The 128,304-nt window shown below is 42.2% G+C and overlaps 5 protein-coding genes across 9 annotated transcripts in view; 2 read left to right on the top strand and 3 right to left on the bottom strand.

Annotated features, from left to right (window-relative positions):
* NEUROG2 (neurogenin 2) overlaps positions 1-28 on the top strand; it is a 648-nt gene extending 620 nt beyond the window's left edge. Inside the window, exon 1 of the mRNA XM_072336267.1 lies at positions 1-28. This exon is cut by the window's left edge and continues 620 nt beyond it. Within this exon, the coding sequence (XP_072192368.1) occupies positions 1-28 (28 nt within the window).
* Positions 29-6,752: 6,724 nt separating this feature from the next.
* Positions 6,753-34,613, bottom strand: ALPK1 (alpha kinase 1). The gene is made up of 14 exons (XM_072335389.1): positions 34,575-34,613; positions 32,238-32,418; positions 28,286-28,440; positions 19,648-19,846; positions 18,117-18,176; positions 16,521-16,607; positions 15,656-15,732; positions 14,553-14,648; positions 13,915-14,019; positions 11,408-13,493; positions 10,588-10,741; positions 8,991-9,153; positions 7,958-8,144; positions 6,753-7,351 (listed from the first exon to the last, which is right to left on the bottom strand). Exons 2-14 carry the CDS (start codon positions 32,356-32,358, stop codon positions 7,155-7,157), a joined length of 3,687 nt encoding a protein of 1,228 aa, XP_072191490.1. The 5' UTR covers positions 32,359-32,418; positions 34,575-34,613; the 3' UTR covers positions 6,753-7,154.
* Positions 34,614-44,460: 9,847 nt separating this feature from the next.
* On the top strand, positions 44,461-49,973 carry TIFA (TRAF interacting protein with forkhead associated domain). Of its 2 annotated transcripts, XM_072335390.1 has the most exons (3): positions 44,461-44,610; positions 44,832-44,993; positions 48,542-49,723. In XM_072335390.1, exon 3 carries the CDS (start codon positions 48,555-48,557, stop codon positions 49,116-49,118), a length of 564 nt encoding a protein of 187 aa, XP_072191491.1. In that variant the 5' UTR covers positions 44,461-44,610; positions 44,832-44,993; positions 48,542-48,554; the 3' UTR covers positions 49,119-49,723. The 2 variants fall into 2 exon arrangements, with proteins under 2 accessions (XP_072191491.1, XP_072191492.1); XM_072335391.1 differs by lacking the exons at positions 44,461-44,610; positions 44,832-44,993 and adding an exon at positions 45,150-45,210 and having other exon boundaries at positions 48,542-49,973.
* A 4,178-nt stretch (positions 49,974-54,151) lies between these two features.
* AP1AR (adaptor related protein complex 1 associated regulatory protein) lies at positions 54,152-71,321 on the bottom strand. Of its 4 annotated transcripts, none has more exons than XM_072336385.1 (10): positions 71,101-71,321; positions 66,618-66,666; positions 65,088-65,114; positions 64,231-64,256; positions 63,226-63,322; positions 62,321-62,419; positions 59,508-59,569; positions 58,293-58,366; positions 57,623-57,751; positions 54,152-56,494 (listed from the first exon to the last, which is right to left on the bottom strand). In XM_072336385.1, exons 1-10 carry the CDS (start codon positions 71,175-71,177, stop codon positions 56,229-56,231), a joined length of 906 nt encoding a protein of 301 aa, XP_072192486.1. In that variant the 5' UTR covers positions 71,178-71,321; the 3' UTR covers positions 54,152-56,228. The 4 variants fall into 4 exon arrangements, with proteins under 4 accessions (XP_072192486.1, XP_072192488.1, XP_072192489.1 ...); XM_072336387.1 differs by having other exon boundaries at positions 59,508-59,566; XM_072336388.1 differs by lacking the exon at positions 62,321-62,419.
* Positions 71,322-85,503: 14,182 nt separating this feature from the next.
* On the bottom strand, positions 85,504-100,550 carry FAM241A (family with sequence similarity 241 member A). The gene is made up of 2 exons (XM_072336512.1): positions 100,331-100,550; positions 85,504-90,083 (listed from the first exon to the last, which is right to left on the bottom strand). The coding sequence occupies exons 1-2, from the start codon at positions 100,424-100,426 to the stop codon at positions 89,838-89,840; spliced, it is 342 nt and encodes a 113-aa protein (XP_072192613.1). The 5' UTR covers positions 100,427-100,550; the 3' UTR covers positions 85,504-89,837.
* Positions 100,551-128,304: the final 27,754 nt, after the last annotated feature.

Below are 128,304 nucleotides of genomic sequence, written 5' to 3'. Positions count from 1 at the left end.
GCCGCCGCCGCCCCACCGCTGCCTTTAACGCGGCCCGGGCGGCCCTCGCTCCTCCGACGTGCACTTTGCCCGGCTCTTCCCCTCGCCGCTCCGCAGCTGCCTCCGTGATTTACGAGGGGGGAGCGGAGAAAAAAAAAAATACAAAAAAAAAAAAGTTTAAAAAAAAAGAAAGTTGTGTTGTTAGGGGTCCGGGTTAGAAGTCATTGTATAATTTGTAGGCTTTGTCAGCGCTGAATGCAAGCGTGGAAATTTAGGCTGAACTCTCTATCAAAAGGAAAAACCGTAGAGGGAAGGGAAGGGGTGGGTGGGAGGGGGGAGCGCCTCATGCATTATTTATTTCGACCTTTAGGGGACGAGGAACTCCCCCCTTCTTTCAGGAGATTAAAAATAAATCAACGGACTGAAAACCCAAACAGACACGGGACATTACAGCGATCCGCCACACACGTGTTCACATTTATTTATTATAAAGAAAGATTTCATGGAAAAGATGTATTTTTTTTGTATAATTTACAGAGTCTATTCTAGTATGTATTTACGGCTGAAGAGCAAAGGGATTGTTCTCCTCATAAAATATAAATAAAAATATCTAATTTTCATAATTTTCATCACTTGGGTTGCTCTTTTTCACGGCTTACGCGCCATCTGTTGGGGTGACAAACGTCCTCGGCCCTGCAGCAGCTTGTCCTGGGGGCTGTGGGTTGTGGTGGTGGGCAGTGAACCCAAATACCATGCGGGCAGTGTGGTGTGTGTGGTTTGATTGTGCTCTTGTGGTGCTTGGAGACACCAAAGCTGGAGCATCTTCTGGGAGGCTGACGTGCATTTCCATTGCTGAAATGTTGTTTTGCCTCGTTAGAAATGAAGCAGAAGGATGAACTGTGTGAGACTTGAGCGTAGCCCCACTGGGATGAGGTGGTTGCTCTTTGGGTGTAGGGACACACTGCCTCCTCACCCAGCGCAGGGACCCAGCTAGAGTTGGCTGCAGGGTGGACAAGTTGTCCCGTGTGAGGCATTTCAGAGTCATTAAGGTAGGAAATGACCTCTCAGATCATCTCATTCAACCATCAGTCCATCCCCACCGTGCCCACTAACCCATGTCCTTCAGTGCCACATCCACGTGGTTCTTGGACAGCTCACGGCGACTCCACCACCTTCCTGGGCAGCCCATTCCAGTGCCTCAGAGAAGAAATTTTTCCTAATGTGCAACCTGATTTTTGGGTAATTCTGTAGCACTTTGACACCCTACCAAGGCTGCTGCATGTAGCTCATCTCCTTGCCTCCTTCCTCCCACCCCTACCCACTCCATCACTTCCTCTCAGTGCTGGGCACCCCCCCTCCCCCCCCCACATCGATGCCTGGATCCCAGATGAGGCCTGGGTACGTCTGGTGTGCTCACAGGCCTTTCAGCACCTTCATATGTACCCAGCAGTGCCGAGTGACTTCTGGGCACAAACACCTGGAAATCATTAGGAACCAAGTAGAGGCTCCCAAACGTGTTAATTCAATAACATGGGCTCTGGGAGCGTGAAACCCAGCCTTGTGAGCAACATCCCCGAAGGGGGAAGAAGGGAAAAAAAAAAGCCCAATGTGTGAAAAGAGAATTAGTGAAATTAGGTTAGCCCAATAAAACGCACCCCCCGCCCCGCAGCCTCGGGCGAGTGCAGCTATCAGCCCCAGCTATTGTTTCCCCCCCTGGCAGGGGAGTTATTGTGTGATAAATAATTCCTGGAGGGGAAAAAAAAAAAAGAAAAAGAAAGAAAAAAAAAAAGAAGAAAAAAAAAAGTGGGCACATTTGCATAATCAGCGCTTTGATGTGGCCAGGGCACAGAGCTGTGTCCCCAGACCCGCTGTGGGCCAGAAGGGACGGGGCAGGAGGCAGCCTTCCAATGGGGCAGCCCGGAGATGCTGGGAAGGACCCCAGGACCCCTCGTAATGGTTTGCCCCCATCAGCGCTGGTTGGGAGCGGGGGACTGGCTCATGTCGCTGCCAGGCGGCTGCTCTCTGTCCATGGTACGAAACTCAGGGCTAGGGGTCTCCCCAGAAGGTGTGTGGAGGTCTGTTCTCACGCCCCAGCCCCGTGCCGTGGTTCTACTGTCACCTTGCATGGACTCGTGGCACAACACCTGTGCCCTGCAGCTCGGCCTTGTGTATCCTTCTCTCCCTCCCACACATGTGGGACGCACACCCAGGCTGTATGTTTCCTTTTATCAGAGCTGATCTTGTGGTGATTTCATTGCCACAGAGATACTTCAGTTTTATGATGGCAGAGAAGTAGTGCTGTTGGGTTGGGGAGCAGCAGGTGAGGATGCACCTACTGAGGGGCATCCCATGGTGTGCTCTGATGGCTTTGTTAATGAAATGTATATTACATTGAGTAATTAAGCATACACTGGCTGGTTTTTAGCACTGGATACATTAGCTCTTGCATAACAATTTTTAATTGGAGGAGAGCCACAAAGATGATCAGAGGACTGGAGCACCTTTCCTGTGTAAAAAGGCTGAGGGAGTTGGACTTGTTCAGCTTCGAGAAGAGAAAGCTTTCCAGTACTTAAAGAGCTTTCAGCACTTGAAGGGAGCTTACAAATAGGAGAAGGGCACACCTTCACATGATAGTGATATGACAAGGGGGGAATGACTTTAAACTAAAAGAGGGGAGATTCGGGTTAGGTGTTAGGAAGAAATTCTGTACTCAGAGGGCAGTGAGGTGCTGGCACAGCTGCCCAGAGAATCTGTGGCTGCCCCATCCCTGAAGGCACTCAGGACCAGGTCGGATGGGGTGTTGGACAGCCTGAGCTGATGGCCCATAGCAGGGGGCTGGAACTTAATGGGGTCTGAGATCCCCTCCAACCCACGCCATTCTATGATCCTATGATTATATGACAAATTGAAAGGGACAGTTACTGGGGCTATTGAACCATTGTATCATTTATTTCCATGTGAAGATATGTATGTAACTTAGAGAAATGAAATGGCACTTTAAGGACAGCACACTGCAATATATATGTAGGACAGGTTTATCCATGAGAGGGTGTGTATATGTGTGCATGGGGAAAGCCGCACTGGTCCCAGGCTGCTCGTGGCAGCCGGCAGCTTCTGGCAGTGCTTTCAGTCACCACTTGTGCAGAGCTCAGCATGCTGCTGGGGTGACTGAAAAGCTGCTCTGAGGGAAACGGGCTCTCAGTTCTGAGCAGAGGGACCGGCAGCAGGACAGTGTCGGTGGCCTCCCCAGCCTCCTCCCTCCCCCTGCTTTTATTAAAAGGGAGAGCGACCGGACCAAAGCCGATGGCATATTTACCTTCGTGAGTTCTAAAAAAGTTAATTACTGCTCGAAGCAAGTTGGTACGGCTGTCCTGAGCTGCCTTTTATTAGTAGTCGCCTTCATTAATTTCCCTCGCTGGATTTGCTGCTAATAGCCGCTTGGTCCTGGGCAGCACAAAGCAGCATCTGTGCCATTGAGCGGAGAAGCGGGAGTCGGGCAGAGGGGGGCCAGGGGGAGCGACGCTGTTTGCAAATCAACCCCTATTAACGTGATGGCCTGAGCTGTGCCGGAGGCAGCTCAGGCTTCCCTGCCCGGCACAGCAGCTCAGGCCTCAAGAAACCCCCGTGCACCTGTGGGTGCTGGTGGTGGCATCCCAGGAAACAGAATGGGAAGTGGGGTGCTGGATGCACAACCCTGGGTGCGCCATCCTGCTAGGAGTGGGATGCTCAGCAGCACCCAGCAGCAGCTGGGTCGTTAGCAACTTGCTATCCTGGAAATTTGATTTTGTTGTTGTTGTTAAATAATGGGATGAAATTCTAGTTAGAAAGAAAGAAAAGCAAGAATAAGGCAGGGGATGGTCAGTATCCATAGAGGTGTGCTGGAGGCGGTAGTGGCAGCAAGGGAACCTGCAGGTGGAAGAAGTTCCTGAAGCACCGTCTTCCCAAAGCACAGGAGGAGTGTTAATTAATCTACTCTATAAAGTAATTTACTTAATACAAAAGCTTGGATGTCTCAGAAAATAAGAATGTTGGTTGGCTGGTTCAAATGACTTTCTTTGGAAAGCAGAGGAAATAACAGAATGGAAATGTTGTTGACTGGGAGCTCCAAGCTCTCTCCCAAAGGGTGAAGAGTGCTGACCTATGTTGGGGACTGACAGAGCAGTCAGGCCAAGCGCTGTGATGCTGGTGCTGCTGGGAACAGGGCAAGCTGACGCTCAAAGCCAACTTTTTCAAGCTGCTCATTCAGAAATCTGTCAGTAGCCGTAAATTTAGCTGGGATGGGAAAGTGTCTTACATCAAACAACAAAAGGAACCAGCTGCTAAATGCTAATACTACTATGCTGGGAAGTACTCCAAATATTAAAATATCCTGTGTATGCATTCATCCAAAAGCGTATCTAAATACATTTTTTTTGGTCAAGCAAGCAGCAGATTGGAAAAGACACTGCTTCTCAGGGTCGCGGGGCTGCCTGTGGGCAGTGCGTGCAAACACTTTGTTCTGCAGGGATTGTTTGGGAGGTTTTCTCTTGCTTCTAATCTCCTCTGCAGAGAAGGAAAAGACTTTAACACAACATTTCTGCCACTGACTATTTCCCAAAGTCCCGCTGACCATCTTTGTTTCCCTGTGGCAGTCCGGATTTGTTGTTTTTTTGCGGTAGTACGAAATCACGTTTGCACAGTTTCTGTCACTTGGTTAGAAGCAGCACACCCCCCACCGCAGACAAGGCAGCCCTTTATTGGCTGCAGAACAAGATAACTGGCTTAATCTTCCCAGTAACACGTGAACTTCCATGTATCACTTTAATCTGCGAGACACTGGGGCTGAGTGTACCGTCACATGCCGATTTTACTTTTCTATAAGCAAGTGACTCCCGGGCTCAATGATGGATTGTTTTGCTCCCTTTTAACAACAGTCAAGATGGTGAATGCCCCGGGGTGATAGACAGTGTGCAATGGGAACGGCAGCAAATCTGATGGCCCAGTTCAAGTTCACCTGACAAAGCTGGAGCAGTCTGCGAGCAGCATTCGAGAAAGGATTATTCACACTAGCATTATATTTTTGAATGCATTTTTCTTCCCGTGCAGCTGCCCAGCTCCCCAGCACTGAAGGTTTATGCACCATAATAAAGAGATTTAATTTTTTTTTTTTCTTTTTCTCTTGCTTCTCCCTCTTTACACCTAGCTCTAATTGTCCAGCTCAGTGATAGGGCATCTTTCCAAACAACTCGGTGCAAACATCCCCTCCAAAACAATGGCATTTCTATAAAGCAACAACAAAAGCCTAAAAATCTCTGCCGGTTGCAGAAACAAAAGCCCATGGTTTTGTTAAAGCTAACGCCGTGGTGCTGGGACCCATCTTTCTGTGGGAGTTTAATGCTGCGTTCCCTTTCTCTCCACACAAATCCCCTGACAGGAGTGATCCCAGGGCAGAGACCCTCGGGGCTCAGTGAGAAGGGGAGCACATCAGTGAGGGCAGCTTTCAGCACCGCATACGGCAGGAAGGTTGCGCACCAATTGTCCAATGGGGACCCCTGTAGCTCATGGGTGACTGTACACACACACAGGTTGTGTTGACATGGTCTTGGAAGAGTAAACCCAAGGTCTCCTCATGCTTGATTTTGCCTAGAGGCAGGTTGCTGAGCAGCTGCAGGTGCTATCTCCAGTCCTGTTATTCCAAGAGGGATACATGCACCTTTTCTTGGGCTTTCACAGAACAGCTTTTGGCCTCCTTGTTTGGATAATGACTTTTATTTTCTTTATCCCTCAACCAAAAGCTCCAGCCTGCTTAACTTGGTGCAGCACGTGGTGTCACAAGCTCCTGCTCCCTTTCCTCTGGGTGTTTTCTCAGCTAAGAAAGGCCCATAAAATTGGGAGGCACCGTGACACCATGTGCATGCATTATCCGATGGTGCTACTGAGTTGGAATTAGCTTACCAGCCTGTGTGGGAAAAAGAAGTGGGATTTCAGCTGCTCAGCCAGCATTCACAAGGCTGGAAGGGGTCTGCTTCCCAGCATGTGCTTCTGAGATGTACTGTGTGCTTCCAACTCAGCTCACACTGTTGGAGCACATGGCCAGCATGCATGCTGCAGGCTGGCCAGTGCTGGCCTTAAATATCTGGGGCTCTGTGGGTACAATGCTATGTAACAACCACAAACAATAACAGAAATTCAGCTGCAGTGTTTAAGTTGAAGGCCATAGTCTGAGTCACAACTGTTTGTATGAGAGAGAATAAAGTATGATCCCTGCATGGGCAGAATCATCAAGAAAAATACTCTTAGTGCAGGTAAAGGTTTAACCTTTGCCTGCATGAGTGGAGCAAGGTGAGAGGATCAAGTCTGGGTATGGGCTGTTATCTGTGGGAATTCATTACATAATCATAAAACTTATGGTGCTTACAGACAAAAAGAGGTGCTTTCCTCAGGTGAGAACTGTTCAACTCTTGGGGAACTCTGCTGAGAGTTCGCTAGATGTAGCAGGCCTGAATTATTCATGTATAGTGTTTCCTGGTTGGAGAACAATGCTTTTTTTTTCATGAAGAACTGCAGTTTTCTCGACTGTTGCAGTTAAAACACTATTTCCATCTATTTAAATGTAGCGTGGTCACACCCATGAACACACCCGTAGCGGAAACAGTGATTGAGCCATTGCTACACTTTGCATTGCATTATAGTGTTACGACACTCCTCTGAAATAAATGGTGTTCTTATTTTTTAATCAGCCCCAAACATTGCCATTTGTTCCTTGAAGCATTTATACAACTGTCTGCGAATTTTATGGATGACTGAAACACAAGTCTCCGTCTCACTTCATTTTGTACTCTGTTTCCAAAGAGCAGATGGTGCCTATTGCCCTAACTGGGTCTGTAGATGCATCAGAGGTTTGTACGGTCTTGTAGTGCGTTTCTGCTGAATTTTGGAGGCTGTTTTCTTCTTTCTCATAGGTTCGTCTGTTAAATCTCACAAATGGTTGTAAGAACATATGTTTCAGATGGCACTCAAGATGGTAACATGGTACTTACTACCCGATGCTGTGCTACATTTCCCAAACTGTTGCAGGTTCCTGCATAGATGTCATCTCAGAGGCCCAGTTCTCATCAAGACAACATGTTCCTAATTGTGTGTGTGATAAAATACTGCCCAGATTATGGGCCATACTCTGGTTGTCTTGCGTGAATCTACATTGGTGTCTCTATTGAGGGTCTTGTTAAAGAAAGGCAACGGCAGATCTCATTGCATTCCACATGTTGATTGTTGAAGAAATAATAAATTCCTCTCTTCCCAAAGTTAGAGCGTGAAACATCTTCGCTATTAAGAGAATGAATCTGCGGGTCTGTGAGGTAGATGAGACCTTTTCCATTACCAGTCACCCAGCCTGCAAAGGAAGGATACATTTTGGTACTGAACAGCACAGCCTTTGCACCATCACACTTAGCACTGTCTGCTTAGCACAGCAAATCCTCTGATAATGTCAGTTCAGTGATTCTCAGTTTACACCTTTGTCAGTAAAAGCAGAATAAAACCGTAGGAGGTACATAATGAATATTTAAATTGCATATGAGCAATACCTAGATATACCTGTGTGCTAAAGGTTGAGTTTGAAAGGTCACATCCTCGGCTTTTAAGTAAAGAGCTCTTCATTAGCTAAATAGAGATTTTTTTTAGGCTTGCCAAGTACGAGAAGGAGGAAGCATGACAAAATCCACTGTCTCTTTTAGTGATTTTCCTTTAGATGCTTTCTCAGGACACGTACTTGCAGACTGGCTTCACTTTAATTGGGTGCATAAAGCTGTGGCACACAAGGGCGCAGGTATCTTTCCCTTTTCTTCTCCTACCATGACACAGCAGACAACAAGACCACTGCTCAAGGCAAAAAAAAACACCTACATATGCCTCCTTAGGTCATTTAGAGAGGGTGTGTCCCTGAATAGCATATTCTGCAACATGATATGCAATAAATGAAGCTCACTGCAATACAAACCTTGCAGGTCAACAACAACTTCTGTTCCATTGGAGAACTCATAGGAGAAGTGGCCATAGGCCAGACCATACTCTGTGGCTTTGTACTCATTCTTTACTACCTTTGTGTTATTGGACAGCTTCACAAACTCCCCAAGGATGTAGGGCTCCACACTCACACATCCTTTTATTGTTCTGTCTTCCAGAATCTGAAAAGAGAGTTTCAGTGACAGTCACCCAAGCAGAGATGTAAAAATAAGGATGCTAAAGATCCTCTAACTTATTTTCTGTTGTTCATTTTTTCCCGCTAGAACTTTCTATCATAGGATGAATGGAAAGAGTCCCATATTAACCCACTGCTAATTCAAAACACAGGCTGTTCAGAACTTATGTTTATCACCAGATTCAACACAAAGCCAACCTGGCAGGCCAAACTGAGCAACTCATTCTACAAATGGAAAACTTCGTTCAGGAGACTACATCTAAAGCTGAAAAGATTTGGATAACCTTGCTCCTCTTGGTCCTCCTTAATGTGCAAATAATCAGTGGTGGGTTTTGTTAGCGTTTTTTGTTTTCCTTGCCCCCAAGTGATTTATCTGTGCAGAGACTAGCATAAATACTGACTCGAGGTTGTCATTAAGCCTTACTAGCAAGTGGCATAGAGCCAGATCTAGTGCTAGAATAGCTAGCAGAAACAGTAACATGCATATCATGCTATTGTATACATAGTAATAATGAAACTGTGAATTCAGCTGTGAATAAATTTATTTATTTATCTATCTATCTATCTATCTATCTATCTATCTATCTATCTATCTATTTATTTATTTTTAACCAGCATATTTTTAACTCGCATCTCTGTGCATAAGAACCTTCTGTCCTGAAAAGATCAGGTGCATTTACCAGGTAATATCACGTGAATTAGAGCATGTCATCTACAGGCGGCCTAACTATCTAAACCAACCAACCAACCAACAAACAAACAAGCAAAAACCCACTGACTTAGGACTCTTTCCCCATCAATTCCCTGTCATTGTTTTGAAGATAGCTCTTACCAGAAGTACTGCAGATGGGATATAAAAGATTTGGGTAGGGACTTTTTGCTCGTACAGCCTTTTGTTGAATTCTGTCACGTAGTATTGGGCAGTCATTTGTCGTTCCACATCACTGAAATGATGAAGAAGCCCCTTTTCTTCTTTATATTCTTTCCCAACATACCTAAACAAGCAGAAAAATCTTTGCCATAGCCAGTTTTGCAGCAGACTGCACTCAGGAAGCCCTACTTGTGGTACACTAACATCACCACAAAGCAGACCATGGCAGCCAGCTGTTGGTGATAGATCTAAAATTGCAGTAATTAAAGGTGTGGGCTTTTCCCCAGCTCCTGCAGTAAAATACTGTAATGAATAACCTGATCCTAAGATAGAGGCTTTGTATTGATGAAATGTTTGAAGTCAAACTTCATAATACTGTTCTTAACACATAAGAATTCTTAAGCTACTTCTTATAGCAATCTAAAATCTGTGATTAGCAGCAAGTAGAGCTCTCCACATGTTGAGGCCTACTGAAGCAAATAAGTGATTTTAGCTCAGCTTCCATTGCATACACCCACTGCTAAACTTAAGAACTGAAGAACTTCTCTGCCTGTAGCCACTGTTGCTTCTTCACTCTGTGCTAAGAAAGATTTTGTCATAAAGCAGTTCTAGGCTGGGAGCTGTGTGCTTGGTAGCACAGCTGTCTATTAGCTAGGGTAACTTTGTACTGACTCAGGCCCAGCACCATATTAAGCGTTCCTTTTTTCAGATGGGAGCAGGTATGAAGCTGTCTTTCTTGGTCTATGAATAGAACCAATGATGGTGTCTTCACAGGAAGGTGAAGGTGAGCAGTCTGTCTGATCTGAATCTGAGGTATTAATAAATATCACTCTGTGCTTGCACCCTCTTCAGAAACATTAAATGTTGTATTGCCTACCCATGGATGGGATTAGGAGAACTTGTTTTATGAACCTGGAATCTATGTTAGTTTAATTACTTCCTGTTGTTTTGGGTAAAATTATCTTGCAGAGCAAGTTAATCTCAAATTGAGGATGTTTTGTTAGGGTGCTAGGGAGTAGCAGAAATAGGAATTCCCTAATGCAAATCCTGTAGTCAAATGAAGTGATATTTAAGCTCATTTAAGCTCACCCAAGTTTGTTTCAGCATGGATGAAGGTATTCAGGTCTAAGAGTTGTCATGAGCAAATGGACAATAACATGATTGTTAGAAGACAACAGTAAAGAAGCCTTTTCTTCCCAAACATTCAAAATTAGAGAGTTAGGTGGAATGATGAGAAGAATTAGTGTATTGAAGATTGACAAAGTGCTCAGTAGACTTAGAAAATCAATAAAATATTCCTGCTAAAGAAAATCAGTCAAAGATGGTCAATGTAAACAATAAAGAAAAAAATCTCCCCTTGTGACTATAATTTCTGCAGTCATCCAAGTGAAAGTTCTTTCTATCTTCTGACAACACCTTATAAAAATTACTGCATGACAAGGCAATGTACTATCTGAATCACAGGTATAAGATGAGTCTCACCAGAGAGTTTTCATTCATGTTTACACAAAAGTAGCACTGATAAACATTTTCTTTCAGAAACTGGTTTGACCAGTACCTTCCCAAGCTTTCTTCTTGGTGTAGGAAGTGTATCCAAAATGCGTTTCTCTGTTTGCCTTCTTTTGCCACGTTCAGTTTGTCCCCAATGAATACAGATGTTTCCTGGCCCGTCCAGAGGCCTGTTTTCTTTGAGTATTTCAAAAGAAGAGCAGCTACAAAAAGAAAACACTGCAGGTACACTGAACAATTCAGGATTTCTGTAAGCCTGTGCTGAGGGATCTTATACCATCACAGAGGAGACAAGATATCTAGGCAAAACAAGATAGGATGAGCTCCTAGCAGGTTTTACCTAATGAGCTTAGTGAGGCATCCTACAGAGATTTTGCTCCTAACTTCTCTATTTCTTAGTATATTCAACAAGGGTCTACAAATTAAGATACAGCAAATAAATTAAACTGTTATTTATGATTAACTTAATAATCATTGTCTCAATGCATACTTTGCAGAATGAAATGTGAAATCTAAATGGGCTTAAGGAAAGGGAGATAAATTACTTGATGGACTGGCACAAGGCACCAACTGACCTGAGATACCTATTGCATGAAGGAATGAAGCAGCAGGGGTGGAGTGGTCAAGGAGATGGAGCCCATCTCTATAAAGATGTCAGTGATGTGCAAGTGAGTAAGAAGGAATAGGAGTAAATGGTTCAAGGGTGTGTTCTTCTGTTGCTAAAAGCATTGCACAAAACCTCTTAGAATAACAACTAATAAAACCCTAGAAAGTGGTGGCTAAATTATGAGGTTAAAAAGCCTGAGTAAAAGGTGTTTTCTATGGAAGTAGCATTGCTTGAAAATGCCTGTTGCTGTGAAGAAACTTACAATACGCTTTATGAAGCTGTTTAGACTTAAACAATCCAGTAGGCGTCAGTCTCTGGACAAGCCAGTTATGTTCTACTCCTGCCAGAAGCTGCATATAGTCATCATCCCTCAGAATCCGAGCATCAAGGATTTCTTCCTTGGTTCTCCCAGGTGCGAAGACAAGACCGCTTCCCCCTGGGTTTAGAAATGGACCTTCAGGGGAAGTGCTGGGCGTCTGAGCTGAACTGTGCCATGGACTCAGTGATGAACAGAATGATCTTTTGCTTCTCTGAAGCTTTTCCTCTTCCTCTTCTTCCTCAGTAGTGGCACAATCAAAGTGTGTTGTTACAAATGTGTTTCCCCGCAAAGGCAAACCTGTTGGTGCACCTGGAGCCACCTGAAGCTCTGGAGTGATCACTTTGGGAGAACTGTTTACTAACTCTCCAGTACTGATGAAATCAAATTCAGTGTCATCTACAGTTTCTGCTTGGGGGTCAACATCAAGCACTTCGACAGATCTGTGTCTGTCCGTGGCTGCAGGTCTCCCCAGCCATGCACTCACGAAGGAGCTGCTGGCAGGTTTTGGCTCACTGCCTGTAGATCCTGAAGCAGCAGCGCTGTTCGTGGGATGCCTGACGTCGGGCGAGGGCTGCTCCGTGCTGTATAGGGTTTCTCCCCCCGGGTCCCGCCCCACGTGGATGCTTTGGGGCGCGGCCGTCCCTGAGAGGAGGTGGCGCTCCCTGGCGCTGTCCGTGGTGCTGCAACCTACGCCCCTCGGTCGTGCGGTCGCTACCCAGGGCTCGAGCTTCTCCCAGGAGGAGGAAGAACACTCCTCCTCCTCCACCCTGGCAGGATAAGAAGAAGGAGCGGTGAGGGAAGGAACCGAGTTGTTCTCTAAGTCTGTGTTATATGTCTCCTCTTTTCCTTCTGACGAATTCTCTCCCTCTCTCAGCTTCACTCCCCCAAGAGAAGCCTTCTCCCTAAGCCTTCTAGATAGGGCTGTGTCTACCTCTAAGAAAGGCTGAGGTGACCTTAAACAACTTAATGGAAGCTCTTGAGGAGATGTATACTGAGTTCTGACTGGCAATGAGTACATGTAAGCAGATTGACCATTTTCATCTGTTTCTGTTGTGCAGCACTGCTCCTCCACTGAGCCTTTTTCTTGTTGCTGTCCTCCACTGGGTGACTCTTTGCTGCTATCGCAGTTTAGTTCCTCCCAGCTGGAAGAGTTACTTGACAGTGACAGCTTGCACCAGGCATTTTCTGAAGAAGTGGTTTGACTTCCGTTTTGCCACCTGTTGAACACACTGTTTTCATCAATTATTACACTTTCTAACGATTCGGTCCCTTTTTCAGTGGAAATATTCCTCACATCAGAACTGCTCTGTTTGTTTCTTGTTTGTCCACTGAGCTTCCCTGAGCTACTTCCCACTTTTGGTGTACTAAATGTCTTTCCTGCACCCTTTCTCTGGCATACTGTGTCTTCAGTGGTACACATGGTGTCTGTATTTTTGGTTTCTGTTTTTAAAGTTGTGATACAAGCTGCCATGTGGGTTTCTCCCAGTGTGTTTTTGTTAATTCTGCAAGGATTTTTAAACACTTCACACACTGACAGATGATGCTGAGAATTCATGGCAAGGATTTTCTCAAAGTCGGCTTCCCCTTGCAGGACAGATTTTTCTACTGCCCCTTTATAACTGTCTGGCACATAAGACCTGGCATCAGAATTAGGAAAGCTTTCCACTTGTAGGAGCTTCTTAACAGATGTGATCAGAGACATGATCTCTTCTGCAAGCACTCCTTTCTCTTCCTCTTCTGTAAATGAAATGCTGTAGGTATGCAGTTTTGCTATGACTTCTCTGCAAATTTGATCAACCTCACGGAGTTTCTCATTCTCCCCATAGAGCCATCGATGCACAGTTGTGAGGCAGAAAGCAGCTTTAATAAAACTATGGAGCTCCTGCTTGCTGGTGACACGACTGTTATCATTCTTGGTGAGGAGGCCTATTTCAAAGGATTCTTTGGCTTCAGACAAGTAGAACTTCCTCTTTTCTGGGGGACAGTCCTTGGAGTGACTATAGGACAGCAAACACACTCCACGGATGTTCTGGGAGGGAAGAAAAGAGGAGTCCAGGAATTAGAAACTTGCATCTCTGTCACAAATAAATGAGAAAAGGAAAAGGCATCTTTCTTTCCTTCTTACAACTGAAAGCAAATAGTGGCTCTAACTGCTTGCTGTTGTGTTTCTAGGGGGATAAAGTCTTGCCTTTTCACCTTTGAAAAGTATTTGGAGTTAGAGGAGAAGCAGCACTCCCATTTGGTCTTGAAAGCCCATCCTTACTCTATGGATAGATACTTCTTTCTTCCCATCTGCTTAGCTTCAGATTAGAGTCCAGTGTAACGCATAGCAACTACAAAACAGATAGGAGCATACTCTATGGTATGAAGCTTGGAAGTTACATTAAAGCTAAATTTAATAGCCTAGATTGTTCTCTTATACACATAACTCTTTTAGAACGTGAACTCACCACAGCTGTTAGCACAAACAGTGAGGTATACTGGCTGTAGACTGCTGCTAATTTGCAGGCTTCAGCAGCTGATAGCAAGCGATGGCTGGACTCTTGGAGAAGGGCCTGGTGAAACAAACAAACAAACAAGAAAAAAAAAAGCAAGGGAGGAAGATCCATCTTAACAGCTCTCTTTCCAAAGAGAAGAATTTATCTGACAGGCAACCCTGTTTGACTGGATGGAGGTAGCTTGGGATTTAGCCATAAGAATCATTTGGATTTGTAGGTTTCTGATACCTTTGAGTCTTTGAGCAGGACATAAAATCTGACACAACAACCACATATATTTCTGAAGAAGACTTTTTACTTAAGTTTACCATAAATGTGTCAGGTTTGGCTCTGTAAATTGTCTGTGTACTATACACGCATACACATATATACACACACTATAGTTATTATTGCTATTTTCTTTTTCCTGGATCTAGGCAATTTTCTATCTAGGTGTTAATAAACTTTTCCAATGGGAACGATGGAATTTGCTTCAGCCCTCTCAGCAAAGAAGAGAAACTGGAGGATGGACAAGTTGTGGGTGAATCTGAGACAATGACATACAATTTGTCTGAAGAATCTGTACTCACAAAAAACAAACCAAGTCTTACCAGGTTAATTGCGGCATTGGTTTTAAAACGCACATAATCCTTCTCATTCATGGAAGAAAATATATCTGCCAGAATACCCAAGGAAGTTGCAATTCCCTGAAAAAGCAATGGAAAGTAATGGTGGGGTTTTACCCCTATGCTATGAATTGTTGATTGCAGTAAGTTAGGCTGTATGTACAACAAACCAGGAAAAACACACAAAACAAAGTTCCGGAGAGAAGCACCGTGAAGAAAGTCAGAGTAGTCATCTCAGAGTGGTAGGGTTTTATCAATTTGAACTTGTAGAAAGTGCAGCCTGGTACATACTTAGGAGTTTTCTTAAGTGGCAGCTATCCTAATTGCTGCTAGTTCTGAGTTTCCACAGAAACTTGAACAGCACTTCATTTTCCTTAGCTATTTCTCCTAGGTACTGTTTGTGACAGTGAAGGTATGGGAGAGGTGATGAGGTCTGTTTTTGTGGTATATCCTCTGCTGGAGTACAATTACAAAAACTTTTAAAGCATCACCCCAGGACTCACCAGACTTTTATGTTCACATTCCTGTTTAGCTACGGGCACAAGGTGTGACTGCTGCTTCATTGGCAGTGGGAAGATTAGTGTGACCATGCCTCACAAAGGTGTTAAAGACAGATATGCTAGCTGTTGCAAGATGTTTAGGTACCACAGGGCCAGAGGATATCCATCTCCAGCAACTGCTAGCATAGGACAGCTTGCAAACCTTCCAGCAAACAGCTCAGTTACTGGCTAAATAAATTCAGCTGTAGCCCTAGAAAAAACACAAAAACCTAGGGCCTCATTCTGGGATTAGTGAGTCCTTGTCAGAGGCACCTGTGACATCCTAGGTGATGTTTCACTTCAGATCATCCCGCTTAATGAAAACGATCGTTTTCATTCCCCTGCAGGAAAAAAGGTGTCCTTAAGCCTGTGCATTCATGCATAAGTGATGTGCAATACTTCAGCTAGAATATTTGCCCTGAGTGTTAATGGTGTCTGAAATGCATAATTGAAACACTATTTCTAAAAGACAAGACTGAAGTAAACAGCCACTAATCTGAAATCATTATTAGGTTGGCAAGGTTATCTAGAGTGAAAAGGGAAACTTACCTTTTTATCTGGTTGAGGAAGTTTGAAATATCCCACAACTGAAGCCCAAATTAACTCTGCTGCCTCATACCACATCCCTGGAATAAAAGAGAAAAAAAAAAAAAAAAAAGAATTCCTAAACATACCTCTGCTTCCAGGTAGCTTTCAACAGGCTAGGCACATTTTACACTTCCTAGAGATAGGAGCCCTCAAAACAGTATTAATTCATATCATAGAATCGCCAAAGTTGGAAAAGACCTCCAATATCATCTAATCCAACCATCCTCCTACCAACAACATTTCCTCACTGAACCATGGTATTTTTTGCTTTATTGACAGTGAATGTTTATTGGATTCCTTTAGCTTTTGGCTGCATATGGACATACATTATATGTTCATGAAAGACTTCAGTTCAACAGTCACTGAAGATAAAGGGTCACAGCAAGAGCATAAAACTAAAGCTGATGGCCTCAAGTACAAAGTTCTGGATACAGAAGTCCATAATGCTGAATGCTAGGGATCCTTTTGAATTGACTGAGGAAAGCACTGTGATATATCTCTGTTAAACTACATAGCATGCCTTTGGGAATAGTGAATTTGGTAAAAACGTTAGAAGAAAAATGGAATGATATTTCAGGATTTTCCGTGAATTCTGGCTACAGTAAAAATAAAACATTAATTCCTAAAATGTGCTTGCTTGGTACATGGTTCCAGTTCCTTGCTTCTTCTAACAGATATGTATATATCTTATCTTCTGTGACTGCACTACAGACACCGGGCAGATGTTTCACATAAGCTAAAATTTGACATACAACAAATGCATTATTTTGAATAGTGAAAAGCCTTGAACAGATACTTACAGAAAAAGAAAAAAAACAAACCTTACCCAGCTTTTGCAGAATCTGTCCTCTGATTTGTAAGCAGACTGACTGAACAAGGATCCTATCACTTTCCTTAGCATATTGCCAGGTACCTGAGAAAGAGTTGAAAAGTTCAATAGATATTTCAATAGAGTAATGCTGCTGCCATTTTCAGCCTCGAAGGGCAACCTAAATCCCAGCAAACTGCCAGGAATCTCCCCACTGAATCCATATGGTTTGAGTCAGATCTTACAGCCGGAGAGATGACAAAGGAATAGTGCAATAAGGAATATAAGCAGACAGCTATATAAGAATGTAGCTTAACTGACAGCTGTACAGAGTATAAGAACAACATAAAATGTGAATGGTACCTCTCTTCTTTGAAGTAACAAAAAATCACTGTATATAAACATACCGAGCTGTATTAAAAAGGAGAAGGATTTACACGGCATATTTTTGTTGCCACTGACATATGTAGTGGAACAAAATACTTTCAACTACTGGCAAAAAAATATTTTCTTTCCAGATATCAGGGTATTGCAAGATGAAACGCAAGGTTTTCACATTAAAACAGAATTATTAGTTACACAAAATCTTTCATTATTGAATCTATTTTGATACCTGATTATAACACAAAATGAAACCACCACTTTAACAGTGATGTATTTTCTTTAAGGCTGTCTTGAATGAGGAGCACTCCTGTATGAGAACTTCAGTTTGACATTAAAAACAAAACAACAAAAACCAGATTAGACTTGCTAAATTGTTTAATTTTCGTAGCCATTGAGGAACCTGAAATGTGGTGACTAAGTCAGCTCTGAAGACTAAGGATTAGTCTAAAAATCCAGGATGTATTGTTTCAAAACCATTATTTGGTTTTGGATTGGATTGTTTGGATGCCTGTCCAAATTTTGTGAATTTTTCCTATTATGCATAGATGATGACCCTTCAGATCTGAAACAAGTCATATTACCAGTGGGATAGCCACCTGACAGGAAGGGAATAAAAAAGTAGCTTCTAAAAGTATCACCACATATTAAGTAATATTCCCATTTTTATAGTTTGCATGTCTGTCCAGAAGTGGGAGGAAGTGCTGTAAGATGCAGGATTCGCTCTCAAAACATGGTCAATAGGTGCACTGCTATCTGCTACAGGTCTGGGTTACAATTATAATTCCATTCACAAGATCAGTGTGAACAAGACAATAAGCATTAGTCAGCCTGTTTTGTTTTCTTGGGGGTGTGGGTTGTTCTTGCTTTTTAGATTAGTAAGTAAATTTCTTGAAATCGATCCATGTTTTATAGAGGAATTAGTAGGAAGGCTGACAATCCATAATATTTTTCCTCCCAAGTGAAGACATACAAAGATGGATTGTGGAAGTTTCAAAACAGAGTTCACAGAATGACACAATTATAGGGGTTGGAAGGGATCTCTGGAGATCATTGTGTCCACTGAGTTTCCTTGGTGTAGTAAAGTGATCACAATTGGACAGCAAAGGCATTGTGAAGAATGGTGATAAGAACAGACCGATGTCAGATTGGCTGCATTTGATATTTGTGAGACTTAAAATTGGTCCCACCAAAATAGTAATTATGAAATTGGAAAAATAAATATATAATTACCTGTTGCTCCATTGTCATTAATAAGGCTGCTGAGGATATATTCAGCTTTTAAAAGTTTACCTAATTAAAAACAAATCAAAACACAAAGAAAATTAATATAAAGACATACATTGTGGTGTGAACAAAAATATTTACTAGTGAACATCCCAGCAAACTGTACTCCTCAGTGCTGAAATTGTATTTGCAATTAGCCTAAACTTCCCAGTTAACTGCATGCTGCTCAGTGCTGCCTTGTGCTCAGGAATTGCTGTGACACAGACTATTCTCCATACACCAAAAAATATTGCAAAAAAAAAATGCTGATGAAACAAATGTTTTTAGCTAGACACCCACTTCTGAAAAACACTTTACTTTCTTTCAGGAGGTGTTAAGGTTGTACATTCATTTGAGAACTAATTCAGCTGCATCTCAGCATTGTTGGACCCTGAATCCAGGTAGGCTTAAGTCTACCTGCCTTTAAGAAGCACCCCATGATCACAAGACATAACCGGAATCCGAGCATAAAAGGATGCAGTATTCAACAGGAGGTTGGTATTCTGCATTCCGCATTTCAGCCACCTGTCATATGGTTCACAGGTTTTGTTGCATAGCAGAGTCATCTGAGGCAGCTTGATGGGCTACAGGAAGCGTCTGAATGTGATCAAAATTCATGTAGCACCTTGCTCTCTGTCACAGTTATCCAAATTAATTCATTCACTGCTCCAGCCAGTGAAGAGATACAAATGCTGGCTGAACTAGCCCGTAGATCAGAGTGTGCCTCTTTCCAGCCACCACACCAATGAGAGAATTTGAAGTCCGCAGCCACACAGAGAAATGGTTATGCAAGGAGCTAACGGTCCTGACTGTTTCCTGCAAATAAAATATTTCTTAGTTGTCCTTTTCAAAGCAGGTTTTCTGGATTTATCTTCTCCCCAGAAGAAGTAGAAATACATCTTCCCAGTGGGAAGGTGATACATAAAATACCCTTCAGGTGTTGCTGGTGCTATAGGAAAGATGGGCATTTAAAAAATAAACCAATCAATTTATATTAGTGGGGGTGTAAGCAGCATTGTTTGCATAGTCAAGTGGTCCCACTGGAAAAAAAGAAAAAAAAAAAAAAAAAGAAGAAGAAAAAAGAAAAAAAGAAGAAGAAGAAAAAAAGCAGCTGGGACAGTGCAGAGAAAATGCCAGGACTCTAATTTACTTTTTAAAGGCCCTTGGTCATAAGTATAGCAATTCAGATATCCCTGTTTGAAACCAGCGGGGAATATTTGTTAAGGAACAAAAGCTCCAATTAGTATTTTCCACACCCTTTCACAATTTTCTCTACTGCTTTTGGCTCTGAAGCCCTTTATACCAGTCTCTTTGTGCTAGTGAGAGGAGCTGGGAGGGCCCAAGGGGGCTGGGAGTGGGCTGTGTATTTGAAAAGATGGTACTGAGATCGTAAGCATGTCATCCCCAGACAGGGACAAAGTATCTTCTTCAAAGTCAAGTAGCTCCTAATTGGGTCTGAGCCAAGGAAATGGAGCAGTATCTACCCAGGACCTGGTACCTGCATTGACGGCAAGGCGAGCTTGGCGGATGACCACCTGAGGACCAATGGGTGTGGTGGGCTGCAGCTTGTGCAAGCCCTTGGCGATTTTCAGGAGTTTGCTTGAGGCATCAATCCAGTACAGGAACCGGTCAATCAAGAACACAATCGCAGCTGCTGTCACACAATCCTTGACCATGATGGAAGCTTTCAAATAAACCTGAAAAGAACACCAATGCCATGGGGCTACCTCGAAGAAATTCACGGAGCAAAGACTGCCAACTGTTTATAGAAAATACTCAGCTTTAGTAATACTTCTCCCAGAAGGGCTCTACATACCATTTTAAGACTGATCGAATTTCCTCACTCATTTGTTGTAAGGCAACTGCACAGTTTTGTAAGCAGGTAGAATTACCAAACAATACAGGAAGCAAAAACCAGCAATTAAAAGGATGCCTCAAAATTTCTACTCGTAACCTCTGTCTTCCTAGGCATTTACATAAGGGGGTAAGTATTTGTAGGAGTGATTAGCTATTTACTATCACCTATAATTTGACTAATTCTGGACATATTTTCACTCTTAAGATCGAAAGATTCTGTTTTTTGGATTATATATATATATATATATATATATTTTTTTTTTTTTTAACTGCACATATTTCTTTTTTCTTTTTCTTTTTTCTCGTGTTTGTAATTGGTGTTCAGTATTTGGAACCATATAATTTGGCAATCTGTTAATGAATTTAAATTATAACCAACAGATGAATAGCAGTAATAACAATTAGTTTAAAAGGGAGTCTGGGGACTCTGGAAATGGTCACTAAAGCATTTGTCTTAGATGGGAATATCTTCTGAGTATTACATTTTCAAGAATATAAGAATATGACTCTCAGCTTTTCTTTTCCTCTTTTTCCACAGAATTTCCTCAGGAAATGGGGGACAGTTAGGGACCATGTTGCTATCTGTGGAACCAGACTCTGGCTATAAACAGCCAACGTCAATGCAGCTTCAAGTTTGGATGGAGGACCAGAACTTCTTTGTACATCACAAATGAACATACAGGGCAGGAGTCCAATGTTTTCCCTTTGCAGATTATCTTTAATAATTTCTGCATTTGCAATAACTCTTTCTGTATTCCAGCAGCCATCATGCTGACATGATCCTCATTGAGGATGCAAAAGGCCACATGGGTGGCTACCAAATATCACTTTCTGTGGTAGATACCACACCGCTTTCAAATGCAACAATCATCTGTAACAAAGGACCCACCACTCCATGAGCCATGGAGTCTCAGGGGTGCTAGGCACAGCCCTGGCTTGCCTGGGCATCATAGCAGTGGCCTTATGCTACCCTCAAAGCCTTGCCTCCTGGTGTCCCACTTGGCTCCAGTGCCAGGGAGCTGGCAATGCTCAAGTACTGTGTCGTGATATGGGGAAATTGCAAAAGAATAAAGCAGGAAACACCTTCATCATAAAAAATAATGTGTTTCTCGTAGCATTGTTGTCCATCAGTAAACCTGCTAGGAGCAGAGTTAAAGCAACACAATGGCTCACGCCCCAGTGCATCATCAGAGGATGATTGTCAAGAAGGCTTTGTGTAAATCCTCACTAAAACACTGAGTTGGACAGCTATCTCCAGTTTCTATCTTCAGCATGTTTCCTTCCCTTCTTCCTTGTGTAGACACACAGGTCCAAGAGCACCATGTCAGAGATGCTGTTGATCACTACAGTCACCATCTGGGCTTCTTGATCCTCCTCATTGCCTCCACCCTGGCCAGACTTCTGTTCTCTGCTCTCAGTTCAGAGAACCACCTTCTGACAGCAAGACTCATTCCTGATTTTATCAGCATAATCATCAACTGATTGAGGACAGGAATGGCAGGAGCCTGACTGAGTAACACTTATTTCTAATGAACAGAGCCCTCTGAGGTGTGGGGAAAGCCCATATCAAACCATTTGGAGACAAGGCCGCGACTACGGCATGAACGCTGGGCTGCAGCATCAGCTCGCTTCAAGCATTTTCTGGCTTGTTTGCACTTCAGTGAAGCAGATTTGTGCAAATTTCCCTTCTTTTTTCTTTTTTTTTTTCTTTTTTTTCTTTTTCTTTTTTTTCTTTCTGAGTTGGATTTTCTAACAGGATGGCACTTGAAAAGGATTCCTGGAGCTCCACACGCACAGCCGCTTGTGCCAGTCAACAATGGAGGAATCCCCCTCTCTAAGCACCTGTAAACTGACACTGCAAACTATCCATTCGAAATGCTCATGAACAGGCCATATATTTAAGCACAGAGCATCGCCTAATCTATTTTTTTTCCTCCCCTTCTTCCTTTAATAGATTGGAGCACAAAAGCCTGAGAGAGGGTGACCTACCAAACAAAAGGGCCTTTGAGTCCCTAGGAAAAGTAGACTTGGAGGAGGATGGAAGGAATCCAAGTGGCCCTATTATTTCCACTTGCACTAATTAGACATTTTTCTGTCAGCTATTGAGCACTGCTGAGAGGCCAAACTCACTGAATTCATTTCTAAAGTGTTTACAGAAGTTTGCATCTGTTTGTGTCTCTTCAGGAGGAAAATAAGCACTTCAATAGCATTGTGGAAAATCTAAACGAAGCATCCTATTCTGAAGGGCTTGGCAGTCTTGCAGCTGCATAATTTAACTCCCCACTCAATGCCGAAACCTCTTGTGTCCCTCTCCAAAACCAAATGGACACAAAATGTAGAAAAGTCAAGCCAGGGGGAGAAACTCAGCTACTTCTTTTTTTTTTGAAAGGCCGGGCCGCACGCTGTGTGGCACACAGGGACACGGATTGGTGTCAAGCTTTGCAATTACGTTCCCGGCAGCACACCCAGAAATCCATACCCACGCCTTTCACCCACTGCCAAATGGCACCACTTTGGAATTCCTCAGCCTAGCTCGGCTCTTCCTTGTGGGCAATTTTTTCTTCAGAGGGGATGAGCATGATGAACAGGTTTACTTGCTTTCTTACTGCATCTGCATCTATGTGGAAGGGGAGAAAGAGAAAAAGAAAGAGCAGGGTCTGTGCGCACTTTGTTTTAACATCTGTGTCCGTGATGCTCAATGCATATGTCTAATTGAGTTTAGAACACAAAGGGAACCTCATGCCTGGGAAGTGGAATCAGGTGGTGACAGAATTAAATTTGCACGAGATTTCTATACATGGATCGTGGGGGAAAATGCAAAACAGCCTTTAGTGAAGGGCTTGTCCTTAATGGCGATGAGTGGGAGGGTGTGCTGTGTGCATGGTTTCCTGCATTAGTGGGTTAACTCCTCCTCATGCTGGGGCCGAAGTTTGGGTCCCAGTGTTGGGTTCAAAGCCGTGATGCCTCCTCTGCATTGACAATGGGGCCGCTCCCGAGAGGGAGCAGCTCAGAACCGGAGCCATCTGGCATGGGAGCTGGCAGCATCGCGTCAAAGGGAAATTATTGGTGCATAGTAAATGAGGGTGGGGAGGAGGGGAAGGGAGTTGCAGAGGTCTTATGTGGCAGCTGATGTAAGAGGAATTACAAGTCCAAATAAATGAAATATTGATTTAATCCACTCTCTCTGCCCTCTTTATAAGGCGACAGTCCCACAGGCAAGTCCCCATGCAGCCTGCAGGTGCAGAAGGGTCTCTGTTGCAGAAACACCCCTGCAAGCATCAAGGGTTGAAATCATTTTTGGAGTGCACACACAGTTTTGCAGGCACTCTGAACCCCTGTGTTTGCCTGTGGTCATTCATCTCACCCTATTTTAGTCGTTATTTGTAATCAAGGCTGAGGTTTTAAATCCTAAAAAACCAAGAGCAGTCACGAAAAACTCAAGCTGTGTGCACAGAGCAGGCATTTCCAGGTGCTTTGGTTCTCCCTCAAGATCTACTGCTAGTTAGCACTTCACTGAACCCTAACAAATTGCCTGTCTCTTTCTCCCCCTACATTCGTCCCCTGTCAGATTAAACACACAGTCAAAACAGCAATGGATTTGGCTGAAGTCTCGCCCTTTTACCTCACGCACTGTTAGCAAAGCCTGTATTTCCAAGAGACCAAAGCTGCTGTCACTGCACGGGACTTCTCTATCAATCTCAGCCTTTCAGCTGGCAATCACAGCACACTCTGCAAATAACAATGAATTAAGCCTCCTACCACCTCTGTGACTGGCAGGAGAAAGCATGGCCATGATGTGCAGATGGATAAGCCTGAACATGGGATGGGCGAATTGTGCAGTAAATAGCTGTAGAGCAAGGAATGAGAGGCTCCTGGACACTTTCCTCTCTGCTCAGAGCAGCAGAGGATCCAATTTAATGGCTTGAGTGACTGAAGCTCTTAATTAGCTCATGTTATTAATCCTGAAGGTGATGAAGAGTTGGGTGTTTATTCAATGAGCCTGGCATTAGGTCCATTATTATCAACTCAAAACACCACAGAATGGATCAGTTTTTACAAGCTGCCACATCATCCTTCATGAAGTGAGAAATGATGGGGGCAGTGGCTTCCCCTCATTTTTACTGACAGCCCACCCTTTTTTTTTTACCATTGAGGGCACATTCCTTGTTCTGTTCCCAGCTCCTGCTCTTGAGTCTGCTGCCTCCTCCATTGTCTCTTACTCCAGCAGAGCAGAGCTAGGAGAGCCCACCTGGCTGTACCATGTCCCAAATCCTCTGCAGGATGGAGAAGGACTCATACCTCACCACGACATGAAGAGGAGGCACCATACTTGCCCTTGCTGATGCTTGTAGGTTGAGGGGACAGTGGGAAAATACTTGCCAGTGGGATCAGGAGACACTGCCATGATGGATTTGAACATTCTCAGGAGGAGAATTTTGGGGCAAGAACAGAAGAAAAGCCTTTAAAGCACCAAGGAAACTTCCTGGGCAGCAGTTCCTGTGGCCCTTCTCTTTCTGATGGCAGGGATTTGAGGGACCCTGCAGCAGAAAGATTTTGCTGACTACCAACGGTAGCTGTAACAGGAACTCTGTGGCACTGATTTGCCCCCACTGCACTCAGTCTTTAAACTAATTAAAACCTGTTGGTGTTTCCTTGTGTTACATTAAAATACTGTGTTAAAGGGCCAGTGACAAACCCTCCCTGATAGGGCAGCATCAGTACCCCTGTTATCATTTACAGATCCAAGAGCCTCTTTCCTAAATCTGTCCTCAAGATAAAAATCAGTTTGAGAAGAGATTGGAAGGGAAAAAAACAAACGCACAGTGACCCCAGTAAGACAACTCAAAGATTTTTCCAGGGATGAATGGCTCTATGAAGCATCAGCTGAGAACAATAAATCCTGCTGATATGCAAAGCAAACCAATAACCCTATTGGTACCCAGGACTATAGCTCATGCTTTTCTTCTGGTGCTTCCTGTGCAAATCTTGCTGCCATTTTCCCATATGCACAGTGGAAGGTGAGTGCTTTGCAGCACTGCATATTAGCAGGATCAGGGCTGGCCAGCTGCACCGCAGTGCTGAAGTTGTCCCACTGAAGCTGCTGCTTTGGCTGGGCAGCATGAGTGACACATGAGATTGTGGCCATCCTCCTGCACTGATGGGGCCTGATTTCTAATATTTCTCACTCAAGAAGCCCCAGAGTGACAGGGTTTGCACAGCATAAGCTGGCCAGAATACCACCAAGCCCTTCATGAGTTGAGTTCAGCCCGCAGCCACAGCTCTGTGCTCGGTTACTCCCCACTTCACGCAGATCACCCAAGAAGAGCTCTTAAGAGGCAAGTAGCAAAAGGTCAGCCAGAACGACCAAGATCCTAACGGCTTTAGTTCTCCTGTTACCACACCAGCAGGTATGGGGAGGAGAAAACGAAATCCTCAGCTCCCTCTTTAGCTGTTTCTCAAAGGCTGAAACTCTTAAGTGCCACGCACACCCCTAAGGGTATTGGGGCACTTCCCTTAGAATGATTACCCTAATGATAATCCAGCAGCACATAATTAGCTAAGGCCCAGGCAAGGGCTGCAGGGACTGATTTTCTATTCTTTTCCACAGTCACATTAACTGCAAGGAGATTCTGCATGACCAGGGCCAGGATCTGCTCTCCCCCAACCAGTGAGGAGATCAGCCTGCACAGGCTCCTGCACAGCTGCTTGGAGGAAATTCATTTTTGGAGAGTCTCAGGAGCATGTGCAACCTGATAGAAACCTTTAACCTGAAGATGATTGAAGGTCATTTCAATAGTGCATATAAACATAAACTGAGAATGATTGTCCTCGGTGTCATTGCACAAGCAAATGAAACCTTTGAAGCTGAGGCTTTGTTTTTGCACTTGCACGGTACCTATTGCAGTAGGTCCTGGTTTGTGTCTGAATGCCGGAACCTGGATGAAGGAACTACTGCTGTGTTTGGTAAAAAATGAAGCCATGTTCCACATCATTACAAGGGGCTCTAATTGTATAAGAAAATACAAACAAACATTTCATGAATTATTCCAAAAGAGACCTACTTGATTGTAAAGTTAGAGTTCCCTCCAATGAAGCTCACATTAGGGTTTGCAGGATCAAAGCCTATGTGCTCATGGGCATGTTGCCCTCTGTTGGCTGGTTACTGAGCACAAGGGTATTTCCATCTCTCCAGATATGGGTGATCTGCAGGAAGGGCGATGCTTGCAATGACTCCCTTTCAGAAGTGCAGCCTCAGCCTTTACCCTGCAGCAGGCATTTTTTTTTTAGTAAGGGAAGTTACCCCTGTTTGTTTACTCTGATCCCACAGTAAAGTTGAAGAAGAGCACTCTAAAAGGATGCAGGTGTGGGTGGTTTTGCTTTCTTGGTGTGTCAGCCTAGCACACAGCCACCAGCACTGGGCATCCCACTTTTTAAAGTGTAGCACTAAGGCAAACCCTTGAAGCTAAAGCCTAATCCTCTTACTCCCTGTGCTGGTCTCATGGAGTCTTTCAGCTGACGTGATGCGCAGCATAGAACGGCCCGGTTGGGGCGCGGGCGGCCAGAGCTCCACACCGCGCAGTGTGTTATGGTAATGAAGTGCCTTTCATTCAGGGATCTCAAAGCACTTTTTAAATGTAATGAATTACGGTTTATGAGCTTATTCTGAGCATGGCAAATTAAAACAAACAGAGTTCTTTTTTTTTAATTTTTTTTTTTTTTTAAGGTTTTGATGAACATTAAACTGACAAAGACTTATATCTATCTCTTTTTCTTTCAGGAATTTACATTATCCTTCTGTCCCTTGTGCCAAAAAAAAAAAAAAAAAAAAAAAAAAAAAAAAGAAGAAGAAAAAGTTGCTCAGACTTTTATCTCTCCTCATCACACTGTAATCACTTCTCTTCAGCCTCATTTCCCTCCCAGCTTTTTATTCAAAGAACTGAAGCAGCCTTTGCTCTGCCTTGAAATTTTATTTAAAAAAAAGAGGGGTTGTTTGGAGGGGGGGGAGAATGAATGAAGGGGAAAAAAATCCCCTTTCCCGACTAATACTAATAATACAGGTCAAAATGTCAGTCTTTCTACAATTAAATGGAAAACAAAAAAGGTTTTCCCTTTTTCCCATGGTACAATAGCACTGGAATATAAATTACCAGCGAAGATGAAATAATACTTCAAAGCACATGGGGAAGGGCAGCACAATGTTTACAAAGTATTTTACACCACACGACGAAGCATTGAAGCCAACGGTCACCAATGGACTTCAGGGGGTGTTGGTGAATAGTCTGAAACGAGCATGCGGCGGGATTTTAGGTCCCTATGGTCTATGACCCCATGATATGCTTTGTTTAACAAGGGCAGCTGCAGTTATCAACAGATGTTTCAGCAATAAATAATTGGTATCATCTCAGAAAGGATCCATCTACCTGGGGAGAGGGCATAATGCTGAGAACACTGCCCCTCTATTACCATCGCATTAATCTCCCATCTATCCAGGTCTCTCCGGGAGCTTACTGCAGGTGTTTGTCCTGGGAGAGAGCAGACAAACACTGTGAAGCCGGAGTGCTGAGCGGGGATTGTAAAGGAGGTCAACCTCCGCCATAAATTTCTGTCGGAGGCCACACACACCAAAGAAAGAAAATAAATGCCCAGGGAGCAGCACCACCTCCCAGCACATTTGGGATCCCTGGGACGCATGGTGCTGGAGAGGAGATGTGCAGTGGGCACAGCCGTTGGCTTCCCAGAGCTCCTCATCATCAAAGCCATCATCCTCCCCAGACAACACCTTCAGGCCTTGCTCAGGCTCTGCTAGGGGAGCTCTCCCCCTTGGGCTAGCAGCACAAAACCCACATAAATCAGAAAATAAGAAGCAATGGGAATTCCTTCCTGCTTTCTGATATTAAAGATAGATAAAATGTGCAGAGTACGCTTTGGAATCCCCCAGCACCTCCTGGATCCTGCAGCTCCTCACTCAGAGCAGTGTCTCCTATGCACATAGAAGACTATTACATTCTTAACTTACCCACCTTGGCTTTGGCTAGCTCAGGTCCCAACCAAGCAATTTCCTGGAAAATCACTGGAAAAACATTTTGGCTTTATTACAGTGCCAGGTCTTCAGGTAATAGGCAAACACACATCTTGCTGGAAACAGAAGTGAGCAAGATGAATGGGTAAAGCAAGCACTCAAGCTAAACAAACAAGAAGCTCCTTGCCTTCTCAGAGGAGGAAACCTTCCTGCCCCAAGCACCCCACACTTCCCACAACAGCTGTGCTGAGCTTCATACCAGTAGATCGGGGAGCCTGGTGCCAATTGTATCCTGCAGGTTGGTTTTGTCCTCTGGGCCCAAGTCCTGCTTGTACTGCCACTTCTCTGGCACAAAGGGCCACTTCATTTCCTTCGCCTCCTCCAGAAGGGTCCTCAAGTCATCGGGAAGCAATGCTGGAAAAGGCAAAGTGCTGGTAAAGATACAGCAGTGGGTACAGCCATGACCCCATGCAGAACCGCTGCATTGCTCAAAGAAGAAATAAACCTAGGTTGTACAGAGCAATTGGACATAGATCTAAAGGGATGCAATGAAAGATGGTCAGATGTGTTTGAGAATGTTTAACTCATCATTTGGGGAAAAAAGGCATCGGTTTGTGTTACTTAGTCTGAAAAAATATTGAGTAACTCAAAGAAAGCTACAAGATACACCTTCCCCATGCAGGGGAGAGATCATTGCTACAGCATGAAGAAACCGAGCCACATGCTTGGGTGCTGACACAGCCTGCATGTGCATATCAGGTCCCAGCTGAGTCTTGCACAGTCTTCTGTGAGGTTCATGCACTGACGTAGCCACTACTGGGAGCTCCTTCTTTGGAGGCAGTGTATTGGAGTCATACAGGTGAGCTGAGGAGGATGCCCAGCTTCTGCATGCTGGACCACAAGGCCGAGGAGCTGCATCGCCCTGAGCACAGTGTAGCCCTTGGGTTGTGCTGCCAGCATGAAGTACCACCTATGTGCCAAGAAGCCACTGACCCAGCTGTGTCTCCAAACCATCTGATGGAGGAAGGCCTGCTGATGGGAGCACACAGCTGGAGCTGGGCCTGAATTTGTCCTTTCCTTTCAGCTGCAACCCACATTTAATTTTCTCCAAACAGTGAAGATGCAGCTCCTGTGTGCTGTGCTAACCCTAGGCCAGGAAGGCTCTCTGGCCAATAAAAGTGGATTAGCAAGGATTATTGACCAGATGGGGTCAGTGGTGATCATCAGCTGCAGATCTAACCCCTTCTGGCCATTAATCCCCAGAAAAAATCCTGCTCAGAGACCATCATTGCTTTAACGAGGTAATGCAAATAAATGTATTACTACTTATTTTTTAATCTACCCTTTATGGAGGATGGTAGAAAATGCACTACATAAGGATTCTGTTTTGTGCTCACATTGCAGTGCATTCATCAGTACATTTTTCCTATGCGAAAGTGGGAAGTCTGATACTGAGGGCCAGTTTTCCAAAAAGTTACCTTTAAAAAATACATCACTTTTTCCAACACAAATTTTCACATTTGCTGCTGCAGGTCTGGACACACTTCCCAGTAGACACAGAACAACTGCACTGCCCTGTTGGTCTCATATCATGCCTGCAGAGGCCCAACCCTTCCCAGTACAAAGAAAGAAGGCCAAGAGGCCAGACCAGAGGAAGAAGAGCTCCTATCCTCATGCATCTTGTGGCTCCTGTGGTGATGGCACTGCAAAACTAGGAAGGAGCAGGGCACTCTGCCCCCTCACCAAGCATGAAAACTGGAGTAGGTCCTGACCTTGTAAGTAAGATGGCCAAGGGAAGGCCAGCAGTTGAAAATCAAGCTTCCCAAAATCTTCCCCAGGCAAAGAAGGCAAAGAGTGCCTGGATGCAGTCAAGGCACACGCTGCTATTACCTTTCCCTATATGATCCCACAGGACTGACATTTTGGGGGGAATATAGGGAAACAGTCATGGGACACTCACACAGGCAGCCTTTCTGTCTTCTCTGCCATCTGCTCTTCACCCTCAAACTTAAGCTTACTTAAAGAACACCAAGCAGGAAAAGTAGTAGTGTCAGAATGCACAAAAACAACCAACGGGATGATGTGGATGTTGGTATTATTTCTGAAAAATACAGGTATTGTTGCTACCCAATTCTTCCAGTTTCCCATGTCATCCTTGGTTAAGCCTTAATGCCCCACCTGCCTGATGAACCAAAGAACAAAGAACATCTTTAATAGAGAAATCTCACTCCCTGAGCAGCCACTGTGATTGGACAGGAGGAACCCAGAACAAAGGCTTTCAGCAGGATCTGATGATCTAATGAGCCTCCAGCCACCTTTGGTGTCAGGCATTTGAGTAAGCCTAGCTTTGAGCCTTATCCTTATGTCTGGTTGTCACCACTTGGAAATAATGCAAATTAGCATGCTAATAATATTAATTTGATTCTGTGAGGTAGAATCATCCACTGTAAGCACATGAAGAAGCTGGGGAGCTGGTGTGGACAATCCTGTGGCCATGAACTGAAATTCAATTGCCAGAACAAGAGTGCCAGCAGAGACGGCTCTGAGGGCCATGGAAGCCACAGGGCCACCAGCTTTTCCATTCCAGAATGTGCAAATGGGTCTGATCACTGTAGGCACTGTAGGTCCTGGGAAGGACAGGAGCTTCTTGCAAGCTCTGACTGCCCATTTCCTCCAGCAGCTCACCTGAAGGGCTGCAGCTAATCAAGCAGCTATAAGGGCACTGATTTACCTTAGCTGGAACTAAACTGATTATTTCTCGTCCGCTGCAGTATTTAATAGGAGAGAAGGGATGAGGAGGGTGAAGGGAAAAAGCGCTACCTGATTAGGAGTTCAAGAGGCTATTCTGAAGGGAGATAATCAAGCTTAAAAGAATTTGTGACGAGAAAACAAAGTAGCCTTTTGTTGAAAACAAAAAGAAGAATCTTCCAGCATCCCTGGCAGAAATCTACACACCACCCTCCAGCATAGACAGGCCGAGGTGCTTCAGAAAGGGCGGCTGACCTCCCAGCAAGAACAAGGCGCACAGAAACATATTTGAAGCAGCCCCGCACTCCGGGCAAACAAAGGGTTTTAAAGCTCACACTGACATGATGGTCAAGCCAGTCATGCAAGCAACACCAAGCTTTACTGACATTAAACTGGAAAAGGGATGGTACTGCAGATGTGTAATGCAAAATAGAACCTGCATAAAATTCAAGTTTTGCAGTTTTTTTTTGCTGATGCCTGCACTGTTTCCCCCAGAAATGTCAATTTTGTCCTTTACTGCATTGTCCTGTACTCACTGAAGTTATTTTTTGGTGCGGCAGACAGCAGTGTGTAACCTCCCTGCCCTGCCCAGAACAGGTGTCACCTACACAAACCCAGCAATGCAAACATGGCTTTACATTGGTGAGCAAAAAAGCTGTGGCAGCTACGTTGTTGGAGCCCTTTGGAAGTCCAAGAAAGCTGAACTGAGCATGTGACACGGCAACAGACACCCTTCCATAATCAGTGTCAGCTGCATTCCCACCAGATTTAGTAAGTCATTTTTTAAAACCTCCCTTGTCACCACAACACTGAACAAAATGTTTCTGGCCCGCAATGCTAGCATTGAAACAAGTGAAGAACTCCTCTACCAGTGCCCTCCCTAACTACTGCTTCCCTTCCCGGTTATTCATTCCAGCCATTAGCCGACATGGGCTTTCCTTTCAAGAGGGATACTGCAATTTTTTTCTTTGGACACCACTTAAAGAGGTCACACGTATTTTACGAGATAAAGATTCAGGCAATGAGCTCTTTAATATATCAGGAGTAGCTGACAAACAGAGAGGGCCCTCCCCCAGCCCCGCTGAAAGGAGAGGAAATAAGTGCCATTATTCAGAAGTTGCATCCTTTCTTTCCCCCCCCCCCCCCCCCTTTTTTTTTTTTTTCTTTCTTTCCTTTTTTTTTTTTTTTTTTAATAACTGAAATTTATGTGCATCAGCAAACTTTTGGGCATTGTTCTTCCCCAACTAAACTGTTCCTTACAGCCTCATGTTTACTGAAGCCTAAAATTAGAACTGACAGCAATTCACCGTAACAAAGTGGGCTGCTTTCCCCTGCCTGCCCACAGCCCATGTCCCATTCACTGCCCTGAAATCCAGTCGTCTCTTGGCTCTCATCTGCCAGGAGCAGAAAAATAGGGCAGGGCCGAGGAGCGGCTGTCCGCCCTGCTGCCCTTGGGGCCTCACCTTGGTGCCGCCGGTATTCCTGCTCCTCTTCCTCGTGGATGTCCACCTTGGCTGACAGCAGTGCGGCCAGCGAGCGCTCACAGTCCTGCAGCAGCGCAGCCACCGAGCTGTGGGTATTCATGGCTTCAGCTCTCTCTTGGCTGCTCCAGCAGAGAGGGCTCCTTCCAGACGGAGGGACCTGCTGAACAGAGTAGGGAGATGTCTGCAGCCCTTTCCAGTAGCACCAGTAAGCTCTGGGGAAGCCCTAGGAGCAGAGACCTCCCCGACAGGTGCTTACGGCATTGCCAATGGTGGAGCGGAAGGAAAAGCTTTCTGTCTTAGCTATCTGAAATGAAATGTGTGGAAATATGTCTTCTATTTTATTTTCCATGCAACGAAACAAATCTGATTGTTCTCTTGTTTAATGAACTCCTCTCATAATTCAAAGTGATGCAGTTGGAAACAGCCTCTGAAAACCTTTCTAAAGTTGGTGAAGCTGTAGGCTTCAGGAAGGGGAAGGCAGAACAGCATGCAGCCAGGCACAGCTGGCTCTGCATCTCAGCAGCTGAATTCTCCCCTGCTGCAGCTTGGGGGTGGTTGGATCCCAACAGGCAGCACCAGGCAGAGCATGCTGGGGATCAGAAAGCAGAAGCAATGCACTCATGCAGAAGCAGAGGGAGGCAGGTGGAGCGAGCCAGGGCTGGTGTTCATCAGCATGGAGCCCAAGGCAGGGGCCAGGCAGTGGGGCTGTGCTAGCACTGCAGATAGATGCCAGGAAGAGAAGAAATTAAATAGGGACACACAGAGGATACTGGGGCAGAACATGGTGCCAAGCACAGCTAGAGTGTGGGAAAGGCAAGCATGAGGTGCAAAGCCCCAGGTCCAAACCCAGCCATGCTGCGGCACTGCCAGGGCATATCAGCTGTGTCCCACTTCTGCAGGGCTTTCACACCAGCCATAGCACATGGGGAACCACATGTGTGTCAGTATTTGTGGGGTGTCTGCCATGTGAACAACGGCTCAAGCAATGGGAAAGTGCTCCGAGGAGTGGCAGAGGTTCCATCACATTTGTGACTCTCAGCTGGCCAAGAAAGCAGTTAAAAACTAACCCATCAGGAAAAGCAATCTAACAAGCAACCTAATAAGATAAAGCATTCAGGTGAGGGTACTTAAAACAGATTAGAGGCTGCACTCAGGTTCAGTTCCCATCCCTCAACAATACACCGGGTGAGATTTCTGCTGTCGGCTCTTCCCTTCATTGCTCTCTCCAAGTTACACTTTGCTTTTTCTCCAACTACTTCTGTATTGCACATGCCCTACTGAGAGAGGGGTTTTCCAAGAACAGGGCACCTGTGGGCATGGAGGCAGCACACAAGCACAAGGGGAGGTTAGCTTAGAGCTGTAGTGGCAGCACATACAGCCACGGGCCCCTCTGAGGGTTTTTCCCCCATCCTAGCAGAGGAATCCAGCTGGCAGGCATGGACACAGAGCAAGGGGCAGCTAGAGGCGGAGTGGGAGACACAGCTGCAGCATGGTGCTCTGGCAGAGCAGCAGTCCCATGATGTAAGGATGCCTGAGCTTGGTGACAACAGCTAGGCATGTGCGTGGGGCAAGCCAAGCCCTCTCCTCCCACCCTGCTGGGTCTAGAAAAGCTGGGCTGGTTGCCGGTTATTCATCAGGGAAAAGAAAAGCGTCCCCCTCTGCCATGATTGCTGTCACACACCTATGCTAGCATTGACTGCTCTGCTCACCATGCCAACATCTGCTAATTGATTCATCTGATTACACAGCCCTGCGTGGCCAGGCACGTGGCTGTCCCACGAGTACCTCCCAGGTTGGGATGGAGCGTTCCTGCCATCTGGCCCTGGCTCCACTCCTTTGTGTAATTGATTTCTCCCAAGTCCTGTCCCCCAGGGAGCCCTCTCCAGAAGCTGCAGTGCAGATGTGGCTCAGACCCACAGCCAGGCAAGGCAGGATGCTCCTAACGGTGTGCAGGAGCACCTCGTAGCCCTAGCAGGGATATATCCGTAACCAGATGGTCTATGACAGTGTGCTGAAGCTGAGACACTTCACAAAAAAACAACACAGTGCTAAGAGCATCCAAGACTACAGACACCCTCCAACACATCTGTGTTGCAGCCACAGCCCTGCTCAAGCCTTACAGCCTTACAGACAGCCCATGGAGGGCTTCAACCTGGGTGAGTGCATGGGGCTGTGCTGTGAGGCTGAAAGCCCTGTGGCTTTGTGAGCCGCATGGCGCGCGAGCTGCACAAAGAGCAGAGGGGGCTTAGTGGGGAAGCTTAAATTAGTGTAGAAGTGCAGCACGTGGCTTGCTGGGATTGTAGGGATTTAACTCACCGGGAAACTGCTGGATCTGTAACAGGGATATAGGCAAGGTGGTAAGAGAGGTTTTTCTTCAAGTACATTTTTCCAAAGACCTAAATAAACAGTGAGGGCTCTTAGTGTAATAAATAGCAATTTATAGCAGCAGGAACAACAATGGTGGAACCACGCAGACCAGTGCAATAAACTGCATGGTAGCACTCAGAAGCAAGACAGCCTATTGAGACCCGTCACTGGGGGCAATGACTTGCATCATAAAATCAGCTGAAAATGCACCAGAGAGCTTTAAACTGCAGCAGTATCCTTTACACAGATGCACGCTGCAAGCTGTTTTTAAGTAACAGCTGCAGCATTACATGCCAGCTGGGAGATGAAAACAACCCTGCGGGCAACGTGTGGCAAACGCAGGACCTGAGAGCAGAGCTGAGCAGCAGAACCAGTGCAGGGTTCTGGTGAGCCCGGTGACAGTCACTAGTTGGCCTTCTGTCAGCACTGATACATCCGAAAAAGCAGCACTTTGTGGGGAGGTCCAAAAATGACTGCACTACTGTCTAGAGAGAAGTGCTTTCTAAGGATGCACCACAAAAAAACTGCCACTTTCAAAACATGTAATAAAGACCATTGTACATTACAGTGAAGATTTGGGCGATCAGTGCAGTTTAAAGCAGAAATGATGGAAATAAATAACCATCGGCACCATTTATGGCTGGAGTTTGGGTTACAGTAACTTCTTGCATCAAGTACAATGACCAAAAGTAGAAAGATCTCAGGGAGAGGGACAGTATGTTGCTGCAGTTGTCTCTAATGGGAGCTGGAACTCAGAACAAGAGGGAAAGAGGGAGGAGGAGGGAGGAGGGAGGGAGGGCCTGGGTGGGCTGCGGAGAAATGATCTCTTTAATAAGAAATGGGCCATACTGTGACACTTCAGAGCCCTTGGGCTAGAAGACCAAAAGGTCTGTCAGGAGAAAGGAATTTTTTAAGTTATACTGTGGATAGGAGGGAGCCTGGGACTCAGTTGAGCCAGTTTAAAATTGCAATTAGCTTCAGAGGCTCAAGGAAAGAGAAGACGTAATTGATGCATTCAGTACAGCAAGCATAACAGCCATTTGTTTCTCAGACAAAATTATTTGGGAAATTTTCCATGGCATTATTGTCCTGAAACACAAATTAGAGATCATCAGACCTTTTCTCTCTGAAAATATATTATCCTAATTTCCATCTTGCTCAGGCTACCCTCCAATTCCAGGGAGACTAATGAAGAGGAAGCAAAGACCTGATGAGTTCCACGCAGAGGCTACATTTATGGATTAATCCCAACAGGGAGCAAATCAACCTTATTCCCAGAATGCTCAGTTGGGACTCAACACAATCAGTTGAGGACTGGGTAGTTATTTATGACCAAGGCTGTTTTGACTTTCAAATAAACATTTTAATTATTTTAAGTGCTATGCTGGAACTTAGAGTAGGAGTCCTGTTTTAATTTAGATGGCAGCCATGCCTTGCTCTCCTCCCTCCTAATCCCAAACCACTCCAGTCATTATGATACAGTGCTAGTGATCCTGATCACCATGCCTATAACATTTAAAAGCATAGGCCAAAAGCAAAACCCACTGGTCAGGCTGTAAAGAAGAAAGCCTACGTGCTCTGTACCTGCAGTGAGGAGGTCCGGCTGAGCTTTGTGTGTCTGCCAGGAAAGAGCAGCTTGCTTTAGCAGTAGCACCCCTTGGCATAGAACTAAAACACATGAAAAGAGCATTCTCATAGAGGTACCAACTCTAAAATCCATTTGCATGCCCTGATTCATCCTTGTGCATTATTTTTCTATGCCAGCCTTCCCAAGCAACTATCAGTTTCTGTCAGTAAGAGAGAGCCCGAACACTTATTTTTCCCTCAGCACATGGTAGTGAGCACACAAGATCAGGGTACACCCAGCTGCTCCTCACCCCATGGATTTGTGCAGGAGTTTTCTGCAGCCTTCCCCATTACCTGTGTCCCAAATAACAGGCTCAGCTTTGTTATCAGGTTTGGCAACTTGAGGAAAAGCAGAAAAGGAAAACTTGCTTAAAATTATCTAATTTCACAGCAAAGGTTTACCAACTGAGTTAATATTATCCTCTAGAGAAAGAAAATCTGGTTCCCTGCTTTAATATACACACAGTTGTGCTTTCTTAGAGCATTTTATCTTGCTTGCCAGTACACGGAGGCTCTGCCACAGATGATGACCAAACAACAACAAAATTCATTTGCTAGGGGATTTATTTATTTATTTTACTTCTCTGGCTTAAAGACGAAATGTTTTCTTTCAGTAAAGCTGCATATACCAACTGGCATTGGCTGTATTAAAATAAGGAAGAACCTCAATCAAAGAGCCTCTCCTAAGGCAAGCTTTCTTGTTAATATGCACCAACATGAAAGGCTTTCTTTTCATCCTATACAACTACAGTGTGTGTAAATTGCAGGGGGCTCATTGGCATAAATCTTGGCTGTGACCTCTGAGGTAAACTGGATTTACATTACTTTCTGACAAGAATTAAATGAAGGCCTTGTGGATATATGAACAGCCTTCTAGACTGCAACAGATGGGCATGAATGTGCTCCCTAGGCAAACTATCAGTGACATCTGTGTCCTCCAAATTCTGGTGGTCTCAGCCAATTAGCAGGCAAAAGGGGGAAAAAAAGGCAGCCTCTGCACAGCTACCCCAGTCAGTGCCGAGCAGAAGTGCTTCTGTTTAGAAATGGGATCAAGAACAGCCTCCAGCAGCAAGAGGACGGTTATCTGCCCGGGTGCAATGTGAGGCAGCACAACTGAAAGAACTGAGGTAATTAGAAAGGATATTAATATGGATACGGGACAAATCCCAGCCTTGGCTAAGCCTGCGTGAGACTAGAGTAATGGGCTGCAGTGATGGATTTACATGGATAGAACAACAGAGTTCTATCCGCACTAAACACAGAGATGGGTCCAAAGTGCACTCAGTGCCTCCCACAGCCAAGCTGGGCATTGAGGAGCCCATCCCCAGCCATGTGCCCTCCCGGTACACCCCAGTCCCCCACAGCAACAGCTGAACCCAGGCACCAACCTTGGTGGCACAGTCCTGCCCTGATGGCACCTCTGCCAGGTGCCTCCGTGAAGTGGCCAGGCCTGAATCCATTCCCTGCCATACACAGGCTCCCTTGTCTCATATGATAACCAGGTCTGACACCCAACAGTGTGGGCACCGGGCAGGCAGGGCTATGGGGGCTGAAGCATGGTGCCCATGCAAAGCACCTGCTGTTTTGTCCTGATGGGGACTTCCCAGAGGTGCCATTTAGGCTCTTTTCTCTCATCTCTGCTCTGTTGTGTGCTGCTAGGAGATGCCAAAAAAGGGAATAATTGAGGGGCAGATCAATAAATTAAAAAGTAAAAAAAAAAAAAAAAAAAAAAAAAAAAAAAGACATAATGAATTTGGTACAGCACATATTTTTAGATCAAAGATGCCTTTGAAGTGACATACCCTTAATCCATAAACCACTGAAGCACTTCCTTTCTCTCACAAACTACTTGTTGTCAAATAAAATGGAAGTTAAGGAAATTATCTTTATCTGAAAATGGCCAAAAGAAGCCATCATCTAATGACAGCCTTGTCAAAATGACAATTGGGGAAATTGTTAGGCAGGCGAGGCCTAACGACGGGAGGAATAAGCTCGCTGTTTGCTCTAATCTGGTCAGGCAGGCCCCACACAATTCTGCACAGCTCGCCGTGTGAAACAGCCGAGTCTTTGTCAGTGTGAGCAAGGGCCAGGAGGACTTCTCTTTCATGAATATGTATCACCACCCCTCTACGTCTATAGAGAAAGAACCTTCCAAACACCAAAATAAGAAATAGGTAAATAAAACAAGCCACCATCACCAATAAATAAAAAAATAACCCTAAAGGAACAAAATCCTAAACTATGAAAACTATTAAGCAAGGAAAGCTGACATTTTGGAAAGGGAGCCAGAAGCATCATCTTCCTAAAGGCTTTCTTCAGGCTCCAAGCCCCAGCACATGGGGAGGAAGCACTTCAAGCCATCACAGAAGCAAAATGGCCTGTTGGGGTACCTGAAATCTATCGCTGTGTTTTATATGGGGCACTTTTTTGAAGGTGCTGCTATGGGGTCAAAGCCCAGGCCACAGCCACCTATCAGGTGTTCATATGGGAAGCATACACATGCACTGCAACAAATATGAAGATACATCTGGGCATAATAAACATACAGGACATTAATACAATACTAGTGGGCTCCTCAACACACAACAGCTCAACAGAGGCTTACAAAAGAGGCTCACTGCTCATAGAAGAATGGATTTCTCAGAGGTATTCAGGACCTTCTACAAATAAAATCCCTTGCAACATCTCAAAACAGACAGTTTGAATTTCTGGTTCCCTTGAAGTTTTGGGGCTTTTTAAACATATGTACTACGTAAATCTTCACATAAGTTTGGCATAAAACTGGAGGAGAGCCACATCAAGACTACCAGACTGCCAGTGGAAGTTAATATGAAGATAGAAACGGCCTTTAAAAGATTAAATGGCTCAGAAATGTTTACAAGAAATACTGCATCTCTGCAAGACTGATGCTGACACATATATAAGCCCAAACACACCATCTAGAGCAACAGAATGGCAGGCAGGGCAGGGATGCAGTGCTGAACTAAGACCACGCTTGTTACAGAAAACCCAAGAGAAGCTGTTTTAAGATGCGGTGGGTTTTCTCTCTGCTGGAGAGCTAGGACATTGTTATAAAGCATTCATCACTGTTTGAAAAGTTACTTTCAAATGTTTGTTTTAAACTTCACTTGTAAGACTGCAAACCAGATCTTTATTTTACTATAGAGAGATTATGGCAATACTAAAAACTTCACTTTTTTTTTTTTTTTTTTTTTTTTTTTTTTTCTCCAAGCAACAAATGGAATATAAAAGTTTGACTTCCAGCAGAGATATCATGACACAATGCTCAGTTTTGAGGGTTTACAATATTATGCAATGTTTGCTGTAGACATTACCATTTCATTAGCATACTCTACTTTACATGAAATCCAGCAATGAATGCTGTCCCTGATCTAAGGCTAATCCTCTTTAAAGAGCTACAGGGTATATTACATGTGGCCACAGACACGGTTGTGCCATGACTGAATCACTTTGAAGCCTATTGAACAGCGTTCCCTTGTGAGACTATACACAAACCCCTAAACCTATGCTCTCTGTGCTGTGAAATTCTACTGTTTTTCACCACCGAGACTGTAAGGGGCAGTATTACCCTAGTTCCAAGAGAGGGAAGAGGTACAAGGCTGCCTTCACCACCTCTCAATGACGGTTTCTAACTGGAGCATATATGCCTGAGATAACACAAATACCTAGCTCCTAAACACCACCCAATGGCTCAGAGGGATGCTCTGTCTCACAGACTGATTGCTGAAATACAGAAGGTTACCATGGCTCACTCTTAGAAAGTGCCGGTATAACCCAGAAAGGGAAGGAGATGGAAGATGAAGGAGCAATGCCACAGTGCCACACTGATTGACCAGAAACTACAATTACAGCTGACATCAGAGGAATGTAGCGCAGTGTTGCACTGAGCCAGTGAACTCCTCAACACAAAGACATCATAAGCAGAGCAAGTCTGGACAGGATCATGCATATCTTTAAAGAAAAAGAAAGAGGTCATTTACCTTCAAGACAGGCTGCATTTCTTATGATTGGGTGCCCTTGAATACTATAAAGTGTGATAATGCAATAGTATATTTCTTACCACACAGTCCAGAATACGGAATCTTTAACATCTATCCAATTCAAAGGAAAAACGTAAAACACTAAACTACTGTTCCTGCCATGTATCAGCAAAAGGCAGTTTATTTTATTGTTTATCCTTAACTCTTCAAGATAACTTTCTATATTAAATTACTGCTTTTAAAGAGAGCTGGAAAGGATGGTTACATTTAGCCTGCATCGTGCATAATGCCTATCATCTACCATTGAAACAGCATGCAATCAGGTAGAGTGAGTAGATCCAGACTCCATGGTAAAACCTCAGCCCCAGTGAAAGTAATATTTTAACTCCTTGCTATCAAAACAGTATCATCTAAAACATTGACATCCAACAAATTTAGAAGCGTCACTGTGTACCCAGGACACAACACCATACCACTCTTGCTGTGAATGCAGAGGAAAGCATAGGTGCCATATGGGAGGAAGTAATGAAGCTTCTGCTTTCAGTGAAATCACTTCACTGGAGTCTAGCTCAATTGTCACAGCTTTTATGCACCAATAGATTTGTTTCAGCACTAATGAAAACAGACTACTTAATGCAGAAAATACATTTTATCATTGTTAGAATCTTATAAATTCCCAATAGGGTGTCTAAGATACTTCCCACTACACAAACTGTATTGCAATGCCTTTGATTAGAGTTGATGTATGGATATTTCGAGAAAGCCCAGCTTTAGGTAGTTTCCACAGTTTAGTTCTAATCTAGAAGAGGAAACAGCAAAGAGAACATTAAGCTGAAATGCAAGGGTTATAATGAAGAAAGAACATTCTTTCCTTGGCTCATTTTTTTATAGGAGACCTATATTATTATTTCAGTTCTTGCAGCAAGTTATGTCTCTTAACAGCTAGAGTTGTCAGTGGGATTATGAAGTCTAAGAATTCATCACTTGATGATTACAGTGCACCAAGTGTTCTCTTGCTTAGCTCTTCAGTTTGGGATTTGATATGAAAGATGGGCTTCCCCTTCCTGGCATGCCCTCTATTGCACAAAGATAAGCCAGAGCGTCATGCTGTGTGCTGCGCTACCTACAGCAGCACAGACGTCTCTTCAGTAAGCCTTTTTAAGGACTGACTGCACTTAGCTTGAGAATCTGACAAGGTCAAAAACAGCTATCATGACGAGTGTCGAGGTGATATGTAAGGAGGGGTTAAAACATCAGAATCACACACGGATTGCAGCCTTCTCGGAACAATTACAGAAGGAAAAGTTTTAGCTGTATGCCATGTATTTTACCTTCTTAGTCCAAATAAGGTTCCACAAAATCACAAGTATGAGAAGATGAATATGCCAGCTGAAAGAGTAGTGACTTATAACTATGGGATCAAAACTTCAAGCAGTAAATCACCTCCATGTACAAAAGAAGGGAAATGACCACAAAAAAAAATAATATTGAAAACTGGAATCCCAGTTACTGGTGAACAAAGAACTGTGATAGAGTTTGTGAACAAAAAAGCCCCACCGCTTTCTAACTATTTTTAGAAAATATAGGGGACTCTTTTACTGAAGAGCTATGAGGAATGAGCACAGCTACAATCAGCAGCTGTGCACTGAATCCTCATCCCCAACGTGCTTCTGTTACACAAATGATTTTTCATTTCCAATTCTACTGAGATGTATTAAGACGCTACTCTGAAAAATGTGATGCTCCAACACACTTAAATCCCCAGCCTTTGTTCCAACTTAAGAAAAGACAAAGTGAAGAGCTAACATTTCTTTTCCCCCCACATTAGGGATTACAGATTTGATTTTGAGCAAGAAGCAAACACTTGTTCTATGGTGTCAAAATCCCTTACTCTACTTCTTGTCCCATAAAAACTGGAGTTACAGTAGTGTCCCTCTTGTAGCTGCTCAAACTGTCCTCCGGAGACACATTAATTAAGAAGAAGGGGTTTCAAGGAGTAAAGAATGTCTTCACAGACAGCAAGAGATGCAGGAGGATGGAAAAGAAATTGAGACAGAGGAGAGGCATGAAAGAAGCTAGAAGGGTTAGAACAAGATGTGGTTGGCAGAAAGATCAAGGACAAACCATGGAGCAAGAAGAGGCAGAAGATGACAAAACAGGGGGAGCAGTGTAAGTAAAGCTCACCTAGTCCTCTTGGAATGGAATCCCTCAGTGGGGCTTTATTCAGATCAAATTAGATGGGCAATGACAGAGTTCTTTTTTTCCCAAGTAAAGGAGAAATGTAGTAAATAAAATATGGAGGGAACTGCATTCCTTTTTCCTACTGGAATATCTCCTCACCACCTCGTGGTTCTTGGAAATGGTATCTAAAGTGTCAGTGAAAGCCTCTCTTTCAAGTGCACATCTGGTCTCACAGTGAGCTCCAGCTGAATGTCCTGCTTTATACTTGGAAGAAGGAGCTCACAAATAAATAAGCCTTTCAGGAGAAACTGTCCCTCTTCTCGTTGAACACGAGGCACTCAGCTGCTGTAAAGTCACAACAATTAATTGCAGAATCCCGCTGCAGGTTGTTACTTCTTCTGTCACACCTTCCCCAAACGAACTCCTGGAAGCTACCACTGAAATACTACCATTAACTACAGGTGCCCCGACAGCTCTTGCAATAAGAAAACGCCATTTCCCGGTGTCTGGTCAAACATTGCCACCTACCGGGCGCCCTACATCCCTGTGCTGGGCATCGCGGTGATTTTATCTCCCCCAGCACCGATGCGCCCGCACATGTACCCCCCGCCTGCACCTCAGGGCCATCAATAACAAACATGCCACCTGCACAGTTTGCCAGAGCAACCAAAGGAAAGAAGCAGTCCTCCACGTAGGGATACTCCGCTGAAGTTTCTCAAAGCTTGTTGTGGAGGGAGGTTTCCTGTTTAGTCACTCAGGAGGAGCTAGTAGGAACAGGTAGGTAAATGGAGTCCCTGTCACTCACCAACTCACAACACACAAATATGAACTGCCCTAAAATTCCATCTCAGAAAGAGTGTTTGGGCATTAGCACTGGCTTCTCAGGGATGTGGTGGAGTCACACCAACCCTGGAGGTGTTCAAGTACCGTGGAGATGTGGTACTGCGGGACATGGGTTAGCGGGGAAATATTGGCAGTAGGTGGATGAAGTAATTTGAGAGATCTTTTCTAACCTTAATGATTCTGATTGATGATGAATCTATGAAAATACAAGGAGATATATTTGCTTTTAGTAACCCTCAGCTTCTCCCAGACTGATAATGACTAAAAGCAATGCAAGAGTTCCTACTATTTTATTTTATTTTTTCCAGTTTGCTTGTTTGGGATGTGGATTTACTTGAAACCTCAGGGATCAGACCAAAGCTATAGAAAAACAACACGTCAAGCCATCCCAATGCACCTCTGTATTACAGCCTCCTGTAGTAAAGTCATTACACATAATTAGCCCAGGCAGATAGGTCTGCTAACTGGAAGCAACAGAGAGAAGTCATGCTGGTTGCACGGAAGCAGGAACCATTATACTATAATGAACAGAGCTTTTCAGTAAGTCCTCCTCCCTTATGACTGGAAAGGTAATGAAAGCCTGGAAAATCAGGCTGCCATGAGAGGACAGCTCCAAATCACTTCTACCTCCAACATTGTCCTTGTATGGTCAAACCTCACGTTCATCCTCCAGAAAGGAAAACATTTCTGGGGAAAGCTGCAGAGGTTCTGGGAAAACCCAAAGGAGAAGTCGATTGCGTGGGCATCACAAAGCAGAAGGGTTGGCCCTTGTCCTACCACACCACGCTGCCTGGCTGCGCAACTACTTGCAGTTTTGCTTTTAACTAAAGGAATTTCAATTGGAGGGGAGAAAAAAAAATAGTTAACGCAATGTAGCAATGAACTCTGGTAAACCGAGCAGCTATTTTTGCAGAAAGTGCTGGGGATTTTTCACTCCTAGGGGAAGGCTGAGGTCATTTTGTTGAAGTTGGCAGCATTTCAGCCAGTGCGAGGCTTAGAGAAGAGAAGAGCAGAAAACCCAACCCCAGCCAGCACCTAGATGAAGTCATGTAGCATAGTATTAAGTTCATAAACTACCAGGAAAGAAGTAGTTAACTACTTCTAGGCAAAAATAAGTAGGAAGAGCATGGACTTACCTCAATCGCTCTAGACAGTAAAATAACCTCACGGGGGAAGCTCTCACTGTGCCGTGCTCTTGTAAACAGGCTGTATGCGGAAATGAGGGGCTGGCAGAGGTTACAAGAAGCAGCACAGGCAGCATTGCACAACCGCAGGCTTTCCAGACGGCAGTGAGCCACAGTGTGCACAGCCAGCCTGCAGCAGCCCAGCACTTGGTAAGTGAGTGGTGGTGGGACCTCTGCTTCTCTGCTCTCAAAGCCAGCTGAGTGACAGCAGGGGACGTGCAGCAGAGACACTGAGTGCAGATAAAAGCCATAGTGGGAGGGCTGTTGCTAAATAACTTATCAAGCTGTAGGTGATTTACCTGTTTACTGGGTAAATAAAGGAAACTGAAAATCAAACAGTTCATTTGAGCTGAAGATCACTGTACTTATAGAATGGCTTAGGCTGGAGAGGACATTAAAGATCACCCAATTCCAACCCCTGCCACGGGCAGAGCCGCCACCTGCCAGATCAGGCTGCCCAGAGCCTCATCCCACCTGGCCTTGGTACTCAGCGGAGAACAACACCTTTGGGCCACAGGACTTCACATACAAAGGTAAGAGGGACCCAGAGCTGCATGGGATTAAGAACAGCTCAAACCCTTTTGCTATGGGTGCTGCCCCCAGTTCCGGATGTGGGAGTAACCTTGCTTAGTAGGGAAAACAAGGAAGGAGGGAGGGAAGGGCTCACTTTTCCTGTCAGCCAGCAGCACTGCCACGCACTTCTAGCAAAAAGGTATTTTCTGCTCAGCCAGGCTCAGCAGCCCGGGAGTGGTGAGTGCTGTCTTTCCTAAAGGCATTGCTTAAAGCATAAGAAAATAACAAAATGCTTGTAAATGCTTCATTTTAAAATGTTACCAGTTATGATGAAAACATGCCTCGTAGTTACTAAATGTTTTCACCCTTCCAAGTGTTTATTTGGTGGGGAGGGTTACGAAACTGAGACTATTTGAATTTTTCCAAAAGCCAAACCTGCAAAGCCTGGTCAGCAGCATGTCTGCTGGTTTGGGGACGTTAGATGACCCCAGGCAAAGCTGAGCTCCCTATGCTTTTAGGAAAAACAATCCCAGTACTTTCCTGCAGAGCAGCTCCACCCCAGGCCTCTCCCCTCCCTGCCCCTGTGCTGCCCACTTAGGGGTGGCTGTGCTGCCACTTCAAGCCAGGGGTACCCTCAGCCCAGTAGGTGTGGAGGGGTCACAGCCTCAAGCAGTGGTGAAAGTGGAACGCCCCTCCTGCCTCAGAGGGAATTAACGAAGGCCAACGTGGTTTCCGCCTGTAACCGCTGACATGCAGCTCTGCGGATGCAATAGACGATAGATTCAGCTTGGGTTTCCTTCAGTGTCTTGTGGCATAGGTGGCTGCATTGCATCTAAACTTTGGGATGTGGCTCTCCTCACAACAGCTCTGTCTGGTGGTTGGAAGTCTGAGCAGGATCTGTGCTGCCCCACAGGCACTCTGTGCACGTGTGGGACTGAGAGTGAGCAGCACTTTCAGTGTGTTCCCTTGTAAATACAGCAAATACCATAGACTAACAAGACTAAGGCTGCAGATGAAGATATTGAGCATCCCAAAGTTACGAGCTCCCAGAGGTACACCTGCCTGGAAGCTGGTTGCTCTCTGTACACACCTGTGCAATACATGTTAGTTTGGTGATAATGGACTATTGTCTGTGTTAGGCACCTAAGACACCAACCACACAGGACAAACCTGTCCAGGGATGAGTAGAGGCTGTATAGCAACCTGCTGCCCGCCCGCCTCCTGCCTTGTCCCTTACTGCTGGTAGAAGATTTGCTAGTGACTGCAGCCTGCATTTCTGGAGGCAGAAAGGGTAGACATGCTTAAGTACCTGATGTTGGTGGTTATTTAAAACAAAAGGTAAAAAAACAAAATAGATGTACCTTTTTTTCCTTAGTATTCAGGCTGAAACTTTATGTTCTAATTTGCAGAAGTAAACAGGCAGTGTGCTCTGAACTCCAGCTTGACAGTAGGGCTATCGCTCTTGAACAACCAGTTGAAACACTCAAGTTGGAATGCTATGGTTTCTAAAGTTAAGCATTTGTGTTCTTAATTCTTAGCATCACTCTTCTGGCTCTTAAAATGGGGATAGCGGTGTACACTGAAGGAGATAAGGAAAGAGGGAAAATCTTGATTGACTCAAATGAAGGTACAGACAACAGCACTACAGAGGGCTACCTTACAGTTGCCGGAGAAATCTTTGCTTTTAACTGTAAGAAGTTTCCTTCTCTAAACTGTATTCTTTAAAATCTTTCAGCCATGTCATACAATCTAATACAGTCCTTTAGCAGTAATTCGGCACCAAACAGCCCAGAACTTAAGACAGAGAACTGATTCTGTAGACTGACTTGTGAACTCAATGAAATGATGTGGTTTCCCCAAAGCCTTTAGTTTTCCCTTTAGCCGAAGCTGACCTTGTGTAACATTTCACATCCTCTTATTGGACTGAAACAGTGCCAAGGGCAGAACATGAGCACAGAAAGCAACAGTTCACTCCTGCACACGGAGCTGTGGCCAGTTCCCTGGGGCTGAGGCATACTGCTGGAACAAGGGATGGATGCAGATGCCGTGGAAGCATATCTCACAGATGACAAAGGAATAACCTGCCATCACAGCATCTTTATACCTTTGTCAAAAGCATGGATCATAATCTCAAGTTGGTTTTCAAGTGAGCTTTGAGACCTGCTTGAAATTTCTCCAACCATCAAGTGGTCTACCAAGAATCTACCAAGTGGTAGAATCACTTTTGTAGCCTACTTAGCTAAGCAAGCTGTGGTTGCTACATTTCTGTGTTAGAACTGCTGCTGTTATTGTGCTAAAGGTCAGGGAAGGAAGTGGTTCCAGTAGACAGGGACATGCTGATAAACCACGAATTGTGCTCGGAACTTATTTACAGTGGTATAATATACCCTTACAAACAAGCAGTCAGAATAAGCAGTGATGATTCAACTGCCCATAAAACAACAGCTTACATCATAAGACTTATCCAGCGTGATTCAGGGAACAGAGCTGGTGAAACAGCTTCGAGATCTAGGAGAAACACAGAGCATATGCACTGTATATTTGAAGTTAAATGGCAGCTTACAAATAACACTGTTTAATAACATTTATCTGGCTAGCAACAAAGCTCATTCTTAGGTTCCCACTTTAAGTACACAGTCTTTTCCTTCTCCAGACTAAGTTTCAGTGCAGGAAAATACTGGGCTTGCACTTATAAAGGACCAGACTCCAATGGTTCCTGAAACACTTCACAGATTTATATTTGGATGCACTGCTGTTACTCAGGTTTTTAAACAGAATGTAGTTCATAAGCAAGTAACTCTGTGCTGCATTTCTAAAGCTTTTTAAAAAACAAAACAAAACAAAACAAAAAAACCCAGTAAAGCTTATTTGTTTTGGCACCTAGTTTGGTGCTTCTGCAGAGAGCTGGGACTTTCCAGCAGGCTATGGGGAAATTCTGGGTGACAGTTCTTCCCCTGGGTCTCTGACATTCCAGCTTTTGCATTCATTTTACAAACTGCCACATCAAATCATTGTATTTGGTTTCATAAGACTCTCTTTAGAGAGAGAAAATACTACTTTATTCACATTTGAAATATCAGTGCTTACAGTCAGATGGCATTTATACAAGTTGGCTGATGTCTAGTCAAAGGAATACGCTGTCAAACAGTGCACAGAGGCACAGGTTGTGCTACTATCACTCCTTTGTAAGCCCGTAGAGCCAGTCTTACTGTCACTGTAAAGCACCATATGTTTTCCAGAGATAATCCTACCTGCGAGGCCCTCATGATGAACCAGTTGTAGGCAATTTACAGTCACGTGTGCTCTTCAGAGTTCTGACACACTACACATCCACAGCAGCAGACGGGAGATTAACTGCTGGGAAGGGGTTAGCACAGAGCAATCTGTCACTTGATCCCCTACCAAGACTTCAGCAGAGTGTCAGGAAATGATGGTTATCATGGATTGGGTGTGTTCAGCTCCCACTTCTCTGTTCCAGTGTTTTACTTAGATTTGCTGTCAGCCTATTTGCTAGGAATTACATACAGCCCCTAAATAATGCGACTTTACATTTTCTTGTATTTTTGAGGACTCATTTCATCATGACCTCCTTTGAAGAAGATGAAACCGAAGAAAAAGCAACATGCCTCCACATGACGTTTTACCATCCCTGCCAACAAGACAAGATGATGTTTCGTTGCTTGAATTTCTGTAAGCGAGAACAGGTCAGGGCAGATGAAACAGCCAAGTTTGGCCGTGATTCTAATGTCTGCCATTATAACTTAGTGGATACTCGTGTTTCTCGGATTCAGTTTTCACTGCAGTTCTACAGAAAACTTAACAGCTCGGAATTTTGTTTTGAGATAAAGAACATGAGCAAGAAAACAAAGCTGACCGTAGACAAAACAGAACTGGGTTACTTAAACAAAATTGATCTGCCATGGAAGTGCATCATTTGTTTTGGAGACTACCAGATTTTAGCAGAGATTCAAGAAGGGGAGGCCATGGATTATTTCGAGACTCACTTACACTTGACTAAAGTGCCGATCTTACAAGAAAGGAGCCCGCCATCGCTGCAACCCATACCTGAGAAAGGCATTTTCCCTTCCTTGTCTTCTTCCCAAGGCAGAAGCCCCACAGAGATTGATGAAAATGAGTCATGCTAGCAGCATGGAGGAGGCTGGATGAGTTTTTGAGCACGTGAAGCCTGCACAACTTCAAGAGCTGAAGGCGATCATCTCAACCCACTGTTTCTAATGGATCTCACTGCTATACATCAGTCCCTCTGCTCACCGTTTCCCATACAGCCATACCACGTGTCTCAATCCAATTACTGGAAGAGATGGTTTGACATATATACACTAGGAGGAAGATTAAGGCAGCAAGAGGGCAAATGCTGTCAACTGGCTTATTACTCTCAGATGAGTGCTGCTAGACAAGCTTTGAGCCAAAAATTTTTCTAACTTCTCATACCGGGACATTACTTTGTTGAACAGAAACAGCATGTCTGACACTGTGTTTATCAGGGCATAGTGCTCTCTGTTCATTACATAAACATGTGAGAGACATTAAAGGACCACTTAAGTCCATGGCAGCGTATTCAATTCAAAACTGTGACATGCCTAGAAGGTCTATTTAGCAGGCGTTCATATTTTATGCAAGCAGAACAATGTCCTAGCCTCAGTACTGGCTAGCTAAGGAGGGGTGTCATGTCTCACTGCATTTGTAATACTTTGAGTTTTACTTTTAACATTAAATTCTGAACAGTATTTTCAAGCCTAGGTTGCAACTTCCCAGATTTTGCAGCTTAGAAGCACTTTGTAAGCATAGCATTTTTAAGTTAATGTTTTTACTAACTTTGCAGAGATTTTTCTAACAGTTTTAAATAGATGAAAAATAAGGTTTTTTTGTTTTGTTTTGTTTTTTGCAAGCAAGCTGCTTTTGTTTGTGAATGTAAATAAACATACAACATTATGTAAAGATCCACCTAGATTTTGTAATAAAGCATTTGGTTGCTCAGTAAAGATTTGTTGTCTTCTACAGCTATAAAGTAAGAAGGTTCATGTGAATAAAATGACGTCCAGGACAATCCACTCCCAATGTTCTAAAAGTGATGCTGTTCCAAGAGTTAACTAAAATGCTTTCAGCAAGTTTTCTCCCTATCATAGTATCATAGTATCGTGCGAGTTGGAAGGGACCTTAGAGATCATCGAGTCCAACTCCCGGGTTTCGAGCCCTCTGTGTAGTGAAGTGGCACTTCTACCCCTGCACCACAGGGGGGATTCGAACCCGGGCCCTCCAGTGCTGCAGGCAGCAGCTTAAACCACTGCGCCACTGGGGGCACACAATCCTCCCTCTCCCCGTGGCCCACCTACTTTACTCTCTTACTACTTTATTGTCAGTTGAGTTTTTGTCATATTGTTATAGTTAAGTTTTTGTTAATTAGCACTTCAGTTTAGTCAAGTGTCTTAGACTGCTTGAAAGACACACTGGAAGGGCTCAGAACAAAACACTTTTAAGAGTTATCTATCTTACCCTCAAGCATTAACATCTACAGAATAACTAAATTATCCTAAATGTTCAGCAGAACACACTCCAGCCATGCACGCTTCAAACTACCTTCCAACCTCTAAGCTCTGTAACCCAGTACAGAGTAAACCTCTGCTCATGTCCCCACACTTATCTGTCTGAGGAGTCCTAGGGGTCAGGCTTACATTTAATGGGCTGTCAACTGTTCTTTTAACTTCCCAAACACTAGGGATGAATTTCAACATTAATCACTACAATACAAGAAAACCACAACATAATCCAAGATTAGTGGAAACAATCATGAGTGAGAGAAGTTTGTGGGAAAGGCAATGAGACCAAACTCAAGTTTTCATAGAATTTGTCTGTTTCATCCTTGCCAACAAACGCCCTGTTGGCAAACTTTCTACCTGTTGAACTAGCCTTTAATACTCACCTCTAGCAGTCTTTAGGTTGAATGTGCAATGCAAAATTCAGCTGACACCTCCCAGCACCAATGCCTCTATCCGTTGCCTGGCCCCCCTCAGCCTAACAAAACCAACCTAGCAGGCGTCACCAGGTCATCAGACCTGGTGCTACTGGCTGCAGATTTCAGGAGCCACCAGCTTCTTGGCTTCCATGTGCTTTTGACATGAGTCTTCCTACTAATTAGAGATAGTGGCAAATAGCCTACAAATGAAAACTGTTTGGAAAAAGAACAAGACGAAAATACATTCTGTAAGAAGCTCTTACATTTAATAGCTTTTATGTGGAATCAACCTCTCACATAAAACGCGTGAGATTTCTTAAGTTCACCAATTTGGCAAGTGTCTGAGGGAAGAGGGAGTGTTCTGCGTTCCCAAGGAGCAGCTTTGTTCTTATGAATGCTTTTAAATGGTTGCATGGTGACATGCAAGTTCTTGTTTTGTACTGCTTGGGTCTTCAAAACCAGGTTGCTAATACTACTGCTAAACAGCGCTACACAGTTCCTATACATTGACCCTGTCACACAGGACATCAGCCTACAGCACTGATTGTATTTACTGCTTACACCTTCTCTGCTGTTACCCACAGAAAATGAATGAATAAACAGAAGAGGCAACCCCAATCATAACTCTTCAGGTGCAATATACAGACAGAAGTGTTTGTCACCTGCTGACCCTCAGGAACATCTCTTGTCTGTTCTGCAGAGTTCCAGCGCTGCAACTCAGAAGGTTTTGCACCCAGGCTGAACAGAGGGGCTCTGTGTCTAGCCATAGGTCTGGTGTGGCACAGTCCATAGCACACCAGCAAAAAATACTGACCTGAGGAATGGAAAATGAATAATATTTTCCAAACCTTCTTCATGCGATAATACAAAAAGCAAGTACATTACCATGTGTGAGCAATGAGACTAGATGCACAGGTACCGAGGTTTTAGCACTTACTTTCCTGTAGCTTGCTTTGTCTCATGAGAAACTACACTGTTTTACTGACTTGGCCGCTGCTGAAAGCCCTTTAGGTCCAATTAAAAGCTCACTGGAAATGTTCCCATGGAATTCAAAGGCCTGTAGACCAGGCATGTAACAGCAGTTGTGAAAATGTCAATAACTGGCTTTATGGTCCTCTGGTACGTACCTTGAGCGGCCTCCAAGGGAACCATTCTAAATTTGTATCACCACCAAAAAGAATCTCAAATTTAATACTTACACACCTGTAAAATATAAAGATGCTCATCTTAAAAGTGAAAATTAGAGGAACCATTACCCAGGTACCTTCTTCTTAAGCTACGGTGACAAAAACCAGCAGTCCCTCACAGCACAGATGATCCCAGGAAAGCAATGACAAGGCTCCATTCTACTATGATTCCCCCAAAGCATTAAGAACATCATCGATTTCCAGAAAACAAGCACAAAAATCGGTCCTGTGGATAAATTCCACACCTTGATTCTGTAGTAGCAGTCAACTAAAAAAAAAATACTGGAAAGGATGAGCTGTGCTCCAGACACACGCACACCTGATGAATACCTCCGCCATGCACTACCTACTAACACATGCCCGCTAACTAAAGAAAATATCAGTAGGGTCCCAATAAATACAGACACCTTTCAAGAAATCTCAAGACCTTAGGGACACCTTCACATCTAGCTATTCTTAAATATAATTTCACATCTAAAACGAAGGTGACTTACATAAAAACAAAGCCAGGCAGGCACAATGAGACTGCATTCTGGCAGAGCGATTTCTCTTTTTCCACATCTTGGTATGTTTCTATGGCAATTTCCACTCTCTGTGATACAGCCCAAATTTTCAAGCTGTTGTTTCAATGAACTTTCAAACCTCCCTGTCATTACGTTTAGCCAAACTCCTTCAGATAAATGCGTAGTGAAGGAGATTCAGCTGCACAGTTTAGGAAATGGCTGGGTTACTTTGAATGATTGCATATAACCTAAGAGCAGATTTAATGTTCACTTTTAAATCAAATATTATTAGACATGCTTTATTAATATGCTAAAGTCAACAGCTTCACAACCTATTAAAGCGATTGCCATGCATGTACCATTCTGTGGGAGTACACCATGATAACATACAAGATGAAAAAACATAAGAGACAAGTAGCTACGCTTGATAGACGAGGAATGATTTCTAGTTACCTCACTATAAAGATCAAGAAATGTAATGGGAATGTAGCCAGCCATTCAATTGCACAACAGCACTGTATAAGAAAAGTCCAAAAATCGGCTGCTTTTGAATATGATACACATCCAGAAAAATAGGTGACTATTATTTTTTCTAGATTAATGGATAAGAAATACTTAGGATCCATTTTCATAATACACATGCTGACAGTTCGTAGAAGTTGATAAAATTTGCTTTCATTAGCAAGATGTACTCTGATTGCCTATGACAGCTTTCACAATACAGCGGCCAGGGTCTGTTTCCATTTAGAAGATGGTGTGAAGTAAAAGAAAAATAGAGAAAATGATCATTTTCCTTTAGAAAAGGCAGTTAGATAAATCAGTGTTCTCAGCATACACTCTCTCCAAAGTCTGAACCCTCAATTTGAAATGATTCTCACAATACTTCACAAATGATTTAATTGGCCATCAACTAACTCATCACTTCAGAGCAACAAGACTGAACCTTCCTTTAAATTGACTGCATGAGTGACAGTTTTATCCTCACATTTGATAACAGCACAACTTTAGCATAAAGCATACTTTAAATGAGCAACTTAATAAAACTCTTCCTCAATAGAAAGCACCATTTCCAATTAATAAATACACTGTTGCCCCTGTACAGACACAGCAAGTGAGTTAAAATGATACACTAGCTAGGACAGACATGGAGGACAGGGATGCTGCTTGCATTACACAAGTGTATCCTTACTTTGAAGCACGGTGCTGAAGTTGCTTCTTTTTAACAGAAAGGCTCCACACTCCCAAGTTCTTCAGGTCCTCCATCATCGCAACTTGTTAGAGCTTCCTTTCCATTGCAGCAGGTCCCAAAGAAGGGAGGGTACAGAATTCAGTAGTTCAAGACACAACTTTGTCAACACCTTAAGTGAAGTGATGCATAATTCATTTCAAAGCGAAACAGGTTCCTTCAGGACGCAGAGATCATTTTGGGTGACAGGTAACAGTTCATCTTCACGTACTGCTTTCACGACGCATGAAGCAGCGATCACAAAAACAACAGAAAACACTGATAAACATAAGACTGACTGAGAAGTTTAATTAGTTATAAGTTTGTACAGAGATGCGTATTTTACAGTACTGTTGTGTTGTTTCATGTAAGATGTTTACATCATCTTTCCATTTCTCACATTGCCACAAACATAGAGACTAATTTCTTAAGTCACTCTGTGATTCACTTAACTCTGAAAAGCAGAATGCAAGTAACCATGTCTACAGAACACACACATCACAGTACAGACTTCCAGTTGGAGATAAGGCTTCTTTGTTTTGCCAAATGCCTGCTCATTCTACAAGCAGGACCATAGATTACTTCCTTGAAGCACGGTCAGGACAAGTCAATCTCATCTTCAGTGATCAGGAAAGGGTAAGTTACAGTTTCAGCAGGTTAAAAAAGTGTTATTTACACAGTGAGAAAGTTGCCTTCATTACAGTAAGAATATATTATACGAATAAACATCAGAAGTTACAGTAGTAGCTTATGCCAAACCAAAAATATACATTTGATGTGTACAAATTTTTAAAGCATATTACAAGCGTTGCAAATGCAGATAATTGCATTAAAGTATTTCCAATGACATCGCTACCATTTAAATTAAGAAACGGAATGTGATCAACAAAAGATTTTTATCTTTGCCGGTGTTGATATATATACATATTTAATCCAAATGTGCAGGATTTTTTATGTTGTCAAGAAGAGGACCACATAATAGTAATCCTAACATACATAGGCTCAGATAGTCTAAAACAGTTATGCAACTTGCACCAGCAAATTCAGTTATTCCAATGATGCAGCTTTTCCTACATAACAGGGTGCTGCTTTTATTCCACAGTGGTGAAATTAAACCCCACTCTTTCGGTGGGGTTCTCTTAAACCCCAGGGGGAAAGAAACCAGACAGCTAGATGAAGTAATAGTAGACTACTATGGCTTAACTGAAACGTTGGGGAAATCTCAAGGTTTACAACTGTTTTGTATGTTCTCTTCAGTGACGTTTCCCCCCCCTCCCCTTAAAGAATAACTTATATTAAAATCAAGGGGGAGACCACACAACACATTAGATCTGCAGTAGCTGAACACCTGCATAAATTTCAGCCCATGTTAGCAGTACTAACCATTTAGTTTAGAGGCACAGGAAAACTAGAGCACTTAACCACACTATTTTGTAGAGAAATTCAGTCTCCCAGTTCACCGAAAAAACACTGTCTTTCAATAATTGTTCTCATTAGGCTGATTTACAAGTCATCCATAACTTAAGAATTTTAAAAACCACATAATAGCAAATGTTGACCTTTAAGTGAATGGGGTGATGGGGGAGTGGAAATCAAAACTTTGGTCCTCTCGGTTACCCAGCATACAACGGGTTATTCCAGTTTAAAACAATGTTTATTTTTTTCCCCCCTTCTATCTAGGCACACTGACTATGCCTGGCATTATTACAGGAGACAATATTTTACCTAACCCGATGATTCATATCATGAGGTTAAACTGTGCTTAGCATAAAATAATAATAAAAAAAAAACAACCATAAAGGAAATGGTAAAAGGAACACACAAGGCTAGAGAGAATACATGGCAGACAAAGAGAACTGCAATTCACCGCTTGATGTTTTTGTTTACAACTGGCTAATTCCACCCTCGAAATCGCTGACCACCACATCAAAGAGCACATATCAGAAATAAAGACAGATTCTTAAAAATATTTTTCTATATTCAAGTATTAGATAAATTAGATAAGACTTTCTCAGGACAATGATGAGTTTTAAAAACAAATCAGTAGAAACATCATCCAGAAAAAAAAGGCTAGTTAAAATATAAATATGCCAAGCTACGAAGCTTAAATTAGCACATATAATTTTATATTAAATCCAGATATCCAGAAATATACACAATAGAATCATCCCGGTTTTCACAAAATTTCAGAAGGTAGATGATAAAATTGCACTTAATTCTGAATTAATCAGATAGCAAGTCCTTCCCATTCCTTGCTAATCAATTTATAAGAAAAAGAAGGGAACAGTGTTATAAAAGAGCAATATGTTTTTGTACATTCTATTTCACTTTTAAACATTTGGTCACAAACAAGGGCCACAGTTTCACTACCTGTCCTGTTGATCAGAATCAGATGTCCTTACATCTGATGTTGACAAATCTAATACAGGATTTACAAATCCAGCATATTCTGAATTGCCATTATCATCCATTTCAGCACTAACAAAGTCATTCTCCCACTCCAATCCATTAGAATCATCAGAAGCTGAAGGTGGATTACTTCCTGTCTTCTTGCTATTAAATTTCAGTGCTGCCCGGAGTATGTCTTCCTCTGTTTTTGAGCGTTCTCTCATTGGAATCATTCTGTTCATGCCTGCAATTTAAGACATGTTTATGAGAAGAACATAACTGAGGTAAGTATTACAATTCCATTAAAACAGAAGAAACAAGAATCAAATAGAGATTCAGACTCAGGTAAACGCACAATTGTCACAATGAATAACTCTTAAAAATGCTTCCCCTTTGCAGCACATGAGCTGGTAGAAATCAGAAAAAAAATCCAACAATTTCTGCACTTAGGCAGTTTTTGGCACCTCTCAGCACTTAGTATTTCAGAAGCACAAAATCAGATGAATACCCACGGCTAAGTTGTTAGCTGGTCAAAGTGCAAGCCTACCGGAGCTCATTACCTCTCAATGTAAAATCCAGTATATTTCAACATATACGATACCATTCTAGATACAGTTCCTCTGGCCCACACTAAAACAAATAGTATCTTTCTATGAAGATTGGTGAAATCTTTCTAGTTCAGAAGCCTGTTTTGACATTTTAGTGCTCTTGATAGTGCCAAGCATTTGAATTACACACACGGCCAAAAAAAAATATAGCTATGAATTCTTCAATTAAATCTTAGCTTATTTATGGTGAACTTTTCAATAGGTGGAGTCCCAGAACCTTGGATAACTTTGAAAGAAAGACAAAGACTTCTGAATATTTCCTAGAAAGAACAAAGAAGATCTGCAACAGCAGCAACGAGGACAGTTGGGATACTCATCTGGAACGCACATCCAACAAAGTTTCCAGTAGAACCATAAATTCATTAAAAACAAACAAATAAAACAAACAAATCAACCAAAAGACAAAAATCCTACCACAATACTTTCCTGAAATACTTCAGTGAAATATGCTTGACCAATTTCCATAACTGAGAAACTCTACTGAACAAACTGTTCCTGTTGGTATTGGCTCACAAGAGGGCAGTATTTCTTTACAGTTCATTTTGGCATTGGCTTACCCACAGCTTCGTTTAATAGAAGAAAAATTTAATGAAGGGTTCAAATAAATGAATTATTAGACAGATAACCGCACTTAAATAAACCTACACCAAAATAAGCAGTTTTCTACCTAAAAATTATGTACAGTTTAATCATTGCACATTGAGAGAAATATCATTAGAATTAAGCTTTAAACCACTGTTCCCTTTTAAAAACGATACATTTACCTTCTTCATCTTCCCACTCTAAGTCTAATGAAGTGCTGTCATCATTTCCGCTCGTTGATTTTGTTTTGGTCATTAAGTCACAACTGCTCTCTGTGTTTGGTGTCAGCACTGTAGCATCAGATGAAAGCCCTGGATAAAAAAGTAATTCATAAACACTTGAGTTTGAGATGTAACATGCAAAACTAAACTTTTAAATCAAGTTTTCATTCTACATTGTGTCCTTTAAATCCCATTTGAAAAAAGGCTTCAGCCATCACTTCCAAGAGTACACAGCAGCTTAGAAACACTCAACAGCACTAAGATCCTATGGGATAACATTTAGTCACACTGCTTAATTAGAACTACAGAAGAATTCAGTAAGCTGCAAGTTGGATTTCTACGACAACTTACTTAGTGACTATCACAGACCATCACTAAACTAATGATGTAAAAGCTTACAAATTTATTTTCCTATAAACTAGTGGAATTTTTAAATATAGGCAGCCAAATCTTCAGTGAAACTTAATTAGAAAGTTTGATTATTGTTATTAGTTTGATTCTAATTCTCACTCCAAAAAAAAATATAAACTAAGAACTATGTTTATCTGTGTGGGAGAGAAAAAAATATCCCTTCTGTGCCCCTCAGAGTCACTTTACATTTAAAGGCATACAATAGAAAAGGAAGACTTACTGCTACTTCGAAAAGCTTCATACTGGAATTTTGTATTTCTTAAGAAAGAATCAAAATCTTCCTCTGTCACAGAGCTGTAACAACAGTGCAAGTTTTATTTTTAGCTTTATAAACCTCTAGGAACACCATAAAAGAGATGTTAATCCACACGTCCTCCCATTCACACAGTTATGAAGAAACTGTTCACAGTCCGTTGTAAGCTACAAAGCTTATAAATCTTTAACTGAAATCTACAAAATGATCACAAAATGGCTTTCCATTCTTTCTGATCACATACCTCCTGAGTCTGGGCTTCTGTTCAATTCTTAGTTGTCTTTTTAGCTACACATTAATTATGTCATAGAATACCCTTTCCCCTCTCCTTCTCTGTTATTATGGATAATTCCTAACTTTCTTTTTAATTTTAAGTCTTCAAATGCTGTAACACATTTCCAAAATGCAGCCAGTTCCAACTTGTCCAACAAAACCCAATTTTCACAGCTCCTTTTCTTATTGTACTTTCTCCATCTAATTAAATACACCTTCTGTTCCTCCCTTCTTTCCCATTCAAAAACAATGGTTTGCTTCTAGAGCTTTTTCTAAATTCAAACCTCTTTTGACAGTAAACGTCTCTGTAATCTGTAAGGAGAATTAAAGGAACAACATCCATGAAGAAACAAGCAGAATATATAAACCATTCAAGATCCCATTCAATTAATTTGTACTTTGATGGTGCACTTCTAAGGGTTCTGAATAAAGACATTTTACAATTAAATGTTCTTGTTATACAATAAGGCATTTTACATACGCGTGCAAAGATAGACTTATGCATACATAGGTGTGTGCATATATATAGAGAGAGAATCACTTTGATCCTGTGATATATAACATAGACAGGTAGGTGTTAGCTGAGAGTAGGTTTGATATTTTTTTATGAATCAGTGTGGTAACTACAGTGACATTCGCTCTAGTGAATGAAATCTACGTTTTATTCTCAGCGCTTGCAGATTAAAGGGGAATCAGATTGCATTCAGTAACTAGTTGGTGTGAACAAAACTGCAATGAATAAAAAGAATTCTGATTTATGAATGCAGTACATGTAAGTCCTTAATTTTGTTTTTTCCCCTGTATGTGTGAGATAGTGATGAGCAGGAATAAATACAGACACAGTTATTAACGCTTTATATCACAGAATCGCAGAATTATCAAGGTTGGAAAAGACCTAGAAGATCTTACCTTTGATAGTCCCCGTTATTAACGGCATGTGTTCTCTGGGTTATCCTTTGCTGTCTACGCTGCTATTAAAAGAAGTAAATGGTTGAAAATGCTGAATGAAGCCCCCCAAATATACTCAATACTCATTCTCTTCATCACAGCACTGAAGGGAGCACCATCCTGGCTCTTGGAGCAGCCCAAGTACAGCTTAAGAAAAGACTGATTTTCATTCAAATGAAGGTCAAATTTTAAGATACTGAAGAGTCAGTGATATGCAAGTAATGTTCTTTTCAACATCAGAAATCTCTCAGTTTAAAAAGGGTGGTATCAGAGTGAAAAAAAAATTGCAAGATACAAGTTGATAAACACATTCATTTTGTAGTCATTGGAGGAACCATAAACCTCACAGGAGGAGAGTTCCACTGCTTCTTAAATTTTGGAGTTTTAAGAACGTAACTTTGTCTCAAGTATTTTTCCCCACCTGGAAAAAAGTAAGCATTAAAGCTGCATACCACCAACTATGTGACAAAAGGGAAACCAGCAGTGAAGCAGCACTGCCCACACTACTATGGCAAAGCCTAGGATTAAAAAACACAAACCAAAAAAACCCCAAGCTAGCCTTATTGACAAATCTGACTGAAATAGCTTAGTTTTCTGAAAAATCTATTCTTAGCCTTAATGGATCTGTCCCTGTAAAGAAAAACAAAGCGTTAAGTAAATCAAGCTTTTTTAATGGCCAAATTTAAGTTCCATCCAACAGTCACTCTTAGCTGGATTAACAGTCACGCAAGGTATTTCATCAGCTACTATTTTCAGACCCAAGATGATGGTTTTGTTTGTTGGCACCTTCTATCACAAGAATCAGAATAAGGACGTTGAAACCAGTAAGGAAATGGGAAGCGCAGAAGAATTAGAGATGTAATATTGGTGGCTAGAGATGGGAAGACTTAAGTCAACAGGAATAAAGGGCTGGGAATTTGGCACCAACATAGTGCCATATTAAGAAAAATCTATTACTGATGTATGCAACAACAGACTTTTAAAATGAATATACCTACATAATATTTGACTTATTATCTATCCATCTTGAGGGGTCACATAAGTATATAGCACCACAAGTTTCAGCATACACATACATTAAAACTTTCTGCTGTAAACTACCCTGACATTCAGCAGGGGAACATCAGCAAACAAATTAGTTTTAAAGACAAACCATATTTTCGATGAAAAAAAAAATAAAAAAAACATTTTTAAAATTTAAAATACTTAATAAATAGAAAAGACATGACTTATGTATTAAAAAAAAAATGGCTTCTAGCTGATAAAGAAAGGTTTAAGTTTGGTGCGTATATATACAAAAAGACTACCTTAGAAATCCCTACAGTGCTTTGGGATTTTGGATGGGACTTATTTATGAAGGGAATAAGTGGTATTAATTACATGAGAGAAAGAAAATAGAATCTCCATAAATGCATTCTGTCACAGGCTGCACCTAAAAGAGGTGCCTGTGAAAAATACTGAGATGAGGAAAGCAGTGTTTTTCACATAGAATTTCTACAAAGATGAGGTAAAGGCTCAAGCATCGAAGAAATCACTTTTCCTGACTTTATATAGAGGGGAAAAAAAAAAAAGAGACGGGGATGGGAAAGAGAGTCAGAAAGAATTAGCCACCCACCCTAAAAGGCAAGGGGATAGAAAGAGAAATGTAAAACGAGATCTGAGCTATACTTAGTAATATAAATATTAGATGAAAACTGAGTCATCGCTATCAGTCTGCAAATAGTAACTTTCAAATTATTCACTTTTGAATACAGACAAAACACTAGAGTTACAGGTCTTGCCATTACCTTCTATAGATTTCAGACTTTTTCTGTTATTCTAATTCGGAACACTCACAAATTTATTCCTAATTGAACAACACGTTTAGCAGCAATTGCCTTGAACATGCTACAGCTTCAGTCAGACATGTTATACGTGGACATACGATGAAAGCTTTGAAAAAGGTTCTGTTAAACACGCACATTTCTGGCAACCTGAAGTCTCCGTGAGACTTTAACAGGTTATTAAGATGCTGAAAATATTAAGTGAATCAATACATGTTTTTGAACTGCTACATGAAAACAATCAGTAATAAGCATTATCAGGAGACAGAACAGAAGCTGTCTTCAAAAATGCAGGAAATCAAGATGTAGCTTTTGTTTTGCTTGACCAAGCTCCAGTTACCAGACAGACATCTAAAGGCAGGCACAGATACATTGAATAAACACCACTGTTAAGTAGTTGTTACTGGAGTTTGGCTACTACACATACAAATCACAAAATTATAAACAATTCAGGATGGGAGGTACCTCAGAAGGTCATCCAAACTCAACCTCCTGCTCAGAGCAGGATCAGCAGTGAATTCAGATGACTCAAACACTAATCCTCATGTTAGCATAAACCACAGAGACAGGGAACAGCTTAGTGCAAATAAAGGTGTAAGTTCATTTTTTAAAACCTAAACGGGGTTGTAATGAGTGCTTAATATTTTTAGTTAGAAAACTGTCATAGATTACATTAAAGATCAGTAAATTCTTTGTAATGTTACAAATTCTGTTAAGATAATTCTAGATAAAAAAATAATAATCTATATTCAGCATAATAAACTGTTTCAAACAATTCTAATGATTTTCAGCTCCCCCAGTCAGATCCAAATCATACTTTTTCTACTGGATTTTACAAGCTGGAACAATTGTGTCTTTACATTTCCTGACAGATAAAGGATATGAGGAAAGTCTGCATACATAGAAACAGAAGAGAAGCTCTGATATATATTGGGGTCTTTTTCCCCTCACCTCCAAGAGCTTTTTCTGCTTTGCTGCCCTGGCTGCTTCACGTTGTGCAGCATATAAAGCCTCCTCTTCTATTCTTAACTTCTCCTCTTGTAAGGCTAACTGTATATGAACAAAATAGTAATGGTTAACAAAAGCAGAACCTATCTATCTTCCTATGAGTAAAATCATAAGTACAATAAATCAAAATAAAAGCTAATAGAAAATAAAAATAAAATAAATTTGATTATAGTTAAAACTTTTCCATTAACTGAATCTAACAGTTTCCCCCCCCCCATAAACACCCCAAGAAATTCTGATAACATTATCTCATTGAATAAACATCATTAGCAGTGAATTGCTGTAAATGCATGGTTGTATCTTATTATGAACTGTCCAGTGACAGACGTAGAACTTCAACTGCAGATTTAATCGCTACTTTATGCAAAATCTTTCTCCATTTCTGTGTTGTATTCTATATCCCATTCCATTAAATGCTGCAGAACGCTGCATTAAAACTGACAAATTGTCTTTTCCTTAAGAAAAATTTGGGAAAAAAAAACGAGCGAGCACAAGAAAAGCTAAATCAAATACACTTTCCATTTTGCCTTTCTTACGAAGAAAAGACTGCTCACATTTAACAGATCTCAGTAAGAGCCGGCCCGCTCATTCTGAAGTTATTAAAAAGGAAATCTCTGATGCAAACTTAGCTGTAGAGTGATCTCTTTGGGTATCTCATTGACTGAAAAATTACAAGTGATGTAACAAAAAACAACTGTTTCATTCACATGAATGAAATCTCATGCTCACGGTTGGTTTTAACTACTTAACAAAACAACACAAACAAGCAACCAAAACAAGAAAATGAAAAACAACAACAACAAAAAAAACCAACTACCCACATCATTCTCGTCATTTTAACCACTCACCTCTGACTGAAGTTTCATATCAACAGCTCTCTGCTTTTCAGCAATGGAGTCATAATGCCTGTCTTTCAAATCAGCAATTTCTTCTTCAGTCAAAGGTCTAAAAGTAAGACAGAAACAAGAAGACTAATTATTGTTCACTAATGATAAAGTAATATATTTATATCCTCAAAGCCTTTTCTGACTTCTTTAATCCAAATTCAACAAGCTGTGCATTAGGCCTGCTCCTTCCGAGCAGAGTTCCAAAATTCCAGTCTACTGGGGACAATGCTGTCCCCCCTTACAAAGCATTTTTTTTCATCTTTACAAGAAGTATTACCTAAATATACCTAAAAACATATTTTGCTAGCACAATTACTGGAACCAAATGGTTCAATTTTCATTGCTGTGTAAATCTTACTTCTTTTTCCTCATTTATTCAGGTCCCCTAATTCTGATTTGTTCCTTTTCAACTTGTTGCACACTTATACCTATCTAACCAACCAGCATTATAGTAGTTGTAAGGCTTGCTATATCATTTCTTTGGAACCTCTAACAGCGAACTGCATTTGAGAACCATAAAATGTATGTAATTCAAAACGCCTAGAAACGCAGTTAAGTGTTTTCATATATTTCCTGTATTAAGTTTCTTCAGCTTGTGTAAATACTAACATGTTAATACTACAATTAACACAATAATACAATAATAGAACAATAATACTATATATATATAATAATAATAATAGAACAATAATACTACAATTAACTGAAATTCCAGCTCTAACATCTACGTAAGTTTAAAGGCAGATCTCAGGAACAAGAAAAAAAGACACTTCACAATGTTCTGCTTTCATACACATTTGCCATCACCTCAACCATTTTAACACAGCTAAGCATCAAGGCTAGTTTAACACATTCCGTCCATGCATCTCATTAAAAAAAAGACAGTTTTGATTGGAAGCCTCAAAGATTTTTTCCAAATTCAATGGGAGATCGGAGGATAAGAGGCCCTGAATCTTAGCAACTGACCTGTGACTGCTTCCTGGGCTTTCCCCCTGTGGGAAAAAGGAAACAACAACAAAAAAAACAGCCTTAATTTCTGAAAATCCCATTAGTCGAACACTTGTAAGAGAGTAGAAGACACATTATATGAAATCAGTTTCTCTCCACATGTTGGTTTTTACACAGGGGGAAAATATACCCCCTTACATACTATTTTAATTTGGAACGTTAAAAGAACTTGTTACGCAATTGACCAAAGTAGATGACTAAGTAAAACAAATAATTGCTTCGAAGAGAAAATAAACATTCCAGTCGTGTATTTCAGGAATCAAACTACTACTCACTGTGTTTTAAAACACGAGTCAAAGTAATAAAAATACATTTTCCCCACCATTATCAACCTACATTAAATTCACAGTTTTAAGGCCAACTTCTATTTATTTATTTTTTATACCCTTCAGTCAGTTTACCCACAACTGTCACGTCACAGGGCTACCAAAATGCTCCTCAGCAAAGCAACTTGCACCCATTTATTACTCAGACAGACAGTGTTTGCTGAACTGTATACAAGGACTACAACAGGAGCAAATTCTCTTTCAAGGCTTTTTGGCTTTTCCTTTAGTTTCTGTCTTGCTAATATCCGTAACACATTTATGAAGTGCTACCTCCCACATTTCCCCAGACAGATTTTTCTCATGACAGCTTTTCGTCTCTCTGAAAGCATTAAATATTCCTGGAGCAAGCAAAACTCAAAAGTAAGAAACTCCAGCAACTTAAGCCTGAGCATATCAATGTGGCATCAAGTAGGAGACAAGATACAGACCCTGTAACCATTCAAAGTGAGCGCATTGTACTAGCAAGTTTCACACGACGCAAGCACCTACCTCATCACTTTCCACGAGGTTCTCAAACTGCAAAGAAAAAGTAAACAACCTTCACAATCCAGTATAACAAGTCACTGAACACCTGAACTACACATAATCACATATTTAAAGTGCCTTGTGAAAATACTACTCCAGTAGCAATACTGCAATTGTAATGCTATTTATAAAAGCACCTTCCTCCACAGGAATTATTACATTTAGCATAGCTTTCCATCCTGGTATGGCTCTTCGATAAACCAAAGCACCCACTTCATTTAACAAACACAAACTGTGAGAGGTACAGTGCCAGTAACTTCCCCTTTGCATGGCAACCTGATGCTTTAAAAAAAGTATTTGAAGATGTATTTAAATTACAGAATACATAGGGTTATTTTCTACCCAGGACTCTAAAAGCAAACAAAACATACACCCCACAACCCAGCTTCGCACATAAGAAACTGAAGGCCAATAAGGCAATGTAATGCCCTACGATAGGAAGCCCAAGAAATCCCCAAGCAGCCTAGAATACATGCAGCATTCAAGGTTGCTAGAACAGGTAGAGCAGCAGTTGAACTACCACGTGAAACAAAGGAAATGGAAAATTTCCCTACTGTTTTCAGGATAGCAATCATACATGAGGTCAATACATCAGAAGTGGAGGTCAGCAAGGCTCCTTTGCTGTTCTAATTGCTGCAAGTAAAATGTGTAAGAACTTGAGGGGAGGACAGAACCTTCTTTTCTCTATCATACTGCTGCTGTAGGAATGCTTTTTCACAACTGGAAGCTACGTGCTAAAAACAGATCTCTGACACCCTACATGGCTCAAAACCAAAGCAGTGATTAATTACTAGTATTCTCAGGAAAAGGAATCTCTGAAAAGCCTAGAACTTTTAGATCATAAGAAATACTTGGAGAAAGTAAACCAGCTTATTCAGACAATCTCAAACAATACAAATAAACCTTACACTACCCTTCATGAGAAGGTTGTTGAAAGGGTAACATCTCTAGTGACAACAATGAACTATAAACTTATAAAACCATAAATTCCAACAGATATTCTTTTTTATTTTGACCCAGACTCCTGATCCTGCAGTCAAGAACAAAAAACTCCACAGTAACAGCAGAAAGATAAAAAAAAAAAAGCAGCTCCCAGCATTTCAGGGTTGAAAGGAGCAATAGACAGACTTTAAAAGGATCTGGTGCTGCCTATCAGGTGACCGCAGTAACTTCATGTCAGATGATCACAGATGACTCTTTACAAATGACCGATTAATGAAGTGTGCTGATGTGTTTATGTTCCCAAGTATCATAAGAACCACAATCTTGCCATCCAGTGTAGCACCAATTCAGTCTGGAATAACCTGGAGTATTTTAGTGTACCTGAACTGCAAGAAGCATTAAAGGTATTGCTAAAAAAATCAAGCTCTTTTCACTTATTTTCTTCTGAAAAAACAAACAAAACCAACATCACACAACAAAAATGAGACAACTACTTTCCAAAAAAAAGCCAAACTAAAACCCAACCTGATTTAAGTATAAACGCTCACCTACCTCTATAGTGAAGTGCTCTCCTGTTGAACATGTTCTAAAGTACTTTGACCTGGAAAAACAAGCCCAGCATTACTCTACAGAACAATCCTCATTTCAACCGCAGCAGAAAGAAAACAAGAGTCATACAAGTTTAAAAACATTTTTAATATTTTCAGTATGAAACAAATGCTTCATATACTAAATACATTGACTTGTCAAGCTGTGTTCTCCATTGCTACTAAGCTACACCAGAGTACAGAGGCAAACAGAACTGAAGAAAACACAAACACCCTCAAACGGGAGGTACCACTTCTCAGCATGATGGACTTGCTATTGACAAATATTACGCACATTCTTTAATACACTTTCCTTGAAAAACACTCTTCTCAACAACTTCCAAAAGCTTCACTACTCATCATGGGGTTTTAAGTATTTACTAGCATAATTGTATGATGTCAATATTAAACAATACATCCTACTTTGACAGCTTGACGCAGCCTAAAGGTTGACCTCATTCCTCCATATTCATGGAAGCATTACCAATCAAAGAATCAAACAAACAACAAAGAATTTCTGAGAAAGACCTAACTAAGGTAAAAGCAATGCTCCTAGGCTAGAAAAATAGCTACCTGGAATCAGTAATTTTATATGGGGATTAGTCTCCTCCTTAATTCTTAATCTATCTTAATGTTGCCCTTTTTATAAAGGGCAACACCAATACATTATTGAGTTACCTGAATAAATTCTACCCAATGAAAGAGGTCTGGCTCTCACCCAAAAGTACTTTCATGCTGGTGCTTTAGTAAAACATCCATTTCATCTAACTTTTAAAAGCAAAGTTTCCGGCTGCAAGCGCTCATCGATATCAGGAATAAATCCAGGGCCCCAGGCATTTCTACACTTGTACAATAGATTGTTCTGTACTTGCAATCAACACACACCTCCACTTTACTAAAACCAACACACCAGCCAAAACGTGGATTACTTTAATCATATCACATTTAATTCCCATTGTATTTTCATTTGGAAATCAGTCAGGACATGCCCTCCAAAAGCCCGCTGAGCCCTTTCCAGTATAGACTCCTGGTCAACCATTCCTTGCATACACAACTGTAACCACACAATGCACAGTTGGCACTAAGGAACCACCTTCAGTTGATTCATTGTTATGAAATCGGGGAAAAACTGGCATTTTAATTCATCATTACAGCTGGGACATGCGGTAGGAGCACTTGAGGTAATTTCACCGTTACATCTTAGGTGCAAGATTTTAGAGTGCAGGAATCAATGCCATTAAGAATTGTATTTACTAAGTCTGCTACACAAAATTGTTTTAGGAGCTTGTATTCTTTAACAAAAATACAGCTCCAGTTTATAGCAACAGGGGCTACTCAAAACCTGATCAACTTTTCAGACAGAGGAGCTGCAGTCAGATTACTTGCAAGAATTTAACAGTAATCCAGTGGGAAACTAATACAACATAGTGTAAGCTTACTACATGCAATTACAAACATCAAAAGTGGTGAGATTTCAAGGAAGATCTACATTTTCTTCTACATATTCCTTTCTGAATAGGGGCTTGATAACCTAAGATCAAGTTCTGTACAGGAGTCTGGGACCTGAAATCGCAGCACACCTACAGGTGATTGAGCTCATGGAGGACAGAAATGGGAAACACCAGCTTCATCCCCACACACATCAATTTCAGCTGAAATAAATTAGTAACACTGAAAAGCCTACAGCCATTATTATTCTCATTTAAATTCTTATTTGCTGAATCAGACTTGAGAAACACAAGGGTTTGATGAGTGTTGGAGAAAGCAAGGCAGCCACTGTAACTATAAACACTTAGATCAACCTTCAAGTTCTAAACAAATTAAAGAAACCAACTCTAATCCACTTAACATCTATGTACCTTGTTAGCCTTTAATGCAAAGTCATGTTTCTACTCTTTTTCTTTTTTTAGTGCATAAGAAAAAAAAATCTTACTAAACATTAACATTTTGTGTACTAAAACCATAAGGTGAGTTCGGTTCCCCCCCTTCACACTGAGGATAAAATTGATTTTACTACATTTTGCTGCATGATAACACCCCCCCCACACACACCCTAATAAAAAAGTAAAGAACTACATATGTTCTCTCTAGGTTATTTATTCTTCCTATTTATTATTTTTAGCCCTATAGAAGTAAGAACTCTTATGGTTGAGTACAGCGATAAAACAGCAATGACCTACTTTCTAATTATGGCTGCACATTGTAGTACTTCATGTAAAACTATTTCAGAAGAAGCCTAAGGACACTCCCTAAAAAATTAAATTAAATTAAAAAGTCACTAACTGAAAGTTTCTGCCTTTACAGAAAGGTGAACCATATAATACTGAAGATTTTCACGTAATAAATAATAAATCTGAGTGATGACAATAATCAGTGTTAACATGATAAGCTACATTATTCTGTTCCAGAAGTAGCCACATCTATGGAATTTGGTAGCAGAATCTGGATCTGCAGAACTTGGTCACTTTCAAACTTAGAAAAACACATTTTAAGAGTTCTGTCTTCAGTCCCTCCCACCCTACGCTTATGGAAAATACCCAGGTTGCTTAATACTCCGATACTATTCTGTGTACTGCCAGCACACCCAGAAAACAAAGGTCTATTGAGACATGTGCCACCTGTCTACGAGAGGAAGCACTGATGATTGTTTTCTTGTAAGATGATCCTTGTCTATGACATTCCAGTTCCAGGGTTTAAAGTGGAATCCAAACAGGTTGTTGTCTTCACTAGTTAGAAAAGTCTGCTTTCTGCACTACCATTCCATTTCTCTTTCACTGCAGGCATGACCTGAAGGAACGTACATTTAACATTACAACAGCAGACAGTAAGATTTATTTCACTGGCAAGGACAGTCTGACCTTGGACAAAGAGAAGAAATATGTGCGCACCAGAGAAGCTAAGCCATCACAGCGAATGACCTTCTCCTTTGAGGATGTGCACCTACAAACATCTCCTGAATCCCCGTTTAAGAGAATGGCCTTTCTCATAACACTGCACATTAACATTCCTGGCTGCCACTATGAAAACCAAGCTGGCAGCAAACAGGTAACTATGTGGAAGACATCAAAACAGACAAAGTCTGTCAAGATAGCTGGTAACCTCAATAAGAGCATGCAGAAAACCGACTGGTGAATATGAGAAGGTTGAGCATGACAGGAAGCTAACAAGTTCTTAAAACCTAATTCTACATTATGACCTTAGTAAATTCAATCAGACGTGCAGACAAACCAAACACTGGAAGAGATAACATTGCAAGCACCAATGAATGTTTAGGAACCAGAGCAAAACACACACAAACCCAAATCAAAGAATTGTAAACAAGCACGAAAGAAAAGAATATAAGTGGAAAAACAACAGACAAGTCAGTTTGGAGCAAAGGGAAAGAAAAAATACAGCGGTATATGGAGGAACTACTATTATGGCCAAGATAATCTTATGCCTTTGTGGACTCTGTCTCCTACCCAGTGCCAGTGGGTCAGTAAGTAGCTGGGCAGGAAAAACAAACACAAAGAAAACAAACTAACCCAGGGAGCCTCAAAACCAAAACAATCAATTCAAAGCATGAGAACACGCAGCAGAGAACTCATTACCACCGATCTTGAATATTAGAAAGGCTATGTAATCAGAGACCCAGCAAAAACAACGGGTGAAGCAAGAACCTACCAAGTATTACCTGCTTTTCTCAGATGACAGCAGAAGAAATGGATACTTCAGTGACAAGGCACTTCAGCTATCCCCACGCCCGCAGCGGGAGCACCAGGAACCCAAGCAGGTATCCTCCACTGCCCAGCCCCGCTCTCACCCACGCTCCTCGGCAAAGGACTCCCAGGAGGCCTTCAGGACAAGCTGACCTGCCTGCGGAGCCGGGCTGAAACCAAAGGCCTCCATCCTGCTACACGTAAGGTGCTCAGGTCGGCAAGACCGAGCAGTTCTTACACCAGGCGACAGCGAACTGCCGAATACCGGCAGGTGTACGGAAGGACAAGGAGCTGCCTGCAGGGCACGTACCCTTCCGGGTTTGCACGCTGCTTTTCCGCGAATCAGTGGTTGGAAAACAAAGCACGGGTTCCTCACTGAGACCAAATCGGAAAGTTTATTTACATCCCCCTGCCGCCGGCCCCCCGTGCCAGCCCGCCTCACCGCCGCAGGGCGCTCAGGGAGCACAAGGTCATCCTTCCGAACACGTCGCCTTTTCCATTTCGGCACCTAACCCGAACCCCCCTCCACGCTTTTCTCTCTGCGAGGGCGCCCGGGGGAAGGTAACCCCGCAACCACCCGGCAGCACGCCCGGCCCAACGGGATACCGCCAGCCCGTTTCGCCCTGCCCGGGCAGCCCTCCGGCAAACCGCGCTCCCGCCGCGGAGGAGGAGGGCGGAGCCGGGCGGGCCCAGCACCTCCCCGCCCCGGGGAGGGGAGAGGAGAGAGGGGCAGCCGCGCCGCCTGCTTACCCTCCGCCTCGCTGTAGCCGGCCCGCTTCCCTGCGGAGGAGCAGCCCGCAGCAGCCCTGCGCCCAGCAGTTCCCCATCGCATCCTGGGCGGCGGCTGCTGCTCCTCCTCCTCCCGCCGCCGCCTCGCTCAGCGCCACGCGGCGCCCGACGGTCGCGTCGCCAGCGGTGGCCCCGAAGCTGTCAGCCGCGGCAGAAGGGCGGGGAGCCGCTGCCCTAAGGAACAAAGGGCCCGGCTGGGCCCGCCGCGGCTGCCGGGCGAGGAGGAGGAGAAGGAGGCGGGCGGAAGCTGGGCACCCACGGCCTCATAGCCGCGCCGCTCCCGTAGCGCAGAGGCGGATGCCGCATGCCTCGCGCTGGCGCCGCCCCGGGCGGCAGCGGCCCGCCCCTCGTCAGCACACGTGTGGGGAGAGGAGTGCAGCTCGGGGCTCCCGTTGGCTGTAGGCGTCTTATTGCAAAAGAGAAAATGGTTCCTCTCAAATTACCAGGCCTGAACCCAGTAATTGCCATTCAGACACCGACAGGCTGTCAAAGGTGTCTGGAGCATGGGGACTATACGATTAAGCGTGATACCTGACTTACTCTTTAGCACCTCCAGTCTCTCTGGCTTCAAGTATCTTATCGTTGGCCTCTTCTCTGGTGAACTAGTGACAGGACCAGAGAATAGCCTCAAGTTACACCAGGGGAGCTTCAGGTTGAATAATAAGAGAAACTTACCCCAAAGAGAGGTCAGGCACTGGTGCAGGCTGCCCAGGGACGTGGTGGTGTCACTGTCCCTGGACATGTAAAAAAAATGTGGAGATGTGACAGTAAGGGACGTAGATGGGAAATACCAGTAAAACCAGTGAAATACCAGTTTAAGATCACTCAAAACCCAGAAATAACAAAAGCAACCTACAACCAAAAGGAATTGTTGCCATGTTTAAGTTAGCTCCTGGAGGAGGCTGGAATCACCACTTAACCAGTCTGGTTTGTACAGAGTCCATAAGCAAGAAGGGTTTTCCTCCTCATCGTTTCCAGAAGCCCAGTGTCCATCTGTGCTCAGGTCAGATGGGCTCTTGGTAGCTCACCTTGGTAAGGAAATGGAGACAGGTACTATCTGTACCCTGCATCATTCTCATTAGTCTTCCATAAACATATTGAACCCAAAGGGGTGCCAGACTGGTACCCAGAGAATTGCATTCTTGAAAAGCTTTTGTTGTTCCTTCTCAGTTAAAACCTCAAGACAGCAAAGTCTACAGACTCTTTTCTCCCTAAGTCTCAGGTAGATCATTCAAGCACCATTGCATCATCTCTCTTTTCTTACCAGTGATGAACAAAAAGAATTTCTGCCTGCCTTGTGGCCCTGAGATTGCACCTACCTCCTCTGTAACAGGTAATGAGATATTAAATCTGGGGTCAACACAAACTAACCTGGCCTTTGTGACTACTGAATCACAGAATCATTAAAGCTGGAAAAGACCACTAGGTCATCTAGTCTAACCATCAAATGTGTGCATCTCTTCACGAGGGAAGGCATATGTTGTAAAAAAAGTACCATATAGATACTACCAAAGGAGGTGCTTCATTGTAGATTAATCAATTTCTGTACAGAAAATCTCCAGGTGGACATAGAGCTAGGGATGAAGGTGGATATGCACTGTAGGGAAATAGAACTGGAGTACTGTTTGTAATGGCTTGCAAAAAAAATGTTGAAGAACCATCGGCACTGGCAAACTGAGTTTTTGAGGTCTATTTTGAGCCTAGGGTACTTGTTTGTGCCTTTCATTTAATGAATCCAGAAGGGCTAGCTTAGAATTGAAAGGGTTAATCGGTTGCCAAGTTAGCCATCTTTTAGTAGTGCTGAACAGATGCCCGCACCCAGAGAAAGTAATTGCTACAATAATGATAAGCGCTAGAAGGTGGGAGGGAAGTATATAATAAATTAATAATGCCAACTGAACTCTTGAGTTTTTTTCCTAGAGATGTGAGGTCAGCCTCGAAGGGTGCATTACAGTGATTGCATATGGGAGGTGAGAGTGAGCGTGAAGGAGAAATAAAAACAACTAGAAATTAATTACAGAAGGTGACACGTATCAACGTGACTCACGAGAAATATGATGCAGGTTTCAGAAGGAATTATTGGAATATATGATGCTTCACGATGCTGTTTTCTACAGAATTAGCATTTTTGGCAAGGTCTGTGCAGCTCCTCTCCCAGAGAGAAATGTTGCAGTAGTCAAACCTGGCAGGCATTCATAAATCTCTTTGTAGCAATTGGTGACCTTTCCTAATAGAGTCCTCTGGACTGTGAAATGTAGGCCAGCAAAGTAGGGAGAGAAATGTCTAGGAACTGGCTGGGATAAATTGAAAAGTCGAGGTGGCTAGCTATGGTAGGCAGGATGTCAGTGAGGTAAGATGATTTCCTTGCAACCTGGTGGGCTAGGGGAGAATGAAGCTTTGCAGGCTTTGGAACAGACACTATCAGCTGTTTGTTTTCATCTCTTCATTCCCCCACACCTCAAACTCTTTTTAAATACAGCACCTTAGTTTCTGGAATATCCACGTGCCATTTCTTTGTTCCTGTAGTTACAGTTTCTAATCTTTATAAGATTGTTTTCTCCTGCATGAATCCTTCCAAGGAATGTGGAGTGGAAAGACCACGAGTGCTCTAGATTAAGTCTAATTCAATACACACACATACAAACTTTGCTGTTACTGAAAAACTGCTCTTACTGAAGTGAACAGGTTACTTTCATGCCTAATGTTGAGTTGCATGTAGTGTATGCAGAAAGTGCCATGCTTTTAAAATGCAATGCACGGCAAAAGCACTAATATCAACATCCATTTTCAAGCAAATTATTCCACCTTTATCACTGCCATATTCTTAGCAACTTAGGCTGCCTTGCAGTAGTGCACAATTGCTCAGATATAGGATATTCGATAAATGAATTCATACTGATTTTTCATCTTGGCACTCTGCCCACTGCACATTTTCATGCCAAGGTAAGATTTCTTAGTCATTTATTCTTTCTACGTCTTAATGGCTTTAAGAAAAACCACAGTTTTAAGGAATCTCAAGGGAGAATGCTTTATAAAGGCTTTTTACGTGTTACAGACAAGTGGATTGCCAGTGTGTCTCGGGCACTCTCTTAGGTTGGCTTTGTTTAGAAGGAGTCAGGCAGCTCTTATGCCATCAAATCACAACTTGTTTTGTGGCTATTCCTGTCATCCTGATGCCTTGGCGACTGTTCTAGAAGGCAGATGAAAAACAGAGGAAGTGGTAGGGTCCCTGCAGGAGGAAGGAGGAGGTCACATTCAGTCAGCACCTGGCTACCAAACTGGAGTGAGTCTGTTAACTTCTAAGGCATAATCTTAGCAGGATTTTACCCCACTTAAAAAACAAACTCATTTCAAATCAATTACCTCCTGCATTACTGCATCCCTGAAATCAGGCTGCATTTATGGTTGCATAGCGTAAGCCTTGTCACAACTAGTTCTTTACCTCTGCATTTTTTTATATTAAAAAAATATATATATTTTATTTATTTATTTATTTATTTATTTATTTATTTATTTATTTATTTTAAGGTTATAAAGTTCCTATCCATTGGTTTTAAGATCTTTGGAGTTTCCACAGGACATTCAAATACAGTCAGAATGTTGGGAACCAATCAGCAATGTCACAGGGGCACAGCCAGTCAGACCCTCCTAGCTGTTATACATCTGGGTTAAACTGCCATATCCAGCTGTTCATTAATCTGAACCTTTTCAAAGAATCAGCACAAAACCTGGTCACACGTACAGCTTAGCAGGAAAGGGCAGTAACCAAGAAAGGGCAGTAACCGAGTGGGTAAGGGAGAGGTGGAATCAAACAACTGTTCTCACTTACCAGTAATCTGCTTCTGTCAAACCTGTTTGTTTTACCGTGCCCTAAATGTAAACTCTAATTTTTCTAAGGGCACTGTTGCTCACGATGGTTTTATCTGTGGGATGGTGTAATGAAACTCTTTTGGTTACAGGACGAACCTGAAAGGCCTTGGTCACCGTATCCTTGATTAAATAGGAACATTTCTTTGCCTCTCACTTGGATGCGCCTAGAAACTGGAATGAAAGGCTTATATGACAATACATTTCAAGGGTGGAGGGTAGACTCGGGGAAAAGGAATTTCCCTGTATTAGACTATTCTGACAATAACAAACACAATGGTTTGTTATATTTGGGAATTCGAAAACAGAGAGCAGAGCACGAATTTACAAAACACACAACTATCAGTTCACTGTAAATAGATACCAGGGAGTCCAGCGACTTACATTGGCCATAGCATGTAAGGTCAGTTCTCTGAGGGAAGTGTCTGGTTGGCACTGGAATGGCATGCAAAGTAACGGATGGTCTGAGCATAAATGAATGTAGAAGAATGCTAAACACCACCTTTGACAGTACAAGTATTCAAGCTTCACATATTAGACCCTGGAATAGTTATTCATTCTTCTAAATTCCTTGGGGTAAAAATAGGAAGTGTAGTGTCACTTACAATTCATCACCTCCCTAATTAAGAGTAAGACAACATTCTCTGATCGTAACTGATGTCTTTCTGAACCTGCCATTAGAACTGAAATGTGTGAAAATGAGGGCTGCCATTTCCGTTCAAGTGTGAGGGAATGATCCCAGGGTAGTTTTTCTGCTAATAATCAATAGATGACAACTCATTTGCAGATCTTCGGGTCAAGCAACACACTGGCAATTGCTCCACTTCCACCTCAGTGCTTACAGTTGGAGTCTTACAGCAGTCAAGCTTTCAAAATTACTTCCTTGCTAAGAATGTCACATCTTTAAGGAGTAAGCAAGCAGTGCCTAGGTCTCTGTTCATTTAGGGGCTGCCACTGTCTTGTAAAACAAGCTCTTTGAAGACACAGAGGAGACACCAACACAGCCTATATTGGACAGGGACAACCAACAATTTATGCAGTGGCAGTTTCATAGTCTCCTACATGACATTTTAAAGCATCCTTAGGGGCCAACAGAGCAAAACAAGAACTATATCTGAGTTCAGGCCTACCTTTCTGTTGCATCCAGATAGTGCAATAGGATCTGGTCCAGCAGAGGGGCTCCTGTACACTAAGGTAATGAAAGAGAGAGAACTATGGCAGATGAAAGAGTTTATCTGCTTTTTGCTATGTTTGTATTAAAAAACACCGTTCTCGTGGTAATAAGACATATATTCATTTGTTTATAATATATGTTTTAAACTGATACCTTCATACATTCTTTCAAATTGCACACACTTAACTTTCTCCCATAATGAGGTAGCATGGAACAGGCGTGGAACTTCACACATCCCAAGTTGAGACTGATTATTTTTTGTGTGTTCTTCTCCTTTGTCTTGCAGTAGTTACCTCAGTGTTTCTGGGGGCTTGCTGGCAGCCCAGCAGCTGCAGGCAGCGTTTCCTTCTTGCTCTGGAACACATTGCTTGAAGCAGATCCTGCGAGTGGAGGCAACACAAGGCTTCTGTTGATGTCTTTGCACTGTGCATCTTTATTGCCCTTCTACAGAAAATAAGCAGTGCATAGGATCCAGAAAGAAAAAAAGGAGTGTTCTTCAAATATTCAAATATATGTAGGCTGCAGACTTACATCGTTTATATCCCAGCAACAAAAGAGCTGAGAATTTTCTCTGTCTTCCTGAGACAGCTGGCTTGCACTGCTATGAATCAGTGCAGCCAATGGCAGAGTGACTAGCTCTCCAGAGCATCCTGAGGCTCTGTTTTAGTTTTGTTTGTTTTGACAGGAGAATTTTGAAGGAATTCGATTGGTTAATTTTACAGCTGTAGACAAAATATAGAGTGCACAAGCACTATGCTTCTGATAATGTTTCCAGTATGTCTCATGCAGACAGGAGGGAGAAAAAATCAGGTTGCAATATTCTGTTGCCAGCCCCAGAATACCCAGGCAGATTATACTGTTAACAAGAGCCACAGATAGGTTTGCTGGACAGCTTACTGAAGTGTGGTAATTCAAGGACTCCTGTGTACCACTAGGAAATCTTTGTGAGGTTTTGGAGGTGTGTGTGGGGGAATTATTCTGCATATCTGTGTCAGACTGAAGTGGTCGTGGGGCCCTTTGCTTTTTCTCTTCCTCCTTCACCTGCAGGTTGGATGAGAATTATAAAGACTGGTGGTTAAGCACTAATGGTAGCAGGTCACTGACATAAGTGCTCTATAGTCAAAATGCTGCAGCTTTGAACAATAGATTGCCTCCCTCCCAGAAGCACTGATTTATATCATGGGACAGATCACCTAGCAACGAAGTCCCCATGGGAAAGGGTCTACGTCTTGTGCATCTCAGGGAAAAAAAACAACACCCTTATGAAAATAAGGCTAGGGCAGATATCTTGTTCTTTAGGATTCTGTAACTTTTCATGAGCTAGAGATTTTCCAATGAAGCGAGAAATACTTTTTATAACACCATTTCCAGTTAGTAAGTAGGAAACACTAAGAAATTAAGCATTCTGTTAGAATGGTGCCATTTTTCAGAGTGAAAAAGTGCTATTGGTACATATGTATTGACCTACATAGGCAAAGCAAGATTATGTGTCTCATTTAAAAACAGCAATAAAAATGCAAATTAGAGAATGTGTTTGATTCTGTCATATCTGATTCATTTTTAAGACAAAAAGAAATCCTTCCAGCCATACTCAGTAGGTTGTCTCGCATGTGTCATTCATTTAGAGGCAGTGGTAATGGCAGATACGATCATATTGACTAAGATGGTGTCAATCACATGGTGTTTATATGGCCAGACGGTTGGACTGGGTGAGGACATCAAGCTCCTGGAAAGCTATCTACATCATTTCCATTTCAGCATCTGGGCTTCCCTGGAAAGATAACATGGAACAGCTCGCAGTGCTGCAGTCACAATTACGATGACTTTTTAACAAAGCACTAAACTGTGGCTAATGAACCCCCGTTGCATTTCATCAGGCAGATAAGATTACCAAGTTCTTCAGTCAAATGTGGCAGACTTCTTTCTGCTTTCTATCACATCAAACCCTCTGGCATAATTTCTTCATTTCTTTCAGCCAAACCTCACTAGCTGATCTTTGAGTGTTTATAGCTTTGCCTAATAGCTGATCTTGAAATTCAAACCTGTGTTTTAAGCAAGAGCTGTATCTCCAAATGAGGCTCCCGTGCACAAGATAATGGTTTTTCCATTAGCACACCTAAATACCTGAAAACCATTTCTGGGTGCTCCCAGTGCTGGAAGATCTGAACCAGCCAATGCACAATACTGGGTCTGCTGCTGGTTACTCACATTCTCCTTTCTGCAGGGCTCCTACAGCTGCCCAGGCAGGCAGAGTTCAAGCTGTGCACAACCAGCAGGCTCAGCAGCTGAACAGGTGCTTGCTAATGGGGCTGGTAGGGGAATATTCAGACCAGTAGGAACATTTATTCTTTTTATCATAAATAAGAGCAGTAATTTTTAACTAGCCTGAGCTCAGACATTTTCACAGATTCTGAAATGAGCTCCTGAACTGTGGGTCTACAGCAAAAATACATCACTCCATGTTTTCCTAATTCTCTACTTTTTTTCTCACTAGATGATGAAGCGTATCGAATAATGCCACCTGCAGCAGCCACTTTGCGGATTACACATTTACTGACTAGGAGACATGTTTTGAGATTGCAAAGTCCAATTGCAGAAGCCAACCGTAAGCCCTGAGGTGATAACAGCTGTGATTTTCCCAGTGACATGGATTAGATGTGAATTGGTAACTGGAGCTGAAAACCACTCGCTCATACCACGGCTTCTGTGAAAAGCTGCTTCTGCCCAGGCATCTGCGAGCTGCTGCACTGCACGTGGAAGGGGAGGATGGTGCTGTAATTGTTGAGCACTTTCTGTTAGCTGAAAAGGGAAGTGCTGCTTGCATCATTGACCATGAGATTATCAGCTTTTATGGTCACAAGTAATTGAATGGCCAACCTAGGATGCTGGGGGCACATTGCTACAATATACAGTTTATTGAGCAAAACAGAAGCAAGCAAGCAGAATTTAGCAATAGCCTGACTTTAGAGCCTAATTGTTTAACTCTTTTCTTTCTTCTGGTCTAATGATGCGAATACGGGTCATACTGGTTTGGTTGTTCAGTAGGAAATAATATCACTCATTCTTTTCCTTCCTCCAACCAGAAAAAATCAGATGTTTGAGAGAACGGCATTAACCAAAGTATAAACTGTGTGATCATGAATGTATATATATTAGTAAAATGAACCAAAGTCAGAGCAGAGATGAAGTTAAGATGAGCTCCTCGCATGACACATAGTACTACAAAGTGCTGATAACCTGGACAGGGAAAACAAGCGAAACCATGATCTTTGAGGACCACTTCATGTACCCACCATGCACTGATCTCTCTGGCAGAGCACACAATAAGCTCAGCTCAGCTTTTCATTGTAGCTGTACCAGGAAACTGGATGAAACCTTTCTCCCATCTTGCAGGCAGTCATCCCGTATAATCTCTTTTGGAAACAATCAAGCTTTATCCTAAAGCTATATGCAGTATTTGTTGCCCCTGATGGTACTGTGTCAGAATCTTACTCAAATAAGTGAAGTCTTTTAGTCATATCCAGACTGAAGCTGCTGTCAGACAGTTTTTACCTAATGGCCCTTATGCCCATCTGACCTTAAGAAACAAGCCAGCTTCCATCGCATTTTCATTTCTTTGAACTCTCTTCTGTACCAGATCTAGTCTGTTATTTTTTACTTTTAAAATAGGACTAAAAAAATTCAGTGTGATAAGTTGTTACATGTTTATAGTGAAAATATTTGGCAAAAGTGATGACAAAAAGATGGCCGTATCTTATTCCTGGCTCCTATGTATCCTGCGTTCAGCTCAAACTCTGGCTATCCTTTGTCACTTTCAACAGATGAGCTCTTAGCACACCTTCTTAGCTATGTGTTCTTGCACATCACACTATGAAACTCATCCCTACTCCCTTTTTCATAACCCAGGCTTTGACACCAACGTGCTCTTGGCATAACCTTCTGATACTCCTTCCTATTGCTTCTGAAAGTTTATCGCATGTCAGATGCTTTTGTTACCATCACTGCTGCGAATATAAACAAGATAGGGGTACAAAACCCACCATGAGAAATCTTCCTATAAAATTTCCTTTGGCCCTACAGATTTTCTTTGTTTCCATTGTCTCAGTTTGAGTTACTACCTTTGTCTTCCCAAATTGCATCAATACTGATTTACAAGTAGGCTACATCATTTCTCCCAGCTATGAAATCAGTTACCAAAATTATAAGGCTCTAAGAAATTCCCACCATATTTTATCTAGTTTAGCGAGTTACTTTCCTGTTATGGCAAATAATGCATAGAGCACATGCATGGGAAATCTCAGGTAAGCAATTTTTAGAGAAGCATAGCAGCTTCCTGCCAGCACCGAGAAGTGAAGGCTTCAGGATATCATTTCAACAATTTCACAGTTCAAAAGGCAAAACAGGAAACTCAAGCAATAGATACAAATGTGCTAAGCTTCCCAAAATCCAAACTCAGGAAAATGTTTAAAGTTATTATTATATTTTCATTTATTTATTTATTTATTTCTGATAGTAGAGGACACATATGAAAACATCAAAGCCTCATTATGATAGCATCAGGCTTGAATAAGCTGAGCTTGCTGACGATAAGCTCAAAAGCAAGCCATGAGGCACATACATAATTTAAATGCCTTTTCTAGCACTCAAGCTTATGCTACTGCAGAGCATGTTTCCTGCTCTGCACTCACCACAAACAAACAGGGAGCCCCTCTGAGGTACAGAGATGGTTTCTCTTAGGCCAAGCTGGAACATGAATTTATCTATCAAGAGTTCTAAAGTATTCTAAAAAGCTCTTCATCTGGGGAAGAGTTCTTCATCTGGGGAAGAAAGTAGTGAGTGGTGCGGTGCTGAGGGGCACTATAAATGACTTCTCTATGTTGCAGGACAAATTAGCAGATTTGATTTGCTCACACATGCAAGTTGTACATTGCTGAGAAAAGCTGGAGATCTTCTGAGATCCATGCTGATAGCTGGGCTGGGGACCAGCAGGGAAAGGCCACGCGTGGGTCAAGGATGGAGGAGTCTGCTTCCCAGATAGGTAAGATGAAGGACCTATGTTTCAGAAGACATGAGCCCACATAAACTAAGATAGCACATGCAGCAGCATCTCTTAAAAATCTCTTAAAAGTGAGGAGATTTCAAGCTGCCTATTACAGTACCAATCTCCCGAATGATACAATAATTTCTATTCATCTGTGCATTACTACTAGCAGAATAGGAAGACAATGTATTAAAGATATATACCTTTTTTTTTTTGCTTCTGACAGCTCTTGTCCAGACAGGAAGGTAACAGATATTCAGCATCTGTGAAATGCAATGCTAGAATGGTTTTGCAAATTCTTGCCGTTAATAAAATCATTGAAGCAGGAAGGCATGAACAAAGATAATAATCATAATGTATGGCATTATTAACTATTCCGTTTTTGTATTGAGTGCTTCAGTGCATTTTACAGCAATAATGGTACAGACTCTGTGCCTGCCTCCAACTTTGGTACAGCAAGCTTCATTTCTTCTTCTCTAAAGAAAATGATTTCAGCGTGGAATCTACTTGGTTCCGAAACACACAAAAGACACCCACACACATTCAGCTGACATCATGTGCTAGCTGCTGAAAATGAGCCCTAGCACAGCTCCTGGAACACATGTGAGGCATATGGAAACCCCAGGATGCCGCAGGAGGTAGAACAAGGAGTGTTATATAAGGACTCCTTGTGTTTTCCTTTTACACAATCATAGTAAAGTGTTACTTATTTGAGAGAGAACTATATTCCATATGAAAAAACCTGGCAGGAGAATGGAGAAGATTACACTTAGTCTGGTTTTTAAGTTTAGCCTGTTGTATTTTAATCCATGCACCAATGCACTTGGCAGAGGATTCCTTAACCAGAAACTCACTTCTAAACACTGTGAATCAAAAGAAGTCAAAAGAATCAAAATATATAATGATACAGAAGCAGAAATGGTTCTGAGTTAAACAGTTTGAGTTTCCCCAGGACATACCAGAAGGGCTTAGAAAGTGTTTCTACTACTCTACTGCCTTCCATCTGGGAACAGCAGCAAGTTTTTCCCTCAACCGCCTGTATTATACTTGGATTTGAAGGGGGAAAGTTAAAGGTGTCTTCAGAAAAGATGGTAGAAGAGTGGCATAAAAAAAAAATTCCAGGAAGATCTGAGTTCCCTTTGCAGTGCCGCTATTTCATTTGGAGTTTCTTGTAGAACACAACCAGGGCTTAGTCTCCTGGGAAACTGCAGCATGACCATCACTGCAAAAAATACATGCTATTAGTCTAAAGCCTTCACTGTACTTTGAGACCTACACACTTCTAAGCACAGAAGTCCCCCCAGCTGATAAAGCTCAGATAACAAGGCAGGCAAGGCTCAGCAACAACAGAACCTCAGTAACAACACTGGGTGCAGGGTCCAAATTGTCTTAATGGTGCTGTCTCAACTAAGGTATCTGCATAGCATGGAATGGACTCTTCCCAAAATGTTGTGCAAAAGAAAGCCAGGTCCAAAGACTGCATTGTAATGTGTTAGAACGGACAGACCAAAAAACAGAAACATCGAAGGAAAGCTAAAAAATGATGCTGTTAGCAGTAATTTGTACTTATCTGCCAAAGACCTTGGGATAAGAACTTTTTAATTGAGAATAGTTCCATTGCTTACAGAGCTCAGCCAAATACTTCATCTCTTATCACAGATGGACTGAAGAAACTATGGATAAAAATGAAAACATTATTAGTCAAATACTTGCGTGCATTTGGTACTCTTATCTGTCTGAGCATCTGAAATGGGCAATAGCCTCAAGACTGCTTAATCTTTTTCCTCTGCAACAACAAGATTCACAGAGACTCACTGAAGTAAGCTTAAAGGCACAGAAATATTTGGTCTCAGAAAAACTGCATCCTCGTGTTTTTCCTAATCTTATTAGGTCCACGACAAGAACACCAAATACTGGAATATATTTTACTCCAACAAGAAGCACAGGACAGTTATCTGGTGCTCAGCTGCCTGGAGACGGGCAGAACTGGGCTGAAATGCTGGAGGAAATAAGGTCCCTGGCTGATGTCAGCTCTTGCTGACAGGTGCACCCTGACAGGGTGTGCAAATACAGAAAGTGACAGCAGAAGAAGTTCTGCAGACCTGCTCTGAGGCTTTGTGACACTGGCCAGGTAGCATTAAAGACATCTCAGTCTATTCCCCTGACCTCCATTCTGGTCATACTGCCTGGCTTCACTCCTCTGGTAACAGCTAGCATGGGAGGAATGGCTTTCAAAACAGCTTTGAGAAAGAATATAAATGAATGAATGATTAAAAAGGATAACCAAGTACAATTTTGAAATAAGTCCTTTACAACCCAAAGCACTCAAGAACTCAAATTTTGTTTAAGTCAAGGAGAGACTTCTCAGTGTCTGTCACTTTATAAACAGGATTTTGGCTGCCAAAGATTTTTCTTTACCAAATAACTCATTTCCTTGCCACAGACTCACTGTACTGGGGATGTAGTCCTGATATCACATTAGAAAGTAGATAATTGGTAATTATGACAGAAAAATGTTTCATTTCCACCATCTATTCTGGGCAGCATGCAAACCCACATCTCTTGTACCTTCATCGTCCACAAGTATTTATTTCACGAGGAAGCCCCCAGTAGTTTGCTAGTGACTAACTTAGCACCTTCGTCACATGCACTAAACCCTCATGCAAATGAAGACAAGATGATGAGACCTTTTCCTCTGCAAGGCTTCAAAATGCAATAGACAGCAAATTGTACATGTAAAATATGCCAAGGCACCTCAAGCAATGTTCATTCCAGACACAAGGTGATGTGCCAGAACAAGCTAAGAAACTATTTGGCTTAATTAATTTACATTTAATGAACACAAAACCTAGACACTGTATGTCCTAACAGTTCTGTTTCAAGTATCAGCTGATGGTAATCACCATCTGAAAAGACAGGTTCAAAAAGAAAAAACAACAAAACCCCCCAACTACCTGACACATACATATTTTTAAAAATCTTCTCTCCAATTTCCTTCCGTTCCAGCATTAGAAGTCACAGAAGTCATAGAATCACCAAGGTTGGAAAAAGACCTAAAAGATCATCCAGTCCAATCATTCACCTATTACTAATAGCTCCCACTAAACCATGTCCCTCAACACAACATCCAGTCGTTCCTTGAACACCCCCATGGTCGATGACTCCATCACCTCCCTGGGCAGTCCATTCCAGTGCCTGACCACCCTTTCCGAGACGTAACACTTCCTAATGTCCAGCTTGAATCTCCCCTGCTGTAGCTTGAAACCATTCCCTCTGGTCTTATCACTAATGACACGAGAGAAGATTAAGCAGATGCCCAGTAAAACAAGATGTCCAACTGAAAACAAAATGACTGGGTGACTATTAAGGAGACTGAGTGGTTGGAAAAAGCCCAGACCTTTGGCATACAGCTGTTCTTATCAATGGCCCTACTGCAGAGTGAAGAAAGAAAAGTAAAAAGAGGATGAAGGTGTCAGTTCTGGAAGGGTGGAAAGGCTGAGAAATAGGCTCCTAAAAACTAGACTAAGGCCCAGGATGAAAAGAATCAAACAGAATATTGAAACCCCCCTTCTGCCACTTCTGCAGAATGTAAGCAGACAGCATATTCAGTAGCTAGAGCCAAAGATAGGCATTCTTCAAATTGCAGACATCCAGTAAAAGGGGCTGACCAAGAAACTTTGCTGGAAATCAAAGTCTGAAAGCCTGAATTTATTCAAGTATTCAGTTTTGCTTAGTTTGTGCATAACCACCACTTCTTTCCTTTTAGAAAACCCACAGTTCTTAATTCATTGTGCATCTCGTGCAACACAAACATACGCACCTGATGGACCTGGCAAAAGGAACATTCTGCTGAGCTGCAGGAAAAGTATAAACAAATAGAAGTGGATTTGTTCGGGGATGTCTTGGCCCCTAAGATGTTCTGTGAATACTTAAACGGAAAGTCCCAGACCTCCTTGTGGCACAGCAACCGTCACTTTTTCACACCACAGACCACATCTGGTTCCCCCAGAGGCTGCTCTGGGTTCAAAACAGAGAGATGAAGGGATAAGTACTTAAAGCACAATGTTGCCATTATTTGTTAACAGGTGTTTCCCCCCCTTCCGCAATTCTCTGCAACATTCTGTACACTCAGCCATTAAGACGTGCTACAGTTACTGCACTTGTTTCTTCAACAGCTGATTTCAGGGGCAATTTGAATGCTGTCCTATTTCATTTGGGCCCGCCATGAAATCCGACAAGTGCGAGCCCTGAACAAAGCACCACAAAGACTTCAGTTCTCACTGATGACAATACTTTTTATTACAAAGAATAACAAAGTGCTTTCCACAGGATTCACTTAATACAGAGATGTTAAGAAACGTGATTTTTTTTACTTTTTAAAACAGACAGTTTCAATGCAATGATTTTTCAGTGCAAACAGGGTTCTCCAACACTCTGCTGTGTAGCGTTTCTTCTCTGTACACAGTAGTTTGACATTCAGGCATCAGGTGTGAAACAGTACCAACAAGTCCATCCTTTAAAAAACAGAGGTTATGTAAAAGCTTTTGAGATGTCACACTGACCAACAGGAATTACATTAGGTTGCTTACTGCAGTCTCAGGGGACATCTTTCCTTCACAAGGTCCTACACACAGATGCATCAAGGTGCCGCCTTCAGGTCTAATAATCATATATACACCAATATAAACAGCACCATCCATTTTAACTATATAGACAAAAGCAAAATAGTCTATTTTTGTTGTTGTCCTTTTCTTGAATTATATTAACCTTTTGCTTTTTAACTAGAGGTATACTGGGAACGCCTGGCGTTCCTGATGCCTTGGAACTAAAATTGGATGGAAGGAAGAGCACAATGCAAGGACTGTTTACCCATTTCCCCCTCTTCTCGGCACAAATTCACACTTAGGTTTATTTTAACACTTTAAATACATACATACAACCTTTTGGCTTGCCTGGACTGTACTGAGTGAAGAAGAGTTACCTTGGGCTGCATATAAAATATATGAGTTAATACTTGTAACTAAACTTAAAAATATTTTTGTTTATTAAAACACAAAAAAGAAGGCAACAAAATCATAAAGTGAGGGGCTTTGATGGTTTGATGGCAGTGGCTGCAATTCTTGGTGAGCTCCCAGGGTGTTTGTCATGGGTTTTTGATGAAATTTTACTCTTCCTGCTCTTTGTTCTTGAAAAGTTGTTCACAGATGTATGTACCGCCAAATGTGATGACAAGAATAAGGTGTGATTGTCAAGTGAGGGGTATTTTTCTCAAGCTTACGTAAGTCTGGTAAAGAGACACAATCAGGTTTTTGAGTGGAGTCTCTGATTGCAGTGCTATACCTAAGATTCCTTTATCACAACAGAAAGCACAGCCATGTATTTTTCACTGTTCACAGGACTGCGTTTAGCCAGTGTACTGCAATGCATAAACTCATTTGCCATCACTTGAGTCGGCACTGCACTGTGCCCTCCCCCTGCCTGGTTTCAGCCCAGACAGCGCCAATCACACAGCAATGTTTGGCTGCTGCTGAGTGATGGGTGCATGCCCAGGCTGCTCAGCCAGGCAGAGCCACTGCCATGACGGCAGGGCAGGGACAGCCACAGGACAGGCTGGGCCTGGCCATATACTGGACATGGGTTGGACATACCTCCATTTAAGCACTGCTTCAGAGTGTTCCATTTTCCATTCTCTGGATCTGATTATATCTCAGTCCTTTATTCCTTATGTCCTCTTTCCTTTCCCACAAACAGCATGGAGATTACTTGGCAATCATAAAAATAACACAAAAGCCAAACGAACAACTATGCAAATTCCTATATGCAATGGAATGTATGAAACTGCAAGAGTGAAAGTGAGGGGTTATTTTGCAGACAGGACCGTTTTTCCCTCCTTTGCTTTCAGTCAACTCCACTAAGAGATGTATTCTTTTGGGTTTTAAAATACTTTAAAACATCTGTGAAGGACAAGATGTAAGTAGTCATCCTTAAGAGAAACAATACCAAACATTCACAGTACACAACCTTAGTCCAAAAGCCACTTATCCATACATTACAAGTATAGAGACATGAACTTCAAAAGAAAAACTTAAATGACTTCATGAATGAAACAGTCATAGTTATACACATAATAAAAGGTTGCATGCATATAAACAGCTCCCTTAGCTTGTCAGTCACACCCTCGATTCATTGTTCCCAGTTCCCTGCACAGACCAAAATCACTGTGTCAAGAAAACCCTACATGCTGGGTCACAATACAGTCTTCACACAAGTACTACTGCAATGAGGATATCACACCGACACTTTTCCCCACAAGACAAAAGGAACTGGATGAGTTTCTCTGAACAATAGTTTGATCACAGGAAGAAAGGAAGGCTCTTGTTTTTAAATGACAGAATGCTTTTGTAATACAGCCCTTAAGGAGGAAAAGAATACACTCCAACCTACCAGTATAGCTATATAAATACGCAACAGTATAAACAGGTGCTCTGCTTTCCAAGGGATTGAAACAAAAGACAAAGTTTACCGTAGGCACTTGAGTGAAGAGCTTCCTGCCACCAGCATGTGTTTGCTGTTTGCTTTTGGAGTTCCAGCTGCGAGCAACAAAGCCCTGTATGCAGGAACACCTCCTGTTGCAAAACACTTCCCTGCTACCAGCGTGACTATTTAACCAGCTGCCAGCCAACACAGGTCGCCATTCAGACACACCCTGGGCCTCTGTCCCACATCCACGCCGTCCCACTGGTTCACCAGAGCCTCCCAGATCCACTCACAGCGAAGGTCATCTGAACATTTGGACAGGGGCTCCTCACAGCGGAACTTCTCATTAGAAAAGCTGGGATTTTTCTGGCATAGTGGCAGGGGATGGGCCACAGTATGCATGTGGCTCCCTGGTTAGAGATGCCTGAGCTAAGCCTTCCTGTTCACTGCACTAAAGAGCCATCAGTTCTCTAATATAAAAGTCTGTGAGGACTGGGGTCAAGGGCTGTGGAAATATAGCCCAGCAAGCAACACGATCCATGGCGTTGGCATAAAATCTGCTCTGCAAATCCAGTTGTGACACAGGAACCACAAAAGGATTACACTTAACTTCAAAGGTCTTTGGATAAGACTCAGTGTTTTCAACTACAAACTATCTGTTGTTGATCGCCGCTAATATAAAATTGTTTAGGAAAAAAAAAAAAAAGAATCATTGCAAAAGCTTAAATAGTTTTTCTGTAAATTTTTCATGTTATGTTACATCTGTAAATAAACGCAGAGTTCTATTCTGACAGAGGTGAGGTCAAATTTGTAGTCAAATTCATTACTAAAAGCAATATACAGCAAAGAATAGATTGGTAGCCTATTTAGTAAAGATTCCATCTCATTTTACTATTCTCCTTTAAATGAGCACATCCAACTCTGAAATATTCAGTACGGCCTTGGTGTGGCTCCTAAGGAGCTAGAGATTATCTTGCACCACTTCTTCAGTCCTGTTGCATTGCCCATGACATCCAATTACAGATAGGCATTTTGCTGCCTATTTTGGAAATAAGTCAGTTAAGGCTACTAAGTAAAATGGCCACCTGATTTCACTACATTCTTGTCTCACAGGAGGAAACAAGACTGATTTGCTTATGTATGCAAGTTCCTAGTTCGTGCTTGGCCTGCAGTGCAGCAGATGAGGAAGGCGTTAACAGCTTCTGTCTATTATCAATCTGGTTGTTCAGACACTCCATGCAAGAGCCCAGAGGAAGCAGACAGTATTCTAGCAGCACTGTCTGGATTGGCAAATTCCCAAGACCGCAGTTATAACTACTTACAAAGCCCATGAGTTAGCCAAATATTTATCTTTAGGAGGAGGGATGTGGGGAAGAGCAAGGAAAAAAATAGAGCAGCAGGAGCTAAGTACATTTCCAAAACCAAAGCAGAGCTACATTAGTCCATTTGGGATTGTATTCCTCCCTAGCCCTAAACAGCAGCTGAAGTCTTGAGTGAAGCCACCAGCATTAGCATACAAGCAGTTTTCTGGATTCCTTACTTCCTGGAGGAAAGCTTGCCATAAACTGTACTAGGCACAGGTGCTTTTACGTGACAAAGCTGTCTCCGCTTCAGAGCATTTAGCACTGGAGGTTTCTTAGCAAACCTTCCTCACGTCAATCTAGCTTTTTGGCAGTAAACTAGGAAATTATGCAGATTCAGAGAACAAACAGCACACAGTCCCCCAACAATGAAACAGGGCACTCAAATCAAGCGTCCTTTTCAAACCAGACGAGAAATTTTCACTATGCAAAACAAGAACACTGCAGGAATTGGGAGGGTAGGAGAAATAAAAAGCCAATAGGGGGACTAAGGCCCCAGGAGTGTAGAAAAGGGTACATTACTTTGGACGCAGTTATGTGATGAGTATCTATCATTTTTTAATGTGAGTGCCCTGTCAAGACACAGCATGACTACCAACTCTGCTTAAAATTCATAATTTTAGTCCCTCTCACACCGAATCTCCAAAGTTCAGCACAAAACAATTCGAAGCACTGCAACTTTTGATATGCCACCCATTTACTTAAACATCCATATCCACTGAGACAGTGGATTGACAGAGTTAAAATACAGAATCCAACAGTGGGCATCTATAAAATCTTACTGTTGTACATAAATAATGACAAGGCACAGGATAGCAACCAGTCCGAGAGCCTGTAAGCCGACAAACCAGAGCATAACCCAGAAGAATATGATGATTACAGGTTCTACTATCCGTTCTCCAAAGTACATCCTTGTGAAGCCTATTCTGATAAGACTTTTGTTCAGTCCGCCGAAGAGAGTCCCCATCTTTTTATAATCGTCTATTACAGGCTCTGTGCTGTGGTTTCTTTGTTCTTGCTGGACCTGCGGACAGAAGGCAAAAATAAAAAATACATTGTATTATCAGTTCTTATTAGTACGATCCATGTGAACAAGTCTCACCTGATTACATTTTAATCTATAAGATATACACGCAAGAAAGCTACTCCTTATATCAAGAAACTGAAAGTGAGATACAGCTTGTGAGGTAGGTACAATGTTAAGGATGACGCTCACTGATCCATGCTCAGAACACCTGAAGTAACACAACAAAAGCATGCCAGTCTCCTTTCTAGGACGTATCTGTACCACACACAGCCCTCCCACAGAACCTTCAGAACCACAGGAACAGTTCAGAACTAGTAAGCATGAACTGTTAAAGACTTTGCACTGAATTTCAACTGCAGAGCTACCATCATCTCCAACAGAAGGACACTGAATTAGACACGGAAGAGGGCAAACATCCATCCTGATGCTGGCATGGAAAACAATTCAAGGAAAGCATGGGAATATGGACACAAAGTGGCGGTACAAAGATGAAGTGGGGTAGGAAGTTCTGCAGGGTTTCCAAAAATCACGGGGCTAATTCATATCAAGGCAGGAGAACATCTTTAGATGAAGATAAAACGGTTAAGTACCACTGCAAAAAATACGCACCAAAGATATTGATTCAACATGTATATTTTAACCAGATTAGAGCTTGAAATCCCATCTCTAGTTCCCCAATGTCCAGAGATCCATTGCACAAAACCTTATTGCCTCATGTTTGGGTACAACAAGTTGAGCACATTTTCAAGGCACGGGTTTGCTAATCTTTCCATTAGGCAGCAATGAAAACACAAAGAGCAGCTACTCATCAATATTTCAGTCAGCTGATCAATAAGTCCAACAAATTGTCTGTAAACCTCATGTGCAATTAGTCAATTCCTGGATCCAAAGCAAACGTGCAACTTCAATTATGTCTTCAGGGAGGAAAGCCACCCTGCGTCCCTGGTTACATGTGCCATGTAACCAGGGACAAACTCGGCAAGAAACAGAAACCCTACCCCACAGCAGCACTGGGCTCTCTGATAGACAGCAACTAATAGATGAAGTCCCATTCCTGCAGAAAGTCACTGACTGAAGACAAAAGGAAGCTAACATTTTGTTATAAGCCAAACTGAAAGCCACAATATGTAACCCTCTGTCTGAATGGAGGTCGGGCAAATCACCACACGCAATGCTGAAAAATAAAAAGCCCCAAACAAACAAAAAAAATCAGCACACAGTCCCTCAGCTTTGTGTGCTTGGACAATTTTTTACTTGCATATTCATAAAGATTTTGGTTTAAGTTTCAGCATTGAATCCCAGAACAGGAAGAATACAGGAAGCCTAAACTGTAATGAGTATTGTATTCAGTTTCTGTGTGGTTCTACAGAAGAGTCTACCCCCTGAGAAATCCAGTGTTTTACACCATGTGCTGACAGCCACCCACCTCTTCCCTCTTCAACCTGCTTTTCAAGCACAGGTCATTTTCCTCCCCCTCAGTGGCTACGAAAACTCCAGCTTTCATCATTTTGCCTTTAATTGTACTCATCATCCAAGTAACCATTAATTTCTCTTTAATTCCAGTGTCTCAAGATCAGCTTTGTCAAGAAAAGAAGAGGCAAGCCCAGGCTCACAAAGCAGACTCTGGATGGCAGGATGCTTGCTGCGCTGAGAGCCAAGTGTTATTATGGGAACTCTCACTCCTCTTCCCCCAAAGATTGCGTGGAGATGGAGCAGAAACATGAAATGATTAGCCTAAGTGGTATATTGATTGCAGCAATTAGGGAAAACAGAAAGGATGTGCTGGGAAGGAAAAATACATTTGCTTCCTGCATTCAGATGCCATAGGGAGCACAAGCCTATGGGATGGCAGAGGGATCAGAGAGCAGCTCTCAGTGGGACCACTGCTGAGCTGCAGATCTGTGACATTTGCTTGAGGAGTAGCTCAGGCTTCAAGCTAGCAGCCAGTGCAACCAGGAGGGGAAAAACAAGGCAGCAACAAATCCCATCTGCGCCTCGGGGCTATGAACAGCACTCTTCAACATGCCAGAAGCCTTAGCACAGGATGAGCTGAGCACAGGACTGGGGAGGACACCAGTGGGCACACTTACATCAGCACCCTGTCAGCTGGCTGGCTGTTGTACTAAGAACCGCACACTGAGAGCATCTCTCACTTTTGCTAGGAGGTGATCTGGGACTTCCCTGGCCTAGTCATACTGACTGGATAAGCTGACACCAACAATGTGTGTACAGCCTGTTAAAGCAGCGTACAGAGGCAATGTTGCTTTTTGTTTTCTATTTTTTCAGCTCACCCTCTTGTTCTCAGACAAGGGTGGAGTCATGAATTCCTACAGCCATTACACAAAGCTTGCTTCTAGCAAAGGAGACTAAAAAGCACACACTTAGTTACAAAATGAGTGTGAAGTCCATTTTCCTAATGCTTCAGACAGCTTACAAAAGCCTTCAGGAAGATAATGGGAGTTTGCAAAACTTCATAGTCTACTGCAGCTGATTCAGGCTGAGTATGCCTTGCTCCAGGCAACTCTGCCAAAACAAGTGCAACTGGAAACAGATGATGGCCTGTAAATCACAGACCGACCAGTTTTTTTTTCCCTACCGCATAATCATTTCACACTCTGGACAAAGCAGGTTTCTTCAGAGGTGGGACTAAAGCAGAACCAGCAGGGCAAGCACCGGTAACATCACATTACTCCAGAGAGATAACAAGTATTGAATAAGTGTTAACATGGCAGTTCAGAGTTCTCTTATTAACTTCCAGTGAGATAGTAAAACTGCACAGAGCCACACAGGCATGCCAGCAGCCCTCAGCACGTCCTCAGAACCAAACAGCTCCTCCTTTTCTTCCAAGAGCACTTTACCAGAAGCATTTATACAAGTTTGCTGCCTTCAGCAAACGCACAACTCCCAGCTGACTCTTAACTTCCATTGGGCTGCTTTTTTGTACAGAATCAGCCTGCAGCTAGAAAGATGCTGCCACAACAGCAAAACATAGAAATGTGGTTTCATTTTACATGTAGTGGGACCATCCACCCACTTAAGCAAATTTCGCTAGTGAAATTCTTTACACAAATGCAAAGCTACTGTATATGACTTCATTGCCTTTCTCTTCTTCAAGTAATACTCCTTTAGCACGTTCAAATTAATAGCATAATGTTTTACACTTTCTCCTTTTTAAACATGTGGTGTTTGGTTTCTATTTTTGACTTTTAATTATTTGCAGCTAAACACAAGAGTTCTCATGAGGAACCAAAGGGGAAGTGCCCGTGCCCTGTCACGCTCCTCGCTGCATGCATGTGGGCCGCATCCTGCGCACACCCACTCTAGATGTCCAAGTGCTCCGTTTCCAGTTGTCTTTTCAGATGTTTGGTGCCCAACATCCTCCTTCCCCCCCCACAGCTACTCAAAAAGAGGTATTTCCATCTGCAAAGCTGTTGCTGGTTGTGCCCTGTGGTTTGCTGGCAGAAAGCCTGAACCTGAAGATCCAAACTCTGAAAAAGGTGACCAGAAGAACCCAGCTGCTAAGGCCACGTGGCTGTAGGTTAGATGCTATAAGGATAACCTGCCACATCTCTTCCTGAGGCAGATGCCAGCAAATGCACTTTTTTCCCTGGGTTAAAGTCTCTGAAGAGCAGACACTGAGCACAAGTTCCCACATCCACTTAAAGTGCTTCTGAGAAAATCCTCCCTTGCATGTCAGTGTTTCTCTGGGCAAGCTTTAAAACAACAGAAAAGGTGAAGTCAGCTCAGCCCTCTGAATCCAATGAACATCTGGCTGTGGCTTCACCAGTTATGTCTGTTGTCGCCGCAACACGCAAAATTACATGTATTTTGACAACTACTTTTGCTTTTGGTAAAATTCAATCACATTCACTCAAACCCACAGCTACCTCAGTTTGCATAGAGCCCGTGTTTCCCACAGGATGTGCAGAGGCTGCTCACTCTGCCCTGACAGCAGTAGCTTTTCGAGCTTATCTCCTTTAGACCAAGACTGCTTTGGCCATATAGAGAAAGCAGAGATCCCCACAGAAAACAACCCCTTCTCCTAAAAAACACCTCAGAAATGCTTCAAATACTATTCCTTAGGCGAGAAGGATGAAGGTAGTGCTGAGCTTCTCACAACTGTTTAAGGCCGATCCCCACCTGAACCACCTAAGTGGTTCCATCCTGCCCAAGGTCTGTTTCCCTCCAACTGCTGAGAGCATTCAGTTCCTACCACAGACAATTTGCTGCCTGTATAGAACAGCTTCCTGTGCCTGTGGAGGACACAGATCTGAAGGGGTCACTTACACTGCCAATGTGACTTCACAGTTCTCCTGCTGTTAATCCAGGAGAGCGTTGAATTACAGAGCTAGCATTTCTCCTTTTCTGCAGTCAGCACCACTGGCTTGCTGAAGGACAGCACCAGGGCTGCCTTTGTACAGCACCCACATGTCCTTACATTGCCCTGCTGGGATGGGCCTGGAGCTTCTCCTATGCATGCAGCCGGGCTGCAGTTATGGCACTTTCTCCAGCAGGTGATGAAGAAGCTGCCCACACATAGCATCCCGCATGCAGTAGACATGGTGGACTTACTGCCCACACACAGATAATATCAGATCTAAACCAGCACCACTCTGCATGCTCCCCAGGCTCCCATCTGCTGGACCAATTGGGGCCCTCCAGGCTTGTCCTGGGGGGGGACAAAAATGGTCTGACAGCAGTGACTCATGCTGGTGTCTCTTGCCAACCTCCTGGAGGCCTTCATAGCCTGTCCCCTGCCACGAGGCTAATGCAACAAGTGAGATGCGGCCACCTGGAAAAAGACAGGAGTGAGCTAGATGGAGAACTATAAGCTGAATAGCTCCAAGGTGGCCGCAACATTTCTCACCCCTGCAACTTTAGCACAACCTAACAGCTCCTCTTTGCTGCTTCAAAGAGCGTTGAACAAACAATCTCCAGCAACGAAAGCGAAACAAGTCTGATGGTCTGGGAAATCAACCACTCTCCATATGCTGCGGGTGATTTTACACCCACCAGAAGAAGCTGGTGATTTTACAGTTACAAAAAGGCTGCTGGGCTGGTGGGGAAGAAGGAGAGAGAAAAAGGAATCCATAAGGTTCACCTAACCACAGAAGAAACAGTGTCTTCAAATTGTTTCTAACGTGCTTCAGGTGATAATTGGTGACATTTGCTGTTATAAAAGCAATTGCAAATTTAAGATTGTTTTTGTTGTCTTTACAAAAGAACCTCCTTTTGAGTTTAATAACAAATGTGATTAACAACTTTAAAATCAAACGTTAAAACATTTGTAACCAAGAAACACAATGATATCACCTACACGCATGATGGGGACATGTTGATGGTTGGACTAGATGATCTTAGAGGTCCTTTCCAGCCTTAATGATTCTATACTTCTTCAGTATTTAAATGCTCACTATCTACTTTACTTCACTCATGGTTATTTTTACTCCATGGAACAGGTGGCGTATCTGATAGCCAAAGCTCACGTGTACTTCAATGTCAAAAAGCCACTAAGACTTGACTTTAGCAATATGGGTGCTTAATGAGAAATATACTCCAGTATTTTTGAAAGCTCAGTGCTGATGTCCAGAAGGCAGCCTCACAAAGTCATCTCCTTTAGAGGATGCAAACTACAACTGAAAACGCTTTGAGCTCAATTGAAAGAATAAGAAAAGAGAGCAGGCAGGTGACAGAAACCGTGCCAACAGAAACCACAAGCTCCCTTCCCCTCCAAAACAAGAGACCAGCTTCTGTTTGGTACAACCATTGCTCATGCCTGCATGTAACAGAGATCACGGAGGGACAACATACCCAATATTGTTTGTATTCAGACAGCTGATTGCCCACTGTATAGCCACGGACAGACTTTAACTTTGCTCAAGAATTGCAAATAGGTTCACTGGAAATCTGATTTTCTTCCTCTTCTACTGTAGCAGGAAGAGAAAGGTATTCATTTGAATCATTTGTTAGCATGAAACCCGAAGTCTAGCATTTGGCCTTGTGACTAAGTGGTAAAAAGATGTTGACACTCAGCCAACACGCTATTAAGCAAACAAACTTATTTAAAGTGCCTGCAGAACATCAACCAGGCTCATTTCACTAGGCTAACTTTAATCTGATATTAAAATATTAAAGGATTGATTGGTTAGAAAAGGAGGAAAAGAAAGTCATGCATCTCTTCCAGATGAAAAGGTGGTAAAAAGTTCACTTTTTTTTTCCTCTGGAGAGAACCAAAGAATAAAAGAAAGTAAATAGCAAACTCAAAAAGCATGGAATAAAATGACTACACAATACTTTACTACTTTTATCCAAACTACTTTACAATAGCTATCAATAAAAGTGGTGTTCTTAAACTAAGACTAACAGTGAAAACTTGCAAAACAAAGACTGAGTTAGTGTTTATTTCACAGCAAGAATTTAGACAACACTGTTTATAAAACAGAACCGAGATGTTGCTATAGAAACAAGTAGCAACATAAGAAAGTCAATGGCAATGTACTGGCTTTATTCAGCTTTCATGGCAACTCAAGTTTAGGATCAACAGTTGCCGCTACAAACTTCTATCCACCAGGAGCAGCTGCGTGTCAGGGAGATGAAAAGGCTTTTCAAGGCGATGAACTTCTGCATGTGCAGAGCAGATAAAACTCCAAGAGCAATACAGCTTTTAGCTGATAAACCATATTGAAGTCCCAGCACAGAAGGAAATGGGAATCAAAAAATAGGCCTATATTAAGACACAGAGAATGAATCTGCTGCTGTTCCTGTACCTTGATCCCCACTGTGCTATAATCTCACCCAGAGATCAGACCAAAAGTCATTTCCAATCATTCTTTTCCTTACAACCTCAACACTTATTTCCACGGGATATGTTTCCCCACTAAAAATGGCCAGCTGGAGCCAGAAAAAAGGTACAAGCCACGGTACATTCAGCATGGTGTTAACCCTTTGACTTGCTGCAGAGCAGCAATGGATAATCCTTCCTCTTTGGGAGGATAAACTTCTGCAACACTTCTATCTCCGGGCACTTTTGTCTTTGAGCAAGGAGGATCTTCATATTATGGAAGCAGGGCATACTATGCTAACTCTTGTAGGCACTACAGGTATGTCTGAAGGTTGTACTTGTTTTGTTTTTTCTCAAAACACTGTCAACTCTCAGAAAACTCACTGTGGTGGGGGGTTGGAATGTGATGATCCTTGCGGTCCCTTCCAACCCAAGCCATTCTATGATTCTGTGATGATGCTTTTCAGAAAGTCATTATAAGACACTACCACACAGTTAGGAACCTTTAGAGTACAATTAAGGTGTTAGCAGATCCAGAACAAAGCCTGGATTACACCATCCAGCCAGTTATTGCTCTTTTCAGTTCAGAAACAAATCCTAACAGCAACAAGCAGGAGAAGCCTACAATTTTCAGATTAACTCAGCACAGAATAAAGTAGAAATAAGTTTCTAGCCTCAGGCGCCACAATTTCTGTGCATACTAGTCTGTTTAAAACATTCTTGGCCTCTACTGACTTGTGACTAAAATTATACAGCCCATGAACAACACAGCATGTACATAAGAGACCATGAAGCCATTGAAAGCATCCATTAATTTTGTTTCTGCTCACTTTTTCCATGCTGGAGAAATGATACAGCATGTTGGAAACATAGTCAAAAAAATCAGGATTTGAAAACCTCCAGCTAAGACATCTCTACTTCCCTCAAAATAATTCTCAATGGGAAACACCCAAAACCATTTATAATGGAGTGACAGAATAGCTTAGGTTGCAATGTACTTCCTACTAAACCTCAAATGGATAACCCAGTTCCAACCCCCTGCCGTGTGCTGGTTGGTTGTCCCCCATCAGGTCAGGCTGCACCTGGTCCTGGACACCCCCAGGGATGGGGCACCCACAGCCTCCCTGGGAAACAGTGCCAGCACCTCACCACCCTCTGACTGAAAATTTTCTTCCTAACATCTAACCTCAATCTCTTCTCTTTTAGTTAAAGTCATTCTCCCTTGTTCTATCACTATCAGACTGTGTAAAACGTTGCTTTCTTTCCTTCTTGGAAGCTTCAAGTACTGAAAGGCCGCTGAATAGTCCCTCTAGATCTTAATCCATCTATTAAAAGATAAAACACTCCACTTATAGAGATAAAATGTTATTCAAAATTACAACAAAACATTCAAAAAGGTTAGAAACTCAGGTTAATAAGGTGACTGTCTAAGCTAATTTATCTATTTCTGAACAGACATACTGCATATTAACTCCACATTTACACATCTTCTAGGAGGGAGTGATGGTCTTAGTTCAGCTAACAACACTTTGGATTCTGTTTATCCCCAACCAGCCTGAGGTGGAAAACCTGCCTGGAATTCTGCCATTGCCTTACACTTTGATTACAAGAGAGTAAAGCCATTAAAGCCTACACAAGCAATATACTCCCATTCCTTCTGCTCTTAAAACATAACTCTCGTGCTTTACCTGCACAGTAGGACTTTTTGGAAGCCCCTTTCACAACTGTTTGCAGCACCTAGATACAGTGTGAGCCTGTGCATCGCATCTCCCACAGCTTCTTTACCTTCCCATGGGCACTATGAGGCCTGCTCACCTCCTGGCTGACACCACTGTACCCTCTAACACAGGACTTGTGCCTCATCTTTCATTATAACACACTTGCACATACTTCACCTGTTTACTCTTACTTTGTGCTTTAACCCAGTAAGCCTTATAAGGTAATTACACCTGCAGTGGTAATAAAATGGAAGAGCATGACCCCAGTTCTTCAGTGCTTCAAAGACTACCATACAGGTAATCATCCTCATCTTTGCAAGCAAACCTACAGAGAATATTAATCACATCACCATCCTGTTCAGCTCTAAATCTAATCACCGAGGCAGGTAATTTTATAGCCTAGTGCAATAATGAATTCCACAGGCCATGCTCTACATTTAGTAATACATCCTTCTGTTCTTCCAGAAATGTACCTCTCACGGACTTCATTACACAGCTCCATGCTGACCTTACTGCCAACATATTCAATGCAGCATCAAACCTACAGGGTTTGGCGTTTTGTAAATAGACCCCTTAAAGGTTATTCTTAATCTAAAAAAAGATAGTAAAAGGGTGTATATATCACTTACATCCTGACCGCACCACGTTGCAAGGAGCTGCAGCCAGCCCACTCCCGCACTGGGTATGTGACCTGCTTGTTCCATTTCCCCGGTGGAGGGCTTGGAGACAGACACACAGCCTTATGCAGTCACTAAGCCGTGTGTCTTTCAGAAGCACAACGCTGCTGGCTGTGAGGTCACACAGGTGCTTTGGGTGCTGCGTTCAGCCGTTCCCAGCCTTCTGGTTCAGCAAAAGCATAACGTCTTTTATATGAATTTTCCACAGAAATAATTAACAAATTCAATGAAACGGTGTGAACGTTACTTTGGGACGTGCTCTGGCAGCTCCGCTCACCCCTGTGAGGATCTCAGCCACAGTCCATTTCTCTCTCGTTCCCTTCCTCGAGAGATTCACAGTGGATCACTACACTTCAGGATTAAACATATCTCTCACCAAGGGGTCCATGAAGGAGCACCGGGCACGGTGGCGCCGTCCGAGCTGCGGACAGCCCGTGCTGCAGCCAGGCAGCCACGCGTACCTCCGCGGAGAGCCGCTCCGCAACCACAACGGGGAGAGCACGCGGCTCTGCCCGCGCTCGAAGGGAACGGCCCGCTGCCGGCAGGCAGCCAACACGAGTACCGAGGAGAGGCGAGGCGAGCTCAGAATCGAACCGATCCATTTCTCCCTTAGTTACAATAAATTCCGTACAACAAGGCAGCGAACCAGCGGCACGCTCCTGCGGGGCGCCCAGTTACCAGGGACGGCGACAGCGCCCAGCGCGTTCCCGGGCCGGCCCCTGCCAGTACGGGACGCGGGGCGGCCCCGCTGTGCCGCGCGGTGTCCAGGGGGGCAAGCCGGTCCCGAGGGCCCCGCCCTCCCCGCACGGCCGTTTGGCTGCGGGTCAGCTTCCCGACAGCGCGTTAACCGAAAGCAAAGCCGGCACGGCGCGCCGAGAGAACCGCGGGTACGGCTGCGGGAACTCCAGAGAACTGGTTTTCATGGCTTACACAACGCGGAGCCGCCTCGCAGACCGATCGCTAACTGAGCGGCACTCCGCCCCGCAACGCGCTCCCTCCGCTCGGGACAGCCCCGGCCCGGCCCTTCCCTCCCGCTCTCCCCAGCCGCCCCCGTCCCGCGGCACAGACCTGCTCCTCGGGGCTCCGCCGGTGCCGGACGGGCGCCGCCCCCGCCTCCCGCTCGCGGTCCCCGGGTGGCGGCAGCAGCTCGGCCGCCGAGCCCATGGCTCCTCGGGCGGCGGGGGCGGCCGCTGGCGGGAGCCCCGCCGGGGTGGCGGCGACGAAGGGGAAGGAGGAGGAGGAGGAGGGAGCGCCGCTTCCTCCCGCAGCGCCGAGCGGAGCCGCACGCTCCCGGCCGGCGGCGGCTCCTCCTCGCGGCGGGGCGGGGCTCGGCGCGGGGCCCCGCGGCGGCCGCTCGGGCAGGGCCGAGTCGCGGCCCCGCGGCTGTGAGGGAGGAAGCGCTGGGTTGTGGTCTCGCCTCGGATCGGCGCTCCGCGCTGCCGCAAGCACGAAACCCGAGCGCGGACCTTGCGCTGAGAGCCCCGAGCACGCCCTAGAAGTGCCGGGCGCTACCGGAACGTTGGTTCCAGCCCGCTCCCGGAGCCCGGAGCGGGGCGAGGGGAGGCGGCGGCGTGCGCGGCGCGCCGTGTCCCTGCAGCGCCCGAGCACCTGTGGGTGCTTCTGGTGGCGGCCCAGCCCCGCGGCTGAAGGGCCGGGCTCCGTTCCCACGGGCCGTTACCTGAGGGGTTGCGTGACAGCTGGGTTCGGTGGAAGAGGAGCGTTTGTACGAATTTGGCCCGACTTCTGTGGGATGGGTGCGGACCCCGCTGCCGTTTGTCTGCGCTCCACCCACGTTTTGCTTTTCCTGCCGTTATCGAACAGCAGTAGCTGCAGCAAAGCGAAAACCACCGCAGAGAAGCACCCCGTCAGTCGTGGAGCCGTCACACCTTCAGCCTCACAGCGAGCACGGTCTCCTCAAAGCGTGGGCCCAACATGTAGACCGACCGACTGGCAGGTCCTGGGCTGGACGGGCCGGCCAGCAGGCACGGAGTGGTGCCGGTGCCATTACCTTTGCCCCTTGGGCTCCTCCTGCAGACAGGGCCACCACAGATCACCGAGTGATGTTTCACAGCCTCCAAGCCCACTGACTCCCAGCCGATGGTGCCTTCTCCCACTGTCCCACTTCTCCCACTGTCCGTCTCAGAAAATGCCAGAATAAATTCTGGAGTGATTTTACTGGTGAGCAAAAAGCCACGTAAGGTCAATAGAATCACTTAGACCACAAAGTTCATCGCATCCAATGCCAACCCATCCCCACCATGCCCACTAACCATGTCTCTCGGTGCTACATCTACACCATTCTTGAACACCTCCAGGGATGGTGTCTCCACCACTTCCCTGGGCAGCCTGTGCCAGTGGGCCCAAAGAAGTTACAGACATGCAAGTTGAAGGGTAGATTCTGCAGAATATCCCATTATTTTGCATGTAATACAAAAACAAAACATCTCCAAAGGGGCGAAGAGGGATCCTTTTGACCAACTCAGTTGCAGGTCACTAGGGAGAGTCGGAATCTCCTGACAAAATCTGTAATTAATGGGATTTCTGGAGAAATGTAAAGTTCAATAGGATGAAGACTGAGTGCTGCAGCTTTGCTCAGACCTAGGCCGAGCACACCAGGCCAAGTAAACCAGCCTTTCTGAAACACTTTTCTGGACCACAGTGGTAGTAACAGCTCTAGTTAGGTTTGTGCTTTCTAGCTGCAGCCATAGTAGGTACCTGGGACTTCTTAAGAGCATTTTCCTGGCTTCCAGGGTTCAAAGACATCCAGAGGCCAGGTGCCACGCTGACAGCAGGAGCAGTATTTCAGCCATGGGATCAAAGGCACTGAGGAAAGCATACTGCCAGGAGATCACATGTGGACAGAACAGAGTGCTTACACTGGTTTAGTTGCCTAGGGGCTGGGAGACCTGGCACAAATCCCTTTTATCATGCACCCTTGTCCATCTCCCCTGCAGGCTGCTGGGGTTGGGGTGGTGAGCTCACTGCTCTGCGGTATCTCAGCTGCTCGGCCCTCAGGGCCTTCCCACCCCACTCCATCTCTGGAACACAAAAGCCAAGATGAAGCTCTGGTCTAGTATTAGATATGGAGGTTGGTGGCCCTGCATGTGGCAGGGGGTTTGGAGTTTGATGATCCTTGAGATCCTTTCTAACCAAAGCCATTCTATGCTTCTATGAAGCCTGGGTCGGTGGTTTGATGATGTGATGCAACCAACATCAGGGCTATAGACTGAAAAGGGCATAGCTGTGTAACACAGAAATGTGAGACACCTTGCTGGTCCCAACAGGTCAACAATTTTTGATGTGTTGGCACTGTGGATTAACACAGACACCTATAACCGACCTAAAATCGTGCCTCGTGTGCTAACTGATTGAACAGCTTTGCAAGTGGCATATCCTGCATCTGCTCTAGACCCAGGTCGGCCTTTTGAGGCCATGTTGACACTAAACAACCCCCAAGAGGGGACTCAGAAAGGACTGGGACAGGGGATGAGCCAAGTTTGTACCTGCTTGCAACCTGCCATTTCTTATCAGCTTGGCTGACTTCCTGCTATAAGTATGTAGTTAAGGACTCAGGAAAAAAACAACAAAAACACCACCTCTTATTGTTTTGTTTTATATGCAACTAAAGGACTGAACTGACTTCAATATGAGATTCAGTCAGATTGCTGATAGCAGGGTTTAATTCTGAATCTTTTGAAACTCCAGAGTTCATCTAAATATTAAAAGGCTTGGAAAAAAGCAGTGGTTCTTTAAACCTTTGGTAATGGAAACTTTTGTCATAACTGGGAAGGGGTCAATGTAGTTTCGTAGAGTTTAATGGATTTACTGATAAATGAAACATTTCCAACTCTCTGATGGGTTTTATCTACTTTATATTCCAGATGTTAATATAAGTAAATTCTCTAAACTCTCAAACAATTTGTCCAGTATGACCATGCAGCTTATGGTGGTCACTGCAGCTCTTAGATGGATTTCTGAAGTAAAGCTGCTAAATTGTGTAATTTCCCTAGATCCTTAAAGCATATTAAGAAACACAAGAGATGTCTTTTCCAATACAGGCTACAATGTGAACTGGGAGAAATTGGAATTCAAAACATGAAAATATATTAGAGTATACTGAATGAAAATGAAATGAAACCATTAATTTGGTTCCTTTTTCTTCCGCGTATAATGACAAAAGGACATTGAAGATCAGCTCCCATTAGCAATCCCTATTCTCCAACAGTTGATATATATCATGTAATCTCATTAAAGGGCCAAAGCAAAATATATGTGAACTCATATATGGGGGATCAGAAAGGAGAAACAAAACATTAATGGGGAAGATCTATCACAAAAGGTCACCTGAAACATTCCCAGGCATCAGAGGTGGTTTTCTGCCGTACCTTTGCAACTTCATTCAGCAGTCTGATTATTGTTATGTCCCAAGTGCGTTCTGCCATTTCTCAGCATAAAAATCTGACAAAAGCCTTTTCTCTTGGTATCAAATCTAAATTCTCCCCCTTTTATTTCATTCTATTAGGTTAGGTTCATTTATCATCCTTGATGACCAACCTGAGTTTCTACACAGCATGCTTTTGCCAACCATATACACCTCCACTAATCCTACTGAAGAAAGCAATATTTAGGTCCTGGTTTGAAAACCTGGTAGAGCTACAGCATGGTCCCAGTGCAGCTTTGCCCTCAAATAGCTAACCTTTATTTTGCTTACTTCACTCACTTTGCTCATTTTTAATTTATGACCTTTCTTCTTGGCTACGAGTTGAAAAGAGTGATTTGATCTTTTTTCTTGCAACCAGCCCTCTCTAAGCATTGACTTTTCCATAAAATAAGCACCAAGCAGGCCCCAAATACTTTGTAAACAGTCAGTGTAGTAGTGTATTTATTCATTTGTTTACTCCAGGACACTGGGTGCATGAGTCCAGTTTGCTATTTGGTGTCACGCTGAGATCTCATGCTTCTAGCAGCTCTCCACAAGTCATACAAGTCTTTTCTTTTTACAGTCCTTTTTTCCGTGTTCAAAAGCAATAAAATTGTTCCCCCAGTTTATCTGTTAGGTAAGATAAGCCCAACAGTTAACTGAAATGATGCTTCACCTCTACAGCAGAAACCCACATATAAGACGTACTGGTTCCACAGGGCCTTCCTGCCCTTTCTGTGGTGGCCCATTGCCCTCCCAGCTCTTCTTGCTATGGAGAAGGTTCTTCTTTGGGTAGAAATTTGTCATTTAAGTATTACAAAAGGCATGTGATCATTTCTAGCCTTGTCCCATGGGCAGTTTTCGTGAATCTAAACCAGGACAGTGCTTTGAGCCGTAGGCACAGGAACAAATGGCATGAGGTGTTTCACATGAGAGCAGGGGGATGGGAACTGGTGCTGAGTGCTTCATAATATACATCTGTGAGCTCATCCTCAGCTTTAAATTGCACTTCCCCTCATCCACTGAGAATCTCTCTGGGTTTACGTGAAATGTTATCATTATTTTGAGGGCAGGGGTGGCTAAGCTATGGGCATTTCAACAAAGGTTGCTCTGAGCAACCTGCTGAAGCTCTAAGTGTCCCTGTTCATTGCAGGGAAGCTGGACTAGATGGCCTTAAGAGGTCTCTTCCAATTCAAACCACTCAATGATTCTAACTATGGGTCTGTAATGTAAAATTTGTTAGACTAAAACTAAGACCTAAGATTTCTATCATGTGATCATTAGTCCTAATGCAAGCAAGGACAGGCCAGAATGCTAGGGTGCTATAAAGGCTGTGTGGGCACGTGTTAAATCTCATGTGGGCAAATGAAGTATGATGTTTGGTGTTTATGAGTCTATATAACAACTGCAGAAAGAACAAAGGGGATACCAGGTATATGGCAGGCAGCAGGAAAGGTCTTTCTGATAAAAGTGGGGATGATTGTCTCAGTTTCGGACAGAAATCTCTAGCATGTAGGCAAGCAAAATCAACTGTGGTAACCAGATAGTCTCAAGCAAATAGCAATGCATTTATATAAGCATGAGGTAGTCAGGAAAAAAAAATAAAAATGAATTGGAATGTCCTGAATGAATGTACTTAATTGAGGATGCTTCCTGGCACCCTGGGTGATCAGATCAACAGACATTAGGAGAAGGACCAAGCAGAAAAACACACAATTCGTGTTCTGTTTTTTTTTTAGCTTGGCTGGGCCTTTTTTTTTCCCTCCTGCCCACAGCGTTTTGTTTTCTGACAATAGCGGCCTGTGAGAAAGCTCTGTGTGTGTGTGTGTGTGTGTGCATGAGACTCAAGCCTGATGAGCCAGGGCTATCTATGCTTGCTGAAGACTTCAGTTTACATGACTCCAACTTCACTTTCTGTAGTGAACACAACTACAAATCAGGTAAAGTTCATCCAAGTGAGTTGTTAATGAAGGCCTAAGCGATATGCTTTAAACTTAAGAAAATCCTGTTTTAACAAAGCCTTGTTATTTGAAGCTCTCACATACTCTTGTGCTTCAGGGAAAGGAGTAATAAATTAGGATCTTTATCTTGCACCAATTTAAAATTTACAGAAAAATGTTGTGAATAATTCATAATGGGTAATTTATCTGATGAATTTTACCTCTCTTCTTTGATATTTGTCCCCAAGCATAGCAAGATTTCCTCAAATATATTTGATTTTAAAAAATTACAGGCTAAATCATTCATTTAAATGAAGTTCTTGGTCTGCAGCTCATCGATGACCAAATCCCTGAGAATATCAGGTAATTATCCCATGGGACCTGAGCAGGATACGTCCATCTGTCTGGGATTTCTATTCAGTGTGTGCCTAGGTTCCTTGAGTGGGACCCGGTTCAAAGCTGGCTCTGTGCACCCACATGTCCTTCCCAGAGGAATCACATGTAGGGTGCAAAAAGATAAAGCTCATCTTGTCAGCCTGAGGATGGACCCCAGAAGTGATCTGCATCCCAGCTGCACTACTGACTATTGGAATCAAATTTCTTTTATGAAAGGTAAAGAGTTCAGTCAGCGTTTGTGTATACGCCCCAACAGCTGCCTAACATTTGCTTTGGTTAACACTGCACTACCATCAGAAAGCTGTAGTCACTGCGTGTTTAGGCAACTCAGGATGCAGATAAACTCACGTTGTGGTTTTTGAAAGTGTCCTGAGATGTCTGTTAACATTCCCAGGAACGCATATTCATATATTTGGGCACATAAATAACCTTTGAGTCTGGTTAGAAGTAATACAAAGCATCAGCCTTTGCAGTTCTCCTGTTTCTTTAAGCCTTAGCTATATGGTGTATTTCTATGTGGTATTTCTATATCTATGTGGTGTAACTTCAGTATACCAGCAGACATTATTACAGATCAAGTCTTTAATGATTTCATCTGCAGAGAACTAAGATTTCAGAATTTTCTACTATGCAGAACAATGCTGCAGAGATTCTGATGGCAAACTACATTTCATCTAAATGGCAAGACAAAATTAACACTGCTCCAGCCTGGATTCAAAGTAAACTAACTCCTACTGTATGATTAACTCCTTTGTGCTTTACTAAGGGTTATGGAGATTGCAAATGTAAGCATCTGTCGCTTTCCAGAATTTAATTAAAGAAATGCAAAGAAGTAACTATTGCTACTGCAATTTCTCCTTGGGGCAACAAAAGACAAACACAGTCAGCAGGAAAGGAAGCACTTGGAAATATGAAGGAACCCCCCCAACAAAAAACCACCAACAAGCAAATACCAAATAATTGAGTTGTTAACGGCTGTCAAGCCTTCTGTTCCTCATCTCCTAAGCAAATTGGCCTAAATATGATCTATTCTGATATGGAGAATACTGCATTAATTCTGCTTTGAAATGCCTATTTTTTTTTTTTTTTTTTCCTTTCCACTTTCTTTTTTCTTTTACATCAGTGTTGAGGAACTACTGTAGAAGTTTCCTATGGACTCACATACTACTACTGGTTAAGAGCAGAAATGCTGTACAGAGCCAAGGCTGTTCTCAGCAAAGGGCCCAGGGAGCTGGGAAGGAAAAGAATTGGGACAGCTGACTTAAACTGGCCAAAGGGATATTCCATACCATAAGTCATCGTGCAGGAATTTTGGAGGGGGTGGGAGTTCAACTCTCTCTTTTTTCCACTGTTCGAGCATGCTAGCTAGGCATCAGTCAGGGGGTACTGAGCAATTTCTTGTGCATCACTTGTTACATACATTCATATATATATGTGAATGAACCACTGTGTGGTTGTCAGCTAGTTTGCCAGGTTAAACCACAGCAAAGCAACTCAGAGATCATGTTTTGGCTCTACTAGAGTTTGTGCAGTGAAAATGTTACAATTCCCAGATAACTTCTCTGTCTTCTGATTATGGGTAGTTGATGAAGTCTGTGATAAATGAGTGGGACCCTTCTAGCTTGTAAAGTACCCCAGGATTTTTTGCCTTTTCAGATTTTTTTGTACTTCATATTCAGGGGAGACTTTCAGACAGAATGGAGCAAATTTATTGCTGCCAAAGAACTGTATGACTGCTCCAGCACTGCATGTCAGCTTTGCTTATTAAAGAATAGAAAGAGGAGACCAAGATGAAAGAAAATGAAGAATTCCAAGAGAGAAATCAATGGAATAGGAATGTATTGAAAAGCTTTTCTAACAGCTAAGTTTCATTTTCTTTTTGATGTCCTTATTCCTCCCTTGTTGATGACTAAAACTACGTAGGTTTTGATTCTAAAATGTATCCAAACATAATAGTATTGGAGTAAAGTAACTTCTTTTTTTAATTTTTATTTTATTTTATTTTATTTTATTTTATTTTATTTTATTTTATTTTATTTTATTTTATTTTATTTTATTTTTTAATATGTTATTTTCCACTCCGGTCAGCTACCTTGAAACATTCAGAATAAGACTCCTGATTCCAGTCAACTCTCATGGAGACCATCCCTTCAGACTGGCCTTGCTGACCCAATGTGTCGTTCAGTTTAAACAATTAATGAATTTGGGCAGTTAATTTTAAGAGATGGAAGCTCATTCAGTTAAGACATCTAGTCAAGAAGGAGGCAAGCTGTCAAACCCATGTCCTGAGTGTTAAGTCAACATTTTGTTTAAACTGTATGACGACCTTGGGCACATTTAACACTGTATAGCTTTTCCTTCTGTAGCCTGCCCTTCTAAATACAATCCTATGTGACCTGGAGCCTGCTGCCAGAAAGAAATGTGCTGCTCAGCCTCACTGTGGCTAGAGGAATAGGAATTGGAGGAGCATTTGGCAAGAACACAGCATTTTGAGGCTTGAAGGAAATGTTAGGTCTGTGATTAAGTGGAGAATTAGCACTAGAAGCCATAGATGTGACACAAGCCTAATGTGATATTGCAGTCCATTTTACACTGCAACTGTTTATTTGGAAAGTGCTACTGTGACTGCAAGGCTACAAATGGAACCTCAGCAATGACTGCAGAAATTCCCTGTGAGTTCAGTTACTGTTGTATGACTGAGGTGCAAAATAAGGAAAACTTTTGTTGTTTCAAAGCAGCAAAACTTGATTGTCTAAAGCAAAAAATCCTTTATTTTAGTATTATTTTTAAAAGGAGAAAATGTCAGAAATTTTAAGAAATGGCAATGTTGAAATGTTCCCAAATACATTATCTAATAAAGCTCCTGATCTTTACATCTGGAAAGGGAAGTGCTGTGAAATTAAACTAAACCCTGTTTAAATTCACATTACTTGCTCAATTCAGTTTCTCTGCAGCTTCCTTCTTTTACTTTGAAACTGTTATCAAGTTTTACAGTCCTTAGCTTTCCAATTAGAATTCACTATTTTCCCTATCTGATTGTCTTATCTTGCTCTCAGCTGAAAAAATTAGCATTTTACAGAGGAGCACTCCTGCAGATCACAGTATAAGATTATGATGTTGCATGCTAAAAAGCTGCCCTGAACTTTAACTATGGTTTTCATGGTTCTTTGCAATTGTTTAGTTATGTCTGCGTGTGCCATTCTCTGATACACCACTGAATCCTTTCAAAATGGCAGTCAAATAATGCATCTCACTGTAAGAAAACCTTTAACTGATCAAAGCAGCCAAAAATATAGACATTATGGGGCTTACAAGCATATTGAGTTTACAAATGTACCTACAGTCTTGTAAGAAATGTGTGTAGGCTTCACTTTTGCTTTTAGCCTTTGCCTTTGGATGAAGGGTGTGGGAAAATACATTGTCATTTACAGCTCCAGGGCTGAAGGGAGAATCAAAAGCGTTCACTGAACTCCTCCCTTTGAGCTGGAGTTTGGAAGGGGATGTATGTACCTGGAACAGCATATCAGGGAGATTTGTCTGTGACTCATTAGCAGTGTTGTTCTGCTGAGATCTTGGGTCAAGAGCCTGGCACCAAGCGGGCCCCCAAACTTTAAGAGGGCTGCCTGCTTCTCATCACCTTAAAGTGTTGTTTCTGCAGGTCTATCTTAACCTCATCCTTACTCTCTTTTGTCACCTCTCCTTCCTATCAGTAAGAGCACCTTCTTAGGTCTGCCTCTTATTGTTTTTTTTCTTTTTCCTCTTTGGTGGTAAATCACAAAACTTTCAAACATTTCATTGCTTTTCCTTTTCATGAGCTAGAAATTTGTTTGGTGCTCTGCAGCAGTCAGATCTCTTTCCAGGGACCAAGTTCCTTGGCATATGAAAAGTACAAGGAGAAAGAGAGCTAAAGCAACAGAAGAAATAGTAACTGTCCTACTTTTGGTCACCGTGGCCCAGTGATAATGTACAGTCTTGTCCTCACTTCCTGTAGTATGTTTTAGAATGAATTAGGTGTAGGTAAGAAAATTTCCCCTTTATTTCCTTTTGTAAAGCATTTCAGTAATAATTCTGCATTGAAGGAGAAGAACTAGGATGGAGCGAGCAGGATGTGAGGTATGAAGGGAGTGGAGATGACTGAAAAGAGAATGTTAGAAATTGTTTCTCTGCAGAAAGTTTTCCATCAGGAGGTGCTCCCCTGAGGTGCCCAATGTTCTGTGCAGAGACCCTCAAGTACTTGCAGTGTGGCTATCAGAATATTACGACTACACCTTGAGGTTTTAAGGCATAGCAGACAGGAAATTTTAAGAGTGCAAATTTGCAGTGATGTATGTGTGTTTAACAGCTCAGCTAAAACTTATCATGAGAACATGAGGGAAGCGTCTCAGCTGAGAAACAGCAACAGTGTGATTTAAGCGTGCTGTTATGCTTCTGGGAATCGCTTATTGCTTGAGTTGCTAATTTCTACAACTGGACACTGATTCAACCTATCATTTCCAGCTCAGTGTCTGCTTCCAATGACATTACAGGGTCAGGCAGATTCCTATTGCATAGTGCAGCACGACTACACCTCCTTGTAGAAAAGCAGATTTAAGCAAATGCCTTGGAAACACTTTTCATTGAGAGTAAGAAACTGGTTGGAATAAATTGGACTTTTATACCAGTTTTGTGTGTTGACAAGATGATTTCTAATATAACTAGATATCTCAAATACTATTTTTTTGTGTGTGTGTTCTTGTCTCCCTGAAGCTTTTTTTCCAGCTCACTTACTCTTGATATTAAAATCCACTTTTAGAGCAGAACAACACTTGACAGGGTTCAGGAAATGTTCAATAATTATTCATGCTCTGCATAAAGGAGATAGAAATAATGTACACAGAGGTGCTTTCAGCAACCTCTTAGAAGCCTGGAAAAGTAAACAGAAGGACAGCACCAAATGGCTCTAAATTACCCTTGATGGAAATGAACAGAAAAACAAGGCCAAAATGCAGGACAGCAGGACTGGAAGTGAAACCTCTTCTCCAGTTCCATGTCATCAGTGTGCTGTTCTCTAACCACCAACTGAGTGTGTCACAGATATTTCCTAGCACAAAGGATTTGGCAGAGCTTCTCTGTGATCTCAGTGTTTGGCTTCTGGGAAAGCCATTACTGTCAGAGAGCTGCTGCTGGAAGAGAAGGATGGAAAGGCTCTAGCAATGTGGCCAGCAGTTGTATTTCAGGAGTGCATCAGCTGGGGATGATAGAGTGCACTGAATACTGCCACAAGAGGTGGGGCTGTTCCATTGGGTTTCAGTGTCCACCAATATACTGTACATCAACTAGACCTTACGTTGCTACACTTACCTAAATATACTCACACACCTGAAGAGAGGTTGTTGTGAGCTGGGGGTCGGCCTCTTCTCTTGTGTAACTGGTGATAGGACTAGAGGGAATGGCTTCAAGCTGCAGCAGGGCAGGTTCAGGTTGGATGTTAGGAAGTGGTACTCTGAAAGAATGGTCAGACACTGGAATGGGCTGCCCAGGGAGGTGGTGGAGTCACTGACCCTGGAGGTATTCAAGGAACATTTGCACTTTGTGTTGAAGGACAGGATTTAGTGAGAACTTACCTAAATATACTCACACATATTCATGCAAAATTAAAATGGATATCCTGTTGACAATCAAGCATTTAAAACAGTGGCAAATGACAGTTTTTGCATGGATGATTGTCAAAAGGAGAGTTTCCAAACTTAAACTAAGATGCCCCCACCAGAGATTTCTTTTCATCTACACTAACATCTTTACAATACACTTGTGTGTGCAGCCTAACTTCCAGCTGGTGTGGTGGAAAAGGAACACCAGACAACATGTGTGTTGGATTAAGACTATATCAAAATAAAAGTTTATGAGTCACCTACTGGGATGTTTCTCTAAGCGCAAGAATCTCATCCAGAAATAATTGTATCACCTGTTTGGCTTGTCCACTGTCCACAATTCTGAGTTTGTGCCACTTTCTTTCCCTTTCTCTGCTGCATTAGATTTAAGTCACTCACCAGGACTAACAAATTAGAATCAGCTGTCCTACACAGTGCAAATAGATTCTATTTCCCTAAAGCTTTCACCTAATTGAGGCCAAGTTGATTTTAAGTCAGTGACAAAAATCCCATTCCCTTCATCAAGATGAAAATCACATTCCCAGAAGAGATCTGGGTATTTCCAGAAACAGACCGATCCTTGCTCAATAACAGTTACACCTCATATAATCGTAACTTAAGCTCTTCCAGATCATCTTTTAAACATAAAGGCCTGATAACGAAGTGCCACCTGGTGGACAAAATTGAATTGCCTTTTCTCCCCCTGCTTCCCCTAGCCGCGCAATACAATTTCTTCTCCTAGCAAGACCTAAGATACAGAAGCCTCTAGTGACCAGACCTAAATGAATTTTATATATCTACGTGCAGATATGGTTTTAATTTATTTATATATTTATTTTTAGAAGTAGTCCATCTATTATTTTTTTCTGCTGTAACTCCCACAGCGATGTAGAATGCTGACAGCTGCAGTAGGAGCAGGTTCTTGTAGTGGGCTTACAAAATGCCAAGAATTAAAAGCCATATAGTGTAAGGAGCTGGAAATTCATCTTCCTAAAAAGGAACCCTTTCTTCCTAACAGTTAGTGTTCCTGTCAGCTGCAGGACTGTTTTTTATTTCTGATGTTTTCTTCTAAGCTTCTGCAAGAGAATGGGGCTTGGGGGAACCTGGGGAACCTGGAATTCCTGTATGATTTAGACTTGTTCAACGTTGATGTACACATGGGCTTGAGTTTGTGAACTTAGCTGGGTACAAGAACTAGGACAACAAACAGGAAATAGATGTCTGAGGGTTTAGACTATCTGGATCTGTTACACTGAATAAGATCATCTCTATTTATCGCCATCCTTATGAATGTTTATGTTTGAAACATAATAGCTTTGGAGGTAGAAACACAAAACTGGACATTTATAACATGATCTACCCCAGAGATGTGTCTTTCTAGCCATAAGAAACAACAGATATCCTAAACATGACGGCTGATTCAAATAACATTGTAACATATTTACTATGTAACTAGATTCTTATATACTGAAGTTTATAGAGACTTATTTAGATCTTAGCCACTAGGCGGTAGTATAAGATTAAGTCATGTAAAAGCAACTGGTAGTTTTGTATTCGTTCTGTAGCAAGCTTGAAAACACACACTGGCTCTATAAGAATTTTTTTAATAGATATTTTCATGCTTCTTTATCAAATCAACATTCTTATTAAGATTTCGTAATAGTTTAAGTGCAATATTTGAGGCCAACTTACCACAAGGACAAGGTACACAGAAAAGCAAACTTTTCCCTTCCCTTATCTGATTAGTAAGGTTCAGAAATGCACATTTGGCATTGCGTAACCTTAATTACCTTAAAGAACTACTACTCGATCAACTTCTTCACTCTTTGCTATCTGTTCTCCACTGGAGAGGAACTGGAATGATTATAGAATCATAGAATCATAGATTCATAGAATTACCCAGGTTGGAAAAGACCTTGAAGATCATCAAGTCCAACTGCAGCCTAACCAATTAGCATAGGTTTCTCTTTTCACAGAATCACAGAATGTTTGAGGTTGGAAAAGACCCCTGGAGATTGTCTGGTTCACCCCCCTGTTTGAGCTGGGTCATCTACAGTGGGTTGCCCAGGAGTGTAGCCAGTTGGATTTTGAGTATCTCCAAGAATGGAGATTCCACACTTTCTCTGCATGGCCAGTGCCAGTGCTTGATCACCCTCACAGTACAAAAGCTTTTTCTTGTGTTCAGATGGAATATTATGTTTTTTCACATTCTCATTTGCAACCATTGCCTCTTGTCCTATTAGGGAGCCTTCCTTTTCATTCCCTTCTATCAGGTATTTATACACATTGATAAGATTCCTCTGAGCCTTCTCTTCTCCACACTAAACAGTCCCAGCTCTTGCAGCCTCTCCTCTGAGAAAACAAGTTCTACACCCTTAGTCATCCCTATGGTCTTTTCCAGGGCTCCCCTCCTGTAAAGCTGTCTACACCTGCTGCTATCAGTGGCCTCTTTCAGAGTTCAAAGATACAATGTGATCTTTGCCGTGGATTGACCTTTGCTTCTTAAAATAATAATAATAGAACAACATCAAGATTGTGAAATAGACTCACATGAGCATGGATTATTTGGGAGTAAAACCTGCCAACTGCAATGTAAAATCTCAGTGCCTCTTACTTGCAATCTTGCTAGTGTTTCTGATGAATATGGAAATTAAAGCTTGTGTACAATATGACAATTTTATAAGATTAGAAACATACAAAAAGGAAGAATGTAAGACTACAAGATGTTTTAAAAGCAGGATACAATTCAATTTTGGGAGCCTCTTAGCTACAGTAGAATAAGTCAGCTTGGCTCACTCCCTCTTCTGTGATTGACTTCTGCATATGCGTGTGATAGTACGGTTGATTGCCTTCATTGCCTGTTAGAAATGGTTCTCCCAAGGCAAAATTGGGTAAATACCAAAAAGGCCAGGTATGCGTGATTTCTGCTTTTTTTCAAGCAAATGAAAAGATCAAATCTTTCTGCAGCAGTGCCTCCCTTGCCTAAAATAACTTGAAATCTGAATTTACTAATAAGATGTTATGCACATATTTTGATGTTATTTTACCAGCAAATCTTCAGCATAGCTTGAACGTGGGCCATAACTGGTGAAAAACCAAGTTAATGGAAAAAGAGTACAAGAGACAAAGCTCTATGTATTTTGTTTAGCTCAATTCTTTTGTTTTTTCCAACTATTCCTTGTTACTGCTCTTGACAGCTTGTGCAGGCACTGTTAAGATTTATATCAGAGAAACGGAAAACTTTCCTATTATTTTAATTAATCCACATAAAAATGGTATTAAATAAATATATAATCCTCTTTTACAGACCGCTTATGCCACAGGAGACTATTTCATGCATGGATACATGTAAGTACACCTTAATAAAGAAGTTGCAGAAGTCTTGAAGGTTTGCGATAAACTTTATCACCTAGGAGATCCAAATTTCAATGTGCATTTTGTGGAGTGCTGTGTGGTTTTGAAGTATTGCACATGAAATAAATTTTCAACTCACACAGGACATAAACCATAAAGCCAAAGGGGAAATAGTAAGGTGTTTTAAACTCAGAGTTTGCTACAGCTTGTTGCACAAAGAGGAGCCCAAAACTACACTAGCAGAATGTGGGGTCACTCTTTTTGAAGAATGAATTCCATAAATGTTCTCATTAGGCTGGAGTTGTGCACTTTAAATGCAAACAAGTTCAGGAAAGTTCATGCTCTTTAATTTTGAAGCCTACATATTGGTACTCACAATCTAGCTAGCATGAGAAGTATCATTATAATCCAACGAAATCTACCTCAGTCTTGCAAAACCTTTCCTACAGATACTAATTTTGACAAACACAGTTTTGACCTACACTGGGACTCTCCCTGATGAATGGTTGCAAAAACAATCAGACTTCTGTCCATTTTTATTTTGGTGGAGTATTTTTGAATCCTGATATCTCAGGGAAAATGGAAAGACTCCCAGCACTTCTACTAGTGCAAGATGATCTCATACGGACTAATATGGAAAATACTTTTTCCTATCTCTTTTTGTTCATTTTAAGCTTGATTCAAATCATGTATCCTCAAGACCCATTTCCTTTTTCTTTTCTACCATTTTTCTGGAGGAAGTTCATCCTATTTATTCTCCCCCGTCTCTTGAAATATAACACGAAGACAGATATTGTGGTGAGTGCTGGGGGCGGGGGGGAATTCTCAAAAAATATGCTGTAGTGTGCTTTTCTGTTTTTCTCACAAAGACATTTGAATTAGCAGAGTTCATGATGTGAACAACAAGTATGTGACATTTCAGCTCCTTTTGCCATGTGATAACTATTTCCTGTATTTGTAGATATTGATATATTACAAAAAAATGTTCTTTCCATAAAATAATAACATTAAACTCTTGCTTCTTAATATATTACCTTGAAAACTCTAAGAATCAATAGTTATTTTAGGAGGCTATCCAAAGGTTAGCCAGATAAATCTAAAATTATGCTCATAAACAATCTAAACAATGACCAGTCACAGAAACAGATGGTTCTTCTGCAAGAGCCCAAAACATTTTCACCATTAGCTCAATGTAAACCTCCTGTTTTGAGCTTTACAGCTGTGGTTTTTTGTGCTTACCTTTTAATGCTTTGTTCCTCGAAAGGTGACATTTGTGAGACAGTGGTTGAAGCTGCTTTAACCAGAAACAATGCTAAGCCCCTGCATACATGATTAACAGAAGAACTTGCATAGATCTGAAATCAGAGGCACTGTTTTTGTAACTACAGTTAGACAAACTGCAACTGAAAATAACAAGTCCAGACAGCCTTTGTTTTTACTGCTGTTTGCTTAGTATTTGTAGCACTGGATAATGGCATTCAATTGTCTTAGTTTAGCTTATATTATCATCACACATTACTGCATGTTTGAAAATAATAATTTTTTATATCCGCTTTTGATCGTTCCCTAGTTTTGTTCTAGAGCAGCTTCATTTATTTGGGCATTTCATTGTCAGAATCAAATGATTTGTGCTGGAAAGATACCAAATTACTTACCTTGGTGCTCCAAAATATTCACCTGAGTCAAATAACTTTAACGCAACACTACAATTTGGTTTCTTATGCAGAATATGTGTTACCTGAATGAGGATGAACCCAATAAAGGAATATACAGATTAAGCAGCGGTAGTGTCCTCAAGCAGATCCTCTCCTAGTAATAGGTTTTGGGTTTTTTGACCTGTCAGTAAAAAGAACGTTGGGTGTAGGCTTAGTGCTAGGATATATTCACTGGGCAGGTTGTTTCCAAAAGCTCCCTGTATGGAGAAAAATGTCATTACAACACAATAATTCTAAAGAATTATGTGAAATAAATGCAAGATATGAGTGTTCCATATAATTTATTAGTTCCTGTGCTTCATCAGTATTTCAGTCTTCTCTGCATTGAAGTATTTCTTAGGTCCATGGTTTGCTATTCCTAAAGGAGGTGAAGTTATCCAAAGTGGGAAAGAATGCCTGGGAATTTATGGACTAGATACATGGAGACATAAAAAAAAAACCAACAATATAAATATTAAATCAAAAGAAATGGTGCAGTAATTGCAACTCTGAGGCAGCATAAGGTAGGAATTAAAAGCACTTGCTCTCCCTTTAAAAGTATATTGAAAGAAACATTCAAGAGTCAGTTGCATAAACTAATTCTTGCTTTGATGGCGTTGATTACAGTTGTCTTTGATCTCATCCAAGAGCCAAGAATCATCTACACATATTTATTTGATTCGGTTGTACCCATTCTGGATATTTATAGCCATTGATAAAATACACAAGTCAGAGTATGGAAATATTTCAAGTAGAATAATGCCCAACGAGTCATGGAAAAGGAAGGAAATTGTTATGTTATTTATTTATTTACATTGTGTGTGTGTGTGACTCCTCTTATAGTCAGGGTAACATACCCACATTTGCAGCTCCAAAGACTAGATAATGTTTAATTCATGTCACTATGCAGTTTCAGGATCATCTCTTGAATAAGTTAAAAGTAAATATCTTCAAGGCATAGGAGTTAATATGTTTTACAGGACATCAACAGGGGGAGAAAGAGAGAGACAGAAAACAAAGCATATGTGGAGGGAATAAATCTATCTAGATCCCTGGAGTACTCCAGGGGAGATAAGTTTTAAAAGCTCACATAAGAATAGCTCCCAAATATTTATGTAAAAGGCCTCTGTCACTAGGACATCTGAACTTTAAAACAACATTAAATAAATACACCTTCACAATGTGAGAAAAAGCACTCCATGCTCATAGCAACATGAGTGGAGGAGATGCCCAAGTTCTCCTGAGCAGGTTAAAAGGAATGGGACCCAGTGTTGTGTATGTGGAAATGAGTGTTCTCAATGGCTGAGCTGCCAAGTAATGCTTCTTTGTTATCTGCCAAACATCTATCAGCTTGCATTTGCCAGCAATTTGGCTATCATAAGAGGAACATAACATTGTTAGATGGTGTCCAAGGGAGGGATACAAAGACAGAAGAGGGTCTAGAGGGCAAGATGTATGAGGAGAAGCTGAGGTTCCTTGGTTTGTTCAGCCCACAGAGGAGGAGGCTGAGGGGAGGCCTCATGGCAGCTGCAGGGTCAGGTGTTAGGGAAAGGTTCTTCAGCAGATGGTGGTGTGTGGGGCACAGGCTGTGCAGGGCAGTGGGCACATCCCCGAGCTGTCAGAGTTCAAGGAGTGTTTGGACAGCACTCTCAGACATAGGGTTTGGATTTTGGTTGGTTCTGTGTGGAGCCAGGAGTTGTTCCCATAAGTCTCTTCCAACCTGAGATACCCAGTGATTCTATAATTCTGAGTATTATCCATCACTCTCATAGCTCATTGCTTATATTGCTGTTCATTATCACTTGTTTATGAGTTAACAGCGCAACTCTAACACACAGCATGTAATGCCTTGTCCTTTGAAGAAACATCTCTAGATAAGGACTAGATAGATCTGGAAGCTGTGCAGAAAAGGAGTTCCTTTGATAATTGAATAAAGTGGTTTTTCTCTACAGAAAATAGTAACACTCAAAAAACTCAGGGAAAAATGTAATTACCATGTCTTATTGAAGATTCTGGAGCTTAATGGGGCATTTGGTGCTTGGAGGATGAGTAATTTCAGCTAGAGGAGTGATTTTGCTTTGGGCCCTCTAAATTTATGTGAGCTTTCTGAGGCAGTCAGTGTGCCATTATTAAGTTCACTGTAAAGCCTTGCACATTAGTTCCTTATCTAGACTCGTTCCTGTCCATTACTGTAATAGAAATGCTTTGTAATGATGTAATAGTAAGACAGAATGACTCAGAGCAGTGGAGGTGTTTGGAAACAGGTGCATCAGCACATTCCCTGTCTGCATCGTGGGGGCTGGCAGTGAGAACATGGCCCGGTTGGCCCAGGTTGCCTCCAAGGAATCTGTTAATTCCTCTCTGCTCTGGGGTTCTCATTCCTGATGGATCCTCAGTACAGCTGATCTGGAGAAGTCAGTTTTATCTGCTTGTGATTGTTTTATGTTGTAAAGTTACTTATATAGGTAGATATATTTATAAATAGAAACATCAGGCTTTTTGTTATTGTTGTTCATTGAATGAGTGATTACAGTCCAAAGATCTATTTTCCTATTTATTTTTTCAACACTCAGGTAAGTCCAACAGTCTGGCCAGTAAGGTGAGTGTTAGACTTTGTACACAGTAAGAGAACTGTGTGATGATTTCAGCATCAACTTTCCACTTGCCAGTCCAAGGAGAAGCCTAGGCATTTTTCACTATCAGTACATCTGTCCTGCCTCTCTCTAGCTGTTATTATCAGTCAAATACTTCATTGTTATTGCTACCTCTACACAAAATAACAAAATTACTTATAAAATATAGCTTTAAAATATGTTAAACAGACTTGTTTGCAAGAAAAAAAGTAATCCAGAATTAATTCTGAACTGTTTTCAGTGATGTCTTTCAAAAACACTTGTGCCAGCATTCTCACAATCTTATATGTCAGTCCCAGATAAGCAATGAGCATGGAAAGATTTCAAAGTTATTTTGAATTCTTCGGCTTACAAATATCAACATGACCTAAATGAGGAGAGAAAAACACAATGGATGCATCAAGATAGATGTGAACGTTTAGAGATGCAATTGGTACAGCTATCTTGCAATTCTTTTTGTTTAAAAAATAAAAAGACAGGCCCAGTTGAAAATGAGACCAGAAAAGTATTTAGTTGTAGAGTAGCTTCATTAATTGAATGGAATGACATTGAAATTAATAAATTCAATTCAATCACTATGTAGCTGGAAAGAAAAATCTTACTTTTCAAACCCATTTAGCTTGTTCTGTGCCTGCCAGTGTCAGAGTTACAGCTGAAACAATTACTACATGAGCTGACTTTTAACTTCCATGAAAGCTGGGCTTACTGATTCAGCACTACATTTTAAGTTTACAAATCCAGTGTCAGAAATCAATGGCATAATGTTCTTATGGTAATCTAGGGAGAAGCCTTTTCTAAACCTAATGTACATTGTATTTATTCCTAAAATCTCATCAGCTAATCCCTTAGAAATAAACTGTTGTTCTATAAATGTCATGTATTTTCCTGTCTGTGTTTTCAATTCAAACGAATGCTTCCTTTTCTGAACAACTCCCACAGAGTATCTTTTACCTTTGGATACAAAGAAAAACCATTAATCATCCAGGAAGATGGAACACTTAAAACACCTCCATGCAGAGTTCATAACGAAAAGTATGTGTGCGTGTATGACACATCTTTGTTTGTGGGCACATGTTGTGCATAGGTCATGGATGATGTTGTCAGGAGACATATGCTGGGAAGCCAGTCTGCTACAGAAAACCCAGTTGTGTGATGTTTGCAAGCAACCCTGGGCTATTCAAAAATGATTTGACATAGATTCTATTTCTGTAGTGCATGTGAGTTTAGATTTGTTTATACAAGATTCAACAGGAAACCCCAATTAAAAATATATGTCTCTTCTTAGAATCATAGAATGGCCTGGATTGGAAGGGATCTCAAAAATAATCAAGTTCCAAAACCCCTGCCATATGCAAAGTTGCCAGTCACTAGATCAAGTACTACATCAGGTTGCCTAGATCCCCATCCAGCCTGTTTTTGAATACCTCTAAGGACGGGGCATCTACAACCACTCTGGGCAATGTGTGCAGTTCTTCATTTCAGCCTTCCTGAGAAGAGAAAGGGTAAGCAAGTTCAGGTCTGGGCACATCTCTAAGCAGAAATGTTCGTTGAACTAGCACCCTCCTGAAGAGTCACCAGTGAAATCACTATGTTAAGTAATGGTGTTTCACAGAGCTGCCCCAGTGTCTGCCAGTGATGGGGAGAGACTGCCTTTAAAAACGACTTTGCATCACTGATTTAAAACCATGCAGAAACCAATGGGAACTGAAGCTGTTGTGCAAGAAATCTTGCTCTTTGTTGTCAGACAGTGAAAAGGCACTTGGCTCTAATAATTTTCCTAATGGCTTAACTTGCCTGTTGTAGTGTGTTACAGAAGTGAACTAGTCAGAGAGTGATTGCCAAAATTAACAAACCATGAGATCACTCACTTTTTAAAGAGAGAACTGAAACTCTGCTTGCAGTAGAAATTCAGACAATTAAATGTTCACTCCAGTTCAGACAGCAACATTAGCATCACTTCTTTGTGCTAGCTTAGAAGCATATATTTCAAGATAAATTATTTACTCATCAAAGGAGTCAGTTCTGAACCTTGTTCCATTTTTAAATTCCTCTCTATCAGGCGGCTCAGAAACCCAAATGCTCTCATTTCCAATCTGGCCCCAAAAAATGAAAATAGAACAGATAAAATAAAGCTTAGTGGTATATTTGAGTATAAAATGGCCTCATATAAAATGAGGTCAGCTTGGCTTATGTTATACTGAGAACATAAGTGAACATGCTGAACTTTTTAGTTCTTTTTGCATGCTGTTCTTTGTATAGTATGAAAGGCATTTATGATATATATTGTCATTTCAAGTATTCTTGCCAAGCAGTTTCTCAGTCTTTTCATAAATTTAAAGGAACTATATAACAGTTCAGCACATTTAATAAACATACTTTATATGGAAATAACTTTCTGAATAGTAGCATGAAAAAGTTTATCTTAGAAAGTCCTGCTTTAGTTTTTGAAAAGCAAACTAATCAGGATCTGATTTAAGACCTTATTTTAATGATAACTTGAATGCAAATGCAAGCATAAGTTAACAGGACTGATAGCCCTTTGCTGCACTTTAAAGACTGCAGATAAACTTGGAATCAGTTTGTGTTTTAGTAAGAAATGAGAAATATTTAAAAAAAAACCCAACATCCTAGATTTGTAATGGTGGTGAGCTAAAAGTGTGTTATGCTCCCATAGGACACAAAATGATAGAAGATTTAGATGAAGAAGTAAGTGAAATACAGTACGGTAGGTGAAAAAGAGCACACTTACTTCAGTTCCCAGCTTACAACAGATCTTTCACACATTCTCTGGTGAAAAGAAAGTTAAGGATCATTTTCTATAGAATTTCATGGAAATGAGTGGTTTAGAGACCTAGGCACGTGTTCTCAAATGTGTCTGTTAATACGGGCTTCAACACTCTGATTTGAAAATATACAATTGCTCTTCCAAGAAGTACCGATGAAGAAACTGATGACTCTCAATCACACAATTAGTTAAGCACTGTGCCTAAGGATTTTTCTGTACTAAAATGTAAGTGCAAGTGGGTGCTGTATGCTGCATGTGGATGTGAAGAACAAGAGCTTGTAGGCCGTGCTCAAAAAATCTGCATGGACATCACTGTCACCACAACTGAAATGCACCAATCACCACCTCACTATGTTTGCATGCACTGTTTGGTCTCTATAAGCATTCAACAAATGCTGATGAATGTCAGTGGGTGCCATTTTTTCCATGTGGGGTAATTCAGTGCCATACCTTTGCTCCATATGCACCTCCATGTCAGACACCTTCCTGTCAGGCTGCCCCTCTGCTGCCATGTGTCACACGGCAACAGAATGTAATGAAACACTGGTAGGAAGGTTCATCTTCTGTGGCCATACCACTGACATCTGCCTCTGATGCTGTGGGCCAACATAATAACATAGGAGGGCTTGCTGCAAGCCCTTATAGCTTACAGTCATATTTTAATTTCTGTTGGTAGGGACTCTCCTGTTTTTCTCCTTTCACAGTCAAAAATAATTTCTAGGTAATTTCTCAGTACCATTCCATTTGGTCATTGCAGAGTATGAATTATAGTCCTTTTGAAAAGCATGCTACTATTCTGAATACTTGGGAACAAAGACAGCAACAGTGACTGCTCATGACTGAAAACTTCATAAACTGAAAATTATATTTAATGCTTAACAGATTAAAGCAAACATTTTTGTGTCTTTGACATTGTAGATTGTGATTTTGTGTAATTCCCTATTAAGCATCTATGTAATGTCAGTCTAGTTGGCTGTTTGCTTGATATAGCTGGGTTTGATGTCAAACACATTTAGGATGCTTTTTATATTGTGAATCAATAGCCAGTTTTTGTTACATTATGAGGAAATATTCTTTTAATTACTTAATATCTCTCTTCTGGTGTTTAACTGTGCTTTCCACACACTTCTTTTCAAATAGTTGCATCACTTGAATTTTCTTAGATAACTGGTTGGCAGGTCTTTCTTCGAGGACCTGTGAATATTGAGCTTTTTCCTTGTGCCCATGGAAGGGAGACAAGAATTACTGAGAGGAGAAAACACTGGAGCTGCCTCCATATAGGATGCATTCTGAAGGATATTGTTCACAAAATGGGACAGAAGCTATGAAATGGCAGCAGAAGGGGGAATGCTGCATATTCTAGTCTGATCGTTGCTAGGAAATGATCAGAGAAAACGGAAACAACAAAGACTAGTAGCTCTCCATCAGTAAATGCAATTATTACATATTATTTACACAATGAGCCAAAGTATACTGGGCATTGTACCCTAGATGAGCCACATTCTCATGTCTTCTTCCGTTAATCTGCTGCAATTTAATTTGAAGTGTCATGCTTCAGTATTACTGTGTGTTTTGCCTCCTGCCTTGCTGCAGTTCCAAGGCTTGATGAAATGAGATATAATCCTTTAGAAGATGTCTGCTCAAGGCTTAGTGAATGCCACTACGTCTTGCTTTCTTACGTACTCTTGAAATTCTTGCAGATTTCTAATAACAGTTATACCCTATCCCCCAGCAAAACGTATTAAGCGCGTTTTCTCAGTCAGTCTTTCTCTCCCTCCTTTGCTCCCAGACCTTTTGTGGAAATCTCTTCACAAGAGGGTGGTGGGCATTCAGCCAGGCCTAGCTGTACTTCTGTGTGAAGTAAAAGGGAAGTTAGGGCTTTACAGCATGTGTACCCACAAAACATTCTGTTGTGTGATTTTGATATGCTTTAATTAATCTGCACACTTGGTTAGAAATTAAGTAAAATCTAACAGCTGCTCGGAATGTACCACTTCCAGAGGGATTTGCATCCTCCTGCTTCAGGTAGGAAATTGCCTTGTTGCATTTTTAAGAAGACCCCCAAACCCTGTTCCCACCCCCCCCCATCCACCAAAATGATGACAAAGGACTATTTAACTGGTAATTAAGACTCTTTTACAATTCAGTTCTCCATTATACTATATGTCCTGTACCACAGCACCTAATTTATGGATGATGTAGTAATAGCCTCAGACTGTAGGAAGGATACATGATCTAAGAGCAGTGCTTTACATATAGAGAGTTTGAGTCAGGCAGGCAGAGCAGATATCTCCCTGCATATCTCTCAGTGTGTGGGAAATGATGCTATGTTTCAGATGCCTGTTTTCTAGAGCTGGAAGCTACACACAGACTCCCTGGATATGGGTTCAGTCACATGTTTTGAGGAAAGTGAAAGAAAGTCATGGGATACACTAAGGTCTTTTGGCCAACTTGTTAGGAAGTTTTGTTTTCTACTAAGAGATGCACCAAAAGTGGACTGATATATATTTAAAATGCTAAATAAGAAACAAGAAATGAAATCTCAGGGGTCAAATTAGAATTTTCATAGAAGTACTACTTGGAATATTTATTTAGATTAGTCACTGCCATAGGATGCCATAGAATGCCAGTTAATCAAGGGGCACATTTTTGCATTTATTGTGCCACTGCATATGACAAACTGCTTGCTATTCCCAGTTACCTCTTTGCTAGTATTAAATGGGCTTCCTGATCTTAAGAAAAAATGCTTTCTGATCAATAAGGGAACAGTATGGAAATGAGAGAGTATAGACTAGGATAGAGAGGTGAATTGCTGATGATAACAAAAGCCAAAATATTTCAGTCTTAAGGAAGTGATAATGCACAATTGAAATGGGCATGGCCAAGAGAGGAGAATCGTTGAAGCATCCTTTGAATGCCATGCTTGTTAGAGCCTATGTCACTTGTGAGGATGGTGCTGAAATGAGTCAGAAAGAATTTACTTGTGTATTTCAGCCAGATTTAATTTCACCCATGGCTGCAGCAACGAGAATCAACCTCCTTCAGATATAGCTATCTTTCTTTCTCTGCATACACCTGTTTCCACTCACTTTGACAGTTTCGTACTTAATGTGGAAAGGGCAGCAGGGCCTGACCATAAGATCATGCTTACATTCCACAGAGTCCGAGACGAACAGGAGAAATGAGTCCACGATGCTCATTTCATAGTGCACACAGAATAATGGGATACTTCTGGTGCTTGAGTTCTAGACATTGACAATTGAAAGTGATTGCTCATAAAAAGAAGTCTGCATATTTGATATCTTGCCAACTAAGCTATGAAGCAAGAGGCACTGGATTTATTTTTCTGGCACTGCTAGTCACAATGTGAGCCAGACCCAGAACCTCAGCATTACATAGGGTAAATTGGACTGAAGGAGATGAGAGCCCACAATGAACCTAGCCACTTTTTAGACATGAATGGGAATAGAAAAGGAGATGCAAGCCAGTGATTGTAGATTAACCCATTTTTTCCTGTTTTCTTGAAAACTGAAACCTCTGTGTTCCAGGTGGGATCGGTCCTGCAAGTACCCAGAAAAAAAAAAGAAAAAGGAAACAGTAATCCAAACAGAAACCCAGAGCCCAGGAGTTCAGAGGGAATGAAATATCGATTCTTTTGCTCTATCTCAACTACCCATGTGTACAGCAGAATTACAGTTGCTTCTTTCATCCCACCTTTTGTCAGACAAGCCCATAGGGATGGTTGGTTCTGAGGGCAGGGGTATGTTTTTCACACCATGCTTGTACATCCCCTAACACAGAGGAGGTCTCCCTCTGGTAAAAATTCATTGGATGATGCAAGTGATAGTAAGAACAAACAATAGGGACATCTTGACTGACAGAATGTATTTACAGACTCAAGATGTAAGAAGCAATCTTGCAGCGTGTTTCTGCCAAATCAATGGCCAACAGTGCTGGGCAAAGATAGTATTTTACACGCTTAACTTCCTTGTTCCCTTCTCACTTTCTTCATGCAGAATTTTGAGGTGTAAAAACTGTCTAAAGTAAAGGTTACAAGGAGAATAAAAAGGGGAAATCTGGCTAACAAAAGGATTTGCTGCAGCTATTAAAGATAAATAATTTCCCAAACCACGACTGCAATTGAAATGGGCATTTCAAATATTCTAAGATAGACAACTGCTCAGTTGTAGCTCTAATGATTACAATATGAGCTTATGATTCATATAAAAAGTGGTGTAATTACTGTGCATATCCTAGTAGATTTTGAAATAAGGAAAAAAGGAATTTTCATGCTTTCTAGGCCAAAGATAAATATAATTGATTTATGATTAACATCAAGGTCCAGGCTTATCTTCCAAATATATTGTATTTCACAGAGAAATGAGGATAAAGGCATTTTTCTCATCTCAGTTGAAACAGGGCATTTGCAAGCCAGAGTGGATAGGAGGAATTCTAGTGAGAGCTACTGCTAGATGAAGATTTGACATCATTCATGCTGGATTCCAGTCCATCTGTTGTATGGCAGTAGGAAGACGAATGAGAGGTCAAAAGTCTAAAGCATAACATGAGCAAGGTTTTTAAAGGACATATTTATAAAGTAACACAATTAGAAAAAAACAGATCCACATCTTCCTGTCAGTTCAGTACAAATTAATTAAGCAACACTGATCACCAGGCATTTTTCTTGGGAACTAGTGGGAGTCAAAGGTTAATAGTCCAAGCCTGTGCCCTAGACCACCAGTACTTGCCAACTTCTGCCACCCACTTGCCTCATACCAAGCTTCATATTGTAATTTAGATTACAAACAAACAAGCAAACAAACAAACAAAAACCCCACAATAAAATGCAGAAAGATATTCTGATTTTGGGAAAGTTGTATCAGTAACTGAGCAATAGTTATCCTTAGAGGGACATAGGTTTGATCCTGAAAAGCACTGAAATCCACCAGTTGTCATCAGTTCCTCTGGGTCTCTGATCACCAGCAGTTGAGAGAGGCTCTGGCAAGTCTAAATGAGTTGCAACCTGAATTTCATGACTTTGGTGGTCCAATTCAGATGATAATATAGATGACTGCATCTTGAGGCACTCTAAGTATCTTCATCCACCATTAATACTGCAATCAAATCATAGTAGTAGGTCTAAGCTGACACCTTGCACCCATCTCCAGAAATTCCCGTGTTAAATGCACCCTTTTTCAAAAGGTGTCCCTTGCAAGGAGTCTGGAAGGCCATGCAGAATCAGACTGCTTAGCAGAAAGTAAGGAAGAAGGTTGAGAGACATTAGATGAGTGTCATTACACCTGGTGGTTTACATTTTACACACTCCTCTGGAATACTGAATAATTTTGCAGCACTCACTCTGTCTTGTTCATCAGCAAGGATGACTTACTACAGTTGTAAACTGTGTTAAAAAATATGCATGACTCCACTTTCAGAGAAAGATGAATATGATTCTGACCATACCGTATAACAGGATGAATAAAACAATTCTGTATGTATGATTCCTTGCCCTCTATGGAGATTAGACATGTCATCCGTGGCAGGACTGCCACTCCCTGTCTGTATGACTGGCTGAAATGCCAGTCAACTACAGAGCTCCCTGATGCTAACACTCTGTGTTCAGCAGTGTCAAGCTTCCAGATAGCTGGTTCATTTTAACTCACCTGCCAGTCAAACTTCCACTAACATTAATGGCAGCAGTAGCTATGGCTCAGTTCTCTAAGGTTGCAACTACGCTAATAGGCACTGAGTTGTTATTCTACAAGTTCTCCCATGAAGTTACTACTCTCAAGATTCTGGTATGAGAATACTGCATAATTGTATTAATATCCAGGAAGGGATAAGTAGAGAGAGTATAATTGTGCAGTGTTCTTTAGGTAGGTTGGCATTTAACCATCTCTTAGTAAGGCTCACTTCTATCAGATAGAAGCCCTTAGATGGGCCTCTGGGCTCAAATTTAGCTTCAGACTCACCCAGCTTTGCAATCCCCATAGGACTGTGGCTGCAAACCAAAGCTGTAACCTTCTCCCCACATCTGCAGTAGGACACACCAAGCAAAAAATTAGGGAAGAGGGCACAATGTGTGTGCTGCAGAGAGCAGATTCCTGAAACTTCCCTGTGGTATCACTGCCCTGCTCCTCCCTTGTCCTGGGATGAGTCCAGGCAATGTATAAAACCCAGCAATTTCATG

Source organism: Excalfactoria chinensis, chromosome 4, assembly GCF_039878825.1.
Source record: "Excalfactoria chinensis isolate bCotChi1 chromosome 4, bCotChi1.hap2, whole genome shotgun sequence".
NCBI lineage: Eukaryota > Metazoa > Chordata > Aves > Galliformes > Phasianidae > Excalfactoria > Excalfactoria chinensis.
The sequence above is the reverse complement of the archived record's forward strand: the minus strand, read 5'-3'. Positions and strand labels throughout refer to the sequence as shown.

Excerpts from the sequence above, each read along its gene's own strand:
- TIFA (XM_072335391.1), top strand. The coding sequence starts at position 48,555 with ATGACCTCCTTTGAAGAAGATGAAACCGAAGAAAAAGCAACATGCCTC.
- ALPK1 (XM_072335389.1), bottom strand. The coding sequence starts at position 32,358 with ATGAATACCCACAGCTCGGTGGCTGCGCTGCTGCAGGACTGTGAGCGC. Across the intron at positions 14,020-14,552 it reads CCAATGCCGCAATTAACCTG|GCCCTTCTCCAAGAGTCCAG; the intron begins GTAAGACTTGGT and ends TTGTTTCACCAG. Across the intron at positions 8,145-8,990 it reads TCCCATCTGCAGTACTTCTG|ATTCTGGAAGACAGAACAAT; the intron begins GTAAGAGCTATC and ends CTCTCTTTTCAG.
- FAM241A (XM_072336512.1), bottom strand. The coding sequence starts at position 100,426 with ATGGGCTCGGCGGCCGAGCTGCTGCCGCCACCCGGGGACCGCGAGCGG. Across the intron at positions 90,084-100,330 it reads GGCGGAGCCCCGAGGAGCAG|GTCCAGCAAGAACAAAGAAA; the intron begins GTCTGTGCCGCG and ends TTCTGTCCGCAG.
- AP1AR (XM_072336385.1), bottom strand. The coding sequence starts at position 71,177 with ATGGGGAACTGCTGGGCGCAGGGCTGCTGCGGGCTGCTCCTCCGCAGG. Across the intron at positions 65,115-66,617 it reads GAGAGCACTTCACTATAGAG|TTTGAGAACCTCGTGGAAAG; the intron begins GTAGGTGAGCGT and ends TTTTCTTTGCAG. Across the intron at positions 56,495-57,622 it reads AGAGTGGGAAGATGAAGAAG|GCATGAACAGAATGATTCCA; the intron begins GTAAATGTATCG and ends CTTAAATTGCAG.